Below are 119,043 nucleotides of genomic sequence, written 5' to 3'. Positions count from 1 at the left end.
GGGTAGAAAGATAGATAGATAGATAGATAGATAGATAGATAGATAGATAGATAGATAGATAGAGGGGTAGATAGATAGATAGATAGATAGATAGATAGATAGATAGATAGATAGAGACCATAAAACTATAGCTAATAAATTACATGAAGGGGTTACAAGTTAAAATAATAAAATAAAAATATTGGCATTTTTGTTTTTCTCTGCTGCACGGTAACATGTTGTGCGGTCAGCCGCGGGACCCAGGTGCACAAGCCATCGTCTCCTTAATCCAAACCTCTGTGTTCCACATCTAGAGTATAAATTCTTCATATCTCAAGATGAATACAAAGTGTTGCAATCCACTTGTGCGGCTGCTCATTTACCTTCAATTATAGAGATAATTGTCTGCTTTGTGCTGGAATTATTTTTTTCCCCTTCCACTCAATGATCTGACTGCAGATGTGCCATGTTCTGTGCACCTTCCCTGGGATCTGTTTGTCCGAGGGCTAGAAATACAAAAGGTCAAAAAAAAAAAATGTCTGCCAAATGGATTCAGGGAGTTGGGTGATAACAACAATGAAAATGATTTGTTTTTCTGAATTCTGTATTTCTTTTTTCTGTGTGGTCACGGTGCAGCTAACATTGTTAGCAGTTAAATTATGATGGACAACCACATCCTAGCAAAGTGGCTGCTATTTACATGTGACCTTGACTTGTGTGTTTGGACACAATTACCGGGCTACACAAGCCAGGCATGGTTCAATGATACTGAAATCTGGTACATTATTTTATTTATTGAGGGTTAATCTGCAGATAAAAAGCAAAATACAATGTTGAAATCCTTATACCGTATATACTCGAATATAAACTGAAGTACTTATTTCTACCTGAAAAAACAAGAAAACTACATTGATTCAAGTATAAAAGTAAGGCATCAAATGTGATTGTGACTGCTAGTAATCTAGTAAACAGTAATCAATAGAAATGCCAATAAAATTAATGTGAATAAATAAATCTATTGTGTAACATTTTTAAAACATTTAAGAGGAAAGAAAAGTAATATCACATGGGCTTTCTTTATCTTGTCTGTCTAACTGTTTTTCCATTTACAGGTTAAAGTATATTGTACATTTTAGTTTATTATGATGGGTTTCATGCTTTTAAATAATCATTTGTGCATTTTTGTTGGCCACCAGCAGATGGCTCTATGTCCGTATGTAACTTAAGTAACAAACTTTTTAATATTAAACTGCAAAGTTACACACTTTACATGAGGACACAGTGACATCTAATGGCATGTAAATCAAAGGTAAAAACAAAATCATGGTTTATAATTGAATATATATGGTATGTGCTTTGCTGTTCAATATACTGATCAGAAGGGTTTGTGTTTCAGCAATCTCGGACAAAAAAAATTACCAGGATCCTAACCTCCAGTGTGGTGCTTAGTTAATGGCCTGACCCTGCTCTGCTGGCTGAAAAGTGAAGATGCTGAGACATATTGCTAAGGGAATCTCCCTTATGCTATCATTCTACAAAGTAATATCACAATGTTAGGTTACCAAGATCTGACTGGTTCCTATTGATGATCCTTGGTAAAGGATTCCAGGAAACTCATTTAAAAATAACTTAAGCCCTTTCCATTTTTTGCCTTCCCCTATTCCCTTTCAATTTTAGGATATCATTTTCCCTAGGTATTCAGTTGCCTGTCCAAGGCAACTTAATGATATACCGCCACAGGGTGACGGTTAAGTGACGATGAGTCTAACAGTGGTGAATCTTTGGTGGATAGTGCCAAACTTTGAATGAGTATTTTTTTAACTGTGGTTTTCACCATTTCTGGATCAACACTAGAGGGCAGCAAAGGGACTGCAATGTCAATTTCCAGTATTTTTATAATTATTATTAAACAGGATTTATATAGCGCCAACATATTTGCGCAGAGCTGTAGTATACCCTAAATATGATGTATTTTGTTTTTTACTTTACACTTTAATGTTTTAAATAGTATTCTTTTTTCACCTGCCTTCCAATGAATGATAAAGGAAATGTAAAATCTTTTTGGTTATTATTTTTACATATGTGCATTTAATATATAGGCACAATAGGCTGGTGTCTATAGCCTGAAGAGGCAAAGAGACAACTTTTTCCAGTATGATTATTAGCCACAAGTATACCCCAGCCATCAATAGGCATGAGAAAAATCAGTTAGTTGATAAAATGCCTTGGTGTCAGTTGGTAAGGTAAAATCAGGGTGGTTTAAAGTGTATCTAAATTCAACAACAAATATGTAATATGTTTAATAGATTATAATAGGGGAGCAAATGGGAGAAAGTTTTAGGTGGTTTCTTGGAAAGCTTTGTAAGCCATTTTTCCTTTGGTGTTTTGCTGCTGTTTCAATTTGTTTTATACAATACGAAAATAAATAGATAAAAAACCTACAAATAAAGGGCATTTTTATGTCAACTTCTTATTTTGTGGCAAAATGTATTACCCAACTGCTGGAGGTAAATGGAAGTATTGCAGGATGCTATTGCTTGAACACTGCCATCTTGTGGCAAAAGGCAAAAACTGAAGCACAGTTTTAATTAAGAGAAAAAGTTATCTTAAAGATCTAGCAGTGTTTCTTGTCATTTTAACATAAGGGAACCCTTGAAATAACTTTAAGTTTTCCAGGGAACCCCTGCTATAATTTCTGTATGTACAGCTCACGGTACATTAGTGTGGTGGTTTTAATGAAGAATACATCTTACATCCTTACAGACCTTAAAGATCATTGGTATCAGTTAAATTGCCCTGAGAGTTAAAATTGCCCATTGCTCAAGGAACCCCTAGCAACCTCCGGAGTTCTCAGTCCTCGGAACAAGACTTCGAAGAACTTCCAGTTGGAGAACATGCACAGACCACATGCAGAAAACACAGATTTACTAGGGGCATTGGGAGCAATGTGGGGCATTGGCACTATTACTAATTAAAACATGCATAAAAGGGTGGCAACTCTGCAGAAACAGGAGGACCCTACAAGCACTGTAGCCACCCTAAAATAATATTGTTATTATTATTGTTATTATTTATTTTTATTATTATCCAGTATTTATGTAGCGCTGACATATTATGCAGCGCTTTACAAAGTCTATAGTCATGTGAATAGCTTTCCCTCAAAGAGCTCACAATCTAATATCCCTACCATAGCCATACATCATTATTACAGTCTAAGGTCAGTTTTTAGGGGGAAGCCAATAAACCTAACTGCATGTTTTTGGAATACACAGTATTTATATAGCGCCAACATATTACCCAGCGCTGTACATTAAATAGGGGCACCCTATAGTGGAAAGTTGCAGAAAGAGAGAATAAAACACTTGTGTATGTGAAATCTACACCCTGCACACAAAAAGGGGACATGCAGCTAGCAAGTACATGTGGCGGGCTACTAGATATAACTTCAATGTCAGTTACCATTTAATCTATTCACCCCCACCTTCTAGATTGTAAGCTCTTCGGGGCAGGGTCCTCTCCTCCTGTGTCACTGTCTGTATCTGTCTGTCATTTGCAATCCCTATTTAATGTACAGCGCTGCGTAATATATTGGCGCTACATAAATCCTGTTTAATGATAAGACTTTTTTCTTTCCCTGGTTCCCCCTATTATGGATGTTGACCTCTCCCATGATTTCAAAAACTGAAATCTAATTACTGAAAAGGTGCAGGGAAGGACAGCCAGGTTGGAAAGGTATAGGCTGGATCTGAACCAGGGTTCCTCCAGAGGTTGCTGGGGGTTCCCTGAGCAATGACCAAATTGTTCCTCTCGGGTCAGATTAGGTGACACCAATGATCTTTTTAGCTATCTGTAAGGGTGACATTCTTCCCAATGGCCAGCAATGTAAGTGGAATTCTTCCCACTGACCACCACACTAATATACTGTGAGCTGTAAATATAGAAATTATAGAAGAAGTACCCTGAACACCTGAAAGTTGTTTCATGGGGCCCCTACTTGAGAAAGTTGAGAAATGACTTAATTTACTACTGCACACCTGGCCGGCAATGTTAGAGGAATTCTTCACACTGACCACCATGTGCATAAAAGAATTATAGTAGAGGTTCCTTAAGACTTGAAAGGTATTTCAGGGATCCCTCCATGTTAAAAGGTCTAGAAAGACTGGGCTAGATGATGCTGGATGTCCTCCAGCCAGCTGGTGGGGGTTGGACTCCTTCTCACTTGCTGCAGCCTCTAATGCACCTTGTGAAAAGCTCATATTTTAAATCAGAGTAAGTCATTTCAATCTCAGAAAGAGATAAATATCTCTTTGTTTTTAAGAACTTATTGATAGCACTGTCCAGATGACTCCCGGGGTCCTTTGACTTGAAGGCATGAATCAGCGGTGAAACATGTGGTTGGAAATGTTCGTTGTCTGTAATAGAGGGATGAAGATGCTTTTAATGACTGTGATTTGCAAACACAAACTGCTTCCTTTCAGGATGTAGGATGAGCTCAAATTTCCTTACACTGGAAACTGACATTAACAACTGATGTTATTTCTGTTTTATCCATTAAAAAGAAGAAGAACTTCCAGCAAATGTAGAAGCTTCTATCAGAGCGGCCGGAGGATCAAATTGATTGTTTTTTTTATAAATCGATTTTAATAAAGTGAGGTTAGGTTAGAATCTCTGTTGGTTTTTATTGCTGGGGAGATTTACCACTTTGTGTGTCCTGATCATAAATGTCAAAGAGCAGCCACTAGAACAAGGTAAATTGTTTAACTGGGACACTTCTAGGAGGAGATTTTCCTTGCTTCGTGTTCACCTACAAGACAAGAAATTAAGGTAAATCTACCCAAAATCATCCAAAATTTGCACTAACAATCCAAAGAGGGGGACGGGTTGCTATCACAGGGTGCAATGCGCTAACTTTTTAAGAAAAGCTAGAATAGGAAAATATTTAGCAATTTGCCAACAAGTTGTCCATGCTAGAAAAGACAAGGAAGTGTAGAGAATTTAGTTCTGTTTTCCAAATAACTTAGGTCTGAGTCATACAAACATATGTGAAATATTCCATCCCCGAAAGGTGTTGCTTCTTCCACTTGTTGGCTCTGTGCATATACCGGTAGCAATTATTAAAACCAGCAACATCACGGCCACTAGTTGGCGCTGTGTAATTATAAAAGCAGCCGCTTTAAAAGGATGACATTTTGGAAAAGAGATGCTGGGGATGCCACAATTTACATTCCTAGCAGTGAATCACTTTTTGGACAAATGTCTGCGGACACCAAGCATCACACCTAATATATTGCCAAAAGCATGCAGCCATCCGAAAATATTGAGTTCAGGTTTTCATGTTGTATTGATACAGCATACAAAGACAATAAGGTCCATTGTGCTTTTCCATGTTCCATCATTATTGTGCCCCTGTGTACAAAGCCAACCCAATTAGAGTAAAGTCATATATCAGTATGCATAGATTACAGATTATTCATTCTACTAAAAATTTGTTGTTTTATCTTTTCTTTGGCTGCTGAATTCCCATCAAATATAGTGGCACTGAGAAGCAGTCTCAATGCATTTGGGTGTCTATACAAGGGAGGCTTTCACAGGAGAAAAAACACATGCATAAAATATGCTCCATGCACATATAATCATTCGAGTTGGTGAAATGAATAGTCTGGTGACAGGTTCTCTTTAAATATAATGGAGTATAATGCCAACTTAGATACAAATAGAGCTTAGTTTTAATTCTTTTGAATAGGAAAAAACATCTTTTGTAATAATGTGGCTTTTACATCAAAACTATTTTGACATCATATTTTTTTCCATGCAGCCTTGAGAATATTTTCTTTTATTCGGTTTGACGTGAACAGCTGCCGCAAGAGAGCCATCCTCCACATTACAAATGCTGTGATGACTCTAACATTGCCCTTAAGGGATACATGCAATTTGATTTTCTTTTCAATTGACCTCCACCCTGGCAGACGATGGAAAAGTGAAACACTTTCAGCATTGAGCCTGGCATTTATTCTGTCGTAATCGGGACCCCCATGGCCATGTCTTTATTGAATAACACAATGAGGCGTCCCTTGCCATTCTGCCCTGCCACGAGTGTGTTTTGGGATTACATGACTCTCATGTGAATGGGACATGTTGTGCAGGCGTACCGAGAAGAGGCCATTTGTGTAGCCCGTAGCGTTCTACGTTCTATTACCAGCAACTACATTAGTCATTTATTCCTCACAACACAACATTACGAATTATTTATCTGTCCATTGCTTTGGGCAAGTACATTTCCCTGGCCCAGATTTACAGCTGCCATTATTCTCCATATTATAGACAGAAAAGCCAGATTGGACCATGTTAGATTGCAAGCTTATTGGGATAGGATGTTTAAAAACCCTTGGGTCATGTTTCCCCCCATTTTTGCAATGCAAATAAACTTCAATAATAAAAGCAGCAAAAGTAATGGAATCATTTTTAGTAAAGTTTGATCTTTAAAGCTGTCCTCTAACCCTTTTTAAGGAAGAAATCACAGCAACCTGGCAAATAAAACTAAACATAATCCAATAGTACTCTTGGACCATCATTTTTTGGTACCATGAATCATTATTGACTTAGAACATGAATAAGTGCAGAGGAAATAGATTTGTCAAAAAATCAATCAATGCAATACAATATAGACAGCAAACCTAGATTGTAAGCTCTTCGGGGCAGGGTCCTCTCCTCCTCTTGTGTCACTATCTGTATTCATCTGTCATTTGCAACCTCTATTTAATGTACAGCGCTGCCTAATATGTTGGCGCTATATAAATCCTGTTTATTAATATTATTGTTAATAATAATATTAATAACACATGCAAGGGTGACAGTTTTATTGTCTTTATTTTATTTTTAGAAGGTCCTCCCAAAAAATTAAACCTATGGCAAGGATTTGTAGATGTTGGCACATTTTACTATAAACTAGTTCAAATAGGACAGCTTGGTTCCTTTTCGTGCAAAGGTGACTATGGACGGGTTTACCATTAGGCACATTTAGTACCTGCCTATAGGTGCTGATGGTAAAAAGGAGGCTCTGTCCTATATATATCAGACACATATTATTTCCATAACCATAAGGAAAATAATAATTATCAAATCCCTAAGTATAGATATTAAATGACATTATATGTTTGTTCAAATAGTACCAAAGGTCCCCAGAGCTGTATAGGAGGGTCGTTCCAGTTTTACATAGCTAATTTTACACCTCTTGCTGTTTTTTCCTTTGTCTATAACGGGCATCCCATTGGCCTTGGAAGAATCAAATTTATTTTAAGGCTAAATCAGCTAAATACAATCCGGATGCATCAATACTAAAAGTGTACAAGGTGTTTCAATTTCTCTAAAAACCGGCCACAGAGTAGAAATGCCTGTCCTTTGTCAAAAAGCTGCAGAGAAGAATCCTTCGCTCTCTGGATGAAAGCAGTGGTCTTTTTGCAGTAATCTGACATGCATTCTGAGTGGGAGTAATAGGCCATTTGTATGGCAATATGCAGTTGTAGTGTCTTTTTTCTTCCTAATTTGGTTTCCATCTCTTATGTCTAAAGCAAAATTGAATATATGCCCCTCTTACTGCATTCCAGGTGACACTCTATATTGTGCAGATATCAGCGATATTTCATTGGAAATTAGGTTGTACCCCTATCTTCTGTTAGGGGACAGGTAACTTATATTAGACTTTGATAACTAATTGTTTTCTTATTTAATTTGCGTGTTTAAGCACTGAAGGTGACTGGTTTGTACAGTGTGGCATAAATCATCTGTATGTAGGGGCTGTTTCTTAATCCACAACTGCACCAACATGCATTTCTGACTCCCCCACCGAGGTACTGATTTGCATGTTCGTACCTTCATGCAGTTTTGCACCAACCACTACTGCACTAATGAGCGCTGCCTTATTCATCCAGTTCAATGATTGGACACATTTTTGCATATCACTAACTAATAACTAATAATAACTAATTAACTAATAATAACTAATAACTAACTAATGTTCTTATATATGTGCACATTTTTGGTAGTTTGTCTTTAAAGTAAAAGGGTATTGTCTCTTGTTTATTATTGCAATGTTTGCAAGTTTCTATCAGAAAAAAAGGGATTTAGTCAAATGCATTTAGCAATCAGGGTAAGAGTGAAGAATGGAAGCCAGAATAAAAATGCAATAAACTCAGAAGGCAGATCAAATTGAGTGAGTTAGTTTAAATGGGACCCTTCAGAGTACAACCTTATAACCTTACTTTTTCAACTTTATTACCTGTTTAGTTTTTTGTTTTTTTTATTTGTGTGCTTCAAACTCTAAAAGATGCCCTGTGTTTGCCCTGTGTTTGCAGCACATTGCTGCTCCCACATAGAGCAGAATAGTCTAGGTTTCCATTGTCCCAACACCCCTTGCATAGCTTGCTGATTGACATAGATCATGCGCCTTGTTGATTGGAGCAATATACTGGGGAAGTATTGGACCACCCATACTGCTGTGTTCTTTGTGACGGTAGAGTTATTACAAAAAAAAAATTAAATAAAAATCAATAAATAATTATTAATCAAAAAGCATGTATTTACCTTATATAAAAACAGAAAAATAAATAAAAAAACATCTTTATTGTTATTGAGTTATAGAGTTAAACACACAGCTTTATTTAATAATATTAAACCTGTGATCGGTAATATGTTTTCACCAATAGCATACAAAAGGTTTATTACAATGGTATGCATTCCATGAGAATTCAATTTAAAAAAAAAAAACATTTTCTTTTCTCTCCTGAAGTCTTTGTTTAGAAATGAAAAACACAGGGCGGCCCACAGCAGACACATAGCTCTTCTTTACGTAAACGGTTGATAACATTTTTAAAACAAAGGAGCGGACGCAGGAACTCGCTTTGTATAGACAGATTAAACATAGCGGACATTCACTTAGCAACAGCATATGAAACTTCTGACAATCCCAGGTTTTCATGACAGTTCGTGTTCAGGATTGATGATTGCCAGTGTCTCGCTTCCTCTCCCATGACGTCAGATGGTCAGCAGGGCCTTGTTAAGGCGCTAGGTCTGCGCTGCAAGGACCATCATGTGCAGCTCCCGCCATACACCTAAACACAAAGCTGGAACTAATATACAGCCCTAAACATTCTCTCTCCTGTAATCTTACCTCAATACCTTTTACTTCTGCACATCAGTTTACAGCTGAATTAAAGACGGATATAAAAGTAACCTGACCCTTATAAAAATGATACCATTTTGATATGATAAATCCGTATCCGTTAGAATCAGCAGAGTCTTTATTCTTCCATGATAAAATCGTCAGTGATTCACATCACTATGTATATCCTCCTGTGTGTATAATGTACAGTAATCAGGTCCAGTGACGTCCAAACTTCTGCACTGCGTATTTAATGCAACCTTTTAAGTGCAATTTATCTCTGTTTTGTGCTGGGCAAATGATTTCAATTCTACATCAATTAATTTCATTATTTAAAGATAGAGATGCCTTTCTTTTGTCTGTGCAGTCAAATAATATTTAAAAAAAATATTTTTAAACAATTGAAAAAAATTTACAGAACTTTGTTCTGTAATCATTATATGCATATAACAAGAGAGAGAGAGAACACTGCAAGCGTTGATCCTGGGGTACAAACACAACTCATTGGACAATTTTGTGGTAGTTTCTTGTGGGTTAATGAAATACAATGTATGTTGTAGATTGGTGACAATAATAGTGAATGTTAAACAACTTTGCTGTTTGTAAGGCTGCATACACACGTGCAATAATTGTCATTGGAAAGGATCTTGCACAATCTTTTTCAAAAGACTGCACGATGCATGAATGAGCACTGCACATACATTACTGTTCTGCTCTATGGAGAGGGAAGGGGGGAACGATGGAGCGGCACCCCACTGCGCTCTCTCCCCTTCGCTTTCATTATGATCGTTCATCGTTCATTGTCTGTGGATCTGTCGAAACGACGAACAACGAGCACTGTACACACACCAGATTCTCATCCGATATCAGCCCCGAGGCGATTATCTGACGAGAATTCAACTTCTCATATACACCAATAAGTCAAATGCATCCCACATAAAACTCCATAAAAAAGTGCTCATATACTGGGTAGCAGTACTGGTGACCTCCTAGTTTGCACAATATATTGCAATTTTAGGTTGGTCCTTGTATACCTGATTAGGGTCTCATTGTATTTTGTTTTTTTTTTCACAATATATTACACAAAAATGTGCTTATATAAACATACATATACAGTTTTTGACTAACAAGGGTCTAAAAGTCAAGATAAACAACATGAAACAGCAAAACACATACGGGTCTATTTATAAATGTTTTTACTCAAGTTTCACCCAAAAAGTACCCCAAATGTACACATTTTTCACACTGGATTCAATTAGAAAATGTGTGAATCAGCTATAAGGTGTGTGAACTATCCTATATTTGGATGTAGAGCCTGCCAGATTTCTAGTTACACCCCAGATCCAAAGTCATATAAATTCCTTATTAGCATAGTTGCCATTGGTTTGAGTGTCCCTATTGAACACAATTAGATTATTGTTTGCCATATATTATTCACGCGCAGGGAACAACTGTCTGATGTGAACTACTCCCCTTGTGAAATGCTTTGCACTTACCAGGGGGTAACCATCTTTTATCCAGGACACGATTCTTGCACTGTGCTCCTTTAAGATGTATGTCATCATTATCTCCTTGAACACAAAACAATTGTGCAGAAACCTGTTTTGGACTTCAGACGTTACATAAAACATCACAAGGACTTCTGATACAGATCCTGAAGTCAGGTTTTGCCAGTTGGGTGAGAAGACAGGCCTTCACCACATCAGATAATTCCTGATCGTTGGCAGTGATAATAGTGTGTTGTCATATGCTGACATTTATAGAAAGCTCAGCAAAGAGTGAGAGTTGCAGCAAAACAGTGTGCTAACTTTAAATCAAATCAGTTCACTTGTTATAAATATATATATATATATATATATATATATATATACAAACGCACCTCCACCATATGTGATGTGTAAAGTCTGTTGTTTTGTAGGGAGTCTTAAAGTGGAACTAAACTCAAAATAAAAAAAAGAGAATATAAAATATATAAAATTAAATAATAATATAGAATATAAAATGATACATAATTGCAGACATATTATTATTTTTGTAGCCCTTACAATAATTCTGTATCACATTCACCACTTAAAGATTTGGCAATTCTCTGCTTTTCTGAATATTGATTAAAGCTCCTTTATATATTGATGTTATAGGTCTGAGGACTTTGTAGCATCAAAGGGATTCTACTTCAATAGAACCTTCTCATTGAAGTAGAGAGTAGATTATTATTGTCACTGGGGTAATGACATTTTTTTTCTCTTTAGATCTCTTCAGGGCGAACTGATACCCATGAAAAATGAAAGTCAATTAGTATAATAGACAGAGGAGTAAAATAATGTATTTAGTAGATGGGTGCTGCTGTTGATCTCTTTTTATTTAGTTTTTTGCATTAGAATGAAGTACTGCTGAATGCCAAAGGTGCCGATGTGGCCAAACTGCCTTATCTGCAATCTCCCTCCTATTGTGTACTCTCTTCTACCTCTTAGATTGCAAGCTCTTTTGGTTGAGGTTCTCTCCTCCTCCTTTGTCATTGTGTGTATCTGTCTGTAATTCCCAACCCCTATTTAAAGATGAACTGAAAAAAGCCCTCGATCCGTCCACAATCGAGTGAGTCCCGTGCCATCCCTGCTTCTCTCTTTTTTTTGCATGGACTGAACATAGGACGCAGCCATTTTCTTCCTTTTTTCCTTCTTCTTTTGTCAACCGATCTCATGCTGTGTAGGCATTGGATTGGGTGAGCTGTCTTCCTGAAATTGTAAAAAAAAAAAAACGATCTTAGGCATACGCAGAAGGAGCAGCCCACAGCCTCCTAGGGTATGTGATATGAATATCTCAGAAGGCTCCATTTTTTCCTTTCAGTCTTTACTGCTATGGTGGCTCTAAAGAATTTAAAAAAAAACACAAAAAAAACACATTTTACATTATATAAAAGGGTTAGCCAACTTTCTATATAATGTTAAAAATGTGATGATCGGCCCAATTTAATTTACAGTGATGCATAATATGTCGGCACTTTATAAAGTTTATTATTATTATTATTAACCACCTGGGCGTTACACTGATGTCTAGATTTCTGTTCCAAAAGCATTACACTGTTTTTCATAAAAAAAAATTTTTTAAATTGTAGACCTGTCTCTTACAGAAATATGTCCGAACAGGGTTCTAGTAGATATCATGAATATAAAAAATGTTTGAAACACAATCATGTAAAAAAAAAAATACTGTAAATAAAATTCAATAAAAGACACAAAAAATCAGCTTAAACAAGAATACATAAATAAATGAAAAATACTGAAAATGCGATAATTCGGTATACTGTAGACTAATATATTTTTCTAAAACACCTCCCTAGTGTCCGTCACATACCTATAGACAAAACCACATAAATATATTTTCTATTATTTTGTATTGGATTGGATATAGGACTTTGTGTTCGATCCAATACAAAATGAGAACAAAATTCAAACTCATTTTGTATTGGATTGAATACAAACTCCTGTATCCAATCCAATACAAAATGAGAGTTTGTATTTACCAATTACATACTTTGTATTTATTTTGAATTATTTTGTATTGGATTGGATACGGGAGTTTGTATTCAATCCAATACAAAATGTGTTTGAATGAGTTTCAATTTGAATTTCCCGCACACGCGCCGACGTCATTGTACGCGCCGACGTACACGCTACGGAGGGAGAAGAAGCCGGCCGGCTTCTTCTTCTCCGCCGGCCGGCCGGCTTCTTCTTCTTCCCGGAGAGGGCACCCGACGCTGGAGGACGACGCTGGAACACGACGCTGGATGATCACAGCGGGACCAGGTAAGTGATTTTCATACAGTGAGAAAAGTTTGGGGTTATCGATAATTGTAAATATTTTAAACCCGAACCAAGGTCGGGGTTATCGCTCGGGTGGTTAATAATATTAATAATAATAATAATAACAATTAATGCATTGCACTGCTGCAAAACAACGAACAGCAGATCAAACGCAGCCTTAGAATTGACATCCATATTTTACCAATTAGGTCAATGGGAATATGTTGATTTGTGTTTGATGTCCATTACTGTCTGCATGACAAAGGGGACCCTTTCAGGACCCTGTGGGGACCCAGACCAGTAAACTTTGCTTCTGCTGCTCACTTTACAATACAATCGTGTTAAAAATGTTTTGGTGTGCTGGTGATACGCCCTTTTACACTGATATCAATGTGGGGTGGGGGGCACTCTTTACTAACGGCAATGTAAGGGGGCACTTCTACACCAATACCAATGTAAGGGGCATTTCTACACCGATACCTATGTAAGGGGGCATTTATCCACTAATACCAATTTAAAGGGGCACTTCTACACCAATACCAATGTAAGGGGGTATTTCTACACCAATGCCTATGTAAGGGGGCATTTATCTACTGATACAAATGTAAGGAGGCATTTCTACACCAATACCAATGTAAGGGGGCATTTCTACACCAATACTTATGTAAGGGGGCATTCACCCACTGATACCAATGTAAGGGGGCATTTCTACACCAATACCAATGTAAAGGGGCATTTATCCACTGATACCAATGTAAAGAGGCACTTCTACACCAATACCAATGTAAGGGGGCATTTCTACACCAATACCAATTTAAGGGGGCATGTCTACACCAATACCTATGTAAGGGAGCATTTATCCACTGATATTAATGTAAGGGGCATTTCTACACCAATACCAATGTAAGGGGGCATTTATCCACTGATACCAAAGTAAGGAGGCACTTTTACACCAATACCAATGTAAGGGGGCATTTCTGGACTGATACTAGTGTAAGGAGGCATTTCTCCACTGATACTAATGTAAGGGGGCATTTCTACCCCAATACCTATGTAAGGGGGCATTTCTCCACTGATACTAATGTAAGGAGGCATTTCTCCACTGATACTAATGTAAGGGGGCATTTCTCCACTGATACTAATGTAAGGGGGCATTTTTACACCAATACCTATGTAAGAGAACATTTCTTCGCTGATATCAATGTAAGGGGACATTTATCTACTGATACCAATGTAGGGGACATTTATCCACTGATACCAATGTAAGGGGCACTTTTCCCCGCAATAACAAAGTAAGAAGGCGCTTTATTGACACCTATGTAATGAGGCCTTTCTACAATGACACCAATATAAGGGCGCTTTTCTCCACTGAAACCAATGTAACGGGGCACTTCTATGCCAACCTCCACATCTCCAGTGATAACAATTCAGGGGGCTTTCTCCTAATTTTGCCAATGTAAGGGATTATTCAGTGACAAATGAAACCACTGGCCCAGGGTATAAAGTATGACCGCCTAGTGATGGAGGGGGGTTAATGGCAGTCATGGTTGGGTTCCAGTACAGTAGTAATTTGTTTTTTGTGGCTTTGGCCTACAAAGGTTTAGAAGCCCCGGCAACAGGTTGAAAACTCTGAGTCTGCTGACATCACAACCAAGATGGCAGCTCCCAGTTGCAGTCTTGGGACTTTTGTATGTCTGCCTAAAGGAGCTATTTACAGGGAAAATAACATACATAAAATAAAATATGTTAAATGTATGTGCAATCTAATGAGAAGATTTTTTAAAGTAAATGGTCCATTGACAGGTTTTCTTTACATACAAAGCAGTTTATTGGATTTTATGCAGGCCATTGGGATTGAACAATTATATGAGTAATGTTTTTCTATTAACTGAAAGTCCTATTTCCTGCAACAAAGATTAAAAATCAGATTTTTAAGTTAATAATATCTTAATCTTAATAATACAATTAGGATGAGGATGTTATTACAATGATTGCATGCAAGTAAGTCTGTATTTCCTTGCTGTACTCTCTCCATCGTATTAATGTTTTACTGATTTACTTCAGTCTGTTTTTATTTATTTTCCTGTCAGTCCTCCTTGTTCCCGCCCTTTTTCCACAGCTCCTCCTCCCCCCCCCCTTTTCTCCTCAGCTCTTCTGCTTTACATCCCCACCAGTCTTAGCTCCTCCCCTTGAAGACTCCACCCCCTTCCTCCTCCAGCAAATGTTATTTTTTCTCATCCGCCCACTTAGACTTGCCCCGCCCACCTCCTCAGACGCGCCCACCGAAGCTTAAGACGGTAGTAGGCGTGGCCCGGGAGGTTCCGTCTGACGTCACGATTCTTCCCAGCATTCCCGAGCATTCACTGCCTTAGCAACCGCGGAGTGAGAGCGAGGCGCGGCCGGGTGAGAGGTCAGCGGAGAGACACCGAGCCAGGCAGCAGGCGGCGGCTCGGAGTCACCGGGAGGAACTAAGGTGAGGAGGAAGTCCCAGGAGAAGGGGAAGTTGTTGTTACCGGTGTGTTTTAGGGGCTCGGATCTGTATTGTGGGTCGCTGGGTCCCTGATGGTGTGAGTGACTTTGTGCTTTATTTCACCTGTGTGTGTCAGTGGATCTCCCCCCCCCCCGCGCGTCTGTCATTGAGAGGATCACCTGGCTGAGCCCCTGGAGCTTTTGCTTGTTGGCTGTCACTTGTAGGAGCACCTGTAGATCTCCTGTGTGAGCTGTCACGATCGGGATCGGCTGCCAGTCTCCTGTGTGCTGTCATGATAGAAATCGCATACGAGATCTCCTGTAAGCTGTCACGATAGGGATCACCTACCAGATCTCCTGTGTGCCGTCATCATAAAATATCGGCTGCGAGATCTCCTGTCTACTGTCACTATAGGGATCGGCTGCTAGATCTCCTGTGTGCAGTCACAATAGGGATCGGCTGCGAGATCTACTGTGTGCTGACGCTATAGGGATCTGCTGCGAGATCTACTGTGTGCTGTCACTAAAGGGAGCACCATGCTAGATCTCCTGTGTGCTGTCCCTATAGGGATCACACGCTAGATCACCTGTGTGCTGTCCCTATAGGGATCACACGCTAGATCCCTGTGTGCTGTCCCTATAGGGATCACACGCTAGATCACCTGTGTGCTGTCCCTATAGGGATCACACGCTAGATCTCCTGTGTGCTGTCCCTGTAGGGATCACCTGGGAGATCCCCAGTCAGCTATAACTTTAGAGATTTCTTGCTAGATCTACCGAATGCTGTCACTAAAGGGATCCCCTGCTAGATCTAATGTTTTTTTAATCACTGTAAGGATTAAGTGCTAGATTATCACTATAGGGATCACCTGCTAGGTCTCTTGTGTTCCATCACTATAGGGAACACATGCTAGATCTACTTTATGCTGTCAGTATGGGGATTGCACATTAGATCTCCTATGTGTTGTAGGTTTAGGGATCACATGCTCTATTTACTGTATTTGTGTACTGTCACTATATGGATCCCCTTATAGATCTCTGTGTCCTATCACTCTAGAGATTCTCTGTTAGATGTCCTGTTTTTTTTCTGTCACTCTAAAGATCCCATGATAGATCTGCTCTGTGTGCTTGTCACTAAGTAAATAATTAAATAAATTCCCCCTTATGCACTGTCACTAAAGGGTTACAATAATAGATCCCCACTCGGTGTCTGTCATTATAGTGATCTACTGATTGATCCCTTTTGTGTGTCTGTCACTATAGAGATTGCCTGCTAGATCCCCTCTGTGTGCCTGGCCGTGTTAGATCCCCCAATAGATCATGTCTGTGTGCCTGTTAAATTGGATGTTTTCTTTACATCTGTAGCAGACATGATCCTCTAGAGATCTTTTCTGACTCTTACATGCTACCTTGTAGATCCTTGTTCCTTCGGCCACTGATCTTCAAAGTAACTGCTGTTGACAGGATCACTTGTAGATCTCACCCTGTGTATTGGTTACTGAAAGGATCACCTTTATAAGTAATTGATCTACTTTGTCACTGTGTCACAGCCATATTCACCTCCTTTGGGTCACCATCTTTATCCTAATGCATCTATCACAGAAGGGATCTAGTAGTTTAGATATGACCCTGTGAAACTTTAACTAGCAGGATCAACTTGTGGATCCACTTTGTTCCTATCCCAAGTGCCACATTTATATCAGTATCTCCCATGTATAGTTACAGAGAGGATCTTTCCATACGAGTTTATTGGATCTCTTTAGAATCATACAAGTCCTGTTTTGTATGTCACTGGATCACCAATATGTGTATATCAGTCACTCGGTCATCTGGGCTGATATCTCCAAAACTTTCACTTATATTTTGAAATAAGAATGTTCAACACTGGCGGATGTATCTCGGCTATAGATCTCCTCCTATATCTGTCACAAATAATCCCATGATTACCAGCTTGTGTCTCTCCTGCAACCCTTATATCTATCACATGCAGAACTACAAGTGCATGATCAGATCCTCCCTATTACTAACAGGATTCCCAGTGATTTAGACATCCATAAGTATTCCATTTAGAGATCCATAAATATTTGACTTAGGGTATTGGATTACTTTTATGATTCTACTTCTCTGTGTTCTGTTATTAAATCCCTCTGATATTACTAGGCCTGTAAATCCTGGATCACCTGAACGGTATTATTCAGTTTTTACAAATGTCAGTCTGTAAATTTGTCAGTGATCAGCTTTTGTGTTGATGGGATCTCTGTGTCGCCAGGTTCAAGCCAGCCCTGACTCATTCCCCGTGTTAAGATCTACCCCCTGCACCTAGTTCAGGATTTAGTTTCCTGGCAGCTGTCACTATAGGGTTCCAATAATAGATCCCCTTTCTTTGTTGTTAATTATAGTGATCCACTATAGATCCCTGCATCTAGTTCAGGATTTAGTGACCTGGCAGCTGTCCTGGCAACAGATCCGGGGTACTGCCACCTGTGTTGTCACCATTGCCAATTGTTATATTGTCTGTTGTGACTGCAAACAATATTTGTATATTATAATGGACAGATCGCTGTATTTGCTCGGGATGTCTGGATCCAATTCCCATTGTACCTGAAAGTTTCAGTGGCGTGATTGTCAGCTGTGCTTCGTTGGCACTGAATGGGTGAACGCCTTCTTTGTGATACTGAACACAAGCAGATACTTGTTCCTTGAAGCATATTATGTGTAGTTATATTTTATTAATTAGTACAATCCTTAGTCTGTCACCCAGCCCTTTTATTTTCTATTAGACATTTGCAAACTTTACATTTTGTGTGTATATAAAAGCTTCAGAATATAATAAATGTTCTAAAAACAATGCGCTCATATTGCAAACTGTTAGGCTATGTACACAGGTCAGATGATTCCGCTCCGATATCAGCGATTATCTGGCGTGTGTACAACGCTCGTCCAAAGCCGTTCGTGGATCTGCCAGGATGGATCCATGAACGGCTTTGGACGAGTGTTGTAATCGTAATACAAGTGAAGGGGAGAGAGCACAGTGGGGTGCCATTCCATCGTTCTCCTATCTCCAGAGAACAGAAGGGCGCTCGTTCAGTCGTTTGTCATTGGAAAAGATCATTGAACTTGTGTGCCATACGCAGTGGTGAGGTGTTGTTCTCTGTTAACTATTTTACATTATGGATTGGTGCACCTGGACAGAAGCGATGAGGGTTTGTGTTTGTCCATGGCGGTTCATAGGCGTTTACCAGCAGCCGATACCGCAAGTAGCGCCTGAGAATTTGATGAATGCCTATTAGAATTGCTCCTATAAATACGTTTGCTTTCAATGGTAGAGTAAAGAGGAAGTAGTCAACCAACGCCTGTTAACCACTGGCAAAGAAAAGAACAGCCATGTGAAGCAGCCCTACGGAAGCTGTACCGAGTGTAAAACTCCGTGTCGTCCTCACCAGCTATGCTTGGTAGTTTTTTTTAGAACCCACAAGAAACAGCCAAAACTGATTCACCAATCAACACAACCCATAAGCAGTATTTTCCCCAGGATTTTTTTTTAGGCTGGGTTGGAAGAAGCTGTAGGCAGGTAGTGATCCCTTTATTGTGACCCAAGTCTTCAGTAACCACCAAAAAACAGCCGGATGGTTACTAAAAAGTGCCGAGTGGTGCGCTCAGCCAAAAGGGTCTGGGGAGAACTCAGCATAAGTGAAATTTAGTTTGGAGAAAATATAGTAAACTGGTTGTTTGCTCTGATTTATTGCATTGCTGCAATTAATGTTACAAATCTTTTCACAGCAACCTAATAGCTATTTGCAGGGTTCTCCCCAGGCCCTTTTAGCTGGGCGCACCACCCGGCGCTTTTCAGCACCCACCCGGCTGTTTTTGGGTGGTTTCTAAAGAGTTTGGTCACATTACAGGGGCTGCCACCCACCTACAATTTATTCCCACCTGGCTTAAAAAAATTTCTGGGTTGAGCACTGTATTTGGTTTACTTCTATCACTGTTTTCGATAACCGACTCATTGTTGTGGAACAAGTATGCAAGTAGTGAAGTCTAAAACATTTGTACTTCAGTCCAGCATGCTTATTCTAGGTTAGACTTGTTGGGTAGTTACAACTAAGATCACAATGGCAACATCACTGCCTTCCTCTTTAAACACCTAAAAGTTAAAGGTAACTTCCAAACAACTGTTCACTATAAGGTGCCCTGACAGATCTGTAATGGAAGTGAGCGCAGTGGGCTGCCCTTTCATCGTTCCCCCCTCCCCAATAGAGCAGAACGGTGCTGTATGTACAGCGCTCCTTCGTGCATCGTTCAGTCTTTTGTCGTTGGAGAGGACGATTATTGCACGTGTGTACCCAGCCTTAGATATGAAATGACTGAAAGTTTAGTTAATAATTGGCTGATCTGGTTGCAACCCGAATTATTATCATTAAACAGTATTTATATAGCGCCAACATATTACACAGCACTGTACATTAAAAGGGTTGCAAATGACCAACAGATAAGAGACCGTGACACAGGAAGAGGAGAGGACCCTACCCCAAAGAGCTTACAATCTAAGAGGTGGGGGAAGTATCACACAATAGCAGGGATGGCATGGATAGTAATTCTCGTTCACTGTTCCCTCTGCAACACCAATGCTATAACGTTGCCTTGCTTCTCACCTCCATAGGGATAAATATGAATGTTGCATGTTTATGGAACAGCCAAATAAGAATTAGCCCGTAGCATGCCAAGACTCTAATGCATGATTGGTCACCTTGGCAGATCTGTTCCAAGCTTTAAAGTGAACCCAGAGGAGCTGGAAATGTGGGATCTGCCATTGCTGATGCCTTTTAAAGGTGTTTGCTCCAGGGCCAGCATTCTGGCCAGCCTTTAATACCTTAGCGAGTCACTGACCTGATACAAGCATGCATCCATCAAGCTCAGATGCTGATCCTGCATTCTTCTTCCAGGTCAGTGATTTAGTGGGTAGACGGGCGAGGATTGCAACGCAAGCACTGAAGTCTGCACCTTTAAATCCAAGTAAGCAATGGCAGTATTAATATTTTTGAGCTCACAGGTTGACTTTAAATCCTATGCAGTGAGCCAACAATGATATATGTGAGGGTAATAATCCATCGATCACGCTGAGATTTTATAGTTTTTTTCTGGTGATTTATAGTGTTTGCTTAGTAACTTCTGGCATGGGAGGTGTCTGCTGTGTCTGTTGTGTGGTTTATGCTGAGATTTGCTTCCTTTGTCCTGTCTTGAATTGAAGGTTGCTGCTTGCATAGTGAGATTTTAACCTTGAATATTACTGTGGCACAGCTCGTCCCTGTCTTTGCAGACAGACGGTTTTTACTTTTGACATAGTGCTGTTAAGAAGTCCTTGCAGCAGAGTTACTGTAGGACAGTTTGTCGTTATTTGCCAGTTTTATGCATTGCTAGTTTTCTGCCGTACATCATTATTTATTGTCTCCATAAATCACTGAAGATAGCAGCATAAGTTAACCACAGCAACCAATCCTGGTAATCATTTACAATCTGACATTAGAATGTTAAAGTTTGGTTGGTGTGGGTTGCTAAACTTTGGGTAAATAATCAATTTCAATGGTATTGCATAGTAGCAGTTTATTACTAATGGATACCAAATGTAGAGCCAAACCTTTGTATTAATATTCTTTGCTGTGTTCTTCTCTTTGTCACCTCGAGAGAATGTGATGGGAAATCACCCTATGGCTTCCTTAGGGCAGTGTTCTCCCCAGCCCCTTTTAGCTGGGCGCACCACCTGGCACTTTTCAGTAACCACCCGGCTGTATTTATGTGGCTACTGAAGAGTTGGGTCACAAAACAGGGGCTGCCACCCGCCTACAATTTCTTTCCACCCGGCTCAAAAAAATTCCTGGGTTGTAGGGGTATGTATAAGACATACTGATTTTAGGGTTTGTAGTATGTAGGCGTTCCCCAGCAATGTAGTAGGATTGTATGTTTGGGTAAGCTGGACCATAGGAAGATGTTGAGTGTTGGCTGCTACAATCATCCCTGCTACCAGCTAACATCCAAGCTGCCATTTGGGAGTGACAATCCCAGTCTCTGTGTTCCAGACTACTAAGAATAATCTTTCTTAGCACTCAAAATCTTCCTATGGTCCACCTTACCCAAATATACAATCCTACTACTACGCAGGGAAACACCTACTTACTACAAACCTTACAATCAGTACGTCTTATACATACCCCTGAGGAAGCCATATGGCGAAACGTGTCAGGTAACAAGATGTTGTACGGTTAATTAATGTTTGAAGTAGTTGTACGCTGTTTAGCTACACAGTTTACCGCTGGCAGTAGTTGTACGCTATTTAATTTGAAAGTCCACTTGTGAACCCAGCCCCCCAATGCATGCAGTATTTTCCCTAGCTGGGTTGGAAGAAGCTGTAGGCAGGGTGTGGCCCCTGTATTGTGATCAAACTTTTTAGTAATCGCCCCAAAACAGCTGGGTGGTTACTAAAAAGTTCGGCTGAAAGGGGCTGGGAGAACGCTGGCATGCCCTGTGTGTTGCATAATGAGAAATGTGTTCATATATTTAATGTCTAGTATACCTAAAGCACATTTACAATTGTACTTTCAGCCATTCGCAATTCATGCTATTTTCATGCTGAGCTCTTGCTGCTCAGTGGATTCATCTTTTTAGTTTATTTTAAGGAAGCAACTATACCCTGACTCATTGCCTCATACTATTTCTAGGGTGGTGAAGTTCTTGCTGTTCTCTGAGTCACTGGATCTGGATCTTGTATATGATACAAGTATTGGGGAATGACGGCCTCTTTTACTTGCTACCCTTTGAATTTGGCATTTATTGAGCTGCTAGAATCCCATCATGCATTTCTAATGATGGGAAAAGGGCCGGTGTGGACCTCTAAGGCACCAGTGAGGTCTAAGCTTACTACTGAAAGTCCCCAGGTATAGGTATCGGGGTGCACACAAAAATATTTCCTGTACTTGGCTTTGCTCTGACTTTTCAGTGTTGGATGGAAATCCATTTTAATGCATTTTACAAATTACTGGTATTTTCCTAACTGCCATTAATATTTTAGTCATTGTGCAATTTTATCCTATGAAATTCTTTTAAAATTGACCGACCACACTTTGCATAATGATATGGGGTAAATGTCATTATTATTAATAATTTTATATTTCTCAGTTTAAAAAGTTTGTTTTGTCCTAAATAAGAATACTGCTCGGTTATCACTTAGGTGATGGCAAATATATCATGACCTCTATATGTCAGGCGCATGGTGTGTCTTTTAAATCATTAAAGACTGGTGAGAGTCTATTGTTTCTAATCAGACAGGTCTTATCATAGAGATAAGAGAAACAAGCACCTGTCCTTCATGTACGGTATTATTTTTATTATATAATATTATTTTTTCAGTTTACAGCCTTGGCCAAAACACAGAACATGTGCTTCTCATGGGTTCAGGCTTGTCAAGGCAACCCTTTCTTTTTAAATAGGCACATAATACATTGTACAAAAAAACACAACCCTTTGCATAGGGCATAATGGGCTCTATATACTTTTTCACTTCCACTTACCAATGTTCTCTGGCACCTTCTTGAACTTCCATGGCTGCCAAGAGAGAGCTGTGAAGAAGAAAGGAACTGAAAGAGAGATCAGATACAGTCAGTATATGAGGGTCAGGGGATGACTTTTCCAGAGACCATTTCAATTTGCCCTGCAAGGACAGCGTGATAGAATCTCTTTATGGCATCTTTGCTGAAGTTTGTAATTATTATTATTATTAGTAAACAGGATTTATATAGCGACAACATATTACGCAGCGCTGTACATTAAATCGGGGTTGCAAATGACAGACATATACAGACAGTGATACAGGAGGAGAGGACCCTGCCCCGAATTTGCTCTAGTTTTAATGAATGCAGTTTGTCACTTTAAACACATTACTAGCAGGCTGCATACAAGTTAAATTGGTGAAGCACCCTATCAACCTGTTTTAGTTGACTTCCTTCATTACTATTAAAGTATTTTTTTTTAACATCTCGAACCTGGAGCTGAAGGCTGTTCCATGCCTCTGCTTGCTGTACACATTGCTCTTACACTAGCTGAATCTCATGTGAACAAAGACTTTACCGTATTACACATGTTAATTCTAGATACCTATTGACTGCAGTTTCAAACAAGCACAGAGATCCCAAATTCCATCATAATATGTATGATAATGGTGCAGTAGGGATTAGTATTATCAGACCTTTGAATGCTAGAAAATTCCTCTCCACAGCACATATTTCTAATGCTAATTTGAATGATCCCTACGCGTTTCACAATTTGCCGTTTGGGTATTTGTATGCACAGTTAAGATTTTGTCTCTTTAAAGTCATGCAGCATACATTTGTAGAGTGTGTTTTTTCTTTTTTTTTTCCTCCCTCTTTCAAGGCAAGATTAATTAACATCTGCACACCAGCACATCTGCCGCCTTTTTATAATTAATCCACTTTCTGAATCGTTCATGTGAATTCTCTAGGATTTAAAGGGGGATTAGTATGCAGTTAACATGACTTCTAAATCCATGCTGCACATATTAAACCAATTACAGATAGCTTTAATCAAATGCTGAGCTGTCAAAACATATTTATTTATCTTCACATCCTGCCAAGCATGTTTGTAAATGCCAAAAAAAAAAAAGAATTAAAACTGTCCACACGATCCAGATGATGGTGGCATTAAAAGATTTGCCATGATGATTGGTAATGTGTAGCAGATATGGATTCTGAGCAATTCTAGGAGTCAGGCAAAAGAACCTTCCAGAAGTGGTGCTGGGTCCAGAACTAATCCTGGAATTCTGGAAAAACGGAGACCCTTGCTGCTCGATTGGAGCCAGGATGTTGCCAGGTATCAGCTGAATATTTCCAAGTGGTACAATAAGAACTTGCCATGCGAGCATCATCCTACTTCTCCTTTATCCGTAGACCCAGGCAGCATATAGGGCTTCGACTTCTTTAAAGTTTAAAAATAAGACGCCCCCCCACCCAAAAAAAATAACGCCCCTTTTCATTCCTATCATTTTATGATCTGGGTTGAAATACAAGATGACACAGGGATCAATTCCAAGCCTAATTTGGTTCCACACTTTGTCACTTTAGATCCGTTATAAGCTATGAGATGTTTGATTGATTTTAGTTTAAATGTACTAACAAGATGTATGATTCATTGCCTGTGCTGACCTAAAACACATTCATGTTCCTGTCTCTTTTATTTCTATGTAAAGCGCTCCTCAATAGCTTGGCTGTGGATTCCTTTTGTTGGAGTAATGCTCTTCCGTTGGAGGTTAAAAGCTAGCCACAGGCTGTCAGGAAAGGAAATGAAAAGTGAAAACGTATTAATGGCCATGTTGCTGAAGGATTTAGGTCTAAACTGAGAAATATCCACTTACCAGTCAATATGCTTCTTTTTTTCTGACATAAGCCAGATCAGCCCAAGGTATCTTGTTGGGGAGATTGGGAGGTTGTTCTGGTGGGACTGGAATTGGAAGTTGGAAATCTCCCTAAATGAATATGGGGCAGAATATGTGTATATTGATGGCTGGGTCTGTGATGGAAATCATCTCTAGAGTTGAACTTTAACCTTCTCCAATGCTTACCCCTAAACACTGAACATCTATTCCTAATATTGACCCCAAACCAAGGGTAATACACTAATTAACCCTTATTCTGCTGATTACTGACCCTGCCATGATCTGAGAGCCTTTGCATTGATGGCGTACCAGTTGCCTGACTTGACCATGAAGCATTGAGTTTCTCATGCCAAAAGAAGCTGCTTAGTCTTACCACCCTTCTTGAGGATTTGGGTGCTCGCCTCCATCTTTGTGTGTTCTACCCTTACTGATACAACGCACAGACCATCAGGGATAGTTGGATCCCCTCTCCTCCTGTGTCACTGTCTGCATCTGTCTGTCATTTGCAACCCTTATTTAATGTACATCGCTGCGTAATATGTTGGCGCTATATAAATCCTGTTTATTAATAATAATCCCCATAAATGTGCAGACCAGGTGAATCAAGTGCAAAGTTCTCGCTGTTGAAAGGGAGAAAAATCTTTAGGTTAGATTCAGACTAGCAATAAATATTAAACATACTGCGTTTTCCGCTTCTGGGCACCTACTGGCAACCCCTAGATGCCTGGGAGCATCTGCTAGGCATTTACAGGAGTATGCAAACATTGTGTAACTTACGCTCCTTCGCAGGGCACTTCCATCTTCTTCTTTCTTCACTTCCTCCTTGCAATCTTCGGCTATCTTGATTGGCTGGGATCATGTAACCGGCATTCATTCCCTGCATGCACACAGGAAGCTGAGAATGCTGGGTAGCACCATTCAAAGCAGCTCAGCTTTTTGCCAGAAACTTAGAGTGATAAGACAGGTAGGAGAGATTATTGCAGAGGGGACGTCGCCTGTTCCTTTCTACAATAATACCCTGTCTGTAAAAGTGGAATTATGCAATTTTTACAAGCTGTTGGAGTAGCTAACTGCTTATGGAACGCTGTATGAAGCTTCTGAAAAACCACGTGGCAAGGTTACCACAAGCAAATGTCTACAAAAAAAAATCAACATATCAATTGATTCCAATGTTAAAACTTTTTTTTTAATAGGGAAAGTTATTCTGGTTATCCACAGCAGTACTGCTAAGGTGTGAACTTAGCCTTAGGTGGCCCAGTAGATATCCACCAATGCTAAATGAAGTAAAAAAAACATTTTGGATTTACTGACCATCTAATATTGATTCCTGAGTGAGTTAGAAAATGAAAGCCGGCATCCTACTAGTGGCTTTGTTTTTATATGAGGCCTAATGTCTGTTTTAACCTTGATGTATTTCCTGTATTCATATGATTTGATGTGCAGTTCTTTCTATTATTATCTACTCTGCCAGTAAATATTCAATTATTAACTTTCCTTTGCTGTACTGCGGTGCAGATATGGAATGTTTCCTGGCATTTTCCAGCTTGATGTCTCATATTGCTGTCACTTCCTTGATCTTTGAATAACACCGTGGAAGTTTTAGTTTGTGTGTTTTGGCAGCTCAGTTCCATTTGATTGCTTCACCAAACGCTTCCTACACCCCATCTGTATGTTTATGGCTTTTTTTATGGCAGCGTCAGACGAAACAGTGAGGTAATGTGAATGAGTCAGCAGTGCTGCCTATCATATATTATACTTGTATATTGTATTAGATCTTAAATGGGAGTTTTACATTGTTTGCTGTCTTTATTATTAATAATAAACAGTATTTATATAGCAGCAACATATTACACAGCACTGTATATTAAATAGGGGTTGCAAATGACAGACTAATACAGACAGTGACACAGGAGAAGGAGAGGACCCTGCCCAAAAGAGCTTACAATCTAGGAGGTGGGGGAAGTTTCGCACAATAGTAGGGCGGATATAGAATAGTGGGAAGTAGTAAGGGTTTAAGAGACAGAAGAAGAGGGGTATGCAGATTTGAAAAAATAGGGTTTGAGTGCTCTTTTAAATAGGTAGAAAGTAGGAGCAAGCCGAATAGGCTGAGCAAGACCATTCCAGAGAGTCGGGGCAGCTCTAGAAAAGTCTTGGAGCAGTTCGTGTGATGAGGTTATGAGTGAGGAACTCATTAGTAGGTCTTTAAAGGAGTAAAGGGAGCTGCTAGGGGAGTATTTTGCTATCGGGGCAGAAAGGTAAGTGGGACAAGAATTGTGTCCTTACTGAGAACTTGTTCTTTTGCCACACAGAGCAACATGTTAACTTGGCTACCACCCTACCCAACTTTTGCTCATCCATTGATATGTTGTGCTGCATGGAGCAAAATGAAATACCTGGCACTTCTAGTTATTGTGGGCATGTAACTGCATTTCCTTACTTGTAGCTTGCTTGATTGGTCACTCTGGCATATTTCTGTTACGTGGAGGCGGAGAAGGAGAATTGGTATTCTGAAGGTCATGAATTGCAGGTTACACACATGGGCACTTCTCCTTTTGCTCCTGATGGTGAAGGAACAAAGGGAAGTATTATGTGGGAAATGGCAGTAAACTGTACGGGCTACTTTGGTCTGCAAATATTTATTTGAAAGATATACAGTCATCCTTTCCCATTAGGAATGCCAATTTCTGTGCAAAGGGTACCCCCTATCCATCTAATGAAATGAAAGGGAACAGAAGTGGATGGATCTGTGTGCTGATAGTAGCTTATACCTTGAACCAGGGTTCCTCCAGAGGTTGCTGGGTATTCCTTGAGCAATGAGAAATGTGCGACTCTCAGGTCTCAGCAGTTGTCTTTTTGGATATCTGTAAGGGTGACATTCTTCCTACTGACAGCCACACTGACCTGGCCATTGTCACTAGTACAGAAAATGATGGGATATCCAGAATGTTACAGAATGTCAGCAGAATGACAAAAAATCCAATTTTGGGCTTTAAAGGCCGGAACTACTGATATAAAAACTTGTATTTAAATACAAAATGACAAATTGCATAAAAACATACATCATACTTTTGAGTATCTCCTGCATGGGCACCCACTATGATATTCCCACTGTCAACGCGTTTTGCGGAAACTATGTCCCCTTCTTCAGGACAGGCAGGGAGATCTATTATTATTATTATTATTATTAATAAACAGGATTTATGTAGCACCAACATATTACGCAGTGCTGTACTTTAAATACAGACAGTGACACAGGAGGAGAAGACCCTGCCCCGAAGAGCTTATAATCTATGGTGTTAACACAAAATCCTATCATAAGTATTTACAAATATATCGGTTTTTCTTGTAAATACATATTAATTTTAAACTCTCAGTTATGGGATGCTCATAATGGTCCATGTATCTCTTTACATTGCAATTGATGGACACCAGAGACAGAAGCCCCTCCAAGAAGTTCTTAAATATAATCATGGTTGATTTAGATGAACAGAGAGCAGAGAGGGAACACCTTTTTTAAAAACATAATTGGAATTATAATAATTTGTATTTATTTGATTATAAGTGATTTTTAAAACATAATTAATTTAGGTGATCAAATAAATGAATTATTGAATAAGTAACATATTATAGGTCGATTGATATGTAGTAAATTTAATAAATGTATATATTAGTTTAAATAATTTAAAAAGAATATATATATGAAACAAATATAAATGTGAAACTAAGTGCTTATCAAGTAAATAAATAAAGTAATTTATTACTGTGATAGTTTTATTTTTTTTCAAAGAAAATCTTTACCCTTCTTTAGTTATATAATTATTGTGTCTGTAATAATAATAATAATAATCAATGTTTTTTTAAAAAAAGGATTATATATATAAAAAATAAATGTGAAACTATGTGCTTATCAAATAAATAAAGTGATTTGTTACTGTGATAGTTTTTTTGGAAAAAAAAATTTTTTCTTATTTTTCTTTTTTTTTTTTTTCCTTTCTTTTTATATAAACAATATCAAATAATTATTTGATTAATCAGGAGTGTGATGATTATGCAACGAATAAAAAACAAACTTTACCACTTAAAAGGATGGCAGCAGAATACAGGAGGTGAAGGAAAATGTTTCCAACAATGATAACTATTCTGTTGTCATCTTTTTAAGAGGAGATATTGTCCCTTACTTTGGAGGAAATTCCTCTCGCCTCCTGTTGGTTCTCCAGAACAGGAAGTGAAATAAAATTTCTGCAATTGGGCATGGACAGGGAAAAAAATCAGGGAAAAGTTTTTTTCTTTTATTTCCTACTCAAATGCTAAATGGCTTTACTTTTAAACAAGTATCAGAATGATAGACCCAAAAAATTTTTTGGCAGTAGTAGGTGCCATATTTCTATCCTCAAGGTTCTTTTTTAAGGATGCTTTCCGATTTCCCTGGTAGTTTTCCCATACTCTGCTTATCTTGTTTCAGAGTTGGGTCTTTTGTTCATCAGTCGCCTTCAGTATCTGTGTGAGGTCTCTCCTCTCTCTCTTTGTAGTTTGACAGATTTATATCTTGCCCTTCAGGTTGTCATGTAGCGCTTGCCTTCATCCAGGTATTATCGGATTACTTGCAGGGCTCATCATCCCCTTTCAGCAATCGGCGGCACAGTTCTCTCCCAAGACTCCACACACCCAGCTGTTTACATACATAGGGACTAGACAATGCTCACTTTTCTCTTTATGACACGGGCGGTAATAAAGCTCTCATATTTAATAGCCATCTTTGGTCTGGGATCATTACAGCACTTGGCTTTTGGCAGTCTTTTAAGAATGTTTATAATAAATGTCTGTGCTTGTGGTGTTCGTCAGTTACTTCAAAAGGATAGACATTCCCATGTTTGTATTTTTTTCTGCAAGAGTTTAATATTAATATTATTATCCAGTATTTATATAGCACTGACATATTACACAGCACTGTACAAAATCCATAGTCATATCACTAGCTGTCCTTCAAAGGGGCTCACAATCTAATGTCCCTACCATAGTCATATGTCATTAACACAGTCTAAGGTCAATTTTAGGAAGTCAGTTGCCCTAACTTCATGTTTTTGGAATGTGGGGGGAAACTGGAGTACCCGGAGGAAACCCAGGCAAACACGGGGAGAACCTGCAAACTCCATGCAGATAGTGTCCTGGCTGACATTAAGTTTGTGGCACCAAGTCTTCGTTCTACTGTATGTAATAAAGTAGGAAACTATGGGTGTCCATATTGTGCTGTAAACCCTTCCTATTGGTTTTCTAGTAACGGGGTCCTCTCAGGGTGCATAAGAGGACTAAAGCAATGATGTCAGCACAGGGAGACTGTTGGATTTCGGCTGGCATAGGCACATCTGCATCTCTGGACTAGCAATTCCAGAATGAGTTATGGTAGGGTAAAAAAGTGGGTTTGTATCTGCCCTGAAATGGGTTTTAAAGTATATCTGAAAACAAACCCTAATGTGGTTTTCTGTGTAGGAAATTGGTTAAAACCTCTGTTAAAGGCTGCGTACATACGCGCAATAATTGTCGTTGGAGAGGATCTTTTGTGATCCTTTCCAAGGACAAGGTTGAGCAATGCATGAACGAGCTCTGTACGTTAGCGCCGTTCTGCTCTATGGAGAATGAAGGGGGAGAATGATGGAACGACACCCTGTCGTCGTGCTGTCTCTCCTTCACCTTCTTTCTGATCGTTTATCGTTTGTGGATCAGCGAGGGAGGGATCCATGAACGACGAGCGTTGAACACACGCCAGATTCCTGTCTGATATCAGCCCTGAGGCGATTGTCGGACGAGGATTATCTGACATGTGTACATTTAATATTTTTTGGTTTATTTGTTATCATTTGTATCTCAAGAGATATCCCTTTTAAATGTATAGACACAAGTCAGAGGAAATCTCTTCAATTTGAGGGAAATTGTTTCACCAAAATAGTTGTCAGCATAAAAAGATTTTCCTTCTCTTCCTGTTCTGGTGACAACTCAAAATTTTGTAGTTTATGATCACTTTTAAATATGAATTAGAAAACAAATCTGAGATAATTGCGAGTGGTAGCCGATGTATAGCAATAAAAGAATAATCGCATGATCCTTGAATAAAAGAAGACAAAACTGGGGATCATTATTGGCGCTCATTCAGATGGATAGATAGGCGTCTGAGCATGGCAAACGGCACTTTGCCAAAGGTGTCGTATGAAAGCCCCTGATCATATTATTGCTGTGGTTTGCATATTATTTCTACACCCAATAGTGATTCTCTAGCCATTGAATACAGGAATCCATTTAACGTCGGTGAGCATGATACTGTCCCATGACTCCTCCCGTATTAGATTTTGATGCTGGTAGTAGGATTGTCATTGCATGCATTTTTTTGCTGATGTAGCTATCAAAGTGCTGAAATATGAAATCTGAGCCATTACGATGTAACTTGCATTAAAGTGAGACCCTAGTTTTGTTAGGGACAGGAGGGATCTCTCAAGGTCAGTATTTCTTTGCCTTTTTAATATGGACCCCTGCTATTATTATTATATCCACAGCTTACAGTACATTAGCTCAATGGTCAGTAGGAAGGATGCCTCTTACATTGCTATACAGTGGGGAAGATTGTCACCCTCCGAGACACAAATTCTGCTCGAGGAACCCTGGTTCCCAGTAATTTGGATAATAAATTCCCTTTATCATGTACAGATAGAGATCCCCATTCAAGCCAGTTTCGTCCTGCTGATCTAACCTCTCTGATCCAGTCTGTGCCTGTACCCATTGTGTTCTGTGAGCGCCGTCACTGCGCCGTGCAGGAGGATGTGGGTGGACATCACATTTCTGATATTTTCCAAGCACCCCCTGGAATGTTTTATTTTAGGTGATGTGTATTGATCTATAACTGATACTCAAATACACTTCATACCAGATATTATTTTTTCTTTTATAATTGTAAGTTGGTGTTTTTTTTTTTTTTTTTTTCTGCAATAAACATGATGCTGACATTTCCCCAAGGGGTACAGATACCACTGATTTAGAAACTCTGAAGAAGTCATATTGGTTTGGTGTTCAGTTTTTTTTAAGCCGGGTGGGTAGGTGGATGTCAGCCTCTGTATTGTGACCCGACTCTTCAGTAACCACTCAAGAACAGCTGGGTGCCTATTGAAAAGTGCTGGGTGCTGCGCCCGGCTAAAAGGAGCTGGGGAGAACACTGATATTGTTAATTAATAATAACTAATGATAATAACAATAATAATAATACCACCAGTACCATAGCCTAAATGTCCATGTTTAATGTCATGAAAGACCCCAATTTTCAGCAATGCCTCTCTACTGCTGCGTTACCACAGTTGCATTGCGCCAGATGTGTTTAGCAAGAATCTGTAAGAGATCGTTAGTATGGTGGCATGGGACAGAACCTGGCTAAAGTGTACCTAAGGATTTCTGTATCTTCTGGCTCAAAGCTATATATCTGCAGCATGAAATCATACAAGACGCAACTACTGCTGACTGCTAGTCTCGCAAGATTTGGTAAAGTCGATTTTGTACTACTGGAAAGTACTCTGGGTCCCATGTTTGAATCTCTGCCAGGACACTATTGGAGTTTGCAGGTTCTCCCCATATTTGTGCGGGTTTCCTCAGGGTACTCCAGTTTCCTCCCATATTCCAAAACCATGCAGTTAGGTTATTTGGCTTCCCCCCCAAATTGACATATGACTATAGTAGGGACAGTAGATTGTGAGCCCCTTAAACAGACAGCTAGTGACATTACTATGGACTTTGTACAGCGCTGTGTAATATGTTGGCACTATATAAATACTGGATAATAATATCTGCCCAGAGCTTGAGGTGAGAATATACGCAGTCCTTTTTTTTTTTTTTGTTTTTGTTTTACCTTGACAACATTTCGGTGTAACTAGAAGGAGGGTCTGAAGCAGCGCCTAGAGAGACCATTTGCTATTACCAGGGGGCCTTTGCTATGATAACATAAAAACCTTATTGCTGAAAAAATCTTCTTTAATGTAAATATTTAGAGGTTCATGATACTCAAACACTTATAGCTTTAGGTTGTCTATTATTATTAATATTAATATTATTTTTATTATTAATAATAATAATAATAGACAGGATTTATATACTAACATATTACGCAGCGCTGTACATTAAATAGGGGTTGCAAATTACAGACCGGAGGAGGAGAGGACCCTGCCCCGAAGAGCTTACAATCTAGGAGGTTGGGGTAAGGATCCACAATGTCCATTGTTTTGCTAGGTACATTAGCATGATTTATTTGCATGGAAGTAGTGACCTTCGAGCAGCAGTGTTCCCGCCAGGCCCTTTTCGCAACACCCGGCACTTTTCCGTAACTACCTGCCAGTTTTTGGGTGGGTACTGAAAAGTTGGGTCACAATACTGGGGCCGCCACTGCCTACAACTTCTTGCACCGAGCCTAAATTTCTGGGGAAAATTCTGATGCAGTATAAAACTTTCTCAGCATAGCTTTAGGAGCGGTGGCCTGAGCTCACATGGACTGTCGTCTCCAGAAGAGCTTTAATTGTCTGCAGATGACCCCCATATGTTCATGTGCTGTAACATAACCCTGACATGGCGGATGCAGTTATATAAATAAGAACAATGTTTGGGCAGAGCGGGGAGGGAGCAGGAAGCGGGCTCTTGGTTTTAGTTTTCCCTGGCGTGTCGTGGAACTTGTGGTCGTGTACAGAGATCCTTCTCCTCCTTACTGTTAAGGAAACATTAACGTAAAATGCACACAAGGACATTGGCAGAATTAAATGAAATGTTGGATTGTTTATAAAATACTTCTCTGTCCTCCTAGTTTGTTACAAAGAATTGGAATAATTCTTATCACCAACTAATCAGCTTTTAGTATACTTTATGTGCTGGCATATCTGAGATTGGACATGATTTGATTGGCTGTAATATTTCTCAAGAATGATGTGATTAGAGATTTACTTGCTGTTTCTTCATTTGAGAGCTCCTGAGACCCTCTGTGATCATAGAGCAACCACTTTACAATCATTAGGTTACTGCTTAGTTCTCTGTACCTAACCACCACACTGTGTAGTAGTTGCTGCCACCATAGAGAAATGACATTTAACTACAGAGGCAGTTAAATCACAGCTCCTCTACCCTTCTTTTTCTGGCATCAGGGACTGCCTAATGTAAACTAATGGCAGGCAATGTAAGATCGAAACCTGAATTCTGAGTCTCTGTTGTGATCTTCGATAACTAAACTGTATGTCAAGCCAAAAATAAATGGGAGAAAGGATTTTAAATTATATGTAGGTTTCTGTTTGGGAGAAAAGTCATCACTTCCTGTCCTGATGATGAGACAGGAAGTGACATCATAGTCATGCATATTACAGATTGATTACACAGCCCCATAGATGATCAGTGTTCTCCCCAGCCCTTTTTTAGCCAGGCGCACCACCCAACTTATTTCAATAACCACCCAGCTGTTTTTAGGTGCTTACTGAAGTGTTAGGTCACAATTCAGGGGCTTCCACCCACCTACAATTTCTATCTACCCAGCTTAAAAAAATTCTGGGTTGAACACTGAAGTCTGTTTGCCTATACATGTCCAGGACAGTGAATATTTTGCAGAGTTGGATGTAAATGCACAATAGAACCATGCATTTTGGAGGGTAGGGTGGATAATGTTCTTCATCCTGGCCCAGCTTCACTTTAAGTGCATGCCTTTAAAGTTTTGTAGGATTGTAATACTGCAGTAGTAATACCGGCTTTCATTTTCTTTCCTTCCCAGAAAGATGCTGGCTTGGATTTGACACAATTATGTTAATCTTGGTGCCTGCACAGTTCTTGGTTGGATTTACCGATATCTGATACGAATTAGCCCCTGCTGCAGCATTTATTATGAAACAGTATTCATATAACGCCAACATATGAGACAGCGCTGTACATTAAATAGGAGTTGCAAAAGACAGATAGTGACACAGGAGGAGGAGAGGACCCTGCCTCAAAGAGCTTACAATCTAGGAGGCGCGGGGGACGTAACCACTAGAGAAATAAACATATCCTAGATATAAAACCCTATGACCATAGTTGGTCCAGAGGAAGGCAAAAAACCCTGGTACAATTTGCTTCAACAGGGGAAAAAAATTCCTTCCAGATTCCATGGGGCAATCGGATGTTCCCTGGATCAACATTCACTGGTATTTTTATTTTAAAGCCTTAATCCCCGGGTATTTTCTGTGCTTCCAGAAAAACATCCAGCTTTTTCTTAAAGCAATCTATAGTAGTTGCTGAAACTACTTCCTGAGGCAGCTGATTCCACATTTACAGTGAAGAATCCCTTCCTTATCGGGAGCTTAAACTTTGTTTCCTCCAGACTCTGAGTCCCCGCTTGTTCTTTGTAATGATCTCAAAGTGAATAATGGAGAAGAGAGTTCTCTTTATGGACCGTTTACATATTTATACAGGGTGATCATATCCCCCCTTATACGTCTCTTTTCAGGGGGGAATAGATTCAGTTCAGGTAATCTCTCCTCAGAGCTGAGCCCCTCCATTCCTTTACCTAATGAATCCTTAGATGACTTTTTTTAAGGGCAAAAGGTGCAACAGTTCATACTGCTGCTGTACATTGTGACATGCCAGGAATTTATAGGGGCCCTTAAAGTGGAAGTTTTACCAACATTACAACTCCACAATAATAGAGAGACCAGGGGGAGGGCAGGGCCATGTAAAGTTTTTATAGGAATAATCCGGATTTTTATTGAATTTTAGCTGCCTGTATCTCCGGATCTCCCTTTTTAAGCTGTCATGTGACCTGACTGAAGGTAACCTATGCTTAAGTATTTTACTACCTTGTGCTAAGGCTGCGTACACACATACAATAATGAACGATCCAAAGAAAGATCGTTCAATAATTGTTAACAAAAAAAGTACACAATGACTGATCAACAACGCCGACGATCGAGGAACCTCGCTGGAAACGAACGACCGTTCCGGCGGATATGATTGGCTAACGATTGTTTGTAATCTATATTGTGTACGGTCGTTCTGTGATACACTTTTCCCTGTACATGTCACTTTCTGCATCGTCCAAACGAACGTTCCTAGTGTGTACATTATTGTCGGATTATATTTGATCGTATAGTTACAGCATGTACAGAATTGTGCAGAATACGATCGTTCAAAATAATCGTGGATCGTTCGTATTCAAACGATAATTATTGCACGTGTGTACCTAGCCTAAGTTTGAATAGTGTAGGTTGGTGAAGCTGCGTATAGAGGCTCAGTAGTTGTGACTTCACAATGATACAGCTAGTGATTGTTTTGGGTGTAGGAGCATTCGCTGTAATCAGGTGAAGGACAATGGATCAGGGTGTAAAAACTGTATTTCTATTCATAGTTTTAGGCACCCCCCTCAGCACACTGATTACTTTGTCCGGGGCATCAAAATCATTTGCCTTGCTTCAATAAAGTTTCTAGGTGGTCTAAAGCTGCGTACACACTTGCAATTTTTGTCGTTGGAAAGGATCTTTCACAATCCTTTCCAACGACAAGGGGCTGCAAGATGCATGAACGGTGCTGTACATACAGCACCCTATAGTCATGTCACTAACTGTCCCTCAAAGGAGCTCACAATCTAATGTCCCTACTATAGTCATATGTCATTAATGTAGTCTAAGGTCAATTTTAGGAGGAAGACAATTAACCAAACTGCATGTTTTGGGATGTGGGAGGAAACCGGAGTACCTGGAGGAAACCCACGCAGACACGGGGAGAACCTGCAAACTCCATGCAGATAATGTCCTGGCTGGGATTGGAACCTAAGACCTAGCGCTGCAAAGGCCAGAGGGCTAACCCCTGAGCCACCGTGCTGCCCTATAGGATGCTAAACAGCAGCTCCAGGCAGGGTTAGAAGTACAAAACCAGACTGGTCTGCTGTATCCAAGGTCCTGTATTGTTCCTTTTCTTTCCCCCTTGAGTTCTATTTTAGTTTGCATATTCTATAAAAGCAGGGGAAGCTTCAAATATAATATGTTTCTTTTAACGGCACAGAAGATACTGTTTGTTCAGCAATCACTCGGAGGGAGGGGATGGATCTGATTTATGAACTGAACCATAGCCAGCTACAGCTTAGGAAAATGCACTTCTCAGGCCTTACAGTAATGATACGGAGAGCTATGGGGTCTCTTGGCTGATGGACACAATATATGGACCTTGTTCCAGGGTTCTTATCAGTAAGCCCCTTTACGTCTGACCTGATGGATACCATACTCCTGGGATTTGCCTTGAATATATATTGTGTCAGCTACAGGGAAATCTGTACTTGTGAGCTTGTTAAATTCAAGAGAAAGAATGTTTATCATTTTGATAAGATGTCCTACTTTGCCTGTATTTGTGCTGTTTTTTGACACTTTCTCAGCTATAATTGTGTTATTTACACATTGACTATAAAAGAATGTCAGCTCAACTTTCACTGATCCTTCAGATACACATAGCCCCTGTCTCTTGGCTGATCCTTGGATCCCTCTGGTATTAATTAGCTGGTGCTGTATTCAGTACATTGCTGTGGCAGCGGGAGGCACATGGTAGATGAGGGACCACATGGAACGGCTTTGTTTTATCCCTGTCCTTTAATTTCCAGATATAAAGCTATCAGAGACAGTGGTTTGTCTGCAGTAAATTCTGTTTGCTCTTAGCTGTCTTCAAAATATATCGTTTGTCGTTTGCATGTATTGAAAGTTTATATCCAAACACATTTCACCTTTCATTTAAAAACCGGTGTTCCTGATGAAGAAAAAAAGGTTCCTTTTGGTTGATTTAAATGGAATGGTAAAAAGTTTGGTCCACTGTATTGGGAAGTGAGGGGGAGGTTCACAAAAATGTAGATGGAAGCAAAGCTCAGTGATGATGTAGGTGAGAGGCGTTGTATGGTGGGACACAATGATTCTGGCTCAGTTAATCTCTTACATGTGTCTCTTACATACATCTCTTACATCTATCAAGATACCTTGTGTGATTATTATTATTATTATTATTATTATTATATAGCAGTTTAGGTCTGCTTTAAGCCCTGACAAAGTCAACCGTTAGCCCCCTAAACGTGTTCAGTGCTCAACCCAGAAATTTTTTAAGCCAGGTGAGAAGAAATTTTAGGTGGGTGGCAGCCCCCGTATTGTGACCAAACTCTTTGGTAACCACCCAAAAACAGCCGGGTGGGTGCGCCCAGCTAAAAGTGCCTGAGGAGAACCCTGGTAATGTTTTTTTTTGGATGTTTGGATTTTTGTTATAAATCTTAATATACTTGGCTCCTATACCATTTGTACCCTTCTATGGCAATCTGTTTCCAAACTACTGGAGCTGCATTTCATTTATTGGATCTCCATCTTCTTGAGGGAAGTAATGGTATAATGTATGAATGGGTGTTTTCATCTGATGGGTGGAAAGGACTGAGAAAATACTTACTTTTGCCGACAGCAGACTGATAAGATCATCCCAGCCTAAGTACATAATGTAAAATGACTGATTTCTGTAACTTTGCAAGTCATTTTAGTATTCTATGTGCTACAGTCTGAGAACAACCTTTCAATGTTGTCATTCATACAGAACCGTGGCTCCAATTCACAGAAGTCAGAGCCTTGGCTCTCTTTATGTAGCAGGAAAAACAAGAATTGTTGGTAGTTTGCTGCTGCAGGCCGGAACTACCTAGTAAGTGACTAGTTTTAGTCCTGATATCCCACTAGTAGGGTTATTAACTTCTTGCACATTCTTTAACGTTTTTTAAATTCCCATCTTCCACTTTGTCTTCCTATTCTCTCTGAAAGAATTCGAGCCGTGCAGTTCACAAGTCTCCGTAGACAAATATTTGTCGTTCTGATGGTAATTAGATTCTTGGGTTGTGGATGTGTGCAAAATGTTGGAGCTTGAGGTTGAAATTGCGAATGGTGACGTGTTATGCAGCATTGGTGTGGAGAATTGTGTGATGACGGTTGTCCATGTGAGTTTTTTTTTTTTTTCAATACTTACTGTAAATTGAATTCTTGCACCAGTTATCCAGGTGCAGTGTCACTGTACAATGAGAGCTTCTCACAATGTGCATTATAATCTGCAGCTAATTGGTGCTGGTGGACGTCAAGAAATAATTAAGTCCTTTCCTTCCTATCAGGCTGTCCCTGTCCCACCTCCTTTCATTAGTATTTCAATCATGAAGGCGCCTTTGCTTTGTTTGGTGTTTTACAATGTATTGATAGAGAATGGGAAATGTTCATCTTCTGTCTTTGTATATCATGCATATGGCTGGGGTATGGCTGTGTATGGAAGGCGGAGGATTTCTGGACACGGGGTTCCGTCTGGCCTGCACTACATTTCCCCTCTTTATATTAATGACTGTATCAGTGGCTTTTCTTTGGGATATCAAACTTAGTTACCCTAATATTTTAATTTGAATTATTGACATCCCATATTTCTTTAATAATATTATTTTTATTAAATTATTAAACAGGATTTATATAGTGCCAACATATTGCGCCACGATGTACATTTCCTTCATAATTAGGATATAGTTGGTCCATTTGTTTGGCTCAATCTAAGCCCTCTTGGTGGCTTTGTGGACCCCCCTGCTCCTCTATCTGGAGTGCTGATACCTACACTCCCTTATTTTTAAGGAAGTAGAAACCTACCCATGTTTATTGCTCATTCCTGAAGAAGCACCTTGTGTTCTGTGAAACGTGTCGAATGATATAACTTTGAATAGAGTTTTCCCTCTAGTGAAATTTGTTTCCATGAATGATATTCTTGGAGGAGATAGAACCTTGTACATGTATATATGCTAGGGTCCAAACAATTGCTGTAAATCTATTCGTGCACAATCTGTCTTGTTTTTAATTGGGTTGTTTGGTATGGTTTAATTTTTTGGATTTAATAAAAATTTGATATTTTATCTATGATTGCCGTTTGATAGTCCCACTTTCTGGATTCTCTTGTTCGTTTTCTTCTCCATATTATTTAGGGACAGGGTAGGTCTTATATGTGTTGTATATTCTAGTAAGGGGATTGATTTTTTTATTATTTTCTTAATACATAGGACCCTCTTTTAAACACAAAAGGTTTTAGTTGACTGTTTATAATTATTATATTCTCCTAGCGATAAAAATTGCAGCTATCTGCCTGTATTGATTATTTTCTTCCTGGTAACAAGGCTGTATTTATACCCACCGCCCTCTGTTCAGTAAAGCTCCAGGCACTGATATCTCTGTGGGCTTAGGGGTCAATTGTTTAGCTGCTGGCTGCCAGTGGTCATTGTCGTCTTATTATTTACAGCGAGGGGCAACCCCAGGCTTAATAAAAAAAAAAAGCTTGGTATGGTGGTGGACCCCATTATTCTTAAAGCTACCATCTTATTATTTATACTGAGGGGCAACCCTAGGCTTATTATGGAGGCTTGGTATGGTGGTGGACCCCATTGTTCTTGAAGCTTACCATCTTTTTATTTATACCAAGGGGCAACCCTAGGCTTATTATGGAGGCTTGGTATGGTGGTGGACCCCATTATTCTTAAAGCTACCATCATATTATTTATACCGAGGGGCAACCCCAGGCTTAATATAAACGCTTGGTATGGTGGTGGACCCCGTTATTCTTGAAGCTGCCATCTTATTTCGTTATACCAAAGGGAGACCTCAGGCGTAATATAGAAGCTTGGTATGGTGGTGGACCTCCTTATTCTTGAAACTACCATTTTATTATTTATACCGAGGGGCAACCCCAGGCTTAATATAGAAGCTTGGTATGGTGGTGGACCCCAATATTCTTGAAGCTACCTGTAACCTTTTTATAGATTACATACTTTGCATATAAAATTGTGAATGCCATTAACCTAGTGGTAAAATCTGTGTTGATTTTGAAGCTCAAATAAATCCATTTATGTGATATTTTTTCAAGCAGTGTATATTATAAAGATATTTGTTTGGCCCTGTTTATTCTTTAGGAATTTTTCCATTTTTACTGAAGGCCAGGAGGAGGCAGATTCAGAACTGCCGGTTATTGACGCACGAGAATTGCTGTCTCCAGGTCAGGGTGCTCCAAAGTGAGGGCAATCGTTCAGTGGGGAACCAGCAATGATGACAAAGCAGTGACAATGTAATAGAAAGAATATGCATTACTTATTTTATATTTATTATTCAGTACGTGTGGCAAACATATTGTATCAAGTTCAATTTTAATTTTTATGCTTTAAACCACCAGTGCAAAAGAGGGGCCTCGTTTAAAGTAGAACTACAGTTCCATTTTTTAAAATGGGCATCAGACAGGGCTTGATTGAAAGGGACAGGCTATGTCCCTTCTGCAAAAAGTATTCTTACCTGCCTGGTGACTATCCACATGCGCAGCTCAGAGTTGGTTGCTAGGATACCCAATACATGGCGGCTTTTCCTGCAGGTGAATGAACTCCTGCACATGAGCATTTAGATATATGTCATCCCAGCTTGGCCAATCAAGAATTGGAATGTGCAAGAGAAGAAGGAAGAAGATGGCAGCCCCTGCAGTGGATCGGGGTAGGTAAATATCCCATAGACTTTAATTGTGCGTTAAAGATCAGTTGAATTTTTTAAGAATTACTTTTTTCCCCCTAAACAGTATTTTCTTTTTTTTAAGCTGTAGGGGGGTGGTCTCCCCTTTATTGTAACTCTACTTTTCAGTGACCACCCAAAAACACTGAAAAATGCGGGGTGGTTCACTCAGCTAAAAGGAGATGGGAAGAACACTGCTAAAATATGGTTAGACGACCACCTTCTATTTCTAGCCTTCCTGATGCAATGGCTACAGACATACAAAGGGGTCTATTTATAAAGCCATAAAACTGAAACATTTCCTAGTGGAGAAACAATTCCTGCCAATATTTATATAGTGCTGACATATTACACAGCGCTGTACAAAGTCCATAGTCATGTCACTAACTGTCCCTCAAAGGAGCTCACAATCTAATGACCCACCATAGTCATATGTCCTTAATACAATCTAAGGTCAATTTTGAGGGGAAGCCAATTAATCTAACTGCATTTTTTTGGAATGTGGGAGGAAACTGGAGAACCCAGAGCAAACCCATGCAAACACGGGGAGAATCTGCAAACTCCATGCAGATAGTGCCCTGGCCGAGATTCGAACCTGGGACCCAGCTCTGCCAGAGTGCTAACCACTGAGCCACCGTGCTGCCCACACATGTACCTGGAAGATACTCCAGGCATCTGCAGGGTATTATGTTTTGAGTTCAGGTCCACTTTAAATGGCAGTGCTATTGGGTAGATCTGATCACCACTTGGTCATTAGTGTCCGGTGGTAATTGTCAGGGCTACAAAGACAAGTAAAATATGTCATCTTGCTCATCATACTGATTTTAATGCAGTGCTGTTAATTTTGCCCATCTCTTGCCATGTAATTGAGATCTGTGGAGCCATTCACTGGCATGTGTGCCCAGGACTTGTACTGTAATAGCCCTCTGGCTGTTCATATTGTGCGCAGACAGAACATGCTGTCCAGTGTTGTGCTCGAGGCTGCTGCTATACCAGATCAGCTTATAAGATGGTTGAACAAAGCTGGGATCATTATTAGTAGATTAGATTGTAAGGCATCTGCAGAAATACAGCTCTCATACACAATATCCTTCTGGGAGACTCCGGGGCTGGGGTGCTGCTTGAAGCAGCCAATCAGATTATCAGGGCAGGACTAGGACATTTTGGATCTGTGATTATAATTAGTAATGCATTGCCAGTAAAAAAAAAGACCTTATTGATGCTGAACAACATTCAAAAGCTCACAGCTGCCCAAAAACAGGGAGGTTGGCCACAATTGCAAAACCAAGGCTGCAGCATAAAAAATAAATAAATGAACCCTTTTTTAAAAATCAATTTATGTGATATTTTATACAGCAGCCTATCCAGTGACATGATAGTTCTTGACCAACGCTAATGCATTATACTGGATACCCCATCCCAGCTGTTCTTATTTAGGACACTCATGAAAGGGAAGCAATAGGTCTGCCTTAGCAGGTGGCGTGTTGGAGTTCTACAGAGAGACCACTGCTTCCACACAGAGCAAGGGCCTTTCTTTGCTGCATGCTGGCAGGATACAGGCCTTTCTACTCCATGCACTTTCTAAAGGAGATGTAAGATTTTGTTGAGTCAGCTGTAGTCTTTGGTAATGTTACAGTTGGGTTGGAAGAGGGATGGACACATCGAACATGTATATAGTATTGGAGAGCAAAGATGCCGTAGCATACCGCTGCAGTGTTCTCGCCAGACCCTTTTTATCTGGATGCAACACCCGGCTGTTTTTGGGTGCTTACTTAAAGTTGGGTCACGATACAAGGTTGGACACCGGCCTACAGCTTATTCTCATGCAGCCTAAACATTTTTTGGAGGAGAACACCACTGTAAACCTGGACTGTGATAGAGAAATCAGTGGCTCTGCCCAGGCTATGTATCGTGGCAGAAATGTGTTAATCGCAGTGCAGCCCAAACAAAATAATGGCTTGCGTACTCAAGCATTGCTGTCCACCATTCCATATCCCCCTCCTATTGTGTGATACATCTCCCTGGCAGATCCACGAACAAGGAACAATCATAATAAAAGTGAAGGGGAGAGAGCACTGTGGGGTGCCGCTTTGCGGTTCTCCCCTCTCCATAGAGCATATTAATGCTGTATGTACAGCGCTCCTTCATGGATCGTTCAGTCTTTTGTCCTTGGAAAGGATCATGAAAGATCCTTTCCAATGACATTTATTGCATGTGTGACATGACATGCAAGTCAAACACAGATAAATAACTGATGTGTTCACAAGCTCATGGAAATAATTTTCATGTAAAAGGTACACCTTTCTGTATGCCTTAAGCTACGTACACACGTCAGATTTTTATCGCCCGATAATCGGCATCGGCCAATTATCGGGCGAAAATCTGCCGTGTGTACAGTCGGTGTCGTCCATCGTCCGGACGATCGACCTGCCGGATCCACGGACGATGGACGACAGCCGATCGTAATGAAAGTGAAGGGGAGAGCGCGCAGCAGGGTGCCGCTCCGTCGCTCTCCCCCTCCCCTCTCCATAGAGCATGAACGGTGCTGTATGTACAGCACCGTTCATGCATCGTGCACTCCCTTGTCGTTGGAAAGGATCGTGAAAGATCCTTTCCAACGACAAAAATTGGCAGTGTGTACGCAGCTTTACAGCCAAATGTTTATGGACTCCTGACCATTACGATACATAGGCATAATTCTGTATTCACCTTTTAGGTTTCGGGGTTTCCAGTTAAGGATCCATTGGGTCCAATTCAAAGCCCATGCTTTGCAGTATGATGATGCTATCGCTTCCTGCATTGCAGCATACTGCGACATGTGCGTTATGTGCTGTGTCAGGGGAAAAACATGCATGTTCTAAGAAGCTGTGTTGTGGTTCTCACAATCAAATAAATTCCCTACCAGTGCCCTGCCAGTTCCTCAATATTCTGCCATTGATTTTGTTTTCTTTTTGTGTGTGTGTGTGTATGTGTGTGTATATATATATATATATATATATATATATATATATATATATATATTTATATTTATTATTATTTGCAGAGCCCATTTCTTCTGTATCCCATCTGTTGTTGAGCACATCCAAATTAATGAACACAAATACATTTCTGTAATCTCACAGAAATAACCTACAATGTTTCCACAACAGCTGGTTTAAGTTTCTCTAATTCTATCCATTTATGGAAACTTGTACCAATCCATAGTTTATATTTATGTCTTCTCTGCTAGTTTTATCATCAGGAGAGATATAGATTATTGAAGAGTAGATATGCTATACTGATTGAGATGGAACTAAACCCCACTATACTCGCCCATCCCCATTCCATCGCAGGGTGCTGACATCTTCTCTCTTCTGGATTCCGATCTTAGACTGGGTACACACGTACAATATTATAGAAGACCGAGCACGTTATACATACTGCACATTTCTGCTCTGACGAGGGGAGAATGGCGGAGCAGCACCCCGCTGCACTCTCTCTCTCCTTCACTTTCATTACGATCGTTCATTCTTTGTGGATCTGCTGGGACGGTCATTGGAACGACAAGCGCTGAACACACGCCAGATTCTCGTCCGATATCAGTCCTGAACTCCACCATCATCTGACGTGTGTACGTAGCCTCAGGCCATCTTGATTGGCTGGGCTGTGCTGACGTAACTCATTCAGTCGCAGGGAAAGCCATTATTGCTGATCATCCAGGCAATCAACTGGTGTCCCGAGTACTCCAGTTTACCAGTAACCATAAAGTAAAAAGCGCCAAAATGAAAGAGAACATCCTCAGCGGGTACATTATCCCCCATTTGCACATTTTGGAACGTATTACTTCTGTTGGACCGACATACCGTCTATTAGAAATTTATATTCATTGTCCACATTCCCTCCTCTAGAATCCTCATTTATCTCACTGCAGACTGTGGTGCCATAGCTGAACGACCAGTAACAGATTTATATACGTCCTGTGTACACGCCATCCAGTATAATTTACACTGGCATTTCCATAAAGAGCTGCAGGCACAATAATTGTCAGGCAGTGCCAGTCATTTGCACACAGCAGCTTTTCATTCAGCAACTCTCACTGTTTAGCAAGATGCAGTTAAGGAATTACAAGTCCTTTTAAAGGCAATATCATTCTCCATCGGCTTGTTTGTGCCAGTTGGGTTATGCTAGGCATTCATGGGCAGATCTGGACATAAGAGGCAATGGAGCTGTTATTCTTCTTCAAAAACATTTGGGGGGGGGGGGGGGTTGCTTGTAGCAGCAAAGTAAACCCCTTTGACTTGCTGCAAGTGCAATTTAGCAAATGAGAGATTTGTTAAGGGGCTGTTTGGTTGCTTTTGCAATTACTTATTACTTTTATTTCAGCACAGCCACCTTGATAGGACATAGAAAGACTTGTGAGAAAGTGGGATCGAGCACAACTTATTTTTATGCATCTATTGTCTAACACTATTGTTCTTTGAATGTTAATTCTTTCCTGATATACAAGGCTAGCTATGATAAGCTTTTGCTAATAATGGCATTTCCATTTGCAGATTTACAACCACAAAAGGTTTACAAGACAACCACAAAGGCTTTAAACGGGTACGAGCAGCTGTAGCCGCTTCTAGGTAAGTACTGCTAATTGACTGATTAGATTGTTTGTTACTCTGACAAGTGCTTCTGCTTTTATTGGGCCTTCCTGTGTTGGCAAACATTGTGTATGTGCAATCTCTGTTTTTTTCCACCAAGGACACCATGTAGGTCTTTGTTAATATTCTGCTGTGACTGCCATAAGCCAGAAAGATCTGAAAATTGTTTACCTTACCATTAGGGAAAATGAAGTGTCTTTATAAATGCATTTTCTGTCCGGTGTGTTGTTGTTGACTGGCTGTTGGGCTGAAGGAAAAGAATAGAAATTAGTTTTTTTGGGTCAGCCATTCAGGGAAGACTTGATGACCGACCTGTGGGTTATACTGCCACCTACTGGAAAATTGATTGGATATTGGCCAAGAGATCTGTAAGCCGGCCAATGATGACCCATTCTACTACTGGCATGCCTTAGATTTTGTTTTTCCCCGCTTACATCTGGCATGGCCATCCTCTACCTCGCTTCTGGAGTGCTGCTGCAGTAGCAGCGATAGCTTAGAAATGACCCTTGGGCACTGGAGTGGTTTCCAGATCTGGACGGCTGGCATTGAGTCTCTGAAGACTCTTTGTAAATAGGTCAGTTGGGCCATGTTTCGGGAACTACCTGTTTTATATAAGGTGCCCACAGCTCACAATCTATTCATGGCACCAGGGCTGCTTGCAGTGCGCTTTGATGATGCCAGATTCTGCAACCTGTAATCAGGTTGTCCTCTGTTTCTTAGGTGTCTGCTGTCATCAGAGTCCTCCATGGCCCCTTCCTCTGCCCTAAAATAAATACTTCCTGTCCCTCTATGGACTTGAAGAAAAAAAAAAAAACCTATTTTGAATAGATAATCAGTATTTGTATAGCACTGACACAATATGCAGCGCTGTACAATAAATAGGGGTTGCATATGACAAAGAGATAGAAACATTGACATAGGAGGAGGAAAGGACCCTGCCCAGAAGAGCTTACAATCTAAGAGGTGTTACTGTCACTATATAAAACATAGTGTATTCCAGCAATGAAAGACACATACTTACTTGTCCTACTGCCTGTGCTGCCTATTTTACTTTTCCTATTGACACTGAAACATTTTCAGCATCTGAGACTTCGGGGAGCGTTGGATGACTGGTCCCCCATTTGTTCAGTGTGGTTTATTCCAGTGTCCCCTTTGTCACTACCGGATATAGTAGCAATGTATATGTCAGCAGAAGGAACCACAGCATGCAAAAGGGTACAAAGCAAAGTGAAAGTCTATGGCATTGAACATGCAATATTCCTTCTTTTGCAAGGAATGCTTTGTTTTTGTTGTTTTAAACCACATTTTAACATTGACATGACCTGACATAAAATGTGGAAGAAGCCCTGAAGAAGTCATTTCAGATGTGATCTTGTGGTTGTTTCTTCTTCACCTTCTAGGGGGCAGACTGTACAAAAATAATATATATATATATATATATATATATAATATATATATATATATGCGCATGCGGGGGTATTTACCCACTTAATTGCCAGACCATTTTGTGTTTATTTTTACCTGGTTTTCAGTTATGTAGCTTTGAATTTTTGTCTGTAGTCAAATTTATATTAATTTTTCCTTTGTTTTTTCACCCCTTTTATCTTTTCAATAACTTTTACATAGCTAGATCACCTTATAATAAAGTTCCTCCATATATGTTCAACAGAAACATTTACTTTATTGTGAACCCCCAAATCTATATTAAAGAAGAACTGTACTCAAAACAAAGACACACTAGCCTTCAATCCCGCAGGGCAGTCTGATCATTCTGGGGTTGTCTTTGTCTTCTCTTCCGGGTTCTTCATCCTACGTCACCTGGCCCAGGCGCAAGAACAGGCGCCGTAGGATGAAAAAAAATTCTCTTTGAGCAAAAAGGTTTCATGCTTGAGCATCTGGAGCATGCGCAGAAGTTCGGAACGCCCAAGAGCCTCCCGGGATGCACCCTTTTTTTTTTTTTTGCAGGGGTGTTGCAAAAAAAAAAAAAAAAACAAACAGAATTTTTACCCTACATAAAGGGGTTCTCTACCCTTTAATGTAAGTTTAGGTATGCTTTAAAGTTTGTTTTTGTGCATTTTTTTTTTCTGATCACTGACGGGCAGTTTTATTTTTGGGGTCAGCAGAGATGATGTAGGCCCCTCTTATTACATTTCATTTACCTGCAGAATACCCAGCTGCTAATTAAGCCAAAGTTATACTTCCCCACAATGCAGCTCTCTGAACTCTTTGCACCGGAGTTGTTAGAACACAATATGCCTGGGTTAGATATAATGATCTCCGGCGGCCATTGCTCTCTTTGTGGCTGTAGGTTGCATTGAGTTTATTGTGAAGTGACCTGCAGCTCATCAATGTAAAAGGTTTTCCACTAAACTGTTGAAGGTTAAAATACAGTTTGCTTAGCCCTTTCAAACCTTTCCATACTGGTGCGTCATGGCATGTGTGTTAATGTGTAAGGCGGTAAACTCGCCTATTTAAAGGATCCCTGTACACCACAACGCATGGTATTGCCTTACCGCACATCATATGGTACTGCACAAGCGAATTGCATTATTACATTTGCAACACCAATTGTTTAAATGCCTTTGCTTTTTTCATTACATGTATACAATTCTGAGATTCATTCTCTCTATATGTCTCTTTGACTGCTGTCCCCAAAACTGCAAGTGATTACAAAATATTGAGTACTAACAAGCAAACCCGCACCCAAACCAAGCCAATGCACCAAAGGAAAATTCTTCACCTGCTGCTAATTATGTTGTCAGTTCTCAGATGTTTGTCTCTAGTTTATCTTATTTGGGGAGTTTTAAACATTACATGTTTAGGATAGAAGAAATGATTGTAAAAGAAACTCTATAGATAGGACATTGCAATGCTCTTTATCACCACTAGATGGCAGTGTATGTAGTACAATATAAATAAGCGTATGTAAACCATTACATTGAATTTCTGTTTATGTTGTGACTTTATCCTCCATCCTGCATATAAATATCGTTGATCCATCACTGCCTCCTCTTTTTATTTAGCTGGTAGGATTTAGTAGGTATAGTTAATATTATCCCTTTTTCCTCATTTATTGATTAGTACAGTGTGAGTTGGTAATATTTTCCTAGTCCACTAGGTGGGGCCATTGCTCTATAAATGTATTTTTGCATTGGGATTGCCTTGCAGTTATCCTTTCTTGCTGTGTTTTATGCCATGAGTTGGACCTTATATTGACCCCATGTTCATCAGCTTAATCACATATATACAAATTTTCATGAGCATTCTTTTACTACTGGGAGTAACATGGAAGATGGTGGGAATGTTTTATGCGTTGCATTGCTTTAAGTATGGAGAAAAGCTGAGTTATTTCCTCAGTTTGAATTTAATACAGGGCAATGCAACATTGGATATTTCTTTCTAACACTCCTAATCCCAATAGATTTTCATACAGCCATGCAGTTGTTGGAGAGGAGACATATATATATATATATATATATATATATATATATATATATATATATATTATTGGTAGAGATCTAGGACTTGACTAAGGCTGTAAACTTTGGAAAAGGTCACTGATGCTCTTACTAAATGCCCTGCTATTTGTTTAAAGTGATGTGTGAAATTCTACAGGATCCGTATTTGTTTTTCTCTTTACAACTCAGATGTTTTACATGTTTTAATTAAATCGTCTGAGGGGGAGGGGGGTGTTGAGAAATAACCGGTTCCATACCAAAAACAATTGTGCTAAGAACTTTGCTCATAAAATGTACAAAAGGTCACCTCCAATGCTTTAACTAACCATGAATTTGGTAAATTAGTAGTTGGTGTCTTTATCAATTACCCATTGTAAGATTTTGTTTCTGCCCCTGGGAACAATGCCATGGTATCCGTGTCAGTTTCTTTCAGTTGTTTTTTTCCAGGTGTCTGTTTATTCTTCATTATTGAGAACCTTTCATGGATGGGGGATCTTCCCTTGGTTTTGTGATGCCCCCACAATCGGCCAGGCATATTACAGTTCTGTAGACCCAGCAGTATTCTCCCCAGCCCCTTTTTTACATGCAAAGCCCCTGCGATCCATCTCTCACGCAGGACATTTACATTGCTATCTTTTTGCAGATCTGGTAATTGGGCAAAGCTTCTGACTTGTCTAATAGCTATTTCCACAACAAGTGCTGGCTGTCAGACGTTCAGACATCTGCCTGACCCTTAGACATTATCTCATCACCAGGTCTGATTTACAAACATCACCCAGCACTTTTTGGGTGGTTACTAAAAAGTTGGCTCATAATACAGGAGGTCACCCCCTACTTACAGCTTCTTCCCACTTAGCTTCAAATACATTCTGGCAGATCAATGTGCATATATGCAATATAACTATATGTTGTATTATCTATAACAATATCGGGGCTCAGCTTTTCTGGTATTGCTGCACATTCCTGTGCCTAGCTGATCCTCTTATCTTACTACTAGACAGAGTCTGTCTGATGGGACACAATAAACTCTCTAAGAACATGAAATAATTTACCTGTTGGGGTGACAAATCTAGACAAAATATCACATGGTCTTTGTTTAAATCCCATTACGGGCTTAGAAAGCAGTGTATCATATGTATTTGTATTTCCAGAGAAAGAATTGTCACAGAATAATGCAGAAGTGCTATATGAATATTAGGCATGGATTGTAATAATAAGTCAACATATAGGAATGCTAAGAGAACATTAATATACAGAGAGAATATATAACCTAGGTCAAATGATTTGTGTTTTTTTTTTTATTCATTTGTGAGGTTTACATCCCACGCAGCACAGCCAGGGCAGGAGACCTGACTTCTCTGCTGCAGTTATACACCATTTTCAGGTTTTGTCCTTCAGAACCAGTGCGTGGACAGTGAAAGGAGAAGCAGTAGTTACCCTTTAATTCTGCTTTCCTTTTATTATCACACCTCTTATTAGCACTTATGTTTGGCTCCTTGTGCTGTTTTTTTCATCCAGTCTCAGCTGCTCTTTCGTACATTAGTCCTCCCCCAGCACCGTATTGCTAGAGCAAGTCAAAATCTTACTACTTGCATTAAAGATTAATTTAAACAGTTCTGTGTGCATTGCAGTTTATATGTGTAAGTGGGCCCATATAGCTGCTCTTTCACACTACATTGTATCCCATAGATGCCATGTTCTGGCCAAGTCCCTGAACCTCTGGGGGGCAATGTTATTATCTGGGGTGCCTGGGGATGAAGTATTATCATCTGGGGTGCCTGTGGGGGCTGTGGTATTATCTGGGGTTCTTTGAGGGGCAGAGTTATGATCTGGGGGCAGTGTTATGATCTGGGGTGCCTCTGAGGGGCAGTGTTGTGATCTGGGGCACCCATGGGGCCCCTGCTATGATCTGGTTGCCTGTAGGGGCCATGTTATGATCTGGGCTTGCTTCAGTGGCTCAGGTCAAGTGGTTTAGCAATGTTATGTGCTAAAAAAAATGAGGCCAAATGTGTGCCCTAAGACAACAGTAATAAACAAGCTTTTTTGCAACCAAGCAAGAAATCTGTCCCAGATTAGCAGTAAGCAAATTGTGCTTCCTCTTCTTTCTATACAATTAGATATTACACGCAGTAGCAGCATTTTTGAATCATTTACACTCGTTGATCCAATTCATTTAATTGAGCTGATCACTTTCACAATAATATTGAGAAAATACGCGATGACATTACTGTTTAGCATGCCAGCCGAGAAGCCGTGTTTGTTATTCGGAGTTCTCTGCGCTGTAATCTGAGGTTTAGGTAAGAGAGAACAGCGTGTAATGTAGGTCAGTGTCGCTCTACATCTCTCAGCAAAAACTGCCAATGTCTGCTCCAGATTTATCAGCCTTTGCACATGTGATGACCTTGCGTAAGAAAAGCAGATCTCCCCAGGTCTGGTAGCAGCGAGCCAGCTCTCCGATCAGATGTCGGCTCCTAAAAGTGACACGTGCTTCAAATTGTCAGTAATTACCTGGCACGAGGCAAGGTCAGACTCTGCTATATACATAATTCTGGGTGTTAAGGAATGCACTAAATGTCAAATCTTGCATATTAAATATTTAGAAAAATTTTATAAATGTGCAGTTATTAATTAGCACACAAACACGGTACTATAATTAGCACAGAAATGTTCAAGTATTCCCGGTGTCATTGCAGGATAAGTTGTGGCCTTGCACATTCTTGCTGCAGACACAGAGACCCAGTGCCCAGTCTGAACAGTACATTGAGTTACACATGGGCCTTTGGGGGGGATCATACTGCAAGTTATTAATACTATTAAATACAATAGGATGGGTGGTTCCTCTGCTTTCATACTTCTAAGGCTTGACTGATTTCATTTCTATGTAATGTTAGTAAGGACTACGGAACAGCTGATGCAAGGGTCTGTTCTGGTGAATTTTTTTTATACTGGCATGATGAAATTAAGAACTGGAATAGCCCTGCAAAGTTTAGGGGGAAATTGAGTCATCACTTCCTTTTCCAACAACATATTTGAGTACATATTGTACAAGTGTTCTGGTTGAGTTATATGAGGAACCAAGGAATTGGAAGCTGCATTAAAGTACAGAAATGCAGAGGTGCATCTTCCCGCAGCAGTGCTTATTAACCTCAACTACAGCCACATTCTGTTCCAAGTGCTGGATAAAGCATTAGAGTCACTTTATAGAGACCCTGTATAGTGGAAGCTCTGCCCATGAAAGACAAGCAACTGGCAATAAAGTAGTCACCAGTGGGTTCCCCCCCCCATCACTGACTTTGCATGCTTTGTTCTGCACATTGTCATTCCTTTGGAGCAGCCATCTTTGTAGGCCTTTGCAGGGCCTTGCTTCCTCATAGCACAATTGCTTGCTTTCTCATGGCACAATTGCCCTCTTATGACTGGTGATCTGATGACCAATGGGGAATAATGAAGCAGCATGGATGGCAAAAGCTCAGATTCACAGAATGGATTAAGCAGAAGCAGGACAATTCTTGCACTGCAGCTCCTCAGGTACAGCTTTCATTACCTCAAGGAGAGCAATGAGCAGTATTACTAAATCTTCTTGTGATGGGCCAGGTGCCTGGGATGGGGCATTGCATGCTTTATAATTGTTAATGGCTCAATCTTAAATGACCTATACCTTGTACCATTGGGGACATTTTTCCTTCCTTTCTGTCTCAGGGACACAATGGGAAGTAAAAGTAAATCTCCCATAAATGAGACGAATATTAGGCTACGTACACATGCCAGATGATTCTCATCTGCTAATCGCCTCAGGGCTGATATCGGACAAGAATATGGCGTGTATACAGCGCTCGTCATTCATGTATCAATCCTGACAGATCCACAAACGATCATATTAAAAGTGAAGGGGAGAGAGCACATCAGGGTGCTGCTCCGTCCTTCTCTACTCTTTCCATAGAACAGAACGGCACTGTATGTACTTTTTGTCTTTTGTTTTTGCTAAGGATCATGAAAGATCTTTTGCAACGACAATTATTGCACATTTATACCCTGCCTTAGCAACTTGGACGGTTGCTCCTTTTGTCCCGATGATACCTTTGAATCCTGGGAACAATGAACATCGGGTCAGTTGGGGTGAATCTCCAAGCAGGAGGCACAGACCAAGGAGTTCACTCTCAATCAGAAATCAGTAATAATGTGGTTTTAGCTTCATCTTCCTGTGTAAAAAAATTCATATAATTCTATAAAACTGATCATATTTGTCCTTTTTGCTGTCATAGAGCAGACAGATTTGTGCAGAATTCCTGCTTGTCGGTACACAGCGTTAGAGCAGCAGCACCAGTTCAGCAGACACATCCAGCCATGGAAATTGAGGTTAACATGAAATGTTCCAGATTCTTTTATTGCTAGTCATTGCACGTGTCTCTATTTATTTGTTTGGTGCCCTGATCAGATCCAGCCCCATCACATGCAGCTAACATTCCCTCTGTCCTGGGTTTGGTCCCACATTCTGTTTATTTGTCCTCAACTCACTGATAAAGAACACCTGACCCCTGTACACAGGGGGAGGTATTATTAATATTATTATTTATTATTAAACAGTATTTTATAGCGCCAACATATTGTGCAGCGCTGTATATATAATAGGGGATGCAAATGACAGACAGTGACACAGGAGGAGGAGAGGACCCTGTCCTGAATATTCTGGGGACGGGGGTATCACTATGACCTACTGACATGATGGTAATGTGAGTCACACAGTGCCTGTAGTTGCAGAAAAGTTGCTTTCTTATATTTGGTTTAAGTATTAGTTGAGGCAACAAAATGCCCTTCCCCATACTTGTAGGCAGCAGCACTTGAAGTTTCAGAATTGCTGCATTTTTTAGCCCTGGACGGCAGCCCTGGAGCTTCAGGCGAGTGGATTTGCTTAGGCTGAACTGAGATGTATTCCGTCTGCTGCAGGCGGGGTAATGCATTTCCAAGGTCTCCCTTTGCAAGTCGCTTGGCTGCACAGAGGCTGATTTGTGTCACCGCACAGACACCAGGATTTATATGACAGTAATAATCTCAGTCCTTCAAGATGATGCCTGAACAAAGATGTCTCCATCCTCCTGGAGAAAAAAGCACATAAAGGCATGCCAGGGGCAGCACTGTGATTTCTGTGATAGAAGTGTTTTATTTGCATTTTACTAACACATGAAAAAATGATCTATATCTCTGATTATTGAGTTGAGATACTGGTCTGAAGACCCAGTTTTTTCACTGGCTGCATGCTTGTTCTGGTAAGGAATGGTAGCACCTGACAAAACCAGCATGTGACAGTCTTAGAAAGGTGCCCGTGTCACTAATCACTGACTCTTAGAAAGCGATGAGAATACCCTAATTGTATGACGAACAGGGGTAGGCACTGCCGTCTCCTTTAAGATTTACTGGTGTCTGCCAATGGTCTGTTTAATGTTTCTTCTTTTTATTATCTGTGCCAACTAAACCAGATCCTGGAGGGACTTTTCACTTCCTTGATGTATTGTAGTGCAGATTGTCTGATGGCGTCACTGCAAAAGGTCACACGCATGGTTTTAATCCCTTAAAGTGAACCTGTCTCTTATAAACTGGAGACATTACCAGGCCCCAGCTGGAGGACCACGTGCAGGCCGGTGATACTTTATTGTGCAGCACTTCTTTCTCTGAACCTCTGTATGTTGTTGCCCAGAGGAATGCTGACTTTGGAGTAGTCTTAGAGCATTGTTTTAAGCCGGGTGGGAAGAATGCAGGTGGGTGGCAGCATCTGTATTGTGACCCAGCTTTTCAGTAACCACCCAAAAACAGCCGGGTGGTTATTGAAAAATGTCGGGTGGCGTGCCCAGGTAAAGGGGCTGAGGAGAACACTGTAGATGGCTGAATGCCGTATAAATATGCCCAGCAGAAAACATTAATTAGTAAAGGGATCTCTGGCAGTCTCATGTTACACGTCCTCCTCTGTCTCCAACAACAACAACGTGTAGTACATCTGAAGTCTCTGGTCTGTTTACCGTTTTCAGTAGCATGACGTAATATGAGTATTATAAATGACCCTTTTTTATTTTTAGGGTCCACTCCTCTTGCCCCCCAGTATGCAATGGAGGTGTCTATAGCACAACAACTATTCTATGTACATATACTGTATTGAAATAAAAAGTGTTTCCCAGTGTTTATGTGATGCATATATCACATGTGATTATAAAAGCCGTATATATTAACACAGCCTAATTCTTTTCTATGGGGAGGTGCGAAGTTTCACAGCTTAGGCAACAGCTGCAAAAGCAAACCTGGGCTGCATAGAAATAGAGAATTTACCCCTTCATAAATCACTTGTAAGGCAGTGGGGTGAATATAGGGTGAATGCTGGGTGCAGGGTTGAGCATAAACTGTAAGAAGGCTTTGACGATTAGGAGAAGGCTCAGAAGTGGACATGATTATCACTTGTTGTTAAGGATTAAAAAATGCGATATTCGTATTTTATGTATAATACTTCTGACTTTGACTTCTAAAATGCTTTTTCTTGCACTGTCCTGCTTATCCTGTGTCACAGATGCCAAACAAGAAACCCGATGGGGTGCTCTCACTTTTCAGATCTGTGTACATGTCTGGATGAGCAATAGTGACAGTCCTGGAAGTGTAGGGTGCACAACCATGCCAATAGCATTGTCCATATCAAGTCAAGAATGGCATCTTTCTCAGAATATCATTTCTTGTCTGGACTACTATAACCTCCTCTTCTCTGGTATTCCACTAACCCGACTCTCTCCTATACAATCTATTATGAACGCTGCAGCTAGACTCATCCATCCTTCCTACCTCTCCTCTTCTGCGGCCTCTCTCTGTAGTTCTCTTCGTTGGCTTCCATTTCTCCTTAGAATCAAATTCAAGCTCCTGTGCTTTGGCTTCAAATCCCTACACAGTTCTTGTCCCACTTACCTTTCTGACCTGATAGAAAAATACTCCCCTAGCCGCTCTCTTCACTCCTCTAATGACTCACTAATGACTTCCTCAGGCATAACCTCCTTACACTCACGGCTACAAGACTTCTCTAGAGCTGCCCGACTCTGGAATGGTCTTCCTCGTCTTGCACCTACTTTCTACTCATTTAATATAGCCCTTTAAAACTCAGCGCTTCAACCTAACCAGCATGTCTTCGTAAAACTCTCACTACTTACCCACCATTCCAAAACCCCCCACCTATTGTGTGATACCTCCCCCACCTCTTAGATTGTAAGCTCTTCCGGGCAGGGTGTTGCCCTCCTCCTGTGTCACTGTCTGTATGTGTCTGTCATTTGCAACCCCTAATTATTGTACAGCGCTGCGTACTATGTTGGCACCATCTAAATCCTATTTATTAATAATAAAAATAATAATATTAATATTAAAATAATACAGTGGCTGTCCCATTACACATTTTGCAGGTATGTCCCACTATTGTCACCATCACAGCTATTAAGTCTACATAACCAGCTCGGTGTTTGTTCTTTATCCCTGGGACAGAAAGTGATGGAGAATCCCTTCAGTCACGACAAGCGCTCCTTACAAGCCCATATTTTATGCATAGGATGGGTCTTGGTGCGCCCAGCACTGTGTAGGAGATTATCCAATCTATGTGGACCCCCTACGTGATGTCACTGTAATATTCTTTATCGTGGGATTTGTGTCATCCTATTTCTTCAGTATTTTTAGATAGCCATTCACGCATTCATCATATGTGGAAAATTTATACAGCATATCGTCTCTGTAAAGCCCAGATGGAAGTGTGGGCCAGTTACCTATTCTTCACATATGTGCGTGCATTTGGCAGGGTGTGTCGCTCCTAGGATGTAGGGTAAACATTGATGGCCACGGCGTGCCAAGAACCAGCTTTGTGTGCTGCCAAGATGCACAGGCCATCTATTCTTAGCACTGTACTACCTGCTGCGAACTCTCATCATATGTCGTTTCTTGGTACTGATAAAACATTCTGTATAAAACAATCTGTATGTAAGCAGGTATTATTAAGTGTTAAGGTCAGGAGCACACAAAGGGATTTATTTATTAAAGGAGCAGAGGTTGTTCATCTAGCTAAGTGAATGTTGGTGAAGAAAGGGTTTGCTTCAGTTGGCAATTTTGGCACATTTTGGACAAATGCTGTTAGCTTTTCTGAAGCTGTTGGGCTGGGAAGACATATTTCACAGATTTTATATTACCCAGAGTACAGACTTACTTCCCTTTCCGTTTTCTTCCTAGCTGAGATGGACCTTTGCTTTGCTTGGTATGCACACGCTGGCAACAAGTAGGCAGACTACACTGGGCTCTCCAGTATTCAACCCAGAAATTTTTTTGAGCTGCGTGGGAAGATATTGTAGGTGTGTGTCAGCCCCTGTATTGTGTGCGCCCAGCTAAAAGTAACTGGAGAAGACTGCTCTCTTTCTAGAAACCCAAGCATGATTCTCAGACTGCAGTAGATGCCCCCCCATATACATAAACATTTTATAGATAACATGGTAGAACGGATCAGATTATAACCTTGAAAGAGACCCTGTCAGCTCTCGAAGATTGAAATCCCAAACCTTACTGCAATAGAAGACACACTAGTGCCATTTTTTAAAGCTGGGTGGGAGGAAATTGTAGGCGGGTGGCGTATTGTGACCCAAACACCAAGGCAGGTGTTTGCTGAAAAAATCTGTGTGATGTGCCCGGCTAAAAGGGCCTGGGGAGAACACTGCACACCTTTATGCCAACCCTTACCTCTTATCTCCTTGCATTCTAACTTTTCTTTGCATTTAACACTTCCAGAACACGTCATTGTCACATGCTGTCATTCCTTCCTCCAGATCTACGTTAGCACTGTGTCCTCCAGGAGCCAGTGCACGGTAGTTTCATGGGCACCCCATACCTCCAGAATTGTCTGATAACTGTTTTGCTAAGTGTCATCATTATTCCGCCACATTACCACTGAGTTGTCCAGTGACTTGGGGCTGGGAGAATGAAGCCAGTGCATGGTATAGTAACAGGGCACCCTAAACTTCCAAATCTGTCATGTGTAATCATCATTCCGCCACATTACCACTGAGTCCTCCAGTGACACAGGGCAGGGAGAAAGGAACCTAGTGCATGCTATAGTAACAGGGCACCCTAAAATTCCAAGACTGTCATGTGCCATCATTCCTTCCTACATATTACTGCTGAGTGCTCCATTAACATAGGCTAGGAGAAAGGAGCCAGTGCAAGTTAGTAACATGGGCACCTCATACTTCCAAGACTGTCATGTGCCATTATTCCTTCATCCACATTACTGCCGAGTCCTCCATTAACAGAATAAAGCCAGTGCATACCAAGGCAATGGGCACCTAACACTTCCAGAAGTGTTGAATGTTGAAGATGCTTTTGAGCCCGTGGCTTTGGAGTTGTGTAGATGTATAGGGATCAGACCACCACAGAGATGTACTCTTCTTCTATTGCAGGGATAGCAGGATTTAAACCCTAAAAGGGTTTCTAGAGAAATTAAAATGCATTAAACACTTACTTTCCCTTTAAACATTCTGTAGAGTGCTTAGAATTTTTTTGGCATAAAGTAATGTAAAAATACTATCATTGGCTCGAAGCAAATTCCTGGGTGGTGTTTGTATATTATCCAACATCCCCAGCCTGTTCGTTGAGTGGAGGCACGTGGATATTTTGCTATAAACAAGTTTCCGGTTTTCATCAGCCACTGTTGATGTAGCGATGTATTTAGAATGCTGTCAGTGCTAAACAATGTAAGAATGTCATTGAGCCTGCTTTGTTGGAACTTTGCGGTGGGTTGTGCTACAAGATCAATGTGACTGAGCGTCAGGAAAACAAAGTTCAGCCAGGGAAAATTTCAGCAGTCGTGTGACCAATCTGCTGCAATATGAAGAAATACAACCTTTGTGCTAGTGACATGCAAGGGGAAATCTTTGAAATGATATGTAATAGATCATAAAAAGTTTCTTACTGAACATTTCTCTAGGTTACATATGTTTTGCTGAATCTGAACTCTGGGCACAGTAAGGATAATAATATGTGGCCTTCAAAGTGGAATGAAAGCTGTTGTCATAATGTACAGTTCTGCATATTCTATATATTTGTACAATATGGTTCCCTGTGAAATGCCTTCTCCAGTACTACTACGTCACTCTTAACACCGGCGATTCCATCTCCTCCATATCATTTTCTGGGTACAGGAGTCACCTTGGTTGGATGGGCCAAGATTGCATAACTTCCACTCAAATGAATGGGAGTTTATTTCACTACCCGGTACTTCTGGGTACTTGCACACAGTGTTTGGCCATCTAAAGACATCTTCATATGTAACGATGGCAGGCTTCAGCTCTACATATTGTCCATCATTGCACATGCGAATCTGGCAGGGTGAGGAGATTGCTTTTCCCCAACCCACCTAGTCCCTGTTGAATTGGTATGTGGTCTGGCTTCTTGTTCAGGACAGATACATGGATATCCATCATCCCCAGTCACCACTAGCAAGCTTTCAACAACAATGATGCAGCTATCCTGAAGCTTGTAGATGCATGGCCACACCGCACCTACCTGTCGGAACCTTTGAGTGTTGGATGTGGTTGGAAAGAGGTGGTGGTGGGGGAGTTGAATAATAACCTCATTACTGTTTCATGTCAGGTTTTGGCAATGTTTGTTACCTACTTGGAGTTCATCTATATATTTTAGCCAATGGATGGGCATTCCAGTAAACCGATGACTCAGAGATGGGACAACCAGTCATTAAACAATCAAATAACCCAGTTATCAACGTTAATTTTTGCAGTGTTGCCTCCACTTTCCATTTATAACAATTGTTCAGTATATATGAATATGGCACCAGAGTCCGACCACACTTCCCAATGTATTCTATTATCTAACAAACCTGGTCAGACTCTCAACACTGCACTTCTGCAGTGTTCTCCCAAGCCCATGTTAGCTGGGCGCACCACTTGGAACTTTGCAGTAACCACCCGGCTGTTTTAGTGTGGTTGCTGATGAGTTGGGTAACAATACAGGGGCTGCCACCAACCTACAGCTTCTTCCCATCCAGCTTAAAAAATGCCTGGTTTGAACACTGCTTCTGTGTCAAGAGTAGCGGTGGCAGGTTTCATATATCTATTTAGTAATAATTCCATATATACTAAAAAATAACTTCTTATGCATAATCAATGTGAAGCTAAACAGTACATTACTCGTGTTGGTGGCACCAGTTGAGAATTTTGGCCTTGTTTCACCCCTGTGACCCCCTTATAACATATTGTGTCCAATACGTGTTGTGAAATCAATGTAAATTTGCTATAGGCTTTCTTTAAAGTTCATAATCCAGATAAATATTAATGCGTAGTTGTCGATCATCTAAAAAATGTAAACATTGCGTCTGCACTGACGTCCTCAAGTCTGTTTGTCCGTGCGCGGCGTTTAGGCAACGTGTAGAGGAGGAAATCACATATCGTGCTTTTTCACATGGCTCACTTGCTCTTGAACTGTGGGAAAGGGAAGCTTGCCAGGGAATTACAATAACCCGGGAGTGCTCGCACAGCCTCCGCCGCTCTCAGGGACCCCAGACTTATGTGAAAGATGCTCATTTCTCCGGAAAGCCTGTATGCGATATTCCCGGGGCTAATGACGCATCTGCCTGTTATATACCAGGACTGATGTCGTGACCTCGGCTAATATATTGTGTTTTCTGCTACACATCTCGTTGGCAGTGTATGTGAGTCACGTTGAGTGACGGAGGGGCTTTTTCTGCACCTCGTATTGCCGAGCTCCATCAGACTGGAATATTATGTCAGTGACTAAGAGTCAGATGACCCCATTGTGCCGCTACACAATCTCAGCAGACTTTCTCCTTTTACGGGAAGGTCTCACAGCCGCGCTTTGTCTTCCCTGCAGCTTTATATTGTCTTACACTCATCTGGTATATTTTGTTTTTTACTTGGATTTCCCACAATTACACTGAACTTATTACAAGGCATTTAGAAGAAGGAATATTCACGGCTCAGGCCAACTAAAAGGTGCATGCGCTCATTGATTTTCAACCTAATCCAAACAATTTGGTATGCACACTCCAATAAGGCAGTAATTGCAAAAATAAGTTTCATAGGCTTGTAAAATTCTAGGAAGTTCTTGGAAAATGCCCAAGCATCCGGTCAACAAGTCCTGAAGATTCTGGTAGACAGATGATGACATTTGACTGATCTTCCCTTTCCAATGCCCACCCCTCCCTCCTCCATTCCACCAAATTTGGATTTTTTTTTTTTTAACCCCAGCCTTGCCTTTCCAAAGCTACCCTGCAGACATTTCACTTCTGTTCTCTGTCAGTTCTCATTCATGGACACCTGACTTTCTTATAATAACATGAGCCATCTAGAAGGACTGGCACCAGTCTTCACGGTTGGCGCATTTGCACAGATTTCCTCCAGGTACTCTGGTTTCCTCCCACATCCCAAGAACATGTAGTTAGGTTAATTGGCTTCCCCCAAATATTGCCCTTAGACTGTGGTAATGACCTATGACGATGGTAGGGACATTAGATTGTGAGCTCCTTTGAGGGACAGTTAGTCACATGACTATGAACCTTGTAAAGCGCTGTGTAATATGTCAGCGCTATATAAATACTGGATAATAATAATAATAAACTCTTGCAGAAAAAAACACAAACATGGGAATGTCTATCCTTGTAATATATTGGTGTTATTAATACAAGATGATAAAAATAATATTTGGGGTTGGGATTCTGAGTTGGGGTTTACATATACCATAAACATGTCAATATTACCAGGCTTGTGGACAATCCAATGTCTGTGGCACTAGCGGACATTACCGGCTGAGGTTTGTCAGGGTGAACACAGTTTTGCATGCAGACCACACACTGGTGTCTGTAACCACAGTTTAATAGACTGTTTATCCTGCGGGTGGGGGGGGAGTGGTTGAATTGTGCTTGCTTAAACCATCTGAGGGCATTTTTAGGCAGGTACCAGGGTTACTTAGCTAATCTAATTTTGTAGAGCATTTTATGGTATATAGTGATGATACCTAGTCTTGCCCTGGTGCAGGGCATCATGCCCTTGCCCCTTCCCCCATTAGCAGCGTCTTCTTCTGTACTGTAGCTGTGTTTGTGTGATTGGGTTCCTGGGAAGTCTCACATTCTGGGTTCTGTTTGCAGGAGGGGTGGTGTAAAACACTTCAGTTCCCAGTGAGGTTACAACCCCACATGTGTTTGTATAGCTGCACTTACTGAATGTGTCTGCACAGGTGATCCACTCAGGGGGTGTTGTGTCCTTCTGACCTTTGTATACATCTTAACCCCTTTACTTCTACAAAACCTGCGTGAAATAGTAAAACGTCTTAATATGGCCACTCTTGGAACGACCAATTAAATCTCACTTTTGAGTATAGCTATTTTTTTGTGGTGCAAAGGTTAAAAAATAAATAAAGTACATGCACTATTTTTATGCACAACTGTGCAGTCGGCAATCCATTTAAATGAACTGGCTGCATAACCTCATTGCAGGGTAACACACATTTATAAGGATGGGCTATTACAACCATACAGATTTTTTTCTGGCCTTAGGCGTTGTTTATATAGATACACTTTTTTAATTATCATTATTAATAAACTGGATTTATATAGCGCCAACATATTACGCAGTGCTGTACAATAGATAGGGTTGCAAATGACAGATACAGACAGTGACACTGAAGGAGAGGACCCTGCCCAAAAGAGCTTACAATCTAGGAGCTGGGGGAAGTATCACACAATAGAAGGGAAATATAGAATGGTAGGAAGTAGTGAGGGTTTAGGAAACAGAAGAAGACGGGTAGATGAGGTTGAAGCGTTGGGTTTTGAGTGTTCTTTTAAAGGAGCAGAAAGTTGGAGCAAGCTGTATTGAATGAGGAAGACCATTCCTGAAGGTCGGGCAGCTCTAGAAAAGTCCTAGAGCCGTGCGTGTGATGAGGTTATGAGTTATAAAGTCATTATTAGGTCATTGGAGGAGCGGGGAGAGCAGCTAGGGGAGTATTTTTCTATCAGGTCAGAAATGTAAGTGGGGCAAGAACTGTGAAGGGATTTGAAGGCAAAACGCAGGAGCTTGAATTTTATTCCAAGGTGAAATGGAAGCCAGTGAAGATAACTACAAAGAAACGCAGCATATGAGTGGTGGGAAGCGTACAATCTCTACTAGTGTAATGTGCAGCTTTCATGTTGATGTTTTGTAGTGGTAATTATTCTGAATAGCACCCCAATGCACCTTCTCTAATTTTTTGAGCTGCACCGTATAGCAATATATTAATGCATAGGTGCAATTTTGATACAACTTTGAAGCATTAGGCAGCCGGCCCTAATGCAGTGAATGGCCATACGTGACAGGAGTGAATGCATATGCTTTGCAGCATTGCAGGGATCTGCAGGAGCCCCTACTGTATAACTGTGCAATGTATGCCAGCATGAGCACGGTGGCACAGTGGTTAGCACTATGGTCCCAGCCAGGACACTATCTGCATGGAGTTTGCAGGTTCTCCCTGTGTCTGCGTGGGTTTCCCCTGGGTTCTCCGGTTTCCTCCCACATTCCAAAACCATGCAGTTAGGTTAATTGGCTTCCCCCAAAAAATTGACCTTAGACTATATTAATGACATATGACTATGGTAGGGACATTAGATTGTGAGCCCCTTTAACGGACAGTTAGTGTCACGACTATGGACTTTGTACAGCGCTGCGTAATATGATGGCACTATATAAATACCTTGTAGTAATAATAATGGGCGCTTAGTTTCCATTGGTAAAATGTATGCACATAGAGCATTGCCACCCTTTTTAAGAAGAAGTTTCTGAACAAGAACTCTTATAATAGAAGCTTCTGGTCTAAAAAAAAACTTTTGAAATGGCATTAGTATGTTTATGTAAGTAATAAACTAGATTTTCTTGGTAAAAGGAGGAGCTGTGTTCCCTAGCCCTGTTTTTAATTGCAATATATAAACCCATGCAGTTATTTTTGGTTGTTTCACATTAGTTTCCCTGGGTCCTCTCACTTTTCTCAGCCCTGGAATGCAGGTTACGTAAGATCGCTCAGAGAACTCTCAGTGAAACCTTCCCATGTAATAAACCCAGCGGCCCCCAACCTAATTGTTGCCTAACTGGCTGACCGCTCCTTCTTTTATGATTCAACTTCTATAGGCAACAACTGGGAACTAAAAGGGCTATTTTTGGAAGCTGGATAATTGAGGCATTTAAAAGCGAAGCAGCTGCATTGTGTAGGAAGGCCCTGGCACAGATCTAAGAAATGGCACAGATCTAAGAAATGGCACAGAGTTTACCTATCTATTCTGCCACCATTGGTTTATTGCTTGGCACTTAAAGAGGAACCCCTCCCAAACTTTTTTTTTTTCCTTCTTTAGGATGATTTGCAATTACTTCTTTCCTGGTAAAAGGTGATCACTGCCAATTGTGGAACTCATAGCAAATCAGGACAGCAAGGTGGCTCAGTGCTTAGCACTCTTAGCTTAGCGCTGGGTCCCAGGTTCAAATCTCGGCCAGGACACTATCTGCATGGAGTTTGCAGGTTCTCCCTGTGTCTGCGTGGGTTTCCCCCAGGTACTCCGGTTTCCTCCCACATTCTAAAAACATGCAGTTAGGTTAATTGGTTCCCCCCCAACATTTACCTTAGACTGTATTAATGACATATGACTATGGTAGGGACATTAGATTGTGAGCTCCTTTAAGTGACAGCTAGTGACATGACTATGGACTTTGTACAGCACTGCGTAATATGTTGGCGCTATATAAATACTGTGTAATAATATTTAAAAAAATGTTTCAGGTCACCAAGGCAAAAGGTGTGGGAGGATTTTGGTAACACGGTCACATAGGGAACAATGCGATGTGTTTGAGATATTTAATGATTTTTGTAAACCTGCAAAGTTCCGCTTCTCAGCCAAACATTTTATTTATAATGTGGTCTAACCACAGCATCTACTTTGCAATTTCCACTTTCTAATTTACAATGAATTTCACTTCTTTTCCTCTATTTTACGGCTCTTTATTTTTCTTCAGACTTTGCTGCACCCGTTTAAGCCCATCTCCTTTTTCTGGTTGCCAGAGGATTGGGGGGGGGGGGGGGGTTGGTGGTGCAGCAGCAGTGCAGAACACTGGATGCATCTCCCTTTCAGGTAGCAGCACAGGTGAACCTGACAACCAGCAGGCAATGCAAACACTGTGCAGGCGTGAGATCTGAAAGTGGAAGGGAGGAAAACCAACAAGGTATTATTTTTTTACCAGGTTTTATATAGCGCCAACACATGCAGCGCAGCGCTGTACATTAAATAGGGGTTGCAAATGACTGATAGTGCCCCTGCTCTGAAGAGCTCACAATCTGGGAGGTGGGGGAAGTATCACACAATTTACAGTGGAGCAACGTTTTATGCCTGCAGCTTAAAGAATTGTACAGGGAGAACAAAAAGAGGGGAAAATTTTGCATGAAAGACATAAATTTGGTAAGCTTTGGAATTCCATAGGAAATACACTAATGATATAATTTTCTTATTGTATAAAAGGTTGGTACCTCTTTAAAAGACCTAAATATTGGAAATAATCTTGATTGTTTCCAGTGACAGATGAGATAATGAGTACTGTACACACAGTGCTGTCCCGGGAAAAGGGGAGGAAGAACCAGCAGCACCCTACTGTGCTTTCCTATAGATCACAATTGGCGGTTTATCAATTAACCAGGGTGAATTGACAGACAATGTTTGACCACTGTATACTTGTCACATTTGCACTGGAGATGAGCATGATCATTCATCCCAATCATCTGATATGTGTATAAAGCTTAAGAGGTAGGAGGGGGACAGATCAGTGATAATTAGATCTGCCAGACTTATAAACTTATCTCCCCTGAAGGCTGAATCATTTCACAGATCAGTAAAACGTCAACTGTGGTAGGAATAATTATCAGGAAACTAGAACCTGACTGTTCCTGTGATATACCTGCACTGTTATCGCTTGGAATTTGCATAGACTAACATCCTTGACTCATAGCCTCTGGCTGTACAGGAAGGTGAAATTTAACACTTTCTACATTGGAAGTGGCAAAGAATAAAAAGGTGGAGAAGATAAAAGAATCTCTAAGGCTTGTGTCTGGTTCCCTTTGCATCACATTGTGTGCAATGTCTGATGTCCCTACCTATGTATGCTGCATGTGTTTCTGTCAGTCTGTGTGTCGCCTCATTCAGTGTAATTATTAGGGTCAGCACTGCAACAGACACCTCAGTACAGTAGTCTACCCAGAATTGTTTTTAAGCCGGGTGGGAAGAAATTGTAGGTGAGTGGTGACCCTATATTGTGACCCAACTCTTCAGTAACCACCCAAAAACAGCCGGGTGTTTGTTGAAGTGCTGGGTGGTGCGTCCAGCTAAAAAGGGCCTGGGGAGAACACTGCAGTACAACTAAAGCCTCCTATATGATCCTATATGACAGTCCAAACAAGCCTAAAATCAAAACACTAAGTCAAGTCTTTTAAAGTAATAGTAAATAATGAACGTCCTTTACCATGAGTAAACTAAAACTTCTTTTGCGTCTCACACGCTCTCTTTTCAGACAGTGCAGCTGATAGTTGGAGGATTTCTGCACCAGTGATCGTGCTGTCAGTACAGAATGTTGTGCACAGGACTAGGTGCTGATTGACTAATTATGGCTTGCAAATCGGCAATGCCCAACCTCATAGCTACAACCACCTAGAACATTTTTCAGTTCTGCTGTAGTACAGGCAAACACTTGGCTCTGAAATCTGGCACCGTCATTGCCACCATCACTTTGGCAGTATCTACAGGTATTTATGGGCCATTTGGGCAAATTGATGAAAAACTAGATTGAAAGCTCTTCGGGTCAGGGTCCTCTCTTCCTCCTCCTGTGTCACTGTCTGTATCTGTCATTTGCAACCACTATTTAACGCACAGCGCTGCGTAATATGTTGACGATATATAAATCCCGTTTAATATTCATAACAATAATATTACAATGGCTGTCTGCCGTGCACATGCTAGATTTTCTCCCAAGACACGCATGAACATTCATCTTGGGTGAAAATCATCTGACGTATGAATACAGCTTCAGCCTTCTGTACCACACTGGTTTCCGCACATTACAGAATGGTCAGGAGCTGTCCCTTTCCCAGTTTTTAATATGAGCAGTTTTAGTGGCCAGTAGGGACCTGTGGTATAGCTGCCAACACTCCCAAGTGAAAATGTAGGGCACCCAGGACAGCATTAGCATTACGCTCATCGATTTCACTCCGCCTGCAGCTTTCCCTCATTCCTGGTAACTCCTTGGCTTCTGTGGCCTGGATCCCAAATTGCTGGGAAGTGCTCCTGCTCTGAAAGGGTGGCAGGTAACAGACACCTGGCTTTCTGACGTCAAACTATTATGGGGAAGTGTGTTATATAGCTACAGAGTCTTGCTTAACCTACAAACATCTACGCACTCGGTTTGTGTTTAAGTAACAAGTGCAAGTTCACTTTTGTAAAAGCTTCCACCTAATGCAAAAGCAGACGCATCATTGCCTCAAGCAGATTGTGGTCTCCCCTAGCGTGCCGACTGACAGCATAGAACATATGTAGCAAGGTGCAGAAAAATTGCATTGCACTATAGAAATTAATTTCTTTTTAATATTTTATTTTTTTTAAAGTCCAGTCCTGCTTGCCTGTGAAGGTGACGAGTGATGGCAGCACAAAATATAGGTGGGGACCACCTGGGTAGTATTCAACTTTTGTCAGTGCAGCTGTCTTTGTATAGACAATGTCCCTGTGCCCGTTTATCAGCATATACTATTAATATTAAACAGGATTTATATAGCACCAGCATATTACGCAGCGCTGTACATTGAATAGGGGTAGCAAATGCCAGACAGATACAGACAGTTACAGACAGTGACACAGTAGGAGGAGAGGACCCTCTCCCAGAAGAGCTTACAATCTAGGAGAACTCAAGTTTTAAATTCTGTCCAAGCAAGGATGCAAAGACATCGCCCAACCACCACTTTCTACTTCAAAACTTGACATTTTCCTACAATTAGTGACCTTATTCATAGAGAAAATGTAGAACCCAGACACTGGCATTAGTCTCATATAAACTGTTTTTGTTTTTTTTTATAGTTACCCTGTCCCAAAACCTGGAGAACTGCTTTTAATTCAAATAATGTGATACATTGCACTTATCATATTGTACTTTGTGTGCTATTGATATTGTGCACAAGGTTAATGTTGGTTGGATCTCCTTTTTTTTTTTTTTTTTTTTTTTTTACAGTTGTTAAAAGTAAACAATTTTTTATTTAATATAGTTTCTGAATCTGTCCACAATACCTCAATGGGTTGAAGTGCTAGTAGCTAGAAACCTGCGTGTTATATAGTTTGTACATTGCTGGAGGAAGTTGCACCACCTGCAGCATCTAAACTGTGCAAGGTAATCTGATTACTGTAATGGCCAATGTTCTGCAGGGGGGGTTCTGGGAACGTGAACGTTGGAGAATATTGTAAGGTATTGCACAAAAATAACTATTTCTAAACAGCAGCCTATACCTGTGACACCTGAAATTGCTCCAGATGCTCATTGCTGAACAAGCAGATGTTCAGGTTGATAAGGATAGAACTTTCCCAGTGCTTATTCATGTGCAGCGCTGCATAATATGTTGGTGCTATATAAATACTGTGTAATAATAATAGTCTATACAAGATGGGATTGGATCTTAAGTACATTTATATATTAAACATTGTTAGATTGGATAAATATAATTTTTATCAATAATATTGTTCTCCATCGTGATTGAGATGGTTGAGGTGCTAACTAATCAGAAATCAGATTATCTGTCATGGACATCTTCCAACTTTCCTTGTTCCAATATCCATTAACTCCACTCTGATTTCACTTGTGGCAGCTGACCTATGTTATAATAATACAATATTTATATAGCGCCAACATATTATGCAGCGCTGTACATAGTCATGTCACTAACTGTCCTTCAAAAGGGCTCACAAAGATTGCAGAAAGCAAAGGGAAGAAAATGTGCTGCTTTCCAGCTGTTGTAACATTCCAACTTGCAGGGACATATTCTGTAACAGCTGGAGACTGGCTGGTCGGCTAGAAGGTAACGATTATATGCTCTGTACTGCTTTACATCCCTGTGAGAACCTGAACACTGACTGTCGTCTTAAAAAAAGGGAACAATGCATGTTTTACTTTAATCTTTGGCTAAAATAATCTTTGTGCATAGAAACCCCAACTTCCACCTACAGAGGTAAATACGTTCACCCTCACTCCAGAGATCCTTGCATTTCTTTAAAGCAAACCTAAACTCTTAATTTTTACTTGAACATAAAATGATAAACAACCCTTTTAATAAAGTTAAAACTGTATAAAAAAAAAAAAAAAAAAAAAAAGCAGCACCTTCCCTATTCTGTTTTGGTCCCTGCTGCCATCAAGACAGAATGGAGCACAAAGCCTCCCAGGATGCGTGATGTAGGTATTCTTGGCTCCTTGCTGCTTCTTCTGCGCATGCCGGGCATGCACAGATAAAGCCCTCTTCTGTAATGTAAGAAAAAAAATTGCCGATCTCACGCATGCGCAGCGAGGTCGGCAGACTTTTCCCCCATCCATCTTCCGGCGTGCAAAGTGCCAGATCAGGTGATGTAGGAAGAAGAACACTTAAGAAGAGAGAAGAAGTCAGCGCCTGGTTGAGGACGGACACCAGGATGATGCGGGACCCAAATGAAGAATCTTCCGGCGGATCTGCAGGATTAAAGGTAAGTGTGTTTTTTTGTTTTTTATTTTTGTTTTTTTTTATTTTGGGTTTCGTTCCACTTCATATGGCCAGGGCCTCTACTTTTGCACATGCATATCATAGTCATTTCTGCCTTTCAATATTCATATTCAATATATCTGAAGATGTGAAGAAATGAGGCCATGCTGCACATACTCATACCCATTCCTTGCCTTTCCCTGCATTTTTTTTTTTTTTTAATATGGCTTATGTGGCTATGGCTAACGATAACACGTGGCTCCCCCTTGCTGTGTGAATCCACTTGAACATTAGCACCATCAGTGTCTCTACAACAGAAGTGTTTTGGCTGCATTTGTTCATCTTTTATTTTTGCTCATAAGATCCTAGCAAATCTTCATCATCAATCTAAAAGGTGTTCCTTCATATTTTTGGAGGACACCTTATGGGGGCTCTCTATAACAACTACTCTATTTGAAAGTCTGTACCCATGTCTTGGGATTTCAATACTTTTACGTGCTTCAACGGAGGCAACAGAAAATCAGTCTGAGATTTGTTCTCCCTGAAAAAGCTGGTTTATTCTGCGAAACGCGTAGGGTTCAACTCAAATATCTGCTGGGTTCTAATATTTTTGGTCCATTTTAACATCCAATCATGATATTAATAAGCTGTGTCTAAGCATGGATTTGTTTCAAATATTGTGTTTGTATTTGTGGTTTTTGCAACCTGTTCTAATTTTGATGTACATTGAAAGAGTAATTGTTTTTATGAATTTTGAGTAATAAAGTTTGTATGACAATATTATGATTAGTACCACTGAAACTCCCTGTTTTTTCAATCCATGGTATGTGTGTTTGTCTATTTGTTACTTGTGGGAGGTTTTCTACCTATTATTATTATTATTATTAATAATAAAAAAGCATGTCAGCATATTACACAGCCCTGTAAATAAATAGAGGTTGACAGACATAATCAGATAGTGACACAGGAGGAGGAGAGGACCCTGCCCTGAAGAGCTTACAATCTAAGAGGTGGGGAAGTAGCACACAGGGTGTGCATGGATATTAATACTATCTATCTAGAGTGTTTTGTATGGGGACTTACATTTAAAATATAAGTATGGCTTACGCAGTACAATATCTATTTATAATGGCAGTCTCCTAGTGCATTCACTTTCAGACGGATGAAGAACTATTCAATATTTTTGGGGCACTTGTGGACACCATCGGTGATCAGGTGGCTTTAAAGATGTCCAATGAATGCAGCTTTCCCTCCTGTAGGCAGGTGCTGGTGGTATATGTAGCTTGCCTATTCCTTCTCTTTCTATATGCTAGATATTTTAACTTTATAGTAACTGACAGCAAAGACCAAGAAAGATTGGTGAGGGCGATCTTATCTTGTTGTGGTCATCTGACTACACACGTCTGTGTCTGACTATTAATATTAATATTGTTGCAAAGTATTTATATAGCCCCAACATGTCACTAGCTGCCCCCCTAAAGAGCTCACAATCTAATGTCCCTACCATAGTCATGTTGGGGGGGGGGGGGGGGGAAGCCAATTAACCTAACTAACCTAACTAACCTAACTGCATGTTTTTGGAATGTGGGAGTAATCTGGAGTACTCATAGGAAACCCAAACAAACACGGGAGAACCTGCAAACTCCATATAGAGTGTCCTGGCCTAGAACAAACCTGGGACTTGGCACTGCAAAGGCCAGAGTGCTAACCTGAGCCACCATGCTGCCCTACTACTGTGTCCAAAATGAAGGGAGAAAGGAGTGGGTTGAAATGTTGTCACCAAGCACACCTCCGTGACCAGTTTAACATACACAAACACATCTGCCAGGGTTCAAGAGAACAGATACCATAAATTCCTATAGGTTGCAAATACGTTGCTGCTGTTCTCATTCATGTCATTTCAATAAAGTCAATTTAAATGTTGTTCTAATCTCAGAATTGTCTCATTTACAACCAGTTAAATGTATGTCTTGTATTTCTTGTCTCTTTGTGTTCTGCTGATAAGCAAGTCTCCATCAGCTTCCATTGAGATGGATATGGAGTCTTCGCCCTGAAATGGGGGGGTCTCTTTCCCAAGACACATTTAGTATCCAAGTGCTAATTGACTGTTATCTGGCTGTTTGCAGGACATGTAGCTGCTCAGCCAGAGGAGAATTATCTCAGCAGGTGGTTGTCTGGTAAGAATGTCAGATGCTGTGCAACTCCCCATGCACTGATAGCATAGAGAGAAGGAGTCTGTAAATGGCCACACATTGTATTGGGACATCCAACCCCCAACTGAAACCAAGACCTGTTTGTTTCCAGGCTGAAAATGCCTTTTAGTTCTAATTAGCCCTTTGCCTGCCCTTGATCAGAGATTACACAGGACAGGAGGAATTCACACCTATTAGACAATAGTAAAATCATCAGATAAGTGTTACATGAATATACAAAGGGCATCCTCTGGCTGAACTTCAGGCAGATAATTAAGACACAATTTGATTCTGTAATCATTAATATTATACAGTATTTATAAAGCGCCAACATATTACGCAGTGCTGTACATAGTTCATGTTACTAGCTGTCCCTCAAAGGGGCACACAATCTAATGTCCCTATCATAGTCATATGTCTTTAGTACATTCTAAGGTCAGTTTTGGGGGGGAGGAAGCCAGTTAACCTAACTGCATGTTTTCATAATGTGGGAGGAAACCCACACAGACATGGGGAGATGATACAAACTCCATGCAAATAGTGTCCTGGCTGAGATTCGAACCTAGAACCCAGCACTGCAAAGGCAAGACTGCTAACTACTAAGCCACCGTGCTGCCCTCTTTAATGGAAAGACACAAGCTGGGAGAAGGACAAGATTTATACGTGTTACTTCAAGTGGAATGAAATCTACACGACTCACCTAACCGTGTTCCATTGCATGGTGCTGCCATTTGTTCTCTTTTCTTCCTGCTACAGATGATCAGAGGCTATTTTGATTGGCTGTGCCTCGATGATGTAACACCCGTGCAGGCATGCGGGAATTATTTCATCCCAGCACGCAAGGGAAGCCAGAATTGTTGGCATTGGGCATGCGCAATAGGCTTTGACACCAGATACCTGGATCAGACAGGTAAGACCCAATATTGCAGAAGGGACATCGCCTGTCGGTTACTGCAATAAAAACCTGCCTGATCCTACAAATTTTAAAAGTAGAATTTTAGTTCCACTTTAACTGCCGCAAAGGAAAAGTAGGTTTCCAGCTCTGCCAATGATTGGGAAGAGTGTGACCGTGAATGATGAACATTCTTGCACGATCAGGTTCTATTCTCAAAGTATTTTGATTTGTCAGATTGGATTACATTTGTCCAAATCTTAGGCTACTTACACTCTACTTATGTCAGATGATTTTAGTCCAAAAATCGGCTTAGGGCTGATATCGGGCAAGAATCTGGCATGTGTACAGCGCTCATCATTCAAACTTCTGTCCTGGCAGATCCACGAATGATCATAATGAAAGTGAAGGGGAGAGAGAGCATAGTGGGGTGCCTCTCTGCCATTCTCCCCCTCCCCTCTCCATAGAGCTGAATTGTGCTTTATGTACAGTGCTCATTCAAGCATCGTGCAGTCTTTTGTCGATCCTTTCCAACGACAATTATTGCATATGTGTACCCAGTACACATGCTTAGGTTTTATACCTCAAACTGATCACTAATTATTATTTCAGGGGATAGTTTCTGAGCAATCACATCATCCGCAGATATACGGGGGGGGGGACACCCTCTGCAAGGACATAATTAGTCCTTATTAGCAGTCAGTGATCTGGGGTGGACGCTGGAGGCTGCCTGTGCTGACTCTAAATTTCCACTTCAGACAATCCCCAACTATCATCTCCAGTAAAGAAAATCTTGCACCTATATGGAGCTTTATGCCGTGTTCAGGCCATACTAAGAAAACTGAGAATAACACAGAATATTGCAGTAATCAGACATTGCATGGGTCATGGTTGCCCTAATCACAGACTAATGAAACATTTAAGAGCCATTAATATTATGAAAGGGAATATCAACCCATTAAGCCTCTGGGTTTATTTGTAAAAGGAACCCATTGTGACATTTGCTGATGTTGATGAAGGTGATTGTGTAACTCTCTTACCAGCACTCTTCCAGTCCAGGAACAATGTGAGCACAGAGATGTCAATCTGCATACAAAGTTACATTCTAGTTAAGCATTTACCGGGTGTGAAAATGGTTTCCTCTTTATCTCTCCCACCTCCTCCATCCCTGATCTTTATTTCCTCTAATCAGAGCTTCCCAGAATCCCTACAGGGTAAATAATATTGATCAGCAGACCTGAGTGACACACAAAGTTCCCTTTTTAAAGGTCATTAGCTGGCCATGTTTTAGATGAGAGAGGCGTGGGGTGCTCAATAGGTATTGACTGTAATCAGCAATGGTTGTATAACCGGCTGGGTCTCAGGTAGGGACACACAAGATCACACTTGTCATTTGATTATGTTTATCTTCCTAGAAGCTGCAAGTGAAAGTAGTAAATTTCACTGCAGAGGACAGATCGTGACTGTTACGTATGGATTTGTCCTGTTTTGTCCGGCTCTCAGTTCTTTGTATCTGACCTCCTACCTTTCTTTATTGGGTGGGAACGGCATGGGGTGTTTTCAGGAAACCTGGAGCTTCCACGAAATGCTAATGGGAAATTCTTCCTTTATTGCATACAGATTTTGGTGCTTTCCATTTTTCACTACTTTTCATCATATTGCATAAGGCGCCTAAATATGTAGGCCAGGAGATAATTGGATCACTGCTTCTTTCTGGAATGCAGCAAGTGAATTGTCAGTAAACACCTCACTGTAGATTTTCACTGCAATCTTTAAAAGTTTTTATACTTTTTGGAAATTGTTGGGATTATAGCAGGCACTATCAGGTATTTATTTCCATGGGATGTACTGGGTGCTCCCAAGACCTACGTTAGTCTTTATCAAAACATCTCAGTTGGGCAAAGTCCCTTAGCACCAAGGTGAAAAGGTAAAAGTCTACCCCTTTCTGTGAGTTGTAAACTATTTAGATTGTGGTTATAACCCCAGTTCCCTTCCCTATACACACATTGCTTCTGAAATACCCTGGATGGCTTCTCTGGCTGTTCCCTGCCCTAGCCCAGATCCCACTGTGGCTCTTCCATAACACCGCCCACTTTTGTGAGTTATTGCAAATGACAGACTGACACAGGATGAAGAGAGGACCCTGCCCCGAAGAGCTTGCAATCTAGGAGGTGGCCACTAAATATATTCTGAGCTAGCCCTATAGAAATAAATGGGATTCCCTCATGAAGCATATTTTTTATAGTAACATTCCTGAATTTCTACTTACACAGGTCAGATGATTCTCGTCTGATTATCGCTTCGGGGCTAATATCGGACGAGAATCTTGCTTGTGTACAGTGCTCGTCGTTCATGGATCCTTCCTGGCAGATCCACAAACAACGAACAATTGTAATAGAAGGGGAGAGGCCTCAGCGGGGTGTCACTCCCTCGTTCTCCCCTCTCCATATGTATTTAGTACTCGTTCATGCATCATTCAGTCTTTTGTCGTTGGAAAGAATATTGGATGAGAATCTTGCGTGTGTTCAGTGCTCGTTGTTTGGACGATCCTGGAGGATCCACGGACGATGGACCACGAACGATCGTAATGGAAGTGAAGGGGAGAAAGCCCAGTGGGGTGCCAGTCCGTCGTTCTCCCCCTCCCCTCTCCATAGAGCAAAACGGTGCTGTATGTACAGCGCTCGTTCATGCATCGTGCAATCCTTTCCAACGACTAAGCACTCCACGATGCGTGAACAATGCTGTACATACATACAGAATGCTGTATGCAAAGGTAAGAGGGAGAGCGGCGGAGCGGCACCCCGCTGTGTGCTCTCCCCTTCCCTTGCATTACGGTCGTTCATCGTCCGTGGATCCGCCAGGACGGTCGCGTGGACTACGCGAGCTGTACACACTTCAGATTTTTGTCCAATATCAGCCCTGAGACGATTATCGGGCGAGAACCATTGGAAGTGTGTACGTAGCTTTAGGAAAAGCACAAAGCAGAAGATTTGGAGGAGGGAAGCAATGTGCTGAGAGACTGCTGATATAAATGTTGCTTTCAATACTTCCTGCAGCTACCAGGGTCAGTGAGGGCTTGCTTTAAAGCTGAACCTTCACTAGAAAAAAAGATCAATTGCCTTTACCTGTGAAAAGCCCTAAATCTATCCACAAACCAAGGCAAGAGTCCTGCGCTTCCCTTTTCTTTCCAGGGCTCGCCATTCTGTCCAGGCTATTCCTAACATAATCTGATCTTACTCTGCACAGACACAAGATCGGGTGACCTCCAAGCCGATCTCACCAGTATGTGGGGGATTGAGAATTTTTGGTTTTACATTAGAGGAAAGCCTCTTGATTACACAGTGCCGGGCATATGCAGAAGGAGTAACCCATAGCCAATTATCCCAATTCTTCCTTCAGACTTCACTGCTGAATATGGACTTTGTACAGCGCTGTGTAATAAGTTGGCGCTATATAAATACTGTATAATAATAATGTAAAAGAGTGATCATAGGTCTGCTTTAAAGCTCTGTTACTGTTTGTTTAAAATGAAGAAATGTTCATAACCTGGCCACACTTTTCGGTATACCTGTCATGGGGGGGGGGTATAGTGGCTGCCATCACTAGGACTTCAAAATGCTAGTTTGTCTAGTTATGTACCGTACATATATGGTTTTTTTTTTTTAATTCCAAATCTGACTTTGCAGTGAAATGGAACAAACATGCTGTAAAAGTATGTAAAAAAGTGTTGAAGTTCCTTATCTCTGAGTTTGTTCCGGGCCAGAAACCACTAAAACCAAAACATCCTCATGAGAACCGGCGTTCCTAAAAGAGAAAGTTTCCTATTCTAGGGGTATATTCACACCAAGAACACCCAGCTGTTCTGCATGTTAGATTGTGACACAGGTAACTGATGACTTTCCCCCCAGATAATAGTATCAGCAAGGGTGTCTGTCTGCAGTGTATGTCTGTCCAGAGCATTGTCCAATTTTTGTGCCAAAAAAACATTTGCAGCATTCTTATCCTCCATGTGACCTGCAGCAGACATCTTCTCTAGTCTCTAGGGACAGCTCCTGGTAAGAAGACTGGGAAAAGGACAAATGATAGATTGCCACAGGCTGTCAGAGACATGCAGTGTTGCAGATATAGATAATATTCCCTGGAACTGTTTTACAATTCTCTGTAAATATCTTTCTTCCTGAGAAGTATGTCTCCTGGTCTCTGCTTATCTAAGCATGTCTGTAGAACCCTACCTGACAGATAAAGTGACACAGGACAGGTAAATGGAACTTTGGATGTACTCAGATTTGCTGCTATAGCTGCAATAGTGCAATGTTTCTTGGGGAGAATGGAACCCTTACAGATAGCCAGAAATATCATTGGTATTATCTGAGAAACTGAAAACGGAGAGGCACAAATTGCTCATTGCTCGAGGAACCCTGGTTGAGAAATTCTGCAATACTGTATGCTCTCTGTAAACAAACACTCACCTTTTCTCTGGAGGAGCAACATTTTAATCCCAGTGATTTTTCACCATATTAGGAAGCTATGGATGAAATCGTTTATCAACTTTGAAAGCCGTAAAATTAAAAAAAAAAAAAAAAACTCGCTCACCTTTACCTTCGCAGATCCATTAATCCCTCTAGAGGTTTCCTGGATTGTGTCTCGCGTCATCCTGGTATCCACCTTCGTCCCGGCAGGGCTCCGCCATTTTCTTTGCCCTTCTTCCGCTTATGTCTCCCGATCTCGCACACTGTGCAGGCGCAAGATTGGCTGCGCAGATGGGGAAAAAATAGTGACGTTCTCACATGTGTGAGAAAGGCACCTTGCCCCCCCCATTGAAGGAAAAGTTCAGTCTCCCCAAAAGAAAATAAAATAATCTTTACCTTATATAAAAGGGTTGTCTACCCTTTTATGTAAGGTAAAACATTTAGTTTAGGTCCCCTTTAAACTTGTTGGCTGCTCGTTCTCAAGAAAACTTCACAGAGCCCGGAGATAGCGGTGTGATATGCAGTCACGTTTCTATATAGAAACTGCAATACTTCACTTTCAGTAAATGAATTACTCAGGATCTAGCTATAGGTGGATTCGGGAAGTTCTTGCTAGGAAAGGTCACTGGGTTTCTAGGTCTTGTTGTATAATTTCATTATACCTTCTGTCCTCATCTGCTTAGGTGTGGTCTATGCTATATAGGAGGAACTAAGTTATAGGCCGTTTGGCTTTTTCAAGTTACTCCCAGGTCAAACATTAAAACTTTGCATTTGAAATCAGTGTAGCTGACCCAGTTATTCTGACATTTCGTCTAACGTTCACTTCTACAGCTGAGTGAACCATTAGTTAGCTCCCTATGCTTGCTAGTGAACTCCGGAATGGCTGATTGAAACCTGTGCAAATGTTAGCACCACTTTCTGGGGTCCTCATAGTTGATGCACTTTGCAGGATTTGACAGGGGCCATAGATGTGACTTCTACATCAATAGATTTGCAGTGCTCAACCCGGGTGGGAAAAAAAATTGTAGGCAGGTGGCAGCCCCTGTATTGTTACCTAAAGCTACGTACACACTTCCAATTATTATCGTCGGAAAACGAACGACGAACGTTCCTGCACGATATATATGAACGATCGTATAGCACCGATTCTGCACATAGAGGTAACGACACGATCGTTCGTAGATATTGTACACACAATAGATACGATCGTTTGAGCGATAGAGGAACTATGTGCACGACAGGAAAGTGAACGGACGTTCGTTCATTACGCATGCCCAGCCCATGGACGATCAACGAACGACCGTACACACGAACGATGTTCAACGATCGTCGTCCAATCCGATCCGCCGGTCCGGTCGTTCGTTTCCAGCGACTTTCCTCGTTCGTCGGCGTCGTTGGTTACTTTTTTACGAACGATTTTTTGCCCAATCGATCGTTCGTCGTTCGATTGGAACGATAAAAATTGGAAGTGTGTACGCACCTTAACTCTTCAGTGACCATCCAAAAACAGCCCAGTGGTTACTAAAAGGTGCTGGGTGGTGTGCCTGGCTAAAAGGGGCTGGGGGGGACACTGGATTTATTATTTGTGACAGTCTTCACCAGAACATAAGGGCGCCAGCACCTCTCATGGTATGGAGAGGTTCTATTAGTCCAGAATGGGAGAAATGGACTGGCCTGACAACACTGCTTGGGATTTCAGTGCAGCAAAGGAAGCATTGTCAGATCACTCAGGAAGTAAGGAGCATGCTGGGTCTCTGAAAGGCTGCAACCTATTAGTATGTCCTTGCCAAGGTTGAAATCTAGGACCTTGGTGCGGCAAGGGAAGAGTGCTAGCCACCGAGCCACCATGCTGCTCACATGTGGTTTAGAACAGTGGTCCCCAGACTTGCTGACAGCGGGGCCCGTCAACACAGCTCAACATTTTGCTACGGATCTATATCCCATGTAACGGCTCCACTAACTTTAATTTTCCGTACTAGGAAAGTGTTTGAAAACTCTTATATATGTGATGAAGGCCTTGGTGTAACATTCCGGAAAGTAGGGACCCTCTGCCCTGGCTATCTGTGTGTGAATGATGACAATATGTATAGAAGGAAACACACAATCTGATGGAGGACTTTATATGCTTCCTGCCTTTCTTGCTGTAATAAAGAAGAACTTCTCCTCTGGTCACACCAAGCCATTCACATGCTGACAAATATAGAAGATTTCATAATGCACGGTGTACTCTGGTGTGTTCACATTATTGTCTGCCTATTGTCACACAGTGACCTCCCTTCTCCTCTAGTAGGTCATGGTCAGGCATATTCTGCAATGCAGGTGGGCCTTTTATATTTGTTTTAACTTAATTGGTTCTGTAAAGGGGCACAATAAAATAATATAATGCACCACTTTTGTAACATCTCCCCTGGCCATAATGCAAATTTGCAGAAGTTTCTGCACAATGGGCCTGATTTATCCAACGCTCACTAGGACTGAAGATAATAGACTAACAAGGATGAACCTGGGTGATCCAGCAAACCTGAATATTGTTTTTTTTTTTTTAAATCTCTTGCTATTTGTCAAATGTTTTCAATTCTGGACCAGATACATTTCAGGTTTGCAGGATCATCTAGATTCGCCCTTGATAGTCTGTTCTCTAGTCTTGGGAGCTTTGATTCAGATGTCTGTTTCGGATGTTATGTCGTCTTCTCTTCTCATATAAGTGAATGAGAATACAAAAGCAGGTCATTGAAGCTTAGGAGGTCAACTACAGGTCATATGAACATGTTAGTAATGTTTAGAAGACCTTGGATTTGTCTCCAACCAACATACCTGAAGGCAAACTGCATTTACCAATCAACTCAACTCTAACATACACTACACAGGAGTGTGCGAGATCCACTTTGTTATATTAACCAGTCAGGTGCCCAGTCATTTGCCTGCTTTTATAACATCTCAATTGTTTGCTGTGTTACTGCCCTAGCCACAATGCAAATTTGCAGAAATTTCTACACATTGGGCCTGATTTATAAAAGCTCACAAGGACTGGAGAAGTCTGACTATCCATGATGAATTTGGGTGATCCAGCATATCTGAATGGTTTCCTAAAATCATTTGCCATTTGTCCAATGCTTTTCAATCCTGGACCAGATACATTCCAAGTTTGCTGGATCATCCAGGCTTACCCTTGTTAGTCTATGTTGTCCGATCTTGGTGGGCTTTGATAAACCGGGTCCATTGCGCACTGCAGTTCAGGTGTTTTCATTCAAAATAAAACTTTGCAAACACAGGGAGGGCCCTTTAGAATGAATGGTGTAATCGAGTCCTTGTCTGCGTGGATCAGACTGTGTAGGAGGTGAAGTGGAGCTGGGTCAGATGATGAAAGTGCAGGAAAGAGCCAGGCATGTTCTGCCTACAATACTACGCTGTGTTTTTGTTTGATGCTGATTTTTTTTTTACTCCCTCTAACTCTATTACATGATGTTTATTATAAACTATGTGAATGATTTAGGAGCAGAAAATCCTGTTCTTGTCAGATTGTGCAACATTCCAAACAGATACTATCATTTTAAGAGGTGGCTAGCTTCAGAGCTGGCATGAATGGCTTTTGTTTTGGATGTTATTATTAATATTAATGATATTATTAATAAACAGTATTTAAATAGCACTGACCTATCACAGCGCTGTACAAAGTCCATAGTTTTCTCTATCTGTCCCTCAAAGGGGCTCACAATCTAATGTCCCTACCATAGTCATGTGTCTTTAATGCAGTCCAAGGCCAATATTTTGGCGGAAGCCAATTAACCTAACTGCATGTTTTAAGGATGTGGGAAGAAACCGGAGTACCCGGAGGAAACTCATGCAAACATGGGGAGAACCTGCAAACTCCATGCAGATGGAGTCCTAGCTGGGATTCAAATCTGGCTAACCTCTGAGCTACTGTGCTGCCGTCTTCTCTTTTCATACAAGTAAATGAGAATGCACAAGCAGGTAGTTAAAGATTAGGTGGTCAACTGCAGGTCATATGAACCTGTTAATAACGTTTAAAAGACCTCAGATTTTTCTCCAACTAACACACCTGAAGGCAAACTGCATTTACCAATCAACTCAACCCTATCATATACTACACAGGAGAGCGATCCACTTGGTTATAGAGCAGTCAGGCTGAACAATTTGATTCCTACATTTCTGCATTGTGATTGCTTCCATTGTAATGTTAGGAATAAGAGCCATTTGTACCTACCTGTAATGTGTATCTGTCATATGTGGCAGTTGCTTTACTATATCTTCAGCAGACTTTGGCCACAAATAGGATATCATAGGTGACCCATTCTACGTAAGTATAGTCCACCCATGGGGTTATCTCATTGAGTATGTAACATGAACTTCTTGAATATTGCAGTGGCCCTTCATTCTCATAAGATTATGCTGAAGAGTTAATGAATACCTGTGCTCAGCATGCAAGGAGAATGCAAGTCTGACATTGTGCGGATAATCCTTCTAACGCTATGTACACATGTCAGATGACTCTCAGCCGATAATCGCTATCTCAGCCGATATCGGAGAAGTATCTGGCATGTGTACAGTGCTCGCCAGGACGGATCCATGAACGAAGAATGATCATAATGGAAGTGAAGGTGAGAGAGCACAGCGGGGGGCTGCTCCGTCACTCTCTGCCTCCCCTCTCCATAGAGTAGAATGGTGCTGTATGTACAGCCTTCATTCATGCATTGTTCAGTCTTTTGTCCAACCACAAATATTGCACGTGTGTACGCGCAGCCTAAGAGACCCATTCTGAGTGATAATTGAGAATGTATCCTTCAATGTCTGCTGCAGGACTTTTTCTCTACTACATAATTGTTATTTTAGTCTGTGCACACGTATGTATAGGACTTCGGTAGGTGGTCTCTGCACACAGCATAGAAGTGCGAATAAATGGAATTCCTGGGTAACAAAGCTCTGTGTAAAGTGTTACATTGTATCACACATTGGTGTTTGCCTAAACCCTTAGCATATTATTATTAATATTATTATTATTATTATTATTATTATTAAACAGGATTTATATAGCGCCAACATATTACGCAGCGCTGTACATTAAATAGGGATTGCAAATGACAGACCAATACAGACAGTGATACAGTAGGAGAGGACCCTGCCCCGAAGAGCTTACAATCTAGTAGAGCATAGCACGAAGATATGAATGATCCATGGTGCCCAATTTGCAGATTTGCCAAATTGTGCAGGATGAAGCCAAGTGTCCTGTAGAGCTTCCGATTCCAAGCACCTCTGTGCTGCTTCTTGCTGCCTCTGTGCTGCTTCTTGTATCTGGAAGTGCAAAAACCTCTTTAACTATGACTAGGCATTATTCAAAAGTGACTGGAACAGCGTAAACTCCTTGTACAAGTTTGGCTGCTTGCCTGTTCAACTTCCCGGCATCTACAAACTCATATAACTCTTTCTTGTTGCTGCAGCCTCTCCGACAGTCATTGGAATAATTGCACAACAGGAAACAGGCGGAATCTGCGCTTTATAAACCTTTCTCAGCTTTAGTTGTTTTGCTGAGATCTTGCTTCAGAGGCCCTGTGGCAAAAACAAATCTGTGTTCCTGTACGAAAGTCTTTGGCACGGTTTGCAGCTGGACCTCTGTAACCTGACATGGCTAAGAGTTCATGTTCTGTTCACTTGTTTTTACCGGAAAACTTTTAAAGTTTGGGGAAGATTTAAAGTGTAACCCTTGGTAAAATAATTTTAAAAATCTTTTTTTTCAATACGTTCACATTTCATCTTGTTTTTTATTATTATTTTTATTAAAAACAATTTATATAGCGCCAACATATTACGCAGTGCTGTACATTAAATAGGGGTTTTGCAAATGACAGATACAAACAGTGACAGAGGAGGAGGTGAGGACCCTGGCCCGAAGAGCTTACAATCTAGGAGGTGGGGGAAGTATCACACAATAGGGGAATGCTTTAAAAACACAACAAGTAAAAAAAAACACATCTGGTAAACCTGTAAGATATTAGCTTCCTGTTTTGAGCCGACTTTGCTACCCCTGCTGCACTGAAATTCTCAGCAGTGTTACCAGCCATGCCTGTCTTCTCTTCTGCTGAACTAAAAAACATTCCTTCTTTTCGTTTGGTATTATTATTATTATACAGTGTTTATATAGCGCCATCATATTACGCAGCGCTGTACAAAGTCCATAGTCGTGTCTCTAACTGTCCCTCAAAGGAGCTCACAATCTAATTTCCCTACTATAGTCATATGTCTAAGGTCAATTGTTAGGGAGAAGACACGGGGAGAACCTGCAAACTCCATGCAGATAATGTCCTAGCTGGGAATCGAACCTGGGACCTAGTGCTGCAAAGGCCGGAGTGCTAACCCCTAAACCACCGTGCTGCCCTTGGTATAGAGATTAGGTGATGGAGAAGTGCAGTCCTGCAGAGAATTAAAGTGGAACTAAAGTCCCACATTACAGGAAAAAAACAGGATCAGGCAGGTGTTATTGCAGAAAGGGTGAGGCGCTGTCCCTTTATTATTACTATTATTGTTACACAGTATTTATATAGCACCGACATATTATGCAGCGCTGTACTAAGTCCATAGCCATGTCACTAGCTGTCCTTTAAAGTAGCTCACAATCTAATGTTCCTATCATAGTCATATGTCATTATCACAGTCTAAGGTCAATTTGGGAGAAAGCCAATAAAGCTGACTGCATGTTTTTGGAATGTGGGTGGAAATCGGAGTACCCGGAGGAAACCCACACAAACACAAGGAGAACCTGCAAACTCCATGCAGATACTGTCCTAGCCGAAATCAAATCTGGGACCTAGCGCTTCAAAGGTCAGAGTGCTAACCACTGAGCCGCCGTGCTCCAATGCTATCTTCTCCAGTAATCCTAACCTGCCTGACGGTGCTAGGAAACTGTCAAAAAAAAGCTGAGCTATGCATACGCAGATCAGTGGTGGATGCCAAGGAAACCCAACAATCCTGGTTTCCCTTGCACGTGAGTGCACAGGAGCTACGCCTTCCTCCCGGCACAGCCCATTATGATCGCCGAAGGTAATAAGAATGAAGAAAAAAGAAAGAAAGATGGCAGCACCCTGCGATGTATTTGGAATAAGTAAGAAGTGTGGATTTAGTTCCACTTTAAAGATGTTGCTGACAACACTGCTTGAGATTTCAGTGCAGCAGGGGCAGCATTGTTAGTGAACTTCTTAAAGTTTGGAACTTTTCAAGGATCCCTGGCTATTTTGCAGTCCTTGTAACAATTTCAAGTATATGGAAAATGTGTAAATATAGCAAGGATCTACTTTGTATTCTTTTATATCAGCCCAACATTACAATAAATTACATTAAAATTTAGAAATTTGAAACTGTTTGTTCCCAATAAGCCGCTATAACGGAACAAACCCGGGCCAGGGGAAGGTTGGGGAAATTCTGCTTCCAATATATATTCTGGTCAGTGAAGCATTGCTGTTTCCCATGAGGCATCGGAGAGACTGGACACTGACAAAAGATATTTAGTTCCATGCACTATATTATATCATCTGCTGATGCATGGAAAGAATGGTAAATAATAATTGGTTATTTTAAGCGATCGTGTACAAGTGCGCTGTGTACAAACTCAGAGCAGCCAGTGATATTTCACTTTTTTCCCATAGAAATTCTGATGAATGAAGTGATTTCTGATTTGTGCTGCGGCACTTATGAAGAAGCTGGAGGTTATTACTCACACTTGGGAGTGATGGCGGCTTCCCACTTCCCATCTGCTTCCCTTGCCTGTGAGAACGGCTAAGTTTGATTTCCCAGTCCCCTCGCTTGCCTGCAGCGGTAAAATCTGTGGAAAAAGCCGTTCTGTCAAATAAATGTTTTACTTGCTGAGACAAGCGATCAGAAAGAATTTCTCACTTGGCTTTCCCAACGGAACAACAATATGAGGAATGTATGCAAAATATACTGAACATAGCGGCATCAAGGGATCTCAGGAAACGTGGTGCGTGGTCAGAAATCGGCATTAACACTTTAGTGGATTTTTTTTTTTAATTTGTTAGAGCTGAACTAAAATACATGGGAGCTGAGTTTGTCATTTTTCCCAGACTGCAGTGTGATTTTACAGAGCCCACCAAGGTTGGTGACTGTGCCTTTATCTATACCAGGTCACCAATACAGCTTGGTCAATCACCTGCCCCCCCTAACCTGTGACTGGGTAATAAATGAGCAGCAGCAGACCAATAGTCTTCTCTCTCCCCTTTACCTATGTCATTATGTCTGCATATGTGCATGCACAGACCCTGGGCACACCTCACCCTCAGATATCTGAGCTTTATATATAACAGGTCCCACCTGCACACTTCCCAAGGAGGTTGTAATCAATGTCACGTAATGTGGAATACTTGATTATACCTTAGTAGATTTGAAGTAGTGTACATACTTTTCCACATACCTGTAAATTAAAAACCCAATTCAAATTCCACTTTTAGAAATGCACAATCAGACAGGTCGTTATTGCATAAAAGAACTATGCAATGTCTGGTATAATCCATCCTACCTATCGGATCGCTATGGGAAACACATGTGCATGAGCATGTGTAGCTCAGCATTGCTTGCCAAGATACCCGACAATCAAGGCTTCCCCTACATTTACCGTGAATGAATGAAACCCCTCACCTCCACAGGAGAAGTGTTTAACACAGAATCTTTTTAAAGCCCGCTGGGAGGAAATTGTAAGCAGGTGGCAGCCCCTGTAGTGTGACCCAACTCGTCAGTAACTGCCCAAAAACCGTTGGGTGGTTTGTGAAAAGTGCCAGGAGGCACACCATCCGGCTAAAAGAGGCTGGGGAGAGCACAGAAGAGTTACGTCATCCTGGCTCAGATGGCCCTAAATCGTATCCAGGAAGAGGAGCAAGAGGATGACAGCTCCCTGAAGAGGGAATGGGTACAGGTGAGTTTAGTGGGTTTAGTTTTGCTTTAAGATCCCCATTGATAATCGTCACCTGATGTGACCATTGTCACAATGCCACGGATTTCCAGTTTGATGCATATGTGGAAACATTACAAATTCATGAATGGTATTTTCAAGTTGATGACATAAATCTAGAAGATAAAAGTGCAGGTTGTTACGTAAAAGACACAAGTGAGACAGGTGTATCTCCCGCCAGGTAACCGCACCTCCCATCCACACATCAGAGAAGTGACGCCACTTGTCATTGTACATTTTATTGGACTGATGCGTGTTTTTTGTTTGTTTTTTAGGTTTTGGATTGAGTCACAGGGTTGTTCATTGTGGTGTATATCTTAGCAATTCCGACAGGTTGTTGTTACAAACAGTGTGTTGCCATTTGGGCCTTTGTCATTCCTGTGCTCTAAGCCAGAATCTTTTATCACGCCTTTAGGTGAATTGTATGAGATGGTATTAGTGACTTGTTCTCCATATTTCCAATGTCCCATCTACATTCTCTGTGTAATTTTAGTGTAAGGTTGTTCTCGTCCGATAATCGGCTGAGGGATGATACTGGACGAGAATCTTTCGCGTGTACAGCGCTCGTCGTCCATCGTCCGAACAACTGTCCTGGTGGATCGACAGACGATGGACAGCGAACGATCTTATTGGAAGTGAAGGGGAGAGAGCTCAGTGGGGTGCAGCTCCGTTGTTCTCCTCCTCCCCTCTCCATAAAGCAGAACCGGTGCTGTATGTATTTATTATTATTATACAGTATTTATATAGCACCATCATATTACGCAGTGCTGTACAAAGACCATAGTCGTGTCACTAACTGTCCCTCAAAGGAGCTCACAATCTAATTTCCCTACCATAGTCATATGTGATTAATGTAGTCTAAGGTTAATTGTTAGGGAGAAGCCATTTAACCTAACTGCATGTTTTTGGGATGTGGGAGGAAACCGGAGTACCCGGAGGAAACCCACGCAGACACGGGGAGAACCTGCAAACTCCATGCAGATAATGTCCTAGCTGGGAATTGAACCTGGGACCTAGTGCTGCAAAGGCCGGAGTGCTAACCCCTGAGCCACCGTGTACAGCGCTCCTTCATGCATCGTGCAGTCGTTAGTCTTTGGAAAAGATTGTGAAAGATCTTTTCCAACGGCAATTATTGCACATGTGTACATAGTCTATGAGTAAGCGTTCATGTAGACCTTTGTCCCTAAAGCAGAACTAAACTGAAAAATAAAAAAAATCACATTGGACTTAATTCCCTCAGATCCCTCAATTGTGCTGGACCTTTCCATGATCCGGGAAGCACCGGGCGCCGCCATCCTCGGTCTTCTTCTTCCTTCTTCTGCCTACATCACTCAATCTTGCACTCCTCTTAGTAAAGGAAAATGCCCCTTCTGCGCATGCCTGAGATCAGGCATGCGCAGAAGGGGCAGCCAAGAGCCTCCTAGGTTTCGTGGCGTAGGTATCCCGGGAGGCTCTGGGCTCCCATTTGGTCTTGATCCCTGCGGCCATCAGGGGATGTGCTTCACCCCTTTTTTTTTTTTTTTTTTTTTTTTTTTTTATTGTAACAAGAAAAGGTATCAAGTTCACCTGTCATTGAGTTCAGTGTTTTGGCTGATCGCAGTATGAATGCATTGTAGGTTGTGTGCGCTTTTTTAATGAATATTTTTTTTTTGTATTTACATGTATAATGTGCAGTATGTTTAATTATTTTCATTTCATAGTTGTGTGGGTTAATCTATTCAGTGTTATGAGCCTGTTGTGCATTTTGTGTTTTCCCCTGCAGCCAGGATTTAAAGTGTTTTTTACGTTTACCTGTTGACAACATTTAAACTGAAGACTTGAAATAGCAGACTGGGTCACAGCTTACGTCTGTTCAAACAGGTGTAACGGCTTTTGTTTAGAATGTTTCCAGCCCGTCGTACGCACATGGGTAATGCAGAATTAAAGGAGAATTGTGTCGGAATTCGGACTCTTCAAGGTTAGATTAGAAACTGAACCATGACAGAAGAGTTTAGCACAGGAGAATATCTTGTCTTGTCCTATAGGAGCCTAAAATGGGCCATCTTATGACATTAATAGCAATATAACTCAATACTCTATGCAGGACTTTTTAGGCAGCTCAACTCAATAAAATTGATCAACAAGTGAATAAAATAATCAATCAGTATTAACAAGAACTTTCTTTTCCAAATAAAAACACCTAAAACAATCTTTTTTTTCATCCTTCATACATCATATTTAATCAGCAATTTAGCCTTCAAATATTCTGTTCTCTATGTGTTTTGCAGCAACTCAGTCTTCTTCATCAGGAGATATTAGTGAACAATCCTTACATAGCAAATCTTTAATTTAACATCATCCTTAAGATATCATCTGGTATACATCTGACCAAAAGCAGCAGCGTGGTTACTGAAAAGTGCTGGGTGCTGTGCCCAGCTAAAAGGAGCTGGGGAGAACACTGGAACCATTGAAAAACCTATAGGGAACCCCTGCTGTAATCCAAAGTACATTAGTGTGGTGATCAGCGGGAAGAATTCCCCTTACATTGCTGCCAGTGGGAAGAATGTCATCCTTACAGATAGCCAAAAACATCATTGGTATCACTTCTACTGACCTGAAAGGTCCAAACTGCTCATTGCTCAATGAACCCCTAGCAAACTCCGGAGGAGCCCTGGTTGGGAAACCTTGCTATAGATAATGCCGGGTATGAGCTGTGGCACGTATGGCAGTATTGTCGGAGGGATACAAATACAGTCAGCAGTTCCTAAAGCCTATCAGCATGTAATGTAAATTCAGACAAAGATGTAAATGATACCTTCTAAACCTGTGGAGTTTCTGCAGAATGTTTTCTACTCCGTAGTCCAGTGACGTGCCGGCTGTTCAGGTGTGGTGTGGTTTCGGCTACGATTGGGTTTCATCCTTTCTCATTGTCCGGCGTTCAGCTTTTTGTTCCTGAATCAGCTCTCGGTTTCATCCAGTGTGTCAGAGCTTTAAATACGATTCTTTATATGCTAAAGGATCTGCAAGAAGATCCCAAAAAGAATATTAATTCCAATTTCGTGTTTTATAGACGACGTGTTAAAAATCAAGCTACCATACTGCATTGAGCGTTTCACACTTTTCCACCCTCACTCACTGTTAATATTATCAAATATGAAAGTCTGTCCATAGGTTACTGAAATTACATTATTACGTCTTTGAAGTCTTTTTGGAAAACTCTCCTGATTGACAGGTCGTCTTTTTCCCCAGAAACATCCTCTCATGTATTATTATTATTATTATACTACAGTATTTATATAGCACCGACATATTACACAGCGCTGTACAAAGTCCATAGTCTTATGACTATCTGTCCCTCAAAAGAGCTCACAATCTAATGTCCCTAGTCATTAGTCTCTAATACAGTCTAAGGTCAATTTGGGGGAAGCCAATTAACTTAACTGCATGTGGGGTGAAACCGGAGTACCCAGAGGAAACCCACGCAAACACAAGGAGAACCTGCAAACTCCATGCAGATAGTGTCCTGGCCGAAATTCGAACCTGGGACCCAGCGCTGCAAAGGCCGGAGTACATGTATGTTTAATAGATGTTTACAGTCATGAAAGTTTATATCCTGATGCTATATTGCTGCATGGTGGCTCTGCCTGTGTTTTCACCCAACAAAGTTCTAAGCCGTTTGTTTGGTTCAGTAACTGGCAAGGTGCCACCAATCAGTTCTTTTGTATGTGATTTGTCGAATGCTGAGGCTGGCATTTTACAAAGCCTGTTTATTGCTCTGTAGACATTCTCCTGTACAGTACAGTATGGCTGTTATATCAATGTGCAAATAGCTGAAATTAGTTCAGAGGGAGCTGCATGGCCTTGCAGAAGGTTAAGAATATTGGGCTAAGATGCAGCGAGTTCTCAAACAAGTTGCAACTATTTCAAAGGAATTTCTGCAGAAGGTCCATATTATTATTATAATTATTACACAGTATTTATATAGCCAACACATTACACAGCACTGTACAAAGTCCATAGTCATGTCACTAGCTGTCCTTCAAAGTAGCTCACAATCTAATGTCCCTACCATAGTCATATGTCATTATTACAGGCTAAGGTCAATTTTTGGGGAAAGCCAATTAACCTAACTGCATGTTTTCGGAATGTGGAAGGAAACCGGAGTACCCGGAGGAAGCCCACGCAAACACAGGTAGAACCTGCAAACTCCACGCAGATAGTGTCCTAGACGAGATTCAAACCTGGACCCAGCGCTGCAAACCACTGAGCCACCTATTGCCAGTTTAAAGTTGTCCCCACCTGTAAAATATGACCTTGGGGCCAATTCTCTCTCTAAGTATAAAGCTACGTACACACTTCCAATTATTATCGTTGGAAAACAAACGACGAACGATCCTGCACGATATATACGAACGATCGTATAGCACCGATCCTGCACATAGAGATAACGACACGATCGTTCGTAGATATTGTACACACAATAGATACGATCGTTTAAGCGATAGAGGAACTATGTGCACGACAGGAAAGTGAACGGACGTTCGTTCATCACGCATGCTCTGAACATGGACGATCAACGAACGACCGTACACACGAACGATGTTCAACGATCGTCGTCCAATCCGATCCGTCGGTCCGGTCGTTCGTTTCCAGCGACTTCCACCTCCTCGTTCGTCGGCGTCGTTGGTTACTTTTTTACGAACGATTTTTTGCCCAATCGATCTTTCGTCGTTCGATTGGAACGATAAAAATTGGAAGTGTGTACGCACCTTAAGTCTATAGGAATGCAAAAGCAGCTAAGCCAGGTCAACTGCAACTGCACAAATTCTGCATGATCTCAGAAGGATCTCTAACTGATGGCAGAGGCATGACACATTTACCAATTAAAACCTGTAAAACCTGTCAGCACAGACCCTTACTTTTTTATTGTTTTGCAAGATTTTAATTCCTCTTTTTCCATTTATGTACTGCTGCAACTGAGACATTTTATATACCGCAACATATAGAAGGTGCAAAATGGTTTTAGAGAGACAAAAGAAAATTTGCATTTATTGGTTGCGATTTGCCTTGTCCTTTTAGTCATTAGTAAATCCTCATTGGTTGCAATTACAGCTGCCAGTTGTTTGGGGTTTGTCTTCACTAGCTGTTCACATCTGGATCCTAAATTCTTTGTCATTTTTTCTTTCACTTAGGTTTAGTTTCCTCAAGGCTCAATGGGGGACAGTCGTTGAGCAGAAATCTCTGGTATACCAAAAATGCTCGAATTAAGATCTGGGCTTGGACTGAGCTATTTTAAGATGCAAAGATGGGTTCATGGTTGAAAACATTCCAATATAAGTTTCTGTGCATTATTGTACTGCATGGGTAATCCTCAGATTTCTTGAAACTGCTTTTCTCTTAGTGTTAACCCGTATTTGGCTTCATCAATTTCTCAGCGCCTGTCAATAAAACATACTGGCACAACATACGTCTACCCACCACCAAGCTTCAGTAAGAAAATCAGTGTTGGCTTTCTGGTACTTTAAATATTACCAAAGGCTATATCTACACATGTAAGATGATTCTCGTCCAATAATACCCTCAAGGCTGATATGGGGCGAGAATCTGACGTGTGTACAGCGCTTGTCGTTTGTTGGTAATGTATCTGTTCTGGCGAATCTATTAACATCCTGGATCCACGAATGATGAACAATCTTAATGGAAGTGAAGGGGAGGGAGTGCAGTAGGGTACCGCTCCATCGTTCTCCACCCTCCTCTCTCCATAGAGCGGCTATGCATACAACTGTGCTTTATGTACAGCGGTCATTCATGCATCGTGCAGTCTTTTGTCATTGCAAAGGATCGTGCAAGATCATTTCCAGCGACAATTACGCAGTTAAAGTTTGACTTCATCAAAACAGAAACTTTTGTACTTTATCTGTTGTCTATTCCAAGTGAGATTCAAATTGGGTTTTTTGGAAATGGCTTTTTTTATTCTCACATGTATAGCTTTTGGAGAAGCCAGGTCATAATCATCCCATTGTCTGCTCTCTTATCCTATCTGTGGCCCTTTGTAACCCTTTGAAATTTACCATTGTTTACATCCCACTGATTGAGTTTTGGTAGTTGTTGTTCTTCTCAATGCCCTTATCCCTGATTTGTGGTTCTTTTGTGCTTTAGGACTTTTTATTGACTCAAAGGACCTTGTGTAATCCTGTTTGTTTCTCTAACAATCTCTGTGGCCTTCATGGAGATATTTGAGATTCTGTGACACTTGGATTGCACACAGGTGGACTCCAATAAACTATTTCTGTGATTGGGCCAAGTTGGTTGCAGCAAACCTAATTTCTGGCTATTATTTCAAAGAGATCAAATACTTATAGGTGCAGTCCAGACTTTTCAGTTTTTTGGAAGACCGAAGATTTTTTAAAAATACTTTTAGAGTCTTGGTCAGTCCAACCGGCTTATCAGAAATCACTGTAAGGCTATTTACACGTGTAGAGTGCTCGTCAGCCATCATTCCGTCCTGGTGCATCCATGGACAACGAGATATCTTAATGAAAGTGAAGGGGAGAGAGCGCAGCGGGGTGCCACTCCATCATTCTCCCCCTCCCCTCTCTATAGAGCATCACATATGGTGATGTATGTACAGCGCCCGTTCATGCATCATTTAGTCTTTTGTCGTTGGAAAAGATCTTTCACAATCCTTTTCAACAACAATAATTGCACATGTGTACTGGGCCTAACCCTACGTGGGCACCTTTAATTGACTTTAAACTTTTTCCAAAAGCCTTTAGTATTTGTGAAATTTCCCATTAGATTGTTCCCCAACTTGATGTTTGCCCTGTAACCTACAAATTTTAAAGATTTCCCCATTGCAAAATTCTTTATGATTTGTCTTTTTTTTTTTAATTTTGAAACATTTCTATTGTAAATAATACTCCAAGTATGAGCCAAGTAGCCTGGTTTTATGTAACGTATTCTAAAATTGAAAAAATGAAATTCCAACCAGTCGCATTATGAAATCTGTGCATTGTTCCTGGGGTGTGTATGTCACATCAGCACGAGCCATGTGTGTCACATACATGATGGAGGAATGTTTAGTTCATTCTTTTCCCAGGCGTTGCGATTTTCCTCTGCCCAGAGCCTGGGTGTGTGAATAATGTGAATAAGTGTGGCCTACATCAATCTTTAATATCTGTGAAATGTTTTGATTACCCAGAATTGCTCCAGATAAATTCTTAACTCCCGTTTTTTTTTTTTTGTTTTTTGTTTTTTTGTTCAGACTTCACCAAAGATGTCCACCAAAACTACCAGCACCAATAACATAGCACAAGCAAGGAGAACCGTCCAGCAACTCAGAGTGGAGGCGTCTATAGAAAGAATAAAGGTAATCCTTGGCACCAATATTTTGGCAATTTGCAGTACCCTTGGCTGTTTTTGTATTTTTTGGTTTTGTTGTAAGGATTTAAAACATTCATCTCCCTAATCTACGTGTTCAGATTTTTCAGGAAATATCTGCATGGATTTTTCACATATCTGCATGGAGTTTGCAGGTTCTCCCTGCCATTTTTTTCTATAGCATACACACATATATACATGCATGTAGGGAATATTCACTTTTCAGTTTAAGGCAGTGTTTCTCAAGCCTTTTAACAACTAACTTTCAGGTCTTATTATTACTATATCCACAGATCACAGTACATTAGTGTGGTGGTCAATGAGAAGAATGCCTCTTACATTTCTACCCCTGGAGGAACCCTGATTGAGAAACACTAAGGATTTCCCTGTCTAGTTATGACCACCAAGTGTTTAGGTCTCCTTCCCCAACAGCTTGCAGTGGTCCATGAATGCTGATTCCCATAAGGTTTAGGATCTTTTAATTCCAACAGGGTTTTCTTCCTAAATTAAAATAAAGGTTAAATGTTTTTGCCTTATGCAGACCTCCTTCAAACCGCTAAATACATAACACATTAAAGTACAAATAAGGGAACCAATTCACCAGATTCAAGTCTGGGACCTAGCGCTGCAAAGGTCAGAGTGCTAACCACTGAGCTGCTGTGCTCCCATGCTCCTTTCTCCAGTAATCCTAACCTGCGTGACGGTGCTAGGAAACAGAAAAAAAAAGCTGAGCTATGCATACACAGATCAGTGGTGGATGCCAAGGAAACCCAACAATTCTGGTTTCCCTTGCACACTAGTGCACAGGAGCTACGCCTTCCCGGCACAGCCCCTTATGATCGCCGAAGAATAAAGGAAGGAGTCATGTCACTAGCTGTCCCTCGCTAACCTCTGAGCCATTGTGCTGCCCAATAATTCTGTCAGCTTTCTAGCAATCCCTGCCTTCTTCCCATACTTTGTTCCAAGTTTCTAATGCCAACCCTCCTAGTATGTCCCGTTTTTCCATCATCCTTGTACTACTCCCCCAAAAGTCCAGTGCCCCTGTATTGCCACCTAACTTCTCGAAAACAGCCAGGTGGTTACTGAAAAGTGCCAGGTGGAGCACCCAGCTAAAAGGGACTGGAAAGAACACTACTAAGAATAGTGGTTTGCAAGACTAGCAGACCAGAATTTCAATATTTTGGCAGGTCAGTGTATAAATGTTTTTTAGCCATATACGTAGCTGTAATACACTTTTAATTGTTCTCTCTTTCAGATTTCCAAAGCCTCAGCTGATCTTATGCGTTACTGTGACGAGCACGCCAAGAACGACCCTTTGCTAATGGGCATCCCAGCATCAGAAAACCCCTTCAAGGATAAAAAGCCTTGCATTATTTTGTAGTCTCCTCATCGCTAGCAAACATCTCTTACTTTCTTTTCACTTACAACACCAAACAGACCCTTAACTGAAATTAGACTAAGGATTCTGTTATCCACTAAAGAAAATGAAAAAAAGGAAAAAAAATAATGTACTTTAATCTATACCAATGATTTTTTTTCTATTTGTTTTTTTCTTTTAATTTTTTTTAGATTTCGTATTCATGGGAACAGTCTTTCTAAAAAACCAAATTGTTATTACTTACTGGGGACGTGTTATGGGTGGTAAATATTTTGGTCAGTTGTATTTTATTAATTTTTTCTCTTTTTTTTTTTTTTTTTTTTTTTTTTTTTTTTTTTTTTTTTTTTTTTTTTTTTAATGTGCAGTGTCTACTCGTCTTAGTCGAAGTATTGCTAGAACTTTAACCAAGACCAAAGTTGCCTCCGCTTTCTGCGCAAATTAGCATTGCAGGTCGTGAATGGTGTAGTGCAACTAAGGGTCCATTGCCATGTAGAATTCGTAGGTCTGAATCTGCCATTCCAGGGCCCTGTGTGATGTCCTCGTTATGTTCTAATATCAGTATAATAAGTGAAGGAAACGCGTTCTTGTCTTGTAAGCACTGGCAGCCATTTTTAGAGCTGAACCAATCACCTTGAATGAATTATCCAACCTGGTTGTGTTATTGCTGTGTGTAGGGGAAAATTTGGGTAGAGGGGCATGACTAAGGCACGGACGTCCCTTAGGCTAGGTACACATGTGCAATAATTGTCGCTGGAAAGGATCTTTCACGATCCTTTTCTAACGACAAGAGACTGCACAAGTAGAAGGTGAATACCACTACGTTTCAAGCAATGGGCTCTATCTTTGGCAGGGTGAGGGGGTCAATTCAGGTTATGAGGGCACCATGGCTGATAATGAAATCATACAGTGGCTGCCTTGAGGATTGTAAAGGCAACACGTACTCTTAAGGAAGGACTATGGCTTAAATTTATCTTTAACTTTTAAATCCAGCTCGTTTTTTTCTTCTTTTATTAATATTATTTGGAGAATTAGTATTCTTTCTTTTTTTTTTTTACCTTGAGTATTCCTGTGCAGCGTAGGATTCTCATCTAACACATCCAACCCTACAGCTGCAGACCAATACGACCATCATGTCCCTCAGCAGACATGGTAGAATGGGTTGGGTTGCCCAATAAAATATTTTTGGATCGTCTTATTAGCAGAAAGTCAGTGAGATAAAACTGCAGCCCTGGAAGTAGACATAACCAGTTACATTTGCTTTAGGCAGCAAGATTTAACTAATTTAGGAATTATTCTGGTTTGCCCTTTAGTTCAAAGTCTTGTATTTTAATGAAGAACTTTAAACCAGGCCAAGCTCAGCTAAAGATTGAGCTGTGGGCATGATTAAAGTTAAGAAAAGAAAAAAAAATCAGACCAGAAAATCAATAATAGCAGCCCTGCCACTTGGTTTGGTCAAGTCCTCCTTTGTATTGAATTTTTGGGGAATCTTGATTGAAAGTGAATGTTGATGTTTATTTTTTAAATACCTGTCATGTCATGGGACCAATTTTTTTAATACACGCATGTGTAAAAAGTTGCCTTTGTTACTTGTAGCAACTCATTGGCTTCCAGCTGGAGTGTTGCTTGGGGCAACGATGATAATTTTAATACATGTGGATTGCTCATTGGCTGTAAGGAGAGGCACTGGCTGATGACTTGCTGTTTTTGCCACCAAAGATGCAGCCATTGTTTATGGTTTATTTTTGCACAGTTTTGGCTAAGGCTGCATACACACGTGCAATAATTGTGGTCGGAAAGGATCTTACACGATTCTTTCCAACAACAAAAGACTAAACACAATGCATGAACAAGCTTTGTACATACAGCACCGTTCTGCTCTATGGAGAGTGGAGGAGGAGAATGACGCAGCGACACCCCGCTGTGCTCTCTCCTCTTCATTTCCATTACTATCGTTTGTCCCTCGTGGATCCGCCAGACGGACTTCGAGCGCTGTACACACCTCTGATAGCAGTCCTGAGGCAATTATCGGATGAGAATCATCTGATGTGTGTACGTAGCCTTACATTCACAAGTTGTTCATAGTCTACAGAGGGTAGGAGCTAGGAACCAGACGTACTTTAAATTATGGGGGTTTCCAGAACGCCCATCGATCCCTAACGTCTGTTCCTTTGCGGGTATCTTGCTCAGAATGTATTATCCTAGGTATGCTGGAAGACCTGCTGGGGGTTCCCCTCTTACATGAACTTTTAAGGCTTTTGCAACCTCCTGCTTCATTCTTTGCTTTTCAGCCATGGCAGCGATCATTATATTTGTTGCCTCTGGTATAAGACAATGCTGCTGTCTGGTTACAACACAGTACAGAATTAAAGGGAGAGGGTAACAAAATTCAGAAAGTGCAGGAGGATTTGTATCAGCCAAAGCCATGTAAAGATGGGAAATCCCTTTAAATGTGCCACCTCGCTGTGAGGTTTCCCTTTTCACAGGCCAAATGCATGAAGTGTTGTTCCTTTTACCCTTTTGTTTTGCTTTAAACATTTATTTCTTTAGCGCTGGCAGTCAGTTCCACATCCCTTCGTCAAGTTTTCTGTATTCGGAATCCACGAAGCTCATGAGATTTGTGGATTCTTTTTTCACATTATAGGCTTTTGCAGTGTTGAATGAAAAAAAATATAAATAGATTTCACTGACTGCACTTTTTTTTTTCTTCTTTTCCTTTATGAAAATGTTGTGCTTATGAGCGCCTAAACTCAGCCAAGTTAAAGTGTTAAAATCTCAATTTTGGCAATAAATGTCCCAAAAACTGTTAGGAATCCACTAAAACATTCTGGTGCTCCGTCGTAACGCCATACTGTAAATTTTCCCACACAGGTGATGAAATTTCAGTATATATATATTTTTAATACAACTTCTCTCTTGATATTTGTGTGTTTAAATTGGTTACTGAGGCAAAGTATTTTATTAAATAGCAAATATTAAAAAGTTTAATGAGTAAATGTGGGAGGGGGGAAGGGGGGTTAAAGTGGAATTCCTATTTACGGTTTAAGTTGGGGTTGATGTGGGGGGGAGGGGAGGGTCATGTATTTTATTAGATTAGTACACTCCTAATGTGCCATAGTGACAGTGTTTGTATGTTTGTATTTGTGTGTTTATAACAACTTCTCTGGGATCAAGAGGGTGAAAGTCTGCCACATCGGTGGTGAATGTCCGGCTGGTGTTCAGCTACGAGTGACTCGTTGCATGCTGGGTAGTTGACCAGTCCGAGCTACGAGTGGATGAATTTAAAGCTGGTCTGTAGAACTTTCTTTAAAAACGCTTACCAAACGTATTTCCAGAACCATCAGTCATTCCATGTAACAATTTTAGTTTACACACACTGACGGTAGACGTTTCCTCGGTGTGGCCAGTATTTAAGCGAACCGGTCTCCTGAGAACTGGTGACAACTGGTGGAGGTTCTTGTTTCTAATGCATAGGTAATGGGGCCATCTTAAATCCCTAAAGGAAACTTTTTAAAATATGGGTGCTGACTGCACATCAGATGCATATTGTAATGTAGGATACAAAAAATAGGGTCCAGTGAAATCCAACACTTGTTAACTTTGTGTATGTGCATGCAATGCTCTGCTGTGTAGAAATAAATACTAAGGGTGCCCATTATATGTGCAGCTCCAAAACATGATGGTAGCACGTGTCTTTTCTAATGACAGGTTCTCTTTAAGATTGGTGTCGGCTACTGTGACCGCTTCCTGTTACTAGGCAGTGTTTAGCTATCTGTCCAGTATTCTGATATAATAACCCGTTCTGCACTATTGCCAAATATTTAGTGTACTGATTTCTGTACACACTGGAAAGTATTGTTAGATGTCCTTTAGAAGATTCCAACAACCACTGTAAAAGCGATTCGATGTATCCCAGTGTTCTCCCTAGACCTTCTTAGCTGGGCGCACCGCCCAGCACTTTTCAGTAAGCACCCAGCTGTTTTTGACTGCCGCCTGCCTACAACTTCTTCCCACCCAGCTTAAAAAACATTTCTGGGTCGAATACTGCATTCACACATTTTGGCTTGATTGTATATGTGAGAAAAGGGATATAAACCACTAATTATCACCATTGTCATTAGCATCCAGAGAGCCAAGAATTCTGGAAGCGGGTAAAAGCTAAAACCTGGCCCTCTCCCCAGCCCCTTTTAGCTGGGCGTATTTGGCACTTTTCAGTAACCCCCTGGCTATTTTTGGGTGCTTACTGAAGAGCTGGGTTACAATACAAGAGCTGCCACCCCCCTACAGCCTCTTCCCACCCAGCTTAAAAAAAATTTTGGGTTGAACATCTGTCCGGTTTTCTCTTCCCAATTTTGTGATTGGCTGTCATCAAAAAGTGATAACATAGTTTGCACTTTGCACATTAGTTATGGTCCTCTCTTAGGGTTAAACACCGAAACATTCTTCTGTTTGCAGTGTAGTAGTGATAAGATTTCCGTGACACATAACCAAATATGGAATAAAGGCGAGCGATGGGAAAAGGCTGTTTGTTGAATGTGAGCTCGGCATCATGTGAAAAAACAGTGGGTGAATGAAGTGTAGTTTTCTTCTCCTGTTTGCAATGCAATCAGCAGTAACAATCTCCCCTCGGTATGCAGTGTAAACATCCCTCTCTGCCTACATGTCCCGGATCCAATGTTTGTACTAATGTGTGACTGCGGTTTGTCTCTTTGCTGAGATTTCTGAATGAATTTGTCTCCCACTTCTCAGAGGAGAAAAACACAGGATTTAGACACTGTGGTTTCAGCGTTTCGTAGTTCTGTGCTGAAATTTTTCTTTTTTTCACCAGCCAAACTTTGACCAGCGTGTGAACATAAGAAACATTTGCTGTGCAGACATTGTGTGCAGCTGGTTAGATCAATATTTCGGAGAATAAGACCCAGAGGGGCCAAAGTAGCAGCATGCAAGTAAACATGAAATACAACTATTGGAGGATTGTAACTGGGGTCAGATTTTGTTTTTTTGTATAGAGGATGACATTTCTTTATTCTGTCTGTATCCCATCTGTCACTTTTTTGATTGGCAAAGTGGCTGAGCTCACTGACTGTACTCCTTTGACTAAAATGCATTACACTATATGGCCAACTGTGGAGCCCCCCATTAAATAATTAAGCTCATGCGGTGAAGCATTTAAAGACATTTAGATATTTGCAAGCTTCGAAGGCTGCGTACACACATTCAATAATTGTGAAAAGATCCTTTCCAACAACAAAAGACTGAACAAGTTCTGTACATACAGCGCCATTCTATGCTATGAAGAGGGGGGGGGGCGGAGCTGCACCCCGCTGCGTTCTCCCCCCTTCACTTCCAGTACAGCCATTCCAGGCCAGATTCATGAATGAAGAGCGCTGTACACGTGCCAGATTCTCACCCGATATTAATGATTATCAGATGAGAATCATCTGACGTGTGTATGTAGCCTAACATGGCAACCTCTTGGCTTTGTATCCCTGTGTACTAAGCCAGCTGATGAATATGGTGCAGAGCATTGGAGTAAACAGAACATGATGCTCAATACCTGTGGGATTTTGGAACCCCGAATATGAGCTAGGTTTTCTCATGCAACATGAATACCTGACATTACCACCTTATACCTTCCAAAAGGTTGCTTTTGGCTGATCCTCGTGTCACTGTTAATCTATCTGTCATTTGCCACCCCTATTTTATGTACAGCGCTACATAATATGTTGGCACTATATAAATCGTGTTTAATATTAATATACACACTCCTGAATCCTATGGAAAGGCTTCCCAAAAGAATGGAGGCTGGTAAAGCCACAAAGGGGGGCAGCTCTATAATAATGGGCATGGCTTTGAAATTGCATATCCAACAAGCTCTCCTATAAGTGCTATGGTCGGGTCCACGAACATTTGGCCACATAGTGTATACTATTAGTTTTTTGTGGTGTATTTTTGGTAACAGACCAACTTGTCTTAAGCCACATTCCCACTGATAGCTTACCTCTGCCATTTTTTCTACCCCATAATGTGCATATGAATAGCGCAAGGTAAGAGGGCAGTGGGGTTATCTGGGATTTAAAATCCACAAATGCAGCAAGCTTTAATTCTGCACCCTGGCTATTATCACCATCCATTGACAATGGAGGATGGAAAGGCGGCACAGTCAATGAATACAGATAGCCACCCGACACACGCCTGGAAATCCTCTAACAAATGCTGCTTTTGGAATTCCAGGCGTTTGGCAAAGCAGCAATGTAATTCAAAGCCTTAGTGGTTCGTTTTCATATTCACAGTGCTCATGCTATTATTATAAAATATTTATATAGCGCCAACATATTACGCAGGGCTGTACAAAGTCCATATTCATGTCACTAGCTGTCCCTTAAAGGGGCTCACAATCTAATGTCCCTACCATACTCATGTCTTAAATACAGTCTAAGGTCAAGGCTTGGGGGGAAGCCAATTAACTGCATGTTTTTGGAATGTGGAAGGAAACCCAGGCAAACACAGGGAGAACCTGCAAACTCCATGCAGATAGTGTCCTTGCTGAGATTCAAACCTAGGACCCAGCGCTGCAAAGGCCAGAGTGCTAACCACTGAGCCACTGTGCTGCTGTTATGCATAAAATATATGAATTCTAATATACTATGATAGTGGATCACAGCCAGACATCACAGAGGTGTCATTCACATAAACACCCGGGTGTTTTTTAACATTTTCATCACGGGTAACTTTTCCTGCTGCAGAGCAGCTATTCACGCATAAGTGCTGTATTTCATACATAATAACATTTTGTATCATATGTATTCAGCCACTCTGGAGATAAAAGTAAAAAAACTGTAAAATCCTGTTTTTGCTATGATGTAAAAATTTTGCTTTGGTTGATTGTCTACCACTGAAAAGTGTTCTAGTGGCAAATGTTTTCTTTTTGATAATCCGTTGTAAATTGTGTCACACTCGATTTCATTCATTTTCCTGATCCAACACTAAATGCCAAGGATAATCCATGGAGTGTGTAATTTCTGGCCTCTGTATATGTGTGTATAACGCTTAATAAAGGTACACAGACTACAGCCATCTCTTACCAAAATCCGACTAGCACCTTTTTTTAATATCATTTTCACCAATTTTTTGTAATGTTCCTTTTTTTTTTTGTAGTCGATGACAGTGTAATGTTTTCAACATATAACACTATTGCCATTTTACAAAAATCTTGGTCCATGTTATAAACCTATTAAAATGTTCAATGTTGATTTTCTACAATTGTGTTATTGTGTTCTATTGGATTATTTATTCTTTTCTGGGAAGTTTTTGGTGCATTTGATTGCAAAATGGTTTGGATTTTTTAGTAGAGGTATTTAAAGGCGGGGGGGTCGCAAGCAGGTGTGTAACTATTAAGCGCCTAACTCTGTAGTTTAAGGGGAAGACAGGGACCCTCAGGCTGCCAAAACAATTGAGACTAACAGGGTAGCTAAAATGCTACCACAGCCAATCCAGGCTTCAGCATTGCCGCATCCCTAAAAAGCTGCGGGTTGCTCCTGGGCGTGTGGCATCCCTGGCCCCGCCCCTGCAGAGCTTCTGTTGGACAGCCATTTGCAAGGCAGAGCCAGAAGCATGAGCAGTCTGAAGCTTTAAGGGTACAATGATGCTAGAGCCTGCATTTGATGGCTCCAACGTAGTTGCTGGAGTGGTGGGAGTGAGTAAGGTTCCCGTGGAGGGTTTTTTCCCCCTTAGGGGTGGGGTTTATCTAGTTACACCCCTGCTCACAAAAGCTTATTACATCTGTAGGCCAATGGCATCGCTTGAAAAAGCTTTAGACCTTCTCTGCCCCATGTAGTGGAATTCCAGCTTAAGTTTGCCATTGCTAAGGGTTAGATCCAGTCCTCAAGGGCATTGACCCCCAGTGTCAGACAATTTTAAATCATCACCATAATAAAAAATAAAAAAAAAGATTATTTTGCAGAAGTAACTTTCCTTTTCTTGTTCAGCTATATTTGTAATTTATATTATTCTAAACAGACAGTAAAAGTGAAACATTCTTGAAATATTTGTTTAAAATGCACCTGTCCTTACACAAAGCCATTCATAGCCCTGGTGGCCGGATAAGGAAATGTGAAAAACAAACCCTTACCCATTTTGGAGAAAATGCTTCTCCATGGTCCTTCCAGTGCTGACTCCATACGCCCAGATGGACACCTGATTAGTTATTTGAAGAGAAAGATCAGAGTTTATATCAGGCGATATCATGTGATCAGTGGCCAGAAACTGGAAGTCACCTGGAGCAGCAATTTTCCTCCCAATGCTGTTAGCTCTACCCACTATTTTTAGGAACCAAACTTCATCCGAATTGATTAGTTGGATCATTAAGAGTGAACATAACCTAAATTGGTTACTCTGGCCAAGGGCGTATCGTCAGCTGCCATGGGTCTACAGCTCGCTATTCCTGGAGTGTTGGTGACATTTTTGTATGATTTAACCGTGTATATTTTTACCAAGATGAAAACACGCATTGCTGTGACTGTAAAATGAGCATGCAAATACAGTAGTGTTGTAGCCATGTTTATGTCTCCTTGTGTGTTTTTACATGCTGGAAGTGAATCTTGATGTCTATTTACTGCTTAGTACTAATCATGATTTGCTGTGTGATTTCTCTGAGGCCATTCATTGCAAGCTCGCCCAGATACATTGTGGCCCTTGGTTGCCTTGCAATGGGCAGGTATGAGATTGTCCTTTTAGGAAACTGCTGCACCCCCCACCTGCGATACCCAGCTGCTCTGTGCTTTTCTTTGTCCCCGGGACCTCAAAAAAAGTCCGGTCCTCCCATGTGTTAGGAAGATTCTCTGCACCATGGAGGCCTTGGGGGGCCTAAGTGACCAATCACCAGGCTTGAACATGGTCACCTGATGAGAATGAGAGTATCCTTGTGAATGCAGTGAAGGAAAGTATTGGAGGGGTTCTGCGTTATTCTCTCCTGCATTTGCTAACTGACCATGGATTGACTTTAATGCATCTTCAATCATTTGCATGCTATGCTACCAAAAGAATTAGAATAATTCTGCATTCTGTTTATAACTCAGGGAAACATATTGTGAATTTTCTGAGTTGAACAGTTGTATTGCCATTGCTTCCCATAGGCTGGGTGTGTTGTCCCTTCAGATTGTAGATACCACTTTTATGTTTCATACTAGAAGTAGGAGGGCAGGAAATAGCTTCAGAATGTAGATTACATTTGTGGAATTCTCAGAAGTCAGGGATGAAAGAGGGAAAAGAAAACCATGTGCCTGCTTGTGGGAATGGAGGCGAGCAGAACATGAACAGGTGTGACGAGGAATGAGCGGTTCAGGGATACAGCAAAGTTCATACGAGGTAAAGACATGATCACAAACAGCCGAGGGGATTTCATGGCTTGTGATTGATCTTTCTCAGAGACTGAATTCTCATTGAAATGTGGGCACTGTGCCCATAAAGGAGAAAAAGCACAATATATAAAACACCCCCCTTTAACTTGGGACCTCTGTACCTACCTTAGGCTGTAGCTTGCAGTCATAGATGTATTGGGGTGCAAAAGCTGGAAGTGGACAGAGTGCAGTGTCCGATAGATGCCTGGTTGGAAAGGGTGAACAGCGCCGTTGGCATTATTTATTGGCCCCTTTCAGTTTACCCAATTTGTGAAAGTGGCAATAGGCTGAAGAGCGCATAGCATCACTTCCGGCATATACTGCGCCATTTGTAATTCTTAGTGGCAATCCGCTACATTACCCGTTAGTAGTCCTCAGTTTTAAAGTGATGAGTGCCATAGGGAACAATGGCAAACTGCCCTCTCCCCCCTCCAAAACAGCACGTTTGCTACTTATCCCACTTTAAAAGGGGCAATCAGTACCTCTAAGTGTAGGGAGCCAATTTAAGAAGCCCAGACACCAGGGAACAAAACTGTTTCCTCATGCTGGTGGTGGGGGGTTAACCCATCTTGCATTAACCCATCCACAGGGTACAGCATGCGCATTCACTACTAATGTACATGTGCATTGGTGTCCCATTTGGTTTATCGCATTACTCTGACACTTTAATTAGTTTTACGCAGTGTGAAAAAGTTGGATTATTTCTCCCCTTCTTTGAGCACCTTGTAAATCAAATTGCATGAAGTAAGAAGTCCTTTTCCAATTAACAAAAAGGTGGGGCGTTTGCTGTCCATGGCTGCGATATAAAGAAGTTCTTTCGTCAGTCCCTGGGGGGCCCACACAATCAAGGGAAGTAGAATCCAGAAATCACGAGTTTAGATAACGATTTTATCAAACAGCAGAGCACCCCCTTTAATAACCAGAAGAAACGCTCAGGTCATTTGAAAGAGTTTTATTAGAACAACCCAATGAAAAACAAACCGGTTACAATTTCAGTTGTCTCACTCTTAAGTATAAAAAAGTACCAGTTCCTGGAATTCATAAAATAAGTAACAAATTTGCATAAATAAATGTTTAGGAAATAACTTAACAATAACCGTTACTTAGAATAATACCGTAATATTAAAAAGGCTTTTATATTCCCCAGACGTAAAGTCTGCTTTTGTTCCGATATTCCGTGCCGACCCTCCGCAAAGTCACAAAGGCACCACATTCTGAAAGTTCCACGGCAGTTTTATCTTCTCCATCTCAGTTCCTTGTTCCTGAGACTCCCAACACGGCACAAGGCAGCCAAACCCGTTACACGTCCGCTTGTTAGTTTTTACATTTTTTGTACATTTTGTAATCCTTGCTTTAACAGTTGTAAGCATCCGCCGCAAAGAACCAACCCAGTGTCTGCAAAATCCTTGCTGCTTATTTTTTTTTCAAATTATTATTTCAAACTCGAAAGTGTCCTTTGTGGCTATCGGAAGGTGATCACCGCTCGGGCAGGTTGATCACGGGGACCCACTGATCCAGGTAGCGGCTTTCTTTGCAGAAGTTGATCACTTTGTTGATGGCGGGATCTTTCAGCTGAGAAGCATGTGGGTTCTGGAAAGAAGAAAAAAGTTTATTATTATTATTCAGAATGTATATAGTGCAGACATATTACACAGCGTTGTACAAAGTCCATAGCCATGTTCCTTCCATTGTCATATGTCAATAATACAGTCTAAGGTCAATTTGGGGGGAAGCCAATTAACCTAACGGTATGTTTTTGGAATGAGGGAGGAAACCCACACAATTACGGGGAGAACCTGCAAACTCCATGCAGATAGTGCCCTGGCTGAGATTTGAACCTGGGACCCAGCGCTGCAAAGCCTAGAGTGCTAACCACTGAGCCACCATGCTTTAGCATTTTCAAGCATTGCTATACAGAAGCACCTAGCAGCAGGTAAGTGCCGTTTCCATTAGTAATGGACATGTCAGAACAAGTCAGGGACGGTAATGCTCCAGTGATGATGTCACACTCGCAGTTGTTCAAAGTTCACTTGTAAAAAAAAGTGCAACTGCAGCAGACAGCAAAGTCACTGTGATCCAGCATTACCGAAACTCCTGCCAGGGGTGGGGAAGTACTCGGAGCTTAGGAATGCGGAGTGAGTCAGTCCCACTGGAGCTTGGGAACTGTGTAAGGAACCGACAACAGAAACCAAAGGCTGAGCTGCTAGAAAATACCTGCTGCACATCAATTGTTCTATGGAGTGGGGATAGGAGGAGAGCCGGATGAAGCTTTTACACTCCCAGGGAGTGGGTGGTGGCGGTGGGATGACAGGTGCAGTTCAAAGGTAACAAAAAGTTTTCTGCGTAGGCAGCCAACCGCAATGACAAATCAAAGCTGAGAAGGTTGGCTATTCCCATGCATACAAAAAAAAACCTGCGCTGCAGCCAACAATCACAGAATCAAATACCTGTTGCCTATCTCAGAATAAAGTGACAGGGTCTCATAGTTCTAGCTAATTCAATACAACACTTTCCCACTCTCCTAGATTGTAAGCTCTTCAGGGCAGGGTCCACTCCTCTGTCCTCCTGAGCCACCATCTGTCATCAGCTAATACAGATTATTATTAATAAAAAGGATTTATATAGTGCCAACATATTACACAGCAATGTAAATTAATTAGGGGATGCAAATGACAGATTGTGACACAGAAGGAGAGACCTGCCCAGAAGAGCTTACAATCTAGGAGATTGGATCCAAAGAGACCACCTTGCCCTGCTTTGACAGGGTCTCTAAAAGACAGTAATAGGTTTGAGTTAAATTCTAATAAAAGCATGCAAATTACCAATATATAATAAAAAGGAAAACATCTGCACAAAGTGCAAAGGGAAGACATCAGATTTAGCAAAGCTGTGTGGATTCATAAAGTAGCAGCTTCCATCTGTAGGTATATTGCTCTGCACACCTGTGTCCCTTCTATGGGCTATTCTAGGAATCTTCACTGGTGGGACGGAGAGGAATGCGAGCGGCATTCCGTTACTATCAACTTACAATAGGGAGTGACGTCCATTCTTGGCATTGTCTATGGTAACCCAGAACAACGATCCCCCCGCCTCTCAGGTACAGCCCAGGAATGCAGCTTGCAGACCCTGGAGTCCCCCCCCCCCCCAATCCCCAATCTTTTTATCCTCCTGCAGACAATATCACCTACGTTGATTAGAATACAATGCAGGTCTGCAGGTTCTCCTGGCTTTTCAGAACCGCCCAGGATCTCGGCCAGCCGGCTCATATTGTTCACTCTCAGGATGTTGATGTCATTCTCACAGCAGAACGCCTGGATCAGAGTGAAGTGAATCTGTAAAGCAACATCCTGATCTTCCGTTTCATCTGTGGCCAGAAGACAAAGCACCACATTGTCTGGGTCCCTGCAACACAAACAGCACATGGAGGGGTTTAGAAAACACAGCGAGCCTTACCGGCGGGATTGGCTAATACATAGGGAGGCAACTCTGCAGACTGCTATGAAAATGCTGCTTGCTTGGCTGTCAAATGGGATCATTCCTAATAAACAGGATTTATAACACCCACATATAACACAGTACTGTACTTCAAACAGGGATTGTAAATGACAAAGACATGGGAAATGATCCTGCCCTGAAGAGCTAACACTCCAAGCTAGGATGGGAAAAGGCTGAATCTCTATGGCTGCCCTGTATTAGGTGAAGTTTATTGTAACCTCAGTTCTAGTTCTGCACCCCAAAGTTTAGCACCCCCAATGCAGCCTCTGCCAAGTGTAACCTAAAGTCAGGTGGCTGCTGCAAAAGCTTACAACTTGCATAACCTGAGAATTATATTTGGCATTAATCATGACTACCTAATGATCAGCAATAGCCATGCTGTGACTTGTAGTCCTGCAGGAATAAAGTGCCCCATGCACAGTGCAATCAGTCTAGGTGTTGTACTTACACATTCAGCAGTTTGGCCGCTTCGTAGACTCCGATTGTGATCGTTCTCTGTAGTTTGGCTTTGTTTAGCACCTCCTCCAGCGCTGTGCCCACACTGTCCATCCTGCAATGACAGGTCCACATTAGTTACATTCCATAGAAGCCAACAAAAGAGTCACAACAGCACCAGTCAGCCATAGTCTGGGAGGGGGTCAGCCACACACATTAACCTGCAACAATCACATCAATCTGCTGGTGTCCCTAACTCACCTTGATCATCCAATAATCACACTGCTATAGCCATACATTACTTATATCAGCCCTATGCATCCTCTACTGTTCATTCTCTGCAGTCAGCTCCGACTGATCTACAGCAGCAGCAGACCTGAAATTGCTCACAGCGGCCCATACCCCATGCAAAATTCAGAATTGGGTCACCTCTACCCTTACCGTGCAATAACAATGGGATCACCACCATCCCTTCCTATGCAACACGAGAAGCCCTTGCAGAAAGAGTGGGGTCACAGCAACCCTTATCCCATGCAAGCAACAAAGCAATGCAAAAAACTGAGTGTCCCCAATCTCCCATACAGAAGGGTCCCCAGCCCCGAGGTCAGATTGGGGTAATCTTATATCTCAGCACAAAAATCCTTTGCAGAACTGCCGATCACTAATCACGAGCTAAACTCCAAAATCATCCAGCAGATGGCGCTCCAAGGGGTGACTGATGCTTACTTTCCCCGGCTCTGCTCTCCAGTCAGCTCCTCCAGTGTCATATTGCAGGCGACGCTCTTCGTGTGATTCTCCGGCTCCTTTCTGTATCAAATCTCCGACAACTGTGACTCACACGCTGCCCGCACCCGGCTACAAAAGCACAGTGACCTCATTAGCATTCTGCCGCTCATAGGCTCGCTGGAATCTCAGTCCCACCTCCGCCTGCCTCCTCACAACCCTGATTGGATGAGGGGCGGAGCTTCTGTGGGCAAATGGTTGCTAGGTGATGAAGATTGGCGCGGTAACCCTTTCGCCGCCGTGTACGATTATTACAGCCGGGAAACGCCGCCTTTACCGTACAAGAGCGCTGCTCATCCCGGGCCCTTCAAATTCCAGGCATATTATCACGATTACTGTAAATACTTCTAACAGACCACACCCGGATAAGCCGTAACAATCACAAGTTTGTACCAAAACTCTGAATAAATACAATTAATGCTTTAACTGTATTTACCAGTATAGTCTACAGTGTGGCCCCTTCATAAGTAGAATCACAGCCCCATTCTAAGCCCATCTGTCTTACCTGTGTTCCCTCAGCGATGAAATAAAAAATAAGCCAATCAGAAAACGGTATTTATCAGGTTGTCTTGTCGCTAGACAAAATGAGGAGAGCTGGCATCTGATTGGCTGCGGTGATTGGCCCATTGTTCATTGGTCTGCATTAATTAGGTTTGTGTGTCACTTGATATAAATATGAATAGAGATGGCATCTGATTGGCTGTTGTGATTGGTACCCAATGCCCATTGATTTGCATTTGTCAGGTGTTGCTAGACAAAATGAGCAACATTGGTATCAGATTGGTTGCTGTGGTGGGATCCCCAATGCTCATTGGTCACAAAGTTTAAAAAACTGCCCCTCAACAGTTCTCCTAACAATTCCATTGTATGTAAACTCAACCACTAAAAACTCATCAAAGATTGAATAAATCAGTGTAATAATCTGTGGCATTTAATATAATTATAAATAATATATAAATAATATATATAATATAATTATAATAATGCCCGGGGCTTGGAGCTGGGAATGATATTTACAGGGTGGCGATGTTCTGCGTCTGGCTTCCATTTGCAATGGTTTTGGCCTTTCAATGGAGACTACAAGCAGCCTTTTCATTGTATTGTGTGGGTCTATATCATCGTTGTCACCGCCCGGAAATCTGCCCTAAAATATGCCAAGCAGCCATTCCCATAGTGCATGCAGACAGGAAGGTTAAATAATATTAAAGATCATTTATTGGTAATTTTCAATCATTTTGCAATGTTTTTTAATCATCCTTGGTGATCCTGCCAAAGCCACTTTCCAATATAAGGTGACAATGTTCTGTATTGCATCCTATTGCTCTCCTGCGTTGTCACCCTACCACAAGGACTATGCTATCCTCCATCAATATAACAATCATGAAAAATTGATTGTTGTGATCCGAGTTGCAGCCATGTGATCTATAACTGATCTAATTTCACCATGACTACTCAAAATATTGATTGCAATTATTGGATTTCAATAGGATTGTTGATGATTGACAATAAAAGCATCTCTGCCGACCAACCAATATTCTGCTAGATTGTATATAGGAATTATTATGATTTATTATGGAATCGGTTTGATTGATTGGACATCACAGAGGCCCGGATTACATATATCGCTGCCATTCTCACGCCGCTTTCTTCACACTTCCAATGACCTACTAATGGCTTCCTCACTCATAACCTCATCACACGCACAGCTCCAAGACTTTTCTAGAGCTGCCCCGACTCTCTGGAATGGTCTTCCTCGTCCTATTCGACTTGCTCCTACTTTCTACTCATTTAAAAGAGCCCTCATAACCCAACGCTTCAACCTCACCTACCCGTCTTCTTCTCTCTCCTAAACCCTCACTACTTCCCACCATTCCATATCCCCCTCCTATTGTGTGATACTTCCCCCAGCTCCTAGATTGTAAGCTCTTCGGGGCAGGGTCCTCCCCTCCTCCTGTGTCACTGTCTGTATCTATTTGACATTTGCAACCCCTATTTAATGTACAGCGCTGCGTAATATGTTGGCGCTATATAAATCCTGTTTATTAATAACATAGGTGTGTGTTGTACAGTGGGATCAGGCAGCTCATTCATTCAGGAAACTCATGCATGCAATTCTCTTTCATTACGATCGCATTACATGCAAGGCCAATAAACGTACAAATGTGCAGAATCTGATGATAAATCAGCAGCTGACCAAGCGATTTTTGGGTTTGCAATTGGTAAAATCAGACGCATTGATGAATAATAATGGAAAATGTCATTCATACGAAGGTAGCCCAAACCACCTAAAATTCCAATCGTCTCCTGGAATGCAGAATATTGCCCGGTGTGTGGTGTTGGGGGCTTCTGGCTGATTGATTACCGATCGGATTCATTAAAAGCAGATCTGCTCCCAGATAGGCGTTACATCATCAGTGCCCGTCCAATGGCTGAAGGGGATTGCTTGGCAACAAAGAAAAAACGTCAAGGTAGATGGCGGTGGGGAGCCCTGACAGGTAAGTTCACCATATTTAGGGTCGGGGAAAAGGGAGTTGCAAAGCAAGTTGCTGCACGGGGGGACACGGATCCTTCTTAACCACAAGGGGCCTCCACAGGGGCCCCAAGTCATTTCTGCTCAGGGGCCCATTGTTGGCTACATCATACGTATTGATTATAAAAGCAACCCCCATGTTTATATGTGACCCAATATGGTGGCACCAACCTGAAACAACCACACAGAATTAAGGCTACGTACACACGTACAATAATTATCGTTGAAAATGAACGACTAACGGCTGACCGTCGTTCAAACGATCGTTATCTAGTGTGTGCACATTATTGGTGGATTATCTTTAAACAATCGTATCGGTACAGCATGTACAGAATCGTGCACTATACAATCCTTCCAAAAAATCATGAATAATTGTTGATGGGCCGTTAATCATTTGTTTTCTAACGACAATTATTGCACGTTGTAGCTAGCCTAAGTCAGAACCCCCAATCTGCACATTTGCTGCACCCCAGAAAGTAGTATCAGAGCAATGGCTGCCTTCATGGTGCAATGCCATGACATGTTCAGACCAGCAGCCTGGGGCTGCACCTCATTATATGGCACTTTAATCATGAACTTGGGAGACCTTTGGCTTCCTTCTTCCTGTCACCTTGTGTGAGATTACACAACCTACACCTTTCCACTATTGTGTAAGACATGCTGGGGTAGTTATTATCACATATTTTATTCCGTAATGGGGTAGTAATAATGATGTGGTAATATGGTGACAGTATTAGGGTGATATTGGGGCATTTTGTGCTCATTCGGCACCACCACACATTTCACCTCAGCATCATCCCGCACTGAGGTGAACAAGCGCGGGCAAATCACGGTCAGTGACATCGCCTCACGAGAGGGGGTGGGCGGTTCCCCAGCCAAGACGTTGCCATGGTGAGCAGCCTGACTGGAAACCGCGTGCTTCCCCGGGCTCGGAATGCAGAAGCCGGTCACGTGCAACCAGTCAGCTGTCAATCACAGTCCTAAAAGAGGTGTGACTGCGGTGACGTCACGTGGCTGGAATCTGCTGCTGCAGAACCTCTTTTTTAAGGTCACAGAAATCACAGCATCTGAGCTTTAATAAACATTAACAGTTGTTAGATAAATAAGGTTATTTTTCAAATAAATAATGGGAATTAACATGTATTTTTTTGTGACTTTTTTAGTCCACCATTGCATGTGACTGTGCATTGCATTAACACGCATGGTAACATATGCAATGGTGCTCTGCACAGACATGAATTGGTCTTCATAATGCGCTGTAATGCATTGCAGGATGTGGTGCTGTTTTAATGCTGCATGTGCCATTTTCAATTTTTGCATCATATAGAATTAATGACTATTAATGATATAACTAACACGTTATAACTTTGGGCCTGTTGACCAGAAAAGTAATTTGTAAATCCCAGTTCCATTTTTCTGCTCTGGATGGTCGGATCACTACAATCAGGGTATTAGCATGCCATTGGTTGATCATCTTTCCAATCTTGCAGCCAGCTGGAATGAAGATGACCATTTTATTTTCATATGGGATCTGTGGAACCCCCAAGTTCTTCCAGAAGCTTCTGAGGTTCCTATGAGCATTGGTGGACTGTCCTCATAGTCACAGTAGCTGCATAGTTCCGGGGACATTATTTTATAGAACGGGTGATAGGTCTAGTGCAGCCTCTCAGATAAGTAACCAGTGGCTGAGCAGTGTAGCCCAGGATGACCTTCTTACCACCGATTTCCATGTTTTAAGGCATTTTTCTCATTGACCAGCCATGTAGGGGGTATTTTATGATTGCTGATCATTGATGGAAGGTGATGCCACCAGTGTAAAGGTTCCATTTTTCACTGACCCGTAATGTAAGAAACCCTTCTACACTGACCATTGATGTAAGAAGACCCTGCTAAACTGACCACCATGTAAGAGGAGCTCTTTTTTTATTGGCCACCAATGTATTGGACCTTTGTCCATTGATTTACTTAATCTACAAGCCCTGCAACATTCACCATCAATGTAAGGGTTTTTATCTCCAGTGGTCACCAATATAAGGAGGCTTTTCTCCTCCGACTACCAATGTAAGGGGCCCTTCTTCAATGACCACCAAGATAGATGGGCCATTTTCACTGATCACCAACAGAAAAAGGGTTTCGTCAATGAACACCAATGTAAGGGGACCTTTTTCCACTGACCACAAATGCAGGAGGACCCTTCTCTGCTGACCAACAATATAAAGAGGGGTTTTTCGCCACTGACTACTAATGTAAGGGGGTCTTTCTCCACTGACCACTAATAAAAGTGGATATCTCCACTGACCACCAATATTAGGGGTCTTTCTCCACTGACCACCAATATAAAGGGTCTTTCTCCTCTGACCACTAATAAAAGTGGATATCTCCACTGACCACCAATATTAGAGGTCTTTTTCCACTGACCACCAATATAAGAGGCCTTTCTCCAATGACCATTAATATAAGGGGCCTTTCTCCACTAATAAAAGTTGATATCTCCACTGACCACCAATATTAGAGGTCTTTCTCCACTGACCACCAATATAAGGGGGTTTCTCCACTGACCACCAATATAAGGTTGCCCTTCCACCAATTTAGGATGTTCTTTCAATAAATACACAACAAGAGGCATTGTACCAATGACCAGTTTAGGAAGGCTCGTCCATCTTTTTTTGTCCATTATCAATTGTATCATTGCAATGTCATGTTTATTATTAAATATCATTTTGTTGCATAAATCAAGCAATCCCCCAGGTATGACAGATTCATACCTCCACTTGATACCATTTTTAGAATTCAGATCAGGTTGCTTGGATTCCCTGCGTGTGATAAGCTAACAATTCTCTATACAATCTCTATGTGTATACACCTGATGGACCTATATCCACGGGGCGAGCACATGACGTGCCATGTAATCTCCTCGTGTTTTGCAGGGTTCGGCCTTTCAGTTATATCTTTGTAGGCCAGATGTTGTTTGTACAGAAAAGCAGGAAGTAAAAAATATTTTTCTGATTAATGTACACTGAGAAATGCAATTCTGTCAAACTGAAACTTTATCACAAGATCATTCCAAAGCGTTGGAATTCCTGTCATTTCAGTTCCTTGTTGTGGTATGCGCTGTGATTGTTCTATTTGGTTGCTTGGATGGACACAGAAAAGGAAACATCGCTGCAGCAGATACATCACACACAAATGTGTCACCCAATATGACGAATGTGCATGCATTAAAACATTTGGACTCATTTATTAGGCTGGGTATACACGTTCAAGAATTGTCTTTCACGATCCTTTCCAACAACAAAAGTCTGCACGATGCATGAACGAGCGATGTACATACAGAGCCATTCTACTCTATGGAGAGAGGAGAACGACGGAGTGGCACCCCGCTGTGCTCTCCCCCCGTCACTTCCATTATGATCGCTCGTCATCTGTGGATCCGCCAGGACAGATACATAAACGGCAAGCATTGCACACATATCAGCCCTGAGACGAATATCGGACGAGAATCATCTGACGTGTGTACCTTACTTTGTCTACCATCCCATCCTGCACAATTTTCCTTTACTTTGTGAAACTAATCCACCATCCCGGTCCCTTGCCGGGGACACCTTATTAAGGAAATGAATGCAAATGCTTGCATGCTGGTAGATCACTGAGCTTGTTCATTATTGTCTCATTAGCTATTCATGTATCAATTCCCAAGGGTTCGTTAGTTGTTTTTTAATTAAATGTATTGCCAGAATTTGGATAATACAAGTCATCCTTATTAATTAATAATCATGGTTGCTAAGATTTGTGGTGGGGAAGGTGTCATTTTCCTGACATTGGTTATAAAAGAAACGCATTGAAATTAATAAAAAATAAAAAACTGCAACCTTTAATTGCAGATTATTTCTACAATAATATAAATACACCTGCCTAATTGCAATTTTTTTCTTGACACTCACTTACTTGTTCCTGCTCCATTGTGGGCACCAACATCTTTTTCTGCTTCTCTTCCAGTTGTCGAATCTTCGGCCATCGTGACTGGTCAGGGTGATGTAAATCCTGTGCATGCATTCAGCAGTTTATTCAGTTCCAGCAGCCTTAGGGACGGCTTTGATACCTAGCATGTCCCAGCATCTTGCACCTGCACAGCTTATTCTGTTTGGAAAAGAAGATTTTGATCAGGCAGGTAGGTCTGTTTTATTGTAGAACGGACATTGTCTGTGCCTTCTGCAATAAAAACCTGCCTACTTGCAATTTTGAAAAGCAGAACTATAGTTTTGCTTTAAGGCTAAATACAGACATGGGAAGTTACAGCTTACCCTTGCCCATCAGTGTTTAACCCACGTATCTTTTAAAGCCGGTGGCAAGAAGCTGTAGGTGGGTGGCAGCCCCTGTATTGTGACCCAACTCTTAAGTAATCACCCAAAAACAGCCAGGTGGTTAGTTAAAAGTGCTGGGAGGTGCACCCAGCTAAAAGGAGCTAGGGAGCACACAGTGCTGTACATAGTCCATAGTTGTTTCACTAACTGTCCCTCAAAGGAGCTCACAATCTAATGTCCCTACTATAGTCATATGTGATAAAGCTACGTACACACGTCAGATTTTTATCGCCCGATAATCGGCATCGGCAAATTATCGGGCGAAAATCTGCCGTGTGTACAGTCGGTGTCGTCCATCGTCCGGACGACCGACCTGCCGGATCCACGGACGATGGACGACAGCCGATCGTAATGAAAGTGAAGGGGAGAGCGCGCAGCAGGGTGCCGCTCCGTCGCTCTCCCCCTCCCCTCTCCATAGAGCATGAACGGTGCTGTATGTACAGCACCGTTCATGCATCGTGCACTCCCTTGTCGTTGGAAAGGATCGTGAAAGATCCTTTCCAACAACAAAAATTGGCAGTGTGTACGCAGCTTTAATGTAGTCTAAGGTCAATTGTTAGGGAGAAGCCAATTAACCTAACTGCATGTTTTTGGGATGTGGGAGGAAACCGGAGTACCTGGAGGAAACCCACACAGACACGGGGAGAACCTGCAAACTCCATGCAGATAATGTCCTGGCTGGGGATCGAACCTGGGACCTAGCGCTGCAAAGGCCGGTCCCTACCATAGTCATATGTCATTACCACAGTCTAAGGCCAATTTTGGGGGAAACCAATTAACCTAACTGCATGTTTTTGGAATGTGGGAGGAAACCCATGCAAACATTGGGAGAACCTGGAAACTCAATGCAGATATAGTGGCAAGATTTGAACCTGGGACCCAGCGCTGCAGAGTGCTAACTACTGAGCCAACATGCTGCCCAATACATTGATGGCTTTCTTTTGCCTGTGATCCCAGCATTCATGTTGCAGTGTTACATGCAGCGTCTCACCCATAGGAAATTGATGGGGGTACATTGATGGCTTTCTCATGCCTGTGATCCCTGCTTGTATTTGAGATGTTACATCCAGCGCCTAGCCCACAGATGCCTATGGGAAATTATTAGAGTCATTAGTAAGCGGTTTAGTACCAGCCACTGCAAAATCTCCAACCACTAGTTTATTATGAACCAGTGCAGTGGTTGGAGCTTCTGAGCACCTGGCAATGTGTCGAGCGCTCAGAGCTGACTGGAAACACCTGTCTGAACTTGGCCTAACAGATTGGTGGTTGCTATAGGTAATGGCTGTGCATTCCATTGTCTTCAAAATCCCAGTAATCAGTTACAATGTAATTGTTTCAGAATTACAAGCCTTTTGCCACAGCACGCCTTCTATCCTGGGTGGAACTGTTTCATTTGATACTGGGATGGGTGATTCCACTTTCCAAAGGAAATTACACCACGCAGACGGAGCCGATTGACTGGCACATGACAGGATAAAAATCCCAACTCTTTGGAATGGAAAATAAACACTGAATATTGGTTTTACACCTCACAGGGCAAGTGAGGTGATGGATGGCTCAGGGTAACAGATAGATCAGTAAAATTCCATTCCCTGTATAATATGATACTGATATATATAATTCCAGACAAACATATACCTACAAAGATGAAATATATACATGGAGGATTGTTTGCCGTTCAAATGATTTATATTTTTGCCCATGCAACATTAAAAAAGGTTTGGTTTTATCTGTTTAATAGGTGCAAAACATTATTTTTGGATGCTGCCTGGAATCTTATGAACTGATATTTTCCTGTGCTCTCTGCCTCTGCTGCCCTGGACATGGTTTAAAAGGGTACAGGTAAATAGAGTCCAAATCTATGTATGTCATATGCTGTAGGGTCAGCGTCAGTAACACCCTTCGGTGTATGACCCCTCTGTGAGAGACCCCTCACTAACAGACCTCCCTGCAGACCCCCAGTAACACAGTAACAGACAACCATTGACAGATCCCCCAGTGCAGACTTCAGTAACAGACCCCCCGTGCAGATCCCCCAGTGCAGACTTCAGTAACAGACCCCCAGTGCAGACCCCCCCCCGTCCAGATCCTAGTGACAGAGCTCTCAGTCCTTAATAATAGTTCACATTGCAGACCTTAATAATACCTCCTTCAATGCAGTTGGCTCTATCAGGTGGCATTGGCCCCATAACTATGCAGGCATCATCAAATGGGAGTTCAATCAGCCACAGTGTGAGGAACCCTATAAACCTTTGGGGGATCCTAGATGGCAATGTCATAATTTTCAGGGTGCTTTCATTCCACTACTGTTTTGGTGTTTGTGGGAGTCAGTCCCTTGCCCTTAGTGCAACTTTTAATAGTAGAGCACCAGGCAAGACCTAAATAATACAACCCTCAATGCAAACCTAGATAGACCCCTTAATGACAAACCCCCAGTGCAGACCTCAGTGATAGAGCCCTCAGTGACAAACCCCAGTGCAAACCCCAGTGATAGACCCCCTCAGTGACAAATCCCAGTGATA

At 41.3% G+C, this 119,043-nt stretch overlaps 2 protein-coding genes across 4 annotated transcripts; one reads left to right on the top strand and one right to left on the bottom strand.

The window, feature by feature from the left end:
- The first annotated feature begins 15,263 nt into the window (after positions 1-15,263).
- GNG12 (G protein subunit gamma 12) lies at positions 15,264-98,196 on the top strand. 2 transcript variants are annotated; one of them, XM_072419449.1, is made up of 4 exons: positions 15,264-15,409; positions 45,921-45,995; positions 94,029-94,133; positions 95,400-98,196. In XM_072419449.1, the coding sequence occupies exons 3-4, from the start codon at positions 94,041-94,043 to the stop codon at positions 95,523-95,525; spliced, it is 219 nt and encodes a 72-aa protein (XP_072275550.1). In that variant the 5' UTR covers positions 15,264-15,409; positions 45,921-45,995; positions 94,029-94,040; the 3' UTR covers positions 95,526-98,196. The 2 variants fall into 2 exon arrangements, with proteins under 2 accessions (XP_072275550.1, XP_072275551.1); XM_072419450.1 differs by lacking the exon at positions 45,921-45,995 and having other exon boundaries at positions 15,315-15,409.
- A 7,658-nt stretch (positions 98,197-105,854) lies between these two features.
- Positions 105,855-116,224, bottom strand: GADD45A (growth arrest and DNA damage inducible alpha). Of its 2 annotated transcripts, none has more exons than XM_072419447.1 (4): positions 116,106-116,224; positions 108,861-108,962; positions 108,106-108,319; positions 105,855-106,507 (listed from the first exon to the last, which is right to left on the bottom strand). In XM_072419447.1, the coding sequence occupies exons 1-4, from the start codon at positions 116,207-116,209 to the stop codon at positions 106,394-106,396; spliced, it is 534 nt and encodes a 177-aa protein (XP_072275548.1). In that variant the 5' UTR covers positions 116,210-116,224; the 3' UTR covers positions 105,855-106,393. The 2 variants fall into 2 exon arrangements, with proteins under 2 accessions (XP_072275548.1, XP_072275549.1); XM_072419448.1 differs by lacking the exon at positions 116,106-116,224 and adding an exon at positions 109,574-109,720.
- Between the last annotated feature and the right edge of the window lie 2,819 nt (positions 116,225-119,043).

The sequence above is a fragment of the Pyxicephalus adspersus genome, chromosome 8 (assembly GCF_032062135.1).
Source record: "Pyxicephalus adspersus chromosome 8, UCB_Pads_2.0, whole genome shotgun sequence".
NCBI lineage: Eukaryota > Metazoa > Chordata > Amphibia > Anura > Pyxicephalidae > Pyxicephalus > Pyxicephalus adspersus.
This window is presented reverse-complemented; position numbering and strand designations above follow the sequence as displayed.

Excerpts from the sequence above, each read along its gene's own strand:
- GNG12 (XM_072419449.1), top strand. The coding sequence starts at position 94,041 with ATGTCCACCAAAACTACCAGCACCAATAACATAGCACAAGCAAGGAGA. Across the intron at positions 94,134-95,399 it reads CGTCTATAGAAAGAATAAAG|ATTTCCAAAGCCTCAGCTGA; the intron begins GTAATCCTTGGC and ends TCTCTCTTTCAG.
- GADD45A (XM_072419447.1), bottom strand. The coding sequence starts at position 116,209 with ATGCACAGGATTTACATCACCCTGACCAGTCACGATGGCCGAAGATTC. Across the intron at positions 108,963-116,105 it reads CCACAATGGAGCAGGAACAA|GATGGACAGTGTGGGCACAG; the intron begins GTAAGTGAGTGT and ends CTGTCATTGCAG. Across the intron at positions 108,320-108,860 it reads GCGGCCAAACTGCTGAATGT|GGACCCAGACAATGTGGTGC; the intron begins GTAAGTACAACA and ends TTTGTGTTGCAG.